Below are 144,179 nucleotides of genomic sequence, written 5' to 3'. Positions count from 1 at the left end.
TAGGATAAATATGTATATCATTTTGGACTCCCCATTATGGTAAAAAGACAATCATCTACTAGGAGTCTAAGAGAAATCTTAGAATGATCTTCTCCCTAATTATTTATGAATATTTATCAAATTTATCCCTCTTGCAGGGGCAATAATCATAATGGATGAATAGGCAATCTTCATCAAAGAAGATCATGGACATGTCTTCTGATAAAACTGGTTCTTTCTTCTTCATGCTCACCACCACTCTTAATGTCACTCTTGCCCCTGCTGAAATTGCCTTCAATGCAGTTTCTTGCATAATTATTTCCCAGTATAATCTCTATAATGATATTGTGATAATTATCTGCCTCGAACTTAAACTTTTCAATATATTCCCATCATCTACATAAAGAGGTAAAATTTAGTGCATAACATGAATAGAGTTTCATAAATTGACTGCTTCCTCTTTGTCCAATCTTATTTTATGCTGAAATACTCACTATCCTTCAAATATAGTGTATTCTAGGCACATCTCTTTCTGAATAGAATTCCTTTCTTCCTAATTGACCCTTAAGATTCTCTGTCTCTCTCTGTTTCCCTCTCTTCTCCCTGTCTCTCTCTCTCTCTCTCTCTCTCTCTCTCTCTCTCTCTCTCTCTCTCTCTCTCTCTCTCTCTCTCTCTCTCTCTCTGCATTAATCAGTACCTCAAACTCTGTAGCCAGGTGCTCTTACTGCTTTTACTTGACCTACATCTACACTTAGACTCATGTTGTGAATTCTCTTCTTGATCTTTTTATATCTTTCTTACTTCCTTTCCCTACCCAGGCACGAATGCTCTACTTTGTGTTCATAATACACTGAACATACTAACTTTTTAAATACTTGACTTGTAAACTAAACCATAAAGCTTTAAATATTAACATTTCAATGCAGAATTAAGTTTATTGATCTCCTTGAACATTTATAATGATTTATAATGAAAACTTGAAAAACACTTTCTTTACATTGCCTGAAATGCAAGGAACATTTTTTTTCACACACAGGAGCTTTTTATTCCTTTTTACTCTAATGTGAAACCCACTAACCAACCTCATTCCATTTGTCCCTCTTGTCTACTCTCCCATGTTTCTGGTAACTATCATTCTGATCTCAACGTCTATGAAATCTATGATTTGGGGGGTTTTTTGGAGGGGGGAATAGGGGTTGGTGATTAATTGGAGATAAGAGCCTTGGGAACTTTTCTGGTCAGACTGGCTTTGAACTACAATTCCCAGAGCTCAGCCTTCCTGGTATCACAGGCACCCAGCAGGAATTTCTAACCTGATATTGCATTGGACTACATCTTGGCCAGTATTTGTTATCTAGGTATTTAAACACAAATCAAACTTGCTGAGATGATGTAACATTTCATTGCAGTTTTAATCTGCATTCTCCTCATGACTAGCAAGGCTGGAAATCTCTTTGAATATTAGCATGTCTTCTTTTAAGATATATCTATTTAAGCCAGGCCTCATGGCTAATGCCTCTAATCCTAGCTATTCAGGAGGCTGAGATCTGAGGAACGTGGTTCAAAGCCAATCCAGACACTAAAGAATGTGAGATCCTAATCTCTAATTAATAGGGGTAAGGTGCTAGCCTTGAGCTGCAGAGCTCAGGGACAGCACCCAAGCCCAGACATCAAGCCCCATGACCCACACAAAAAAAATAAAATAAAATAAATATCTGTTTAGGTATATTGTCCATTTTTCTTAAATAAACCATTTGTGTTTTATTGGGTTTTCATATGTTTTTTTTTTTTTTTAACTAGTCCTGGTGCTTGTCCTCAGGGCCTGGGCACTGTCCTTGGGCTTTTTCCTCAAGGCTAGTGCTCTGTCACTTGAGCTACAACATCACTTTCAGCTTTTTCTGAATATGTGACACAGAGGAATTGAACCCAGGTCTTCATGCATGCTAGACAAAACACTCTACCACTAGGCCAAACTCCTGGCCCTGGGTTTTCAATGTTTTTTTTATAGTCTGTAACAAAACCTTGTTAGATATGTAGTATGTCAATATCTTCTTCCTTTTTGTAGGTTTGTTTTTCTACACACTCTTATTTATTTCTTTCCCTATGAAGAAGCCTTTTGGCTGGCAAGTCTCATTTGTCTAAATAAAACAATTGAGCTTGGACATGCTGTTCTTTTCTTCTCAATGAGTGATTTTTGCTCTTTGGATGTAGTATTTTTTAGTATATTTCCATATCTCCAGAACCTAATACACTGCTAATGTCCTAAGTAACTTTTGAGCTTAGAAAGGAATGAAATTTGATAAGGAATGGAAAAAATGACTTATTTAGTGTAATGGAATGTCTGAGAGAATGAAGCTTGGAAGACTGAGAACAATTTAACTTACTGGCTAATTCTGGATATGCTTCTTTCACCTTCAAGCTTTGGTTTTCTCATCTTTAAAATCATGCCTCTAACTAGATACTCTCAAAGGCCCCTTCTAGTCTCAAGTGTTCCAATCATAATCTCTTTGAAATCAAGTTGTGTTCATATAGTTGAATTGCTTCAATAAACTCCCAAAACATTCTGAGTCCCCTAGCCACCTGAGAAACCCAATAGTCTTCCAAATTATAGACAATTTATTTTCTACGCCTTGGCAGGAAAACCACTAGACTTTTATAAATACAAATCTTCTAATAATGTAAGCAGAATTGATTGAACCTAGAGATGGAACTTTTGGAAAATATGAACAAATCTTTTCTCTTCCCATAAGAAGATGAAGATGCTTTTGAGATATTTCATTTGAAGTCAGTTTATATACAAAAACCCCACTTCATATGTAGATGGCACTCATGCTTTGATTCTTTCTTCAAAACCTCTCTAAAGTAAGTCATTGTCTAAGTTCAAAACTATTTTGCAAAATAAGTATTTTTGACAGAATGCGTACTTCCCTAATAGTCTTTGGAACTAAAAGACCTTTCTCACTTATGGAATATCCATTATTGGCAACTTGGGGTATATTTGTAAGCCACAGAAATTCTCCACTGATTATAGACTCTCTTCAATTTGTTATAGTGTTGTTCTGGAAGTAACTAAATTTGGTCAAACTGGAGCCAAGGTATAGCACACTGAGACTGGAAACACACATAGCAGCCGGATATCGTGTTGTATGGCAACTTGGCTGAGTACAGAATATCATGTGAGACATTTGGAATAAAAAAAGAAACTGTAAAACTACTATTTAGTGCACTGGAGTAGTAGTGCAAGTGGTAGAAGCCAGCTGGGAGAAAAAAAAAAAAAACCTAAGTAAGTACATTAGAAGCCCAAAATCCAAGCCTCAGTAACATAGACATATGCCCACAGACACACACACACACACACACACACACACACACACACACACTACTATTTACTATTTACTATAGTAAATGTATAAGAAAAGCTAAGCTGGATGCTGCAGCTAATGCCTATAGTCCTAGATACTCAGGAGGTGAGATTTGAGGATTGAGGTTCAAAGCCAGCTTGGGCACTAAAGATCCTGAGACTCTTATCTCCAATTAACCACTAGAAAACTGGAAGTGGCTCTGTGATTCAAGGGACAGGGTGGTAACCTTGAGCTGAAGAGCTTAGGGACAACACCCAGGCCCAGAATTCAAGCTCGTGAATGACAGAAAAAGAAAAGGAAACGAAAAGAAAAGAAAGAAAGAAAAGAAAATCTGATATTAAGCAAGTTTGAATATGGTAACTAATAATTCCACAACTATAATTACATGTGTCTATAGGACAGAACTAATCGAGGCTCAGGTAAAGCCATCAATAATGTAAGACAGAGCTGTAGCTTGCAGTGGATGTGATTTCTGTCTTGTCTTTATAAGCATAAACTTGATAGCTAGCATGTATGGAATTAGTGTCTAAAAGGAGTTCAAGCCATACCCAATACAAAATCAAAATCAGTTACATCTTGAGTTACTTCCAAATGCTGGGTTCTTAAAGTAATAAGCTAAATAAAAACCATCATATTTATTTCAATTTATTTGAGCAAAATATACTGTTGATTGATTGATTGATTGATTGATTGATCTAGCTAGCTAGCTATATAATGCCAGTCTTGGAAGTTTAATTTCTGGACCTCTGTGCTGTCTCTGAGCTTTTCTGCTCAAGGCTAGCAATTTAAAATGTGAGCTATAGCTCATCCTACAGATTTTTGGTGGTTAATTGGAGATGAGTCTCACAGATTTGCCTGTTATGGCAGGCTCTGAATTAATTCCTTAGATATCAGCCTTCTGAGTAGCTAGGATTATAAGGGTGAACATGTAAGAAATAGGCACCTGACCAATTTATTTATAAGTAGGATAGATTTAGAGACCAACTCTCCTTTTGTGCATGTACAGTAGTTCAGAACTTAATGGGTTTGTTTTTCTATTATATTTAGTAAAAGGTAAGTAATAATCTAGCAGAAAGTTAAGCAGCATTTTTTGATAAGCAGTATAAATTATAGAAAATTAGTGTGATTATAAATAACATGACTTTTTAGAAACTTTGTTACAGTGGTTATGAACAATGTGAGAATTTAGAGAAAGCATTGTTTCTTTTTATCAGTTTGTATTCCTAGCAAACTCAGCTCTCAAATATACCTTTAATTTGAACAAAATATTCTTTATTTCATGAATGATTATTTCATAAGTCGAAAACACAAATACCACTATGTGCTTAAACACTTGGATTTTAGGGATAGATTAATTACACTTCATTGTTAGAAGTAGCACAGAGAAAACTGTAGTGTAATACAACCTTTTTTTCTATACAATATATTCATCACAGAAGTTCCTATGATTGATACTAATGTATCAAGAAAAAAATTGACACCGTTCAGCTCACTGTGTGATAAGACAAAGGCAAAAAAATACACTTTTGGATGTTGACATTTGTTAATATTTTCAGGTCTTTAACTTTGAATGAGCACTCCCAACTCAGGGTGAGGGGAATGATTGCATGAAACAATCAGTTTCAAAAAGATAACCAACTTGAAACACACTGCTCTGTATTTCTTATGATACTTCATGCATGGATATCCTAAACACTTAAGTCATTATATACTCCATTTCCAAGAAACTGCTGGGTACAACTGTCCTCTTTTCTTTCCATGGTACCTCTGGCAACCCAATGTGTGCTAACTGCCACTATATTTATGTGGGTGAGCATAGAGGCAGCCACCATAATAGCACAAGATTCCTAACAAGTCCAATGTGACAGCAGAACAACAAAAACCCTAGCATAGGTGATGAGAACTAAAAAAGTAATGTAGTCAAGACAGACATGTTTAGGTATTGCTTGAGTGACAAGAAACTCAATTACGTATTTAAAGAAAAGACAACTTTTTTCCAGGAAAGTAAATCCTAAAGAACCTTTATCATCATCACCAAACTTCAATGACCATGACATCAACAAGCAAACCTTTCTCTGGGAACATCTCATTTGGCTAGAGAAAATGAGAAAAGTCAGAGATATAGAGATAAAAATAAGAGATGAGAATCAGCAGGGACCAGGTATCCCAAGTCCACACAAACAAAATTTGAGTTCACACAGGAAGATTATCATAGATACATGCAAAACATAAAGTGTCTAGATGAATATTACAATCATAGCTAAAACAGAATTTGTGAGAGACACTGGTTCTCTGGTTCTTCAGAGACTGCTGTCTGGGGAAAGTCCAGATAGGATGGATGTGCACTTATCTAGTCCAAGGCTATGGTGTGAAGGTCTTTTGTCCAGCCTGCAAACTCCATAGCAAGTAGCTGCTGACCTAAAGAAAGGAAGCAGCAGCACTCCAGTCTCTTAAGCACCTCTAGAGCTGTTGTAACCCTTCCCTGGCCAGCTCTCCAAGTTTTCAGTGCTGTGCAGGTAGTGTTCCAACCTCTCAACCCCTTTTCAGGTTTTATAGCTCAGCTTCAGACTTCCCTATACTCTCTGTCACACCTTGAGAGGTGTGAGGGCTTAATTAACCCCTTTTATTCCTCTTTGAATATAACATGCATCTATTATAAAATCAGCCCTGTGGGAAGTAAAACTTTGTACTATATTTGTAAAATCTACATGAGGAATTTCAAACTTGTCAATAAAAGGCTAGTATTGGATGACTCCTTGCATTCATTAACTCTCCAACCATTAACAACTAGGTGAGTTCTGTGTACAGGTTGAAATTTCCTGGTGCCACAACCTTCTTATCTCAAGTGAGAAAATGATGGAAACTGGTTGACAACTGTGGCCTCTTTCTATTGTCTCTTACCAAATGCTCATTTTATTCCATTCTTCCTCCCCTAGACCTCTCCTCTATCACAAGCCTCTTCTCCTAGATAAGTGGCCAATTAAAATTTAATAAAGGAGCTACAGAAAGTAAAGGCCAGTGTCTTCTATATCTCCCCTTTCTGATGCAAATTTTTAGAAGAAGAATATTTGGAAAAGAGCAGTCTACTTGGAAGAGTTTAAATGCTGTTTTTTTTTATTTATTTTTCCTGGAGTTTTTACATGGGCTGAAATTGCTTGAAGGATGTAGTAGAATTCTCTAGTGATGAAGTTTTCTAATACTAGCAGTTCTGTATGTAGATCATTGGCTGCCTTGAGTAAGACTGTTTGTTCAAGACTTGGACAAAAAACACACAGAAAGACTGGTCAGATTTAGAAATGACCAAAGCAGAGAGGGAGAGCTACTGAATGATTTATCTAGCAAGATTGCAAAAGATTTGCGCAATTGTCCCTGTAGGCTTAAATGGATAAGATGAAATATAGTTGGCATGAGACAAAAAGCTCAGCATTGAAATCTGGCATATCGTTATTCTCAAATAAAGGATGCAAGAAACTTAAAAATAGTTTCTCTGAATGTCTCCTGAGAGTTTTAATTTACCATGGGAGAATTCTTTCACTTAGGTACCATGTTCCCCTTGAATATAATTTCTATATCTTTAATAGAACTTAGAACATTTTGTTACAGTATTTCTTTAAAAATCAACCTCTATCTAAATCTATGTGTAGAATTTTAAAAAGGCAAAAAAACCCCTCAAAACAGACACTATACTACCTGTCACAGTGTCACAGCTTCCTCTCCTACAATCCTAACTATTCTATTTAGCAAGCTAAGACTGAACATACTCAAATTCAAGGCCAGTCTGGTCAACATCAGGAAACTGTCACTAGAAAGAAGAAAAATATCAACAATAGCAACAAAAATAAGCAGGAAATAAAGTAACAAAAAACAGAGATTACACCTTGCTTATCCTTAACTATCAAACACTCACATCAGTTTAGCATACAGAATATGGTTTATATATGTTTGCTGCATGAGTCAAATATATATGAATGTAGAATGTAGAGTGTTCATTGGTGAGAAACCCACAAAACCAAGGTAGTTTCCTTGGAGAGATAGAGTTACAGATAATGGACCTAACTTCCAAAAATCAGATTTGGCTGCCTCACTGGCTTGCAAAAATACACCAGCTTGTGTATCTTTTCCTGATATATGATCCTCACTTGCAAGGTGTTCTGACGAAAACAAATATTGAAGATGAGTTAATGTTTTAAGTATTTTATCATTTTAACAATCATAATGTATTATATGTTATGTTTGAGGAGTTCTGCAATTAAAGTCTTCTCAGTTTCATTCACCTCGTGAAACCCTGTCCTTGATGAATTAATTTAACCATGAAATCAATTTTGTGTGAGAGATATATATTAAGCACTTGGAGATAGCTACCAGAGTAGATGTTCTGGACCTAGAGTCAAATTCTTTGGCTCCAGTCCTGATGCTATGATCCTGGGCAGAAAATTTCTTTCTCTTAAAACGCGCTTTTGACTGCTAGATTTACTTTCATCTTCATCAATTACATTTTATGATCCATAGAATAAGAAGCATGAACCAACAGTATTTGTAAATTTTCTAGCATGATAGAAATTATTATTTTCCCCAATAATCATTTCTCCTTTCCCTTCCAGATAGATGATAAAGAGAGAGAAAGAGATAGATATGATACACACACACACACACACACACACACACAGAGGCAGGTAGAAAAACACAGGTACACACACACACACACACACACACATACACACACATATTTGTTTATACGTATACTGGATTATACTTTTCAGCATTTTCAGGACAGAAGGAAAGAGGCATTATGATTAATGAATGATAAATGAGATAAGATATAACACAGTAAGGCTAAGACCCTGACAAATCTATGTGATACTTCAACCTCCTTCTCGTCTCTCTGTCCCAGAAGCCATAGTTGAAGTCTCATGCTGAGATGAGAAAGCCATAAGGCTCAGTGAGGAAAATGAGTGGCTAAGCATCTGCCTTGGTAGCAATTCTGCAGTCTGTAGATTTCTACCAGATTTTGCATTAGTGAGAAATAATTCAGTGTGTTATTCCACTGAGACTTTTAAGTTGATTGTTCCTTCAGCATTAGTTTGGCCTCCCCTGATGGATAAAGTCAGGCAATGCTTAATTAAAAAAAGCATCTGACTGTACTTTTATTATTCCTCTGGACCCATGTTTTATATACCTTCAGGTTCTTGGAATTAAAAGATCATCCTAAATTAAATATATCAATCCTTTGACTTGAAATAATGTTATTTAGATCACTCTTTTGAATGCCAAATTTCAGGACAAAAATCATAATACCATGACATGGAGGGTGTCTCTTTTGGCTTCCAACAGTTAAGATTGCTTTCACACATGTTGTCAATTTATGCTCCTGTCATCTAGGGATATAGAAAAAGAAAGATGTTATGCCTTTTTCACTCAGAGCAGAGTACAGTGCTCAAGAGGGCAAGTAATCTCTCCAATATCCCCTGAGAAAACAGGTTTTATAATCATTTCCCCACCTCACCCAATCTGGAGCCACTCATTGATCTTTCATGGCTACACTGCTTATAAAATATCCCTTTCCAGTTCACATAGTAATTTCTCTGGCCCCTCTAGTGGCACAGTTTATTTGTTTAAAATTCCCATTTTAATAACATAGGTTTCAGCTTTGAAAAGAGTACGACTTTTGGAAATGAGAAGTCTGAAGCTACAGAGTAGGAGGTGGGAGAAGAATTCACAAATGAAAGATGGTCTCTTTCCATGCTAGGTGTTCAAAGTCAAGTAGAATTAGGCAGAAAGAAAACTGACAATACATTACCTTAGAGAGGCAGAATGGAAAAAAATAATTTGCTGAACATGAAAGTCACCAACCTACAGATCTCTATTTTTAGTTTGTGAGAAACACTATTTTCAAATTTAGTTTAATGATCCTGCATTTCAAATTTGAAGATTGTAAAATATGTCCCATATGCTAGTGCTAGAAATTCTTTCTAGGCATGAAGCTAATGGGAAGAGTCAGTAACATAACATAATAATTAAAGGTGAAAAGTATTGATGCACAAAGAAAATGGTTTTAGTTATCTTCAAGGCATGATATCAAGGTATGAGAAAAGTATCACTGATAGTCATATTTAAAATCATCATTGAATGCACTTTTTATTAATTTAAGTAATTTAAACTAATTTAAAATTTTAATTAAGTTTAATTATGTAACATAAGCAAATAGTAACAGAAATGAACAATATACTTGAAAAGGGTGAACCAGTATAACAGTGAATTCACAAGACAACATGTTAGAAATGGGGTGGGAGAAGGGAAAGTGGGAGAAAAACATGGGAAGGGGTAACAGTGTTCAAGAAGAAATGTACCCACTACCTTATGAGTGTAACTGCCACCTGTCTATACATCAACCTGATAATAAAAATTTTAAAAAATAAGAAAAGTACATAGGGAAGTAGCTACTTTAAACTTCACATAATTAAAATCTATTTACTTGTAGGAAAAAGGAAAAGAAAATACATATAATAATTATTATCAATAATCAATAATGATTATTAATATATCGTCATCAAACAACACAAACACAGAGTCAGCATTTAAAATAACTTTATTTATCAAAAATGTGACATGAACTGTGTTCAAAGTGAGTTGACATAAAAATATATATGTGGACATTTTGGTTAGATAAAACTTGAATTTTCATTTACCATAATAAATCAATAGATAACTGCTAAAGTTAATGTGAGGTTCGTTGATAATTCATTAAAATATGTAAATGAAGAAAAGTCACCCTTAATGGAATACTTAGATATAAGAAAGAAAAGGTCAGGAAAATAATTTTAAAAATAATTTAGTCCCCAGATAATGGAACTATAGAACATGAGAAAGCAAGAGTGTTGATTGTAAGACTTGAAAATAGGATTAGTTTTATTTTTTAATTAGATAAAGAATGTATGTTTAAAATTAAATTTTAAAACAAATACATTAGATGCAGATTTAATTTAAACAGTATTAGATCAGAAGATTATAAAAACAAAGATTATCCTGAACCTCAAAATCTAATAAAATCCAGGTCAAAAAACCAAGAAGTGTTTTGTCATCGTTAATTTTTTTTTTTTTTTTGCTTCTAAAAGTTTATTCTTACAATCTACTTTCTAAGAGTACATCTCCTCCCACTGCTGGAAGGAATCTCTGATTTAAAAAAGCTTCTGGTTAACTGGCTTCTAATTACTCAGAAGAAAGTACTTTTACTTGACTTTATTTCACTTTTCCCAGCATATCACACCTACCTTCCAACAGAGACCCAGAAGGAAGAACTGACACTAACCTTATACAGCATGAGGACATTTGAGAATGCTGTAGGCCTCAATTTTAGGGGAACTTAGAAAAATGATCACATAGATGGTTTCCTCTACTGCTTAGCAAACTCCTGGTTTCCCTTGTCCAAGACTTGGTAAACGCTACTCTGGTATCCAAACCACTGATCACATCTAAAGTGTTATGTTTGAAACTCAGAGAAAGACAAGAATGTATTTGTTGGAAAAATGTTTTCACCATAGCACTTCTGAGGAATGGAAAGCTGTAAATGAGTTAATGTTTTTCCTTTGGAAAGCTGGTCAGATATTCAAGAAATTTGGTGATAGATAGCTCTTGTAAATATTGTTTCCATGTTGGATAAGTTGCAGGAACAGGAATGGCACTATAAATACCAAGAGTTTTGAGTGGGGAGTCATCTACTAGAATGAAATATACTGAAAATTTACTTTCCCAAGGATCCATTAGTTGAATAGACTGACTTTCAACAACATCTGCAAAGAAAAGAGAGGAAACAAAAGGGAGGGAGAGAGAAAGAGATTCCAAATATTTACATAAACTTGTTTGGATAAATAAATCATAAATTATTGCGCGTGCATGTGTGTGTGTGTGTGTTTACCAACTGCAATGAAAATAGGGACTGCAGTTGAAGGTTCTCATCTTAGAAATTGGAAACATATAAAAATTCTAATAGCTGGGCTCTTCCAAAACCAATGAAATTAAAATCAATTGGGGTGAGATTTTGGCATTGTTACTTCTTTTCACAGGCTTTGTAGGTAATTCTGATGCGGTTAGAACTGCCCCTGGGAATGTGAAGAATGAAACCTCTATGATGAAGAAGCTCTGTATTTGGAATGTATCAACCCAATATTTACTGGCTGTGTGACCTTGGGCCAGATACTTGGTCTTTTAAGACTTGGATGTTTTATTTACAAAACAAGGATAAGAATCCTCTTATCTTTTTATAGAGAAGTTGAAAGCTAAGAAGAGCTCCTCGACAAACACTTTGTGAACACTTTGTGTAGGCTCTAGTCAAATGCATGGTATGAGGTTATTCTGACCCTAGTTCTGAAACTCAGAGATGTGTCCAGTAAGAGAGCAAAACAAAACTCACAACCAGCCTGACAGCTAGATTTCCAAAATGTCCATCTTCTCAGAAATAAGTTGCTTTAAGACATAATGTTACTGGCGTCAAAGGCAAAATGTCTGGCTCTGTCCAAGACCAGCTATAAAAAAAAAAGTGAAATCCCAATAACAGAATTTAAAAATCAGTAAGAATGCTGAATGAAGATTCCAGAAGAAGGCATATAAAAGGCCTCCATGATCCCCTTAACAATCTGTATTAGCTCCACAAGCTAGCACAGGTTGTTTTAATTTGGGATGGCTTTACTCATTGACTCATGCTGTGAGTAAACTGACTGGCACAAGAAAAATAACAAACAAAAAACTTAAGTGACATGAGAATGGATATCATTGTGTGAGAAGTTATGTACCTACTACCTGACTAATGTAACTGTAACCCCTCTTTACATTATCCCGACAATAAAAAAGGAAGAAAAAAAAGAAAAACACTTAAGTGTCAACCAGAATATCAGGGTGCAGAAATATTCTCATTATAAGACCATCTATATACATAGTTAGATTAAATCCTACAGATTAAAATAAGAAGAGTTAAGAAACAGTCGGTCAGTTTTGGTACATAAGACCAAAGATTTATACCACTGGGTTATTATAAACCATATCCTTGGGACTACTATCCAAGACACAAGACTACTCCTCAAACTCATTTTTCCCCATCAGATCTCAGACTTCATTTTTTAAACATTCTCTCCTAGATTCCAGGCAACCATTTCATTTCAATTGGTATTCAAAATTTTGTAACTCTGTGGGAGCAAAGAGAGACAAAGGAGCCTAGGTAGAGGCTTTCTGGAGACCCTGAGGTGTAAGATGAACTTTGAGAATAGACAGGATTGAACATACAGAATAGAGTTCATATTTGTGAGGCAAATAGTGTGACTAAGTGACAACAATGACAACTATACAACATTACTTGTAATATATTTACAGGTGAGAAGGGCCTGAAATCAGATGGGAAAGATAGTCACATAAGGAAAGCCCATGCGATAGTGAAATTTTTTTCTACCATATTCATAAACGTAGAAGATCTTCAGTAAAGTTGCTTCTATCTCTTGTCAACCCCTTCAGTATTTATTCATTGGAACAGTTTGGTTCATTTGTTCATTTTTGGCATCTTCTCTGTGCCAGGATCTATAGTAACTATGAAGGATTCATTACCAGATAATTGATTATTTCTGTCTACCTGCAGTTTAAAATAACCTATTCAGCATATGAAGTAGATTGGACAGTCTGTGTGACCTTGGGCAATCAAAAGACCTTCATGGAGCCACAGATTTCAAGCTTTTAAAGTGATGTAATATTTATACCCACTTCATAGGGTGTTCAGAACATTTCCTGTGGTAATACTCATAAGTTTTTCAAACATACAACATTCCAGATATACAATATTAACTACTGTTGGTTCTTAACCACATCACTAGTCTTGGTTAGACTAAAGAAAAGGGAACTATAGGTTATTTTCTATGGTGGAAACCATTGTTGGCACTCAGTACTTAGATTCCTCTACCAGCTGAATGTATTTCTGGCTGGGTTGCACAGATCTGACATTTCCTCTTCAGCCTAAGATTGTCTCAGACATTCTCAGAGACAATAAAATCCAACTGGTCTTGCTCTGGTATATTTGTGATGTATGTGTCTCCACTGTAAATAATCACGCAAGAAAGAAAATGACAGTTGCTGCCTTTCCAGTGGAAGGGAGGGGGTAACCTATAAAGCAGACCTTGTCATTTACAAGAAGTCAACAGAGCCCTTGGACTGCTCATTCTGGAACATTCCCAATTGGACACAGCAGCTGGGGACCAGATGGTCATTTGTGGCCTGATCATAGCTGGGATCCTGAGTACATTTGTGATGATGAAGAGGACCAAATGCAAAACAAAACGTGCTTTGCCTTGGAAAATATCGCCTCAGCTTGCTGAGGGAATTTGCCTCATCTGTAACCACAATCTTTGTGGTGGTGATGAACAAGATACACTGAAAATGGGTCTTCACTTTCTGATCCTCAGACAGAGAAAAATCTGTGGGCTCTCCACACTCTGATACCTGGTACAGAGCCAGGTGATGAGTTGGAGAAGATCTGGGGTGATTTCAATTCAAGGTGATTTTAGAATCCTGTGATGTGATCATATGGAGATTTGTTTCCCTTAATGGAAAAATTCTTTACTGAGATTTAGACTTTTTCAAGACTGAAATGTTCATTCTCAATTTGAGCCAATAAGTTGCATTATTTGATTGTTCCTTAAATTTAAGGACCACATGCCAGTAACTTCTGTAGTGCTAACCCTTACTACGTGTTCAACTAAATTGTGTGTGTGTGTGTGTGTGTGTGTGTGTGTGTGTGTGTGTGTAGAAAAAAATAAGTAAAAATGAAAGGAAGGCAGGAAAACAAAAACATTTTGAAAATAGGAAAGAAAATGAGTACAGGGAGGAAGAAGCTAAAATAAACCTTAGAAGCTAGAAGGCAATCAAAGACACAGAATAGAATAGCAATAAATGAAGATAAAGTTTTAGTCTCCTCAGCATATGATCAACAAACAGAGAAGCAGTTATGCAGTTTATGAGAATAGAGGAGTTTATGAGGTAGAAGTTACGAGGGTAGATGAACCACATTGTGTTAATACCAAATCCAGGATAATGTTGTGTATTTTCTAGGGAACCTTGAATAACATCAAATCATGATTCTTTCCCATGTCATCTTTATAAAACAAATTTAAAACAACCCATCTATTTTTGTTAAAATTACATGCAACAGTAAATCTGTATGAAATTGAAAACTTACATTTCTTCAGTATCTTAATCCCGAATATAACATGGTAATGTTCCTGTGATTCTCAAAATACATAGATTTGATTAACTGTTTTTGTCTTTTATTTTTATATTTTCTTGCTAAATCATATAAAAAATAAATGCTTTGGAATTTGGGTTCTAGGCTTATATATTTTAAGTGTGCTTATAATGATCCTATAATGGCACTATGGCCATTTTACAGTTGATACGATAATGTTCTAATTATTTCCTGAGATGCAATGATTAATTAAGATGAGTTATGAAGTCCTATCAACCTCAGGAACACAACTTCAATGGCACTTTTTAGCTCCAAATCTCCACCAGAGGATGCCAGAGACTGTTGTAAAGTCCTCATTAATGATCTATTTTCCCAACCCGTCAATGTTACTCTTAGTCCCTCCTCTCCATATGCATCAACCTCAAGAACACCTATAGGCAAGCATCCTGATCTTCTGCAGTCCTTAGAATGTGCTTCCCTTAAAACCAAACTTGTGACTTTCAAGTCGAACACAAATTTTTTGGGAGAAGATACCTTTATGTCTCTTATCTGCAGGTTGCAATAGATTCTGTTTCTGGAATAGTCTCCTCCCAGTGCTCAATACATATTTTATGATAAAATGAGGCTTCATTAATTTATTATACATTGTCCAAAAACAAGGTGAAATCTCTGAAAAGAATATCCAGTTAAATTTTTCATTATGAACCAGCCAACTTCAAGAGGCAGAAATAACATATAATCCAGTCATCAATGTCTTTCATACTTCTAGCACATTTTAAAGTTTGGTAATAAGCTGGCTACTAAGTGGAAGAAAGTGATGCAAGAATCAGTACCTTTCCTTATTTGTGGAAAGAGCTAAAGAAACAAGGGATTTTGCAATCTTTAAAACAAAGATGTTATGAGAACTTCTTGAATCAAGATCTATGAACTGATGAGAAAATCATAGGCCAAAAAGTAAACTATTGTTGTTAATTAATAAATACAAGGCATTGTATGAATAGCTTTATCTCAGGGAAGGAAGCATCTGTCAGAGGAATTTTAGCAAGTACAAAGTCTAGACACATAGGAGTTTGGAATATCCGGGTGTCTGAAGATCATGCAGTTGTTTAACACCATGGGGACAAAAGAATGACTCTGAGACCTTAGAAAGCATCTGAAAGGATGTTGACCTTAGAAAGCCATCTCTGAGGGTAAATGTAAATCCACTATGTCATAAATTCCCACTGAAGAATTCTACTGTTTATTGTCCTAAAAAAATTCCTCTGAAAATATAAAAAAATGGATTAAATATAAAACATTAAGCAAATACCACAGTTGTTTGTCCCATATAATTTTCCTTTCTGAAGACAATCACATAATACAGGCCACTACTGTCTCTAAGAAAACAAAAACAAGATGGCATCTGGAGTATTTCATTTTACAGTCATTTCTGCACATCACTACAGAATCTGTTTATTAATATCAAAATGTTCTAGGAATATTTACTTAATCCCAAATATTTAAAAGAATTAACATATTGGCTTAGAAGGAATGAAGAATCACCATCCATTTTCCTGCTGATGACATAATTTTATTCTTCTTTATGCTGAGTAAAACTCATTGTGTATACATACCACATTGACTTAATCCATTCATCCTTTGATGAACACTGAGACTGACTCCAAAATTTTGCTCTTTTTTTTTTTTTTTTTTTTTTGCCAGTCCTGGGCTTGAGCTCAGGGCCTGAGTACTGTCCTTGGACTTTCTCAAGGCTAGAGCTCTACCACTTGAGCCTCAGCACCACTTCCGGCTTTTTTCTATGTATGTGGTACCAAGGAATCGAACCCGGGTCTTCATGCATGCTAGGCAAGCACTTTAACCACTAGGCCAAACTCCCGGTCCCAATTTTGCTCTTTTGAATAGTGTTTCAATAAACATGGATACAAATGTTTTTAAGCTGACTTTGATTCATCAATGTGGAATCAGAAGCAATAGAGCTGGGTCACATGAAAGTTCTAATATTTTTAGAAATTCTTTGGTTTAGTTATAATTTTTAAATAATATTTTAAGGAAACTCTATACTGGTTTCAACAGTAATGTAAATAACTTCATTACCACCAATAGTGAATAGTTTCTCCTTGCCCCTTAGGCTCACCAGAACATATTGTCTGTTGACTTGTTTATAGCCAATTGGACAGATATAAAGTAAAATTTTAATATAGTTTTAATTTTCATTTGTATGATGAAGAAGGATATTGAGTATTTACTCACATATTTATTGGTCATTTGTACCTCTTCATTTAAAATGTGTTCAGTTCCATCTGGCTGATGGATTCTTTACTATTTTGTGGATTAATTTTTTGAGTTCATTAAGCATTCTAGAAATCAGTTTCCAGTTAGGTAAATCTTTGTCACACACACATTATTTAGGCTATCTCTTCACGATCCTTCTTTCTTTTCAGTGTTTTGTAACTGTATACAATTTCATTTAGCAATTCTTGCTTCTATTTCCTCTGCTATTGGAGTCCTGCTCAGAAATTCCTTGCCTATCTATGCCCCAATCTGGAAAGGCTGCACTTTTTTGCATTTTACATTAAGGTTAATCATCTCTGTATAGTTGATTTTTGTACAGAGTGAGAGATAGGGATCTATCCAATTTTCTTAGAAGTATTTGTTAAAGAGACTGCTGTTTTTTTTGAATGTATTTTTTTGTACCTTTGTCAAGAAGCAGATGACTATAGCAGTGTTGGTTTTTGTCTGGAGTTTTTTTTTCTATTGTATTGAGCTACTTGTCTGGTTTTGTGCCATTGCCAATGCTGCTTATGTTGGTTAGTGTAATGTGATTTGAAATCAGGAGCTACAGTATCTCTAGAGCTCATCTTTTTTGTTTTTATTGCTGTGATTATTGTGCTTTCATATAAAGTTTTCCTTGAATTTTTCTATTTCTATAAAGGATCTCATTAAAATGTTTACGAAGACTTCAGTGAATTTAAATTGTAGTTTTGTTGCCATCTTAACAATATTTATTTGGATGATCCATGAAAGTGGGAACTCAAATGTTTACTGACTACTTTTATGTGTGTTGGCACTGGGGAGACAACACAGGATAAAACTAATCTTATTTTTATTTAGTGGATTATAATCTTAAAATGGGGCTTTTGTTTGAGAAGCATTTTGTCATATTGCTTAAAACTTTTCTTTGTAATCACAGAAATCTGGATTCCACTCCTGATTTAGGCTCTTACAATTTTATGATTTCAAAGAATTACTTAACTTCTCCAAGTCTCAAGTTTAATTCATAAAATAGAAACAATTATTGCCTTCAAAATCATTTCAATTATTAAAGATATGTGCTAGTAATTGCGCCTGATGATATAGAGGCAGGTTCTTTTTTTCTCTTTTGTTATTTTATTTGGTGGAGTGCTAGCCTTGAGCAAAAGGCTCAAAGACAGTGCCCAGACCCTGCAAGCAAATTGCAGGACTGGTACCAAAAATTAATTAATTAAGTAAATAAAGAAACAAATTAGATCACTAGTGACACAATTCTCTATTAAATAATCATTGACTTGCACAGTTAAAATGCATAAGTTCATGCTATGTAAATTATATCTCTACAAAGGCTTTAAAAAAACACAGGTTATCCACTGCCAAAGAACATCACCTAAGAATTCAGGAAAATGCCTCCCCCTTCTCAAATTGCATTTCCACTGTGTAGTGTGTGACTTCCTGCCTGCACACCATGTAAAGCAAATCCATAGAGCTTAGTAGGCTCAAGGTAGATGGAGCTACGTGAAGAGAGGCAGTTCCTTCTGCCCTCCTTTGGGCCAGCCATGAAAGGAATTTCACAAAATATAAGCCTGCCTTTTATCAACATTTTTGTCACAAACAAGTATACTTATATTAGGGAAAGTGGAAGAAAAGCATGGGAAAAGGTATCAATATCCAAAAAAGTAATATATTCACTACCTGATGAATGTAACTGTAACCCTGCCAATAAATATGATTTTTTAAAAATGCAAAAACCATAGGTTATAGTGATATTGAACAAATTTTTTCTCCAGAAGACTGGAAAAAGATGAAGATGTTGGCAGGTTATTAAAAATGGGTAAAAATTCTTCAAGCAGATTGGACCCGCCATGAAAGAGAGGCATTTAGTCAACACAGGAATTCAAGATTTTAGTGGTGAGTCTTGAATACTGACATAAAACTTTGAATATGATGCATGTGATGATAAAGGTATTTATAAGCATTTGAGCAAAAAGATGTAAGATCTCAGGGAAAAGAGGTGGATGATGTTGGAATGGCAGAAATACATTAACTCCTGATAGGAATGCAAAAGAAGTCAGAAGGACTAGGGTTTGAGCTGTTGAGCTTTGGATAATAAAATTTAAGTGAATTGCATTCAAATTACTGATGACAAATGTAGCTGAATGCTCAAGAAGAATTTATAGAAAGTTGTTAAAATATGAGTCTAAACTTTTGGAGCCTACCATGTGAAAATTGTATTATTTGCATTCTGTGAATGAGATCTGTGAATAAGAGCTGTGAATAAGATCTTAAGTTTATATTTCATGCCTAATTTATTATCCCCCATACTGGATACCTTATCAGCTAGTGTACAATTAATTGTTTCAGTTTGACATATCCATGTATATAGCCAAGGTAACCTCATCAGAGTCACCATCTCGATCACTCCTTGTCCTCTCCCCGCTTCCCGCTTTCCGAAATTGATCTCAGAAAGTTTCATTGTTCCATTTTATACATATTACTTATTTTTACCCTCCTTCACCCACTCCCCTAATCTGCCCTCCAACCACTGATTCCCACAACCCAGACAAGGTATGGTTAACCTTCCTAATATTCATTTTGTTAAAGTGAATGTTAAGTGTTCATAGGGACTTCACCATAGTATTTCACACATACATATACTATAATAAGATTGATCATATGCATCCAGTATATATGATAGATACATGTGTGTATGTATGTAACCATATACATATTTACATACGTGTATATGTAGATTTGGCACTATATGTATTATATGTGTTATTTTCATATGTGTTATCCACATACAAATGAAATGATTTTAAGCCTGATTTATTTGCTTAATATGATGATAGCCTTTTGTATGCATCCATTTCCCTAATGGTGACATAATTTCATTTTCCTTTATCTTATCTGAGACTCATGTTTGATTTGTGTATGACTGCAACTGCTCTTGTAAATTTTCTGAAGCTGTTTGTGTAAAATTCTCAATCTCAAAATGTTAAGAATCACCGGTCTAAGCAATTTCTGCTTAACAAAAGAAGTCAGAGTGTGGGGCTGGGAGTTTGGCCTAGTGGTAGAGTGCTTGTCTAGCATGCACAAAGACCAGGATTCAATTCCTCAGTGCCATATACATAGAAAAAGCTGGAAGTGGTGCCGTGGCTCAAGTGGTAGAGTGCTAGCCTTGAGAAAGCCCAAGGACAGTGCTCAGGCCCTGAGTTTAAGCCCCACAGTGTGTGTGGACTGCTTATTCCTCCAGTACTCACACAGATGAAATCAGAGACACTATTCAGTTCCATTGATGTACATGTCATTTTTCAGTTCCATGTTTATACTTCAGCATGAGTGTCATGCTCAGATTCTAGTATTTTGAGTGTAGCTAATTTGGGTTTTATCCAAAGTGAAATACATTCTTAAACACCCAACCATTTCTAGGGATCAGTGGCTCATTCTTATAATAGTAGATAGGAAAGTTAATGAGACACTTCTAATTAACAAAGAAGTGGATCTGTGGCTCATGTGGAAAGGGCACTAGCCTTGAAGGGACAGTGCTCAGATTTTGAGTTCCACAGTTTACACACACACACACACACACACACACACACACACACACACACATGCACGCACGCACATGCACATGTGCATTCAATATTATTTCATGTGTGATTATGGAGAATTATCTCCAAATGCATTTCTGAGCTCAACACTTCAGTCCATATATCTAAGACATCTGAGGAAAAGACATCTCTAAACTTCCTCAATGTTATAGTAAGTGAACAGATTGAAGACTTTTTAAAATTTGCACCTTGGAAGTCATTGTTCTATTCCATTAGCATAGCCATGTAAGGAAACTCAGTGAAGGATTTTTTTTACCTTTTTTAATTAAAGAATTTATTAACATTGATTTTTACACCATATTTTAAATGACATGTTTAACAAACAAGTATTCAAGAAGGGAGTCTCTATATACAATCACTGGCACTTAGATTTTAGAACATAATTAAAATTAGGCTGAGGGTTTATATGTCATAGTAGGGCTATGGTTTTATCAAGAAAAGAGCCTGACTCCTGTAGCTGTAGAATATCTCTGATGCTTTTGTTAACATGGTTCAATTTCCTTTGCAGCTCAGTTTTACTTTTTTTTTTCTTGAAAACATGTACAATGTAAAATGTTGTTATGTATGCAATGTTTTAATTAGATTATGTGATAAGAGTGTTTCAGTAACAGAAGCACAAATGTTAAGATAGAGACACACACCCAGTTGTATTGCTTTTTTTTTTTGAAACTTTATTTATTTTTTTTCCTGCCAGTTGTGGGCTTGAGCTCAGGGCCTGAGCACTGTCCTTAGACTTTCTCAAGGTTAGAGCTCTACCACTTGAGCCTCAACACCATTTTTGGCTTTTTTCTATATATGTGGTACCGAGGAATCGAACCCAGGTCTTCGTGCATGCTAGGCAAGCACTCTACCACTAGGCCAAACTCCTGACTACTGTATTGCTTTTTTTTTTTATCAGCTTCTCTGTTACATACTTGAAAACCCTAGAATTAGGGGCAGATGAAAGAACTCAGCTTTCCAAGTTGCTGGATAAAAGAAGAGGGTATCTCCTTCCTATACATGTGTGAATGCTTCTGCCATCTGGAAAACCTCACTCTAAAAAAGATTAAGAACCAAGGAAGATCTATATTGGTGCTATACCTGTTCATGAGAATAAGAAAATGTAGAGTTCAGGGAGTACATGTGATCCTAGCATACAAATCTCATAAGTCCTGAGAACAAAGGGCTGTGTTCATCCCTAATACTCAGAGACAAGACAACTAAGCTAATGAGAAGTTAAAACAATAGAACACGGGACCAGAGACTAAGTCTTTGAGGTAGTAAAAAAAAAAAGAGAGAGACTGTTTTTAGGAGAATAAGTAATAAAAATTCATTGCTAGAGGGAAGGAAGCCAGAGGAAAGCATATAAGAGAAATGGATTAAGGAAAGTAGATCAGAGTAAAGATGGAAAATGGCAGAGTGCATGTATGTTATGACATCTTTTGTGGCTGTGTTTAAGACTTCAGATGTTGTCTAGGGTTTTACACAAAATTGAAATGGAGTTCCTTCTTGACATGATGGAACTAAACCCCAAAAAGTTCATTGAAACTTAAAAATATTGTGATTGAAATAAATTTAATAAGCCTAACCTGGAATGTCAGGTGTTTAGTCCTATGACATTGTTGGGACAGTATATAGGGGAAAGCTTGTAGCAATACATTCTCTATTGCCTACAGAAAGCAAAAATGTTATTTCTTTAGTCTATATTAAAATTCCTCTGTAAGACTTTGTGTATATGAAGGCACTGCATTTATCTTTGGGAAACTCACTTCTAAAAATATATCCCTTTTGGAGCCAAAAAATAGAATGGAAAAAAGACAGCCTCTTCAATAAGTGGTGCTGGCAGAACTGGTTAAGCACCTGCAGAAAACTAAAGTTGGATCCTTCTTTATCACCCTGCACTAGAATTAACTCCAAATGGATCAAAGACCTGGAGATAAAAGCTCACACACTGAAAACTTTACAGGAAGGAATAGGAGATACACTAGGCCTACTGGGCACAGGCCGAAACTTTCTTAATAAGGACCAAGAATCACAACAAATCAAAGAAAGGCTGGATAAGTGGGACTTCATTAAACTGCAGAGCTTCTGTAGGGCAAAGGACATAGCTAGTAAATTAAATAGGAAGCCTACAGAATTGGAGAAGATCTTCACCAACCATACAACGGACGAAGACCTCATATCTAAAATATATCAACAGCTTAAAATATTGAATCACTCCAAAACTAATTTCCAAAGTAACAACCATCCCATTAAAAGATGGGCCAAAGACTTAAAGAGAGTCTTCTCTGAAGAAGAAACAAAAATGGCCTATAGACACATGAAGAAATGCTCAACATCTCTGGCCATAAACTCTAAGATTCTACCTCACTCCAGTTAGAATGGCCAGGATAAAAAAAAAAAAAAAAAAAAAAAAAAAAAAAAAAACTAATAACAAAAGATGCTGGAGGGGATGTGGCCAGGAGGGATCACTACTACACTGTTGATGGGAGTGCAAACTCATTCAATCACTATGGAAAGCAGTATGGAAGTTCCTCAAAAGAATAAACATAGAGCTCCCCTATCACCCAGCAATTCCACTATTAAGCATTTACCCAATTGTCCAGAAACAAGGACAGACTAAATCCACTAGCACAACGATGTTCATTGCAGCACTATTTACCATAGCAAAGATATGGAACCAACCCAGATGTCCCTCAGTTGATGAGTGGATCAACAAGATGTGGTATTTGTACACAATGGAATTCTATGCTGCTGTCAGAAAGGATGACATTGCCCCATTTGTTAAGAAATGGACTTAGAAAAAATCATATTAAGTGAAGTAAGACAGACTCAAAGGAACATAGGCTTAATGGTTTCCCTCATTTGTCATAATCAGTTGAAACCTTGGGCTCTCCTAGCAAAGATTTACAATAGAACAAAATCTAGAGATGTTAGGCCAAACAGTACAACCCTAAATATAAGGACCTCCAGGATAAAACAAAAGCCATATAATGAGTGATTGTTGTCCTTATTGTACTATGTTATCACTCATCTCTTTTGCCATCCCTTTGTTATCGCATATTGTTACAGTTTTTCACCTTGTTATCTGATATATTTTATATGTGCTTAATTGATTATTTGAAATTGGATAGGGAATGGGAGAAATCAAGATAAGCGGGGGAAGGATGGGAGGGAAATGGGGACCATGTCATGAGAAAGGGTATCAATGTTTGTGAAGTTATGCGCCTTCTATATAATGTAACCCTTCTATTAATCACAATAAAAAATTATTTTAAAAATGTATCCCTTTTGTAAGTTGAAACACATCTTTTAATGGGTTAACGTACAAAATATAGAGATTCTATGGTTTAAGATATGAGAGTGTGAGTTAGGCTAAATTTTCAGATGAGCCCCCTGTGACCACATTCTCCGATACTCTACCCCTCCCCAAATGCTTTCTGCCTTAAGAAGAACTGTACAATATGCTTATTTCTGCTGCCACAAGACCACTCTTCAGATATATCAGCTATGTTTAAATTGATTTCAGATTGTCTTTGAATCCTTGCTTCCCGAGTAAAATGACACCTTAGAGAGCCCTTACACCACGTGCTTTCTCTGCTACTCATTGCTATTGAATGTTCATGTCTTTTCAAAAGATTATCAATCTAATCCCTACACTGATGGTGTTTGGAAATTGACGTTTAGAAATTAATAGTTTAGGTAGAATTGTAGGGATGGAATATGTATAGTTGATGTCCTTGGAAGAAGATGTACTGACAAGAGCTTGCTTTCTGTAGGCCACCACCAAGGAAATGCCACGTGATAACATAATCAGAAAGACACAAGTATGAGAAATAAGTCTCTGTGATTTAAGCCACCCACTCTCGGGTATTTGTCACATAGTAGCCCCGAGCTCACCAAGACTCTTGCCAGCTTTGTCCCTCTTCTCTGACAGTATTTCAGTTGTCCCTATGTCTCTGAAATATGTTGCATAGGAAAGATATGTTTACATATTTAACATAATATCTCACCAGCCACCTTACATTATTGTTTTTTAACTTTTTGTTTGGTTTTGGGACTTGAACTCTGAGTCTGGGCATTGTCCCTGAACTCTTCAGCTCAAGGCTACTGCCCTGTCCCTTAAACCACAGCCCCAATTTGGTTTTCTGGTAGTTAACTGGAGATAAGAGTCTTATGGATTTTAGTGTCTGGCTGGCTTTGAACTGTGATCCTGAGATCTCAGCCTCCTGAGTAGCTAGGATTATAGGGATAAGCCCCTGCACCCAGCTTCACCTTATATTCTTGAAATTATAATTTTGCCTACATTAATTAAGTTTAAATTTCCCCATATCATAATAATAAACCAGCTGAGTTGCCTTGGTATTCTAGCTTTAAAAATTAATTGCTCAGGATTGTAAAATAAATTAAGTAGTTACTGAATTAATTATATAGTGAACTCTCTATTAAATATAAAGATAAATTAGGAGCTGTCCTGCCTAAGGGACTCATGGTATCTAACTAGACGTCAAGTCAGCTTTTTCCAAAGTCAAAGCAAATAAAACAGCTTGTAGTGAGGAGATTGTGTATGCACTAAGAAAACCAACGATTATTCTAGACAGAAAGTGACACTGGGCAATGAAACCATTAACTAAAGAAAAGAATTCATTCCACAAATATTTATTTGTATACTTATAAGATGCCTAGGACAAGGAAAAAACATTCACTACAAATTGGAGAAGGTTCTGATGTAATCCACTTTCTGAAAACATCAAGGTTTTCCCAAATGCTCAAATGCTTTGTTAAGTAGGCCTCTAGAAAGCAGATGAGGCCACCAGAATCAGTTAACTCTTCCTTTGTAGTAGCCCAGTGAAAAGGAAAAAGACACTTGAGACTGGTGCACACACTTCTGTCTCCAATTATGATTCATTTTATCACTCTGTTAAAACACATTTGTTGTAGATGAGCTTGTTGACTCATGCAAATGATTCGTCAGGATTAGGACTGAAAGAAAATAAAGGACTAGCGGTTGTTCACAGGATGATGACTGTGCATATGCATATCATGTTTCAGGGATGTTTGCATCTTTTTGCTTTTTAGCCACCCTCAGATGCCTGAAAACATTAAATCTAACATATAAAAAGCTCATATGAATCTACTATAGTACAACAGAACTTGGAAAGGTTATACTTAGTGCCAAAGAATGGCAAAAGGTTTTTTCTTGCCATTTAGAACAAATAGCTTCTTACACTGTGATGTTGAGATCATTTTCATCCTGTAGATTGATTCAGTGAAAATGCATTCAATAATTCATTTGCAATGTCTACCTTAAGCATAGAAGAAATGATTCCACATTATTACTAGATTGCCACAGGCTTGCAATGCCTACTTTATGCAAATGGGAAAATAGGAGCCTGAAGGACGAGGCCACCTATTTGTTGTGATTTATGACTGACTTCATGACCTGTGGTTCCATTTTCTTTATCTTTTTAAATTTCAAATTCTTCTTTGTAAAAATCAAGTATATTGAATATACAAAGACTCCAAACAGAAAAAGAAAGTCAGAATTTCTCACAATAATAAATCCTCAGCAATACAAAAAGTTGTATAAAGGCCAGGTGCCTGTGGCTCACGCCTGTAATCCTAGCTACTCAGGAGGCTGAGATCTAAGGATCATGCCCAGCCTAGGCACAAAGGTCCATGAGACTCTTATCTCCAGTTATCCACCAGAAAACAGAAGTGGTGCTGTGGCTCAAGGGATAGAATGCTAAACTTAAGCTGAAGAGCTCAGAGACAGTGCCCAGGCCCAGAGTTCAAGCCTCACAACTGACAAAAAAAAAAGTTGTATAAATGGCCCCAATAAAGATGCTCATTCCATAGATTACAGACAGAGATACAGACAGGGATAGCCTTAAGACAAGCCAGAAGTTTAGGAACTGGCTGGGCATAAAAACATTCTTTTCTTAACTTGGGGATCAGAAAATGCTTTTGCAAATAACCACAGAAACCCCTCAGTAGAAGATTGGATCAAGAAGATGAAGTACTTATACACAATGAAATTCTATGCTGTCATCAGAAAGAAAGACATCACCCCATTCATAAGGAATTGGAAAGACTTGGGGGAAAAATCATATTAAATAAAGTAAGCCAGATCCAAAGGAACATAGGCTCAATGGTTTCCCTCATTATTAATAATTAGTACATATCTAGGATTCTCCTAGCAAAGGATTACAATAGTTCAGCAAAACCTTGATACATAAGGCCATATAGTATGATGCTAATTGAAAAGTCCTCTAGGATATAGAAACAAATATAATGAATGATTGTTGTCCTTAAGGTACTATGTTATCTCTCAGCTCTTTTGCTGTCCCTTGGTTATCTCATATTGTTACAATATCTCACTTTGTTATCTGATATATCAGATATATTTGTATTTGGTTATTTGAAATTGGATAGGGAAGGGGGGAGAACAAGAGGGGGGGTGAGGGGGAGGGAAATGGGGACCAAGACATGTGAAAGGGTATCAATGTATGCGAATTAATGCACCTTCTATCTGGTAAATATCATGTAACCCTTTTATTAATTACAATAAAAAATATCAAAAAACCTATGTACATAAAGTTATACGTGATGAATCTAAATGAAGGGAACTCTAGGATACAGAAACAAGTGCTTTAACTTGTGGGATTGTTGTTCTTAATGGTAGAGCACTAGCCTTGAGCTGTAGAGCTCAAGGACAGTGAGCAGGCCCAGAGTTTAATCCCCATAACCAATAACTAATAAAAAAGAATCATTGCATAGAAAAAGGCAGTGGATTTCATGACTTTGATTTATAGTGGGTATTGAGATTAAGGGGAAAACAAGAAAGGAAAACTTTTAAAAGAACAATGAATTTATGCATTTTAATCTTTAGAGTGGTACAAGCAAGGTAAGAGATTGGCTAATAAAATACTTAAACCGTAAATCTCTTCTCAGATGTAAGGTAATTTCCTTTGTCAGAACATGTCACCAAATACATTTTTGGTTTACATTTGGACACAAGAAAATGGGTCATTCGCATTGTGGTCAAGATTAAACTATTAACAACGAGTCACAGTTCTGAGTATATCCATTTACTCCTTCCTTCAGTCATTCATATTTCACAGATGAGGTACTGTTGAGTAGGAGGGATATAAGGACAGACTGCTCTCATGACTGCAATAGAAACCAGTAGTTACTGTTTGCATTTTCCAAAGGAAATTCTGCTTACGAAAGAAGTGTGTTCTCAGAAAATCCTGTATGAAATGACATAAAATCCTTTTAAGAATTCCGTATTTGCACTACCATTTACACTTATTGATTTTGTCTTCCATTTTTTTTTCTCCCCTGGTGTATTCCCTGTGGCCATATTTCTGGTTTTGGTGCCCTTTGTCTTGCATATAAGTTTATATGATTTGGGGAAGGGAAGAACAATCACAGAAGTGGTGGGAAAAGGGGTAAACCAATGCAACCATGACACTCATTAGACACTATGCTGGAAGTGAACTTTACAACTTAGAGGGGAGGGGAATGGAGGAGAGGAAAAGTGAGAGGAAATGAAGGAAGGGTACATTTCAAAAAGATATGTACTCATTCCCTTGCTAATGTGACTGTAACACCTCTGTGCATCACCTTTACAATTATAATAAAGGAAGTTAATATTTGTCCTACAAAATTAAGAGGAATGATGGAAGAGATAGTTTGGGAGGAATGGTTGAGGGAGGGTAACACTGATTAAAATGTAATGTCTTTATAAGCTGCTTTCTTAAATATCAATTCCTGAGAGAAAAGAAGATGGTGGAGGTGCCACTGGGGAGTAACTAAGCTCTCCCAAAGAATCCAGAGTTTTAGCAACCCACAAAAAAAAAAAAACAGGTCTAAGGTGTCACACCAAGTAAGCCCTAAATTTTACAGAGACTATGGCCAGAGAGGTTAAATGCAAAGAGCCTACTTAAGGCATATTTAGCACACACTAGAAGCAATGGCTGTGACCGTGATGGCTGTCAGAGAGAGCCAAGACAACGGCACCAGAAACAGAGTGCATGCAGCTTTCTTCGCCCCTCCAGCACAAACTGGATGACAAGGAGCAGAAATCTACATCCTGCTGGCCACAGAAGAATGCAAATCACAGTTGGGGGGGAGGGTAATGGGTACCAAGACATGTGAAAGGGTATCAATGTATGTGAATTAATGCACTTTCTATCTGGCAAATATCATGTAACCCTTTTACTAATTACAATAAAAAAAAAAAGAATGCAGATCACAGGTGGTTCACAGCACCAAGGGAAAGCATGAATACCCCAGAAAAGACAGCCTCACTCCTCACAGAAGAGCTTCTGACACACATGAGAAGAATGCCAACTTTGATACTGGTATGGAGCCTGACAGAATGGCTAACAGATAACCTGGGCAAGAGATGCAGTGACTGTGATGCCATTTTTCAACAGGGCAAAGGAATCTGGCCACTGAGACAGCTTTGCCCAGGGAAAGGTAGCTCCATCCAAGAGGAGTAAGACCTTACCAGAACAGGACATCCCAAATATATTGCAATCTTCACAGGATCAATAGAGACCAAGGAAAGGATCCTTAAGGCTATTAGGGAGAAAATATCAATTACTTACAAAGGAAAACCAATCAGAATAACTAATGATTTCTCGGCAGAGACTATGAAAACAAGGAATGCTCAAAGAACATCAATAACAAAATTTCAAACTCTATTATTAAACCATAGTTTTAAAACAGCTTGGTACTGGCACATAAACAGGTTGTAGACCACTGGAATAGAATTTAAGACCCAGAAATGAATCCACAGACCTAGGGAACTCGGTACTTCCATCAGAAAGAATGACATCACCCCATTCATAAGGAAATGGAAATACTTGGACAAAAACATATTAAGTCAAATAAGCCAGATCCAAAGAAACATAGGTTGCCTGGTTTCCTCATTTGTAATTGTATATCTATTATAATTCTAGCAGAGGATTATAATAGCTCAATAGCTATGTACATGTGACCTTATAAAATGATGCTAATCGAAATGAACATGAAGATATGGAAACAGGCAGGTCCTATAGCTTGTAGTCAGCTATTTCTTCATTTTATTTTTACTCCTTTTTATTTACCCTGATGTCACTGCTTTTCATTTCAGTACCTTTTGTATTGTATATAAGTTTATCTGATTTGGAGACAGAAGAGGAATCAAAGAAATGGTGAGACAAAGAAAAAGGGTGAACCCATGCAATTGTGATACAACACTGTGTTGGAAATTAACTTTACAACTCAGAAGAGAAGGAGAGCCGTGGGGGCAGGTTTGGAAGAATAGCAGGAGAAAATGAGTGTGAGAATAAAAATGTTCAGCAAGAATTTTACTCATTTCCTTACATATGTAATTGCAACCCCTCTGTACAGCACTGTGACAATAAATAAATAAATAAATAATATACTTGTTTATTAAATATGACATTTGAAATATGATGTAAAAATCAATGTTAATAAATTCTTTAATTAAAAAAGGAAACAAATAAACAAAAAAGATAATGGCAACTCCTTTGTACAAATAAAGATAAATTTAGAAACAAATAATAAAAGCCAATTTATATATATATATATTTTTTTTTTTTGCCAGTCCTGGGCTTGAGCTCAGGGCCTGAGCACTGTCCTTGGACTTTCTCAAGGCTAGAGTTCTACCACTTGAGCCTCAGCACCACTCTGGCTTTTTTCTATGTATGTGGTACTGAGGAATCGAACCCGGGCCTTGGTCCATGCTAGGCAAGCACTCTACCACTAGGCCAAACTCCCGGCTCCAAAAAAGCCAAAATATTTTTAAATAAATTAAAGAAAAGCACAACCTGAAGTGAGCTGCAGAAGGTGTTTAAACTGTAGCTGGTTTTGCTCTAATAGTAATCTGCCAAGTTGACCATTTTTGGTAATTAACGTCTGTACTGATATCACTAAGAGTAAGTCAGAAGCAGCTGATGCCTCCTTGATAGGGAAAAGAATGGGAAATTTGGACATGAACTTCACTTTAGCGCAGATGTTTCCCATTTGAAGAAAGGATAAAGGGTAGACACTGAGTCAGTGGGAAAGCATCAAGACAAAAGTGTAAAGGGACATGACTTCAAACCTCACTGGCCCTCAGTTGATTCAAGTACATACCACTGGCATGCGACGAACAAAACTTTGCTGCTCTCCACAATCCTTGGAGTCAGCCTTGCTTGCCAAACAACCGTCCCAGTAAAAATATTTATGGGAAAACAGCACAAAGCCAGTGCTAAGAGCAATTCTGACCTCTTACAGCAACAACTTGGAAAGGTCTTCACTGTGAATGATGCAAGACTCTTGGTTCCACTAGGTGATTTGAACTCTTGTGGCTATAAGAGATTACAGACCAGAAGGTACACAAAGAAGGACAAATTGATTACAGGAATCCTTTTGTGTATGAGACTGCTCTAACTAATGAAGGCTTGCCAAGTTTCTACAAGACTCGGGCTGTAGAGCTCTACCTAGGAAAGGTACCTGGTTAATTCAGCCATCCTTCAAGCAATCAACAATATGTATTGAGCAATATCATGTCTTAAGGTGGGGGCAGCAGACATGATTCTTGCCCTTACAAATCTTCATAATCCATGGAATGGAAAAGATTTTAATGGTTAAAAGTAAAATGATCACAAATGCTATAACAGTGAACAGTCCAATGGACTCAGATAGGTCATAGTATTTACAGAGATAGGCTGACCTCTGGAATCTTGTTAATCCTCAAGTCTGACTACTATTTGCAGCATCTTTCATCTAGTAACAGTATGCCTTGGCCTGACCATATCCTTAAAATCCATTATCTTAGACAAATGGATCCATAGTCCTACCATGATGGGGTTATTCTTCTGGCAACATCTATTTGGCTTCTGAGTCACCAGTTACCACTCTATACTACTTTGTTCTTATTGACCAGAATTCTTTCTATTCATTCTCAATATTCAGAAAGACACCTTTTCAAGAGAAAATTAGATGAAAATGACTTCAATTAATAAATTTAGGCCCAGGTCAGAACTAGACTAAGAGCAGGTAAGTAAGGATAAACTAAGGACATCATTTGGCCAAATGAAGAAGGCAAGCTGCTTCAATTAGATACTGTTTCTTCTACTTCTATACTGCCTAGTTTTTTTTGCCAGTCCTGGGCATTGAACTCAAGGACTGAGCACTGTCCTTGGGCTTTCTCAAGGCTAGAGCTCTATCACTTGATCCACAGAACAAGTTCTGGCTTTCTTCCATGTATATGGTACCGAGGAATGGAACCTGGGCCTCCTTCATGCATGCTAGGCAAGCACTCTACCACTAGGCCAAACTCCTGGCCTTATACTTCCTGCTTTTGTGCAATCTTTTCCTTTGCTTGGAAAACCTCTCTGCCTTATCTCTGCTTTTCAAAATCATGTTTATTTTATAAACATCAGTTTAACTGATGCTTTCTGGGATTTTTTTTTGCTTAACTGGTTTAACTGGTAGGCAGCTCCATGAAGTCTTATACTTCATACCTCTATAAGAACTATGTCTTGTTTTATTTTACTGATATTTGACTTTGTTGTGAAACTAAAATGAAACTCAGTGTTTTTCCTCTCCCTTTGTTCTGCAACCATCTATGAAGAATTTTGCACAGAATAGGTGTCTAATTACAAAAACTTGAATATGGGTCTTGTAAGTAAAGAACAGTTCATTTTAAACCTTGACACTGCCTTTTACCAGTAAACGATGCACTTATCTCAGGGCTTCAGTTTATGTATTTCATCAAAAGTTGAAATAACAGGACATGATGATATACACCGATAATCCCAGCACTTTGGAAGCTAAGGTGGGAAAATTAAGAGTCCAAAACTATCTTGGTTAATAATGAGACTGTATTTCAAAACACAAACACAAAATATATAACTTTACAGAATTGCTACAAATAGTAGTAAATACTATACCAATGGAAACCTAAGCCTGCAGCCTGGCTCACTGAGCGTACTCAATAAGAATTTAACCCAGGGTCTTTTCTAAATTAAAAATCACACTTGCCTGATGTTGGTAGCTCATGTTTGTAATCCTTACTTCTTAGGTGGCTGAGACTTGGAGGATCATTGTTCAAAGCCATCCTAGGCTGTAAAGTCCCAGGAACTTCATCTCCATTTAATCAACGAAACACTACCCTCATAAAGATGGGTAGGTGGGTAGTGCCCTTGCTAGCACTGACATTTTGCCTGCTCTACTAATTTAATTATTCTGTATCTGCCTTCTATACTCAAATATTTGTAAGCCTGAGATCCTGTGAAACAAGTCACAAGTAAAGACACCAGAAGAGTTAGTACAGCAGAGACAAAGCTGAAATTTAAACAGCTTCCATGTTTGTTTGTTTTCATTCGGTCCAAGTACCCTGAAAATCCATTCCTCATGAGTGCTTTATTTTCCATTCCATTTAAACACCTCCCAGACTATTTGCTACCATTTAAAATGTTTTGAAAGGCATTTTTGTAGGTTTCTTCCAATGAAAAATCAACAAAATCATCAAAAGGCAGACCTGTTATTTTTTCCTTGCAATGAAAATGGCATTGGAGAAAAATGATGCAATTGAAACAGGAAAAAAATGAAGGTTTGGGAGCAAAATTTGATTGCAAAAAAAGAACTCAGGACTGGTAATGATTTTAGGCACACAGTCTGAAGGAAATATTTTTTTAAGAGAGAGAGAGGAGAGAGAGAGAGAGAGAGAGAGAGAGAGAGAGAGAGAGAGAGAGAGAGAGAGAGAGAGAGAGAGAGAGAGAGAGAGAGAGAGAGAGAGAGAGAGAGAGAGAGAGAGAGAGAGAGAGAGAGAGAGAGAGAGAGAGAGAGAGAGAGAGAGAGGGAGGGAGGGAGGGAGGGAGGGAGGGAGAGAGAGAGAGAGAGAGAGAGAGAGAGAGAGAGAGAGAGAGAGAGAGAAATACAGAAAATACAGAAGGCTTTAAGCATTATGAAGGCTCTGGAACTAAGAACCTCAGGACAAGATAGCACAAAACTACTTTTGTGGAAAATCACAGCTACAAAAAACCACAAGGTGACAGTAAAAGCTACTACTATATTGTGTACTGCCTGAAACAGTACACATTTGTCAGGGATCTACAAAGCTTCATAGCAGAAAAACAATCTTTAAATATTTAAACCATACTTTAATTTTGAAAGGACACATCTTGCTGCAATTTACTTCTTTGTTTTTTTTCTTTTTTTACATAACTGCAATGTTTTGCTTTCAAGTAATAATCATACACTTTCTTCAGTGTGAGGTCAAGATTATCAGCTCTGGAGTTACAACATGTTTCAACTTTAGGGATTTCAAACTAGGATAAGTAACTTCACCTCCCCATGCATCTGTAAAATGAGGGAGGTAGGTGTAGTTGCATAGATTAAATGATATATGTATGTCAAATGCTTCTATTTCCAGCACTTAGTAAACCTACAATGTTATTGACTAGTTTTTGTTGTTTCATTTTTTCCTTGGAAAAAGTAAAGGTTGTTCTCCTTAGTGAAACTCTGAGACTAGACCTCTTTTTTGAACTTATGGTGTCCAGACTCTAAATAAAGTTGTGTAAGTTTCAGAAAATGCTGTCCATCCATTCCTCCCAAACCCATCAGTCCTTACAACCAGTTCATCTAAAGCACTCAATATTCCTACGACTCCCTGGAGAAAGGAGTCATGGACTCTCATCCAGGAAGCATGTCTCCCTCCGTAGGGCATTTTCTAGGTTATTTCTTGATCCTTCACACCCCCTTTCACACATTCTTTACATTCTGCTTTCCACAACAGAGCTTCCTTCCTCAGTTTGTCATATTATTCCTCTTCCTCTGGTAGGTCCTCATACTCAATACAATATCTAGCAAGCAGGATCATTAAAGGATTGGATCAAATGACATATGAAATGCCTTAAAATAGTTCCTGGTCTATATAGAAGACTAAGTGTTGATGTTTATGTCTAAATGTGAATTTTACTTCTGGTATCCCCCCCAAAAAAATTTCTCAATTTGTGTGTCCTTCTAATCTCTATTACTTCTGAGATTGTCCATATGGTAGCTCACAGTGTATAGCATTTCAAACCTCTCCAATTGTGAGGCAATGAAAAATAATGACTAATGATGAGCTATGATGAGCTCCCCAGAATCCCATCCATATCCACACTCCCGAATCGTCTGTGACCCGCGTGTAGCCTATCAGGCCCTAATCACAGGTCTTTTTACATTGAATTGGTCATGCTGCTCACTAACCTAATGCTCCTAGAGGACAGATGATACCATTATTCTCCCAGAACGTCCTACAAAACTATGCACAGAACCAGGATGCTACCTGTACTTGTAACTTTAGATAGAGAAGCTCCTGGAGGCATCCCTCAAATCACAGCACAAAGATACCTATTGCCTGGGTACATGTGGAGCTAAACTACATCCCTCCTAAATTTGCCATGGAAGGTCAGGAAACATCATATCTGCATGCTCAATTTAGGTCACCGAGTTGACTTCTGTCAAAAAGCATGAACAGAAGAGGGAGGTTTATGAAAAATGGCTTTGACTCTTTGACTGGGTAGCTAGCTATACTTCTCACTCTCTCCATTGGGGGGTCATCTAACTGAAAATCTGAAATTCTCCGTCCGAAGCCTGTTGTTCATATCTCATCTGATGTCACGGCCCACTGTGGTATAGACCCATCGACAGCCCTCAAGGATGGTTAATTATAGCATGATGCCCTATGTATGTGCCATTATGATACTTTTCTCTTTTTTGCATCTGGCAACAAATCTTTGCTTTTTAATAGAAACCAGACATCACGTCACTGATGTGTCATCAAAAGTAGTGCCAGATTCCTGTTATCCCTGGGAAGGTTTCAGCAGCTAGTGAAAATATATGCTGGACATCAGCCTGGGGATTCAGTTGAGATATACAGAGACAGAGGGCCAGATCGATCAATCAATCTATCAGTGTATCTATTTATAGATAGATATACATCTGTAGATATATATCAATATAGATCTATATCAATAGATATCTATCGATCTTTGCACAAAACAAATGGAGAAGCTTCTAAACTGATCTAGCAAGGCTAGGATTTCCAGCATTAACTTAGTAACTGCATGTGAATGTAGGTGTTATGTGTATAAGTGTCACAGAGATATATTCATAGAACAAATATAATCCAATCTTTTAGCATAGATTTAAAAGAACATAATAATAGATATGATAGATGAGTTATGGCAAACCCTGTCTATGTAAATATATTTGTATTAGAATCTCAGAAAAAGAATCCAATTAAATTTTCCTGTCACAGAACATCTATATGGTTCTTTTTGCATTGGTCTAAATGTTATTAGTACTGGCTTTTATCATCAAACAAGTTGTAATAAAGTGAGCTATATATTTTCCTGTTAAATGGTTGTGTGTTTGCACTGAAAATAAATACTTATTATTTGCAAATTGTGTGACTGGTGACTTTGCTTGCTCACAGTGTCAATGCACTTAAGAATTCCTGATACACATGTTGGGACTTGCACTGTAAACTAGCATTGAAAGGCCATGAACTTGGCCCTCTCCAAAAGATGATAAAGAAGCTCATGTTGAGGAAAAGACCAGAAAATTGCAGTCTCCAGAAACCCATCCCCACAGCAATTCTATTTGAGATAAAATACTCATATCATGCTTAATGACTTATAAACATTATTTCAAGGCATTTCCAAACAATTTTGAAGTGAAACGTTCTCACCAGTGTTTTATAAATGAGGACAGAGGTCATCTCACACTCACAAAAGAAAATGTCAACATTCCAAAGGTACATTTTAACATATGAATTTTTGGAATGCAAAGATTTAACTGTTTACAGACATGGGCATAGTCTCCTAAATGTATTTCTATGCCATTAGTCAGTGAAATGCTGTGAAATGCTGATGTGCTATTGTTACTGTATCTGACTTTATTACCTATTATACTGTATATACATCTATTTGCTTTTTTAATTTTTTTTGCCAGTTCTAGGGCTTGAACTCAGGGCTTGAGCAGTGACCTTGGGCTTTCTCAAGGCTACCGCTCTTCCACTTGAGCTACAGCACCACTTCTGGCTTTTTAATATGCATGTGGTGCAGAGGAATCAAACCTAGGCCTTCATTCATGGTAGGTAAGCACTCTACCACTGGGCCAAACTTCTGGCCCTTATTTGTTTATTTGAAATAGGGAAGGGAAGGGGAAACAAGATGATTGGGAGGAGATGGGGGAGGGAAAGTAGGAGAAAAGCATAACAAAGGGTATCAATGTTCAAGAAGTAATTAAGGTACCCACTGGCTGAAAATGTAACTGTTATCCTTCAATATTTTATCTCATAATTTAAAAAAAGAAAGAAGAGCATCAAAGAAAGCAGTTACAGTAGACTTACACTCTTGTTCTCATTCAAATTCAGTATTAAAATACCATTATCAGTGAACAGTTATGGGAATGAAAGGCACCTGTACTTTCTGCCCTCTTCTCCATTTTTTACTAAGGGCATTTTCGCAGTATGATTGTGTTAAAATGACATGGAGGGCTGGAAATGTGGCTTTGTGGTAGTTTGCTTCCCTAGCATGAAGGTCTGGGTTTGATTCCTCAGTCCCACATAAACAGAAAAAGCTGGAAGTGGTGCTGTGGTAGAGTGCTCGCCTTGAAAAAAAGAAGCTCAGGGACGGTGCCCAGGCTCTGAGTTCAATCCCCAGGACTGGCAAAATGTTGATAATAATAGTAATAATAATAACATAGAAGCTGCGCATGACTTCTTTGGTTCTTTAAATTCTCCAGACTTGGATGCAGATCCACAGTCTTCTAAAGAATGTATAGGTAAGGAAGGAAACAGCTAATTTTTCTCCAATCATACTAGTATATAAGATGGTAAAATGACAGATACTAAGATGTCTTAATCTTTTGGGTATGACATAACAAAGTAGCATTAGCTTGGTAGTTTTTAAATAATAGTACATTAGTTTTCTTATATGTAGGAAGTCCACAATGAGGGTGCAAGCAGATTTGGTGCTATTCGAGGGTGCTTTCTGATTCATAAATGGTCCTTTTAGATATGTCCTTTCAAAGTGGAAAACATTGTTCAGCTCTCTGGAGATTTTTTTTGTAGAAAAATCTGAACAGGTTTTTGCTTTCATGTTCTAATCAACTCCCCAAACTCTGTCTCCTAAATTCATGACACTGGAGATACAGATTTGGCATATGAATTCTTTGGAAATATAAAGTTCAGATAATAACATAAGGTTTAACTTGGTACTCATTTAGAGAATCCTAAATACAACTGTCCAAAGTTACAGCAAAAAAAAACCCTTCAGATAGTATGAATATTCATAATTTGAATTTTGTGTTATTTAAGGGGTAGAATTGATGGGTGTAGAACATGGATAGTTATTACACAAATATTTTTTGATGATATGTCTGAATGAAAGCTGAAATGAAGGCACTTACTGACATATTTTTTTCGTGTGAACCATAGGTCAATAGAAGTTTCTAAAATATAAAAAAAGAAGTTTCTAAAATATACTTTATAGCTTTAGATCATTTGTTCAGAAACTGAAGGCTATGGTTCTAAGGAAAATGAATTGGTGAGCCATAATAGTAACAAAAAGGGAAAATTCAAACCGAGTTCAATGTATAATATTAAGAAAATTGTTTATCCTGTAGTCTATGAAGACATCGAAACCAAATTAAAGGAATGAATAAACAGACAAGAAGCAAAGTTTGGTAAGGCTAATATATAACTAGAAAGTATTTTAACCACTGATTTTGAGAGGATTGACAAGGAACAGAATAAAAGGAATCATATTAAGGACAAGAAAGAGATAATTAGCAAATACAGAAAATTTGAAAATGCCAAATTGGACAAAAGTGAAACAGAGGGGAGTTGACAGTGATCCCCAAGTTAGAACAATAAATCCTGTCTTTGAATTAGCAAATGAATCCATAAGATTCTCTAAAAAGTGAGAATTGAAAAGTACACAACAGCATAAACGAGAAATGTTGAATATAGTCAAAACATTCATCATGACTTCATAGAAAGCTGCCAAAAAATTTAGCTAGATTTATATCCTCACCTAGCATCAGATTACAAAGGAAGTCTGGCCAAGAGCAAAGCATTTTGAATAATATTCTAATTGCAGGAGGAAGAGAATCACTGTATTATTACTACAGTTCTTTAGCATGATGCAAAAGGGACAAACTATAAAATGTATCCATCTTCTGTGACATTTCCTTTTTAAGCTCAGTTGTACCAGACTGGATTAAGCATATCTTGATTTAAAAGTCTTTCATCAATCCATGATGTAACCCGTTATTTGTTTATGCATTATGTTATATGGATTGCTTGAAAGCAATCCATAACCCAAAAGCTAAGACTATTCCATAACCTACATTGACAATGTTTACTAATGGTGTGTAACCACAATATCAGTAAATGAGGGGACTTTGCTTAACATGGTTTATGGCACAATGGAATGGCAAAGGGATCATGTTGTCATCAATGACATAACACAGTGTTGTGCGGATTTAGCAAGGACACTAGAGCCATAGGATATAATATATGCTGACACTTCTAAGTTCAAGATTTGTCACATTTCCAACTCATAGGAAACAGCATTCAAAAATACGCTTAAAATGAATAACTCATCAAAGCAGAATTTCTTCATAAAATAAACCTTAAAAATAGGAATAAGGATATGCCCAAAGTAAGTTTCTAAGTGACCCTTTCATCGGCCAAACAAAAGACATTTACTGATGATGAGTTCTTTAATACTGGTTTAAGCAGCCCCCTCAGTAGTTTCTTTAAAAATTGAGAACATGGGGCCGGGAGTTTGGTCTAGTGGTAGAGTGCTTGCCTAGCATGCACAAAAACTGGGGTTCAATTCCTCGGTTCCACATATGTAGAAAAAAGCCAGAAGTGGTGCTGAGGCTCAAGTGGTAGAGCTCTAGGCTTGAGAAAGTCCAAGGACAGTGCTCAGGCCTTGAGCTCAAGGCCCAGAACTGGCAAGAAAAAAATTGAAAACATTTAGAGCAATAGCAACTGTTAATCCAAAGAATGATTTAAATGGTTTACACAGTGAGTCAGAAAATGTTACTGCAGCTCCCTTTATATTTCCACCAGCGATGACCCAAGAATCCAGGCGTCTTCCATCTTGCCACTCGATGGTTTTGGATTTCCTGCTTTTCAAACTTGTGAGAAGATGGAAAATTCACAACTGGTTTGTCTGCATTGAAATAGAAGTGATCACTTAAATTCAGGTCATGGGATTGTGGACTATATAAAAAAGCAGGGGAGTAAATGAGAATACCCACAAAGAAAACCAAAAATTTCACTCAAGTAATATTTCCCTCCGACACTCAATACGTAGTATAGAACCCTAATCAAAAGGAGGAAATGAATATAAAAGTGTTGTTGATAATGACAGCCAAAAGGGAAGAAACCCAAGACTGAGAAAAGCCAGAGTCTCAAAATGAGATTAGAGACTGTGTTTCATAGCATGTGGCACATTTACTACCTAAAACTAAGGCTAGTCACCACTCAAACTGAATTTCCTTATCTATGTCTACTGCTAAGTTATTCTCCCCAAAAGATCCATTTTAAGGAGGAATGTAATAAGCTATTATTACTACACAAATTATGGCAATCATTATTATGATGGAAGCTCTACCATTGATGGAATCAATGCTTCTACCATTGATTCCAACTTATATCAGATTTTTCCAGAATGGTTAAGGTTTAGATAATCACAACTAACTGAAATCCAATGAATCCTTATATGGAACATTTCAGAGGAAATACCTACCCAAGGACATAAATCTTTCTTTCAGTAAATTCAGAATAGTATATTAAATCCTTACAATCTTCCTGGGATAAAGGACCAACTCATTTTGGTAGCCCTTGAGCCAACCACAGGCCATAGGGAACAGAGGAAGTATAGTCTGAAATTCTGGTAAATAGTGCACCAAACTTCAGGAAATCATTAAAAAAAAATAGCTGAATGAAAGCTGTGTCTGAACCTCTCTGAGTTTTAGGCATAATCAACAGTGAAGGTAAAAATAAACAAATACAAATGTGTGTCTACTTAACACTAGACCTTTCACCTCATAGATTTTTATGAAAAGGCATTTGCAAATGTACAAGGTTTGGGTATGTTTCCATTTTCCTTTTTTAAAATAATAATAATATATTAGAGTCCTATGATTGAAACCATATGTTGGCTTAATAATTCTCAATTGCAAAATGTGTAGCATTTTAAGACCCAATAAAATATGGAGGGAAACTAATGCAACAGGATAAATAATCTTGGACAGATGGACCTCTGTGTTTCCAGTCTGCAGGAGAGGAGGGAAAAAAACCACATATTTGATTATTTACAAAGCAGAAAGGCAGTACAGTTGAGGAAATGAGAATGGGACTGGGATGGAGGAAAGAAATATGCACACTTTGAACATAACAAGCCTGGATTCAAATCCTGCTTTTCTACCTTTCTGGCTCTGTATTCTAGAAGAACATTTGTGGAAGGCATTTTCAGTCTCACTGAGATTCAGTTTCATTTCCTGTAAACTGAAGTTCATATCCTGTATTATGAACCTGTATGATTGTTATGTAGACCAAAATGGCTTAATAAGATAAAATATGCTTATGACTGGCATATAATTGGAACATGATCCTGAAGGAAATGGATAACATAACTTCGAAGTCTGTCCTACATTCTCATATTCTCCTTAGGTTTTGTTTCTCCAGATATTAAGTTTGAGAAACTAAAAAGCCAACTGATAGAGCACTTTGGTAGTATGACCATCTGAGCCTTGCATAGGAATGAAAATGAATCTGATTAGTCATGAGTACCATGTCCCATTTAGCCCAGAGCTTCTCTCAATCTAACATGCCATCCCACTTGCTTGGGGACTCTGGAAAAGTACAGGATCAATTTCACTGCCTCTTTGCAAAGGGTTGTAAGAATTCTGTATTTGTACCAATTCCTAGGTAATACTAATATTTAAACGTTGGCCTGCAACATTTGCTTAAGGGATAATTGAAGGAAAATAAGTGTTTATGAGTCAATTCTTCCCCATATAAATAGTCCTGGTTTTATTTAATTTCATAGAGAAAATTTCTTGTTATTAGAATTCAGAGCAATATTAGTGGTCAATATTATTAAGAGTTTACTCTATGATAAATTGCCATACAAGTGATATAAAAATTTATATAGTATATATATAGCCCTCTCAAAAGTCTTTCTGCAACTCTTATTATTTTAGTGCCTCCACAAAAAAGACCTACAGAACCTACAGAACCAGAGTTTTTATTTTTTCTTACCTTTAAGTAGGTGTACAAAGGGATTGTATGAGCACCAAACAGTTATGAGTACAATGCATCTTCATCACCCCTTTCCACATTCTCAGCCATGGATCCCCTTCCTATCTCTTTCAATTAACTAGCTTCTTGGTGCTTCTTTTTCAGAACCAGGTTTTAAAATAAATCCATTCAACTCCTGATCCTATGAATATCCTATGTCTGATTTACTGAAGAGTAGAGTATCAATAAGAAATTAGGCATTGTAATTAAAAAGAAAATAATGCTCCTGGAAGGGCTATCAAAAACACCCTCAAGAGAGTGTGATCCATAGGGAAGATATAGGGCCATTATCATTTTTTAAAATTTTTTCACTACTTTGCATTACTATACATTTGTGAAATGTAGATTTCTTTGTGACCGTTTCATAAATTAATGCAATGTACTATGAACAAGTTTGTCCCTTTCATTACATTCCTTAACCTCTCGCCCCCGCCCCTCCCTCAGGTCCTTCTCCCATGGTCCCCTTTTATATCAGGGTCCTATCATTCCCATCACATGATACTTGACCTTTTGAGCTTAACTTGTCTTGTTTAACATGATGAGTTTCCAGCTCTACCTATTTTACAGTAAATGACAAGTTTGCTCTTCTATATAGCTGAATACTGTGCCAGACTTCCATATGTATATGTAATTTGTGTGTGTGTGTGTGTGTGTGTGTGTGTGTGTGTGTGTGTGAATCACATTTTCTTTATCCATTTCTTGGCTGTTGGACATGCAAGGTGATTCCACAGCTTGGCTATTGTGATTAACACAATAATTAATTTACGATAAATATAGAGGTTTTGGTGTCTCTCTTTCATGTTGCTTTGCACTCCTTCAAATATATGCCCAATAGCAATATAGCAGGAATGTAGAAAGAAGCTCTACTCTTACTTTATCTTTGGTAATCCTCCATAATAAGTACCATCTTAATTCTCTATGATAAAATTGTTATTGTCAGGGAGGGTACATAAAAGTTCCTTCCATCCCACGTCCTTGCCAGAAGTTTTTTCATGTTATTTTCCTGATGATGACCATTCTGACTAGAGGAAGAATTTCATGTGGGGTTTTGGTTTTGCTTTCTTGCTTTATTTTCTTGTGATATTGAGGACTAAGCTTAGAGTTTCAGGCTTACTTGGCTTCTTGCTGAACTTGTACTCTTCACCACTTGAGCCATGCCTCCAGCACCATGTTTTACTGATTATAATTACAGATGTAGTCTGTAATTATGGTTATGGTTAGGGTTAGGGTGAGGGTGAGGTTGAGGGGTAGAGTTAGGTTTAGGGTGAGCATTGGGTTAGGGTGAAGGTGAGGAGTAGGTTGAGGTTTAGGGTGAGGGTTAGTGTTAGGTTTGGGGTAAGAGTTAGGGTGAGAGTGAGGGTTAGGATTAGGGGTAGGGTTAGGGTTAGAGTTAGGGTGATGATTAGTTAGTGGTTGAAGGTTAGTGTTAGGGTTATGGTTAGGGTTAGGGTTAGGTTTAGGGTGAGGGTTAGGGTGAGGGTTAGGGTGAGGGTTAGGGTTAGGTTTAGGGTAAGCGTTAGGGTGAGGGTGAGGATGAGGGTTAGGGGTAGGGGTAGGGTTTGGGTTAGGTTGATGGTTAGGTAGTGGGTGAGTGTTAGTGTTAGGGTTAGGGTTAGGGTTAGGGTTAGGTTTAGGCTGACGTTAGGGTGAGGGTGAGGGTTAGAGTTAGGGTTATGGATAGGGTGAATGTTAGAGTGAGGGTTAGGGTTAGGATGAAGGTTAGGGTTAGGGTGAGGGTTAGAGTGAGGGTGAGGGCTAGGGTTAGGTTTAGGGTTAGGGTGAGATTTAAGGTGAAGGTGAGGGTTAGGTTGAGGAAGAGGATTAGGTTGAGGGTTAGGGATAGGGATAGGGTTTGGATTAGGGTTAGGGTTAGGGTTAGGGTTAGGGTTATAGTTAGGGTGAGAGGGAGGATAGGGTGAGGGTGAGTGTAGGGTTAGGGGTAGAGTAAGGGTTAGGGTGAGGGTGAGCGTGAGGGTTAGGGTTGGGGTAGAGTTAGGCTGAGGGATAGGTTGAGGGTTAGGGTTAGGTTTAGGATTATGGTTAGGGTGTGGGTGAGAATTAGGGTGAGTGTTAGGCTTAGGGTTAGGTTTAGACTGAAGGTTAGGGTGAGGGTTATGGTTAGGGTTATCGTTAGGGTTATGGTTATAATGAGTGTTAGGTTCAGGGTTAGGGTGACGGTTTTGATTAGGGTTACGGTAACGGTGAGGTTTAGGGTTAGGGTTTGGTGAGGGTTAGTGTGAAGGTGCGGGTTAGGGTTCAGATTAGGGTGAGGGTGAGGGTTAATTTTTCTCTTTAGCAACAACTAGTAAGCATACACACAGACACAGAGCACACTACATCCCACACATGACCCATGTCCACATACAGCACTCTCCTAATACCCAGACACAGTACTCTCCAGATTCTCAACAGGCTACTAGAATAACAAAACAAAGAACATTAAACACAAGCAATATAAAAAAAGGAAATAATTTGCAACTGTAGTGGCATAGTAACTTGATTGTGTGAGATGTTTCTTATTCCCCAAAAGGTGATACAATGGGAGAAACACAGAAGAAAATGAAACAACTCAAGACTGAAAGGTCCAGCAGCTTGGATCCCAGTGTAAACAAAGCTTTACAGGAATATTCAGCTAGCCAGTGTTCCCTAGTACCAGAGAAAACATAGAGAAGACAGGGGGAAATTCTTCCAAGAAAGTAAAACAACCGGGTAGAATGTAGAAAGTCTACATCTTATTCATGCCAAGAACAAGAAGGCTACAAAAGCATTAGATCTCTTAAAATAAACTTCAGTCCCAAAGTAGAAAATGCAAGAATTTTTCCTTCTAGTGAAGCCCAGTAAAATGATAACCATGTTTTCATACATGGATCTGAGCTATTCCATTAAGTTCATATTTATCCTATATCACCCCCACACCCACTCTAATGGTATCTTTACACCTACACTGGTATCCACTTATGCCCCACACCTCTCCTACTGGTATCCTTCCTGTCCCTTAGTAGTTCACCTTCTACTTTCATGTTCTTTCCTGGTTTCCACATATAACAGAATGTTTGATCCTCACCTCCTTAGATTCGTTTACTCTTCTTGTGATGATTCTGTCCAACACAGATTTCTGAAGAAAAAGTCTCCCCCTCCCTTTTTTCTTTTGTTTAAAATGGTCCTAGGGGTGGAACTAAGGACCATTGGAGCAAGGAACTTGCAAGTATTCTACCACTGAGCTACACCCTAACCCCCTTTATAAATTTTTTGAGACTGAGTTTTACAAACTTGCCCAGATATATCTCAAAATTATGATAGTCTTGTGTCAGTAGAACCTCTACTGTCTCTAGTACTGTCTCTAGTGCAGATGTGTACAAAGGTACATGCTGGGTCTACTACTGCAATGTGTCTAGAAGTATAATTTATTGTTTTAATAGCTTAAATTTAATTGTGATAATTGGTCAATATATTGTTGTGGTACTTTGAATAATGTGCTTTCAAATAATGGGTGTTCTTCCTCATATGTCAGTATCTGGAAACTTCCGCTTATTTAGAGCTCTAGGCCAAGATGGCAATATATTAAACCATCTGCAGAGAGAACAAAGCACAGAAACATTTATCCACATCCCTGAAATCCAGATGTATCAAATACCCTGAGATTTGGTCCCATATGACTGTCATACCTGACTGCTCACTTTTTGCTTCTCCCATCACCTGCTGGGGTCAGCATCTAGGAACACAAACGACAGTGAACCCTCCATTCCTGAACCAATCCCCACCTTCAGTTTTAAATTCAGGCACACCAAGACAAAGAGAGCTCAGGAGGCTAAAAATAAAAAACAATTTTCTCTAATTTCGGATTGTATGAAAAAAAGCAGATTCTACAATAGAAAAGCAACTTTTAATGATAAATTACCTCAGTTATTCTTAACTTATTTCTATTTTTCCTGACAAGTGTTTTTCTTTTATTTTCATCGTTTTGTCCTTTTTCCTTTAGCTTCTGGTTGTTTTGTTGTTGTTTTGTTTTTTAAGATAAAGCCATAATAAACAAACAATTCCAAGGGAGAAGAGTGGAAGATGACTTATTCAGGTTAGAAAGCCTCATACTTCATACTCAGCCTATACAAACCCACACATGGAGCCCAGCAGTGTACCCACAGTTAAGTGGCTTGCTATTACAGCAAGTAAAATGAACCTCCATAGAAAGATGAGGAGCATTCTTCTTTTGAGAACTTTCTATTTAAAACATTTTACAGTCTCTGATATTACATTGTTGCCACTCCCATGTTATTATAAGTCACAAGTCTTTCCAGTATTCATAAATTATAAATTGCAGTCAGTTTCTTCCAGACAATGCAGTACTTTCAGGGAGAGAAAAAAGTGTTCTCTACGTTTAGAAATATTGAGTCTTTATAAACATAATCAGTTACTTGGTTACTTGACAAGACCTCCTGAGTTGTTCAGGCTCCATTTTTAAACATTTTTTGGGGTAGTCCAAATTTTATTTTTGAGAGCTTTGCAATAAAAATATCTCGAGTTATTTTTCTATAGTTAGGACTATGAAAAATTTGGTGTTAACTTTTATTAAAACCTTCCATCATTAGGAATTGAAAATTAGACCTTTTCCTCCTCATTTCTTTTTTTTTTAATGCTTATTGTTAAGGTGATGGGGTTAACATTACAGAAGCAGTTAAAGGGTATATTTCTTGCAAGGCACTGGTGGCTCATGCCTCAAATCTTAGCTACTCAGAAGGCTGAAATCTGAGGATGATGGTTCAGAGCCAGCTTGGACAAGAAAGCCCCTGAGATGCTTAGCTCCAATAAACTACTCTTTGTGCTCAAGCCTAGCAGTCTTTTGTGTGTGTGTGGCGGGGGAGTTATGGGGTTTGAACTCAGCCTGGGCACTGTCCCTGAGCTCTTCTATTCAAGGCTACCACCTTACCCTTGAACCAAGCCCCACTTCCCATTTTCTAGAGGTTATTTGAAGATAGGAGTGTCAGGTCCTTTTGTGCCCCAGCTGGCTTTGAACCTTGATCCTCAGATCTCAGCCTCCTGAGTAGCTAGGAGTACAGGCCTGAGCCACCTCACCCAGCAAGGCTAGCACTCTGTGGCTTAAGTGGTGCTGTGGCTCAAGGGGAAGAATGCTAGCCATGAGCACAAAGAAGCACAGAACAGTGCCCAGGCCCTGATTTCAAGACCTAGGACCACCAAAAGAAAATTAAACAAATAAAAAACATTTCTTTTGGGACAATGTTACCTCATCATTTTCTCTTTCCCAGTTTTTCCCTCCCTTCCCCACCCACAAGTTGTATAATTTATTTTCCAATGAGTACCACTGCTGTTTAACCTTTGTCTCTCCATTTCTGTGCTTCTTAAACACATATAAATGAACAAATCTGGAAGACCAAAGGAAAAGAAAACAAAAGTAGCAACAAAGAAAAATACTCATTTCCACTTCCTAGAGTTCATTTTGGTCTATATTATACACACAGCCCTTTGTGTCTTTGTATTCCTCTCCTAAGCATATCTATCTTCCTTTGCTCGCACTGTTTGGATGGCTAGAGTTCTGTATAATTTATCATATCACAGTATATTTTAGATCTAGCTTCTGCATATGAGAGAAAACATATGCCATTTTTTCTCTGAGCTTGGCTTGACTCATCTTAACATGATTTGTTTTAAGTCCATCCATTTCTCTGCAAATGATGTAACATTAATTCTTTCTTTCTAAGGGCTTTGTGAACTTCTATTGTATAGCAATACTACATTTTTAAATCTGGAGGATATCAGGGCTGTTTCTACAACTTGGCTATTGTGAATAATGCAAAAATAAACATGGACATGCAAGTGTCCTGTCTCCTGATAAACTGGATAGATTCCCAGGAGTGGTATGGCTGACTTGTAAGGAAGGTCTATGTTTAGTTTTTTTGAGGAACCTCCAAACTGTTGTCCAGGTGGTTGTACTAGTTTACATTCCTACCAATAATACAATAATATTCCTTTCCCCCAATGTCCCTGCTAATGTTTCGCATTGGAATCACAATGTCAGTCAATCTAACTGGGATGAGATGGAATCTGGGTTGTTTTGATTTTTATTTCCTTTATGGCCAGGGAGATGAGCATTTCCTCATTTGTTTTCTTTTTTATTTATTTTTATTTTTGATCTATTATTTTTAATTTAATTTTATTGTCAAGGTGATATACAGAGGGGTTACAATTGCATATACAAGGTAATGAACAGTTACCCCTTCCCACTTTTCTTCATCCCCATTCTACCTTCTTCCCCTCCCCCCACTGCATAAGTTGTGAGGTTCATTTCCAACATATTGTCTTGTGAGAATCAATGTTACATGGGTTCTCCCTGTGTCCTTAGTCTCACCATTTTATTGTTCCTCTTCCATCTCCCAAATCAGATAGATGTATATAGAAGATACAGGGGACCAAAATCAAATAAAGGCTTACCAGGGGATATACCAAAGGAAAATGATGAAAGAAAAAAATTAATAATTTCACACAGAGCATTAAAAACAACAACAACAAAGAAAAGCCTCTTGTTTCCTTGTCTTGGGAGTTCATTCCAATTAACATCATTTTATATGGTCATATCTACAGAGCTATTGAGCTATTGTGAGCCTCTGCTAAGACTATCCTGAATATATATTAATTTGTTATAACAAATGAGGGAAATTGTGAAGCCTGTGTTTCTTTGGGTCTAACTTACTTACTTAATATGACAATGTCCATGTCTTTCCATTTACTTACGAATGGGACAATGTCATTCATTCTAATGGAAGCATAGAATCCCATTGTGTGTGTGTGTCTATATATATCACATTTTCCTAATCCACTCATCTACTGAGGGGCATCTTGATTGGGGCATCTTCTCTATGGTAAATAAAGCTGCAATGAACATAGTAGTGCTGGTAGCTTTAGTCATATTTGGATAAATGCCTAGGAGTAGGATTGCTTTATATTTTATCGTAATAGAAGTGATATAGAGAGGGGTTATATTTACACAAGTCAGATAATGAGTATATTTCTTTTTGGAATCTTGTCTCTCCTTCCCTCTCTCTACCAGTTTTTCTCTCCTCACCCCCCACACAAGATGTAAAATTCACTTTCCACCTGGTGTCCAGTGGATAAAACTGCTGTAATTGTTCACTCTTTGTTCTACTTTTTCTTTGCCCCCAACCCTCCCAAAGACAAATAAACTAACAAACAAGAAAAAAGGAAAAGACAACAAAAACAACAATAAGCAAAAATATGTCATGTTTCCCTCCTCATTTTTTTCACAATACTCTTACCATGTATACGATCACACATCTTCAGTCTTGATCTAATCACCTCTGAGGGTAAGATTCACTTACAAGTTTTAAAATGAAAACAAAAATGTGGTAAGTATCTAGTGAAGAGACTTCCTAAACATTTTGGTGTGACTTGCAATATACAAGGTAGGCTGTACAGCTACCCTGCAGACATACTTTCTACTTACTAGCTAGCTGTAGGCAAGAATTAGCAAATACATCATCTATGTGTTAAGGTGTATTTTAATAAATACACAAATGATCTGGAATAAGAAATGGAAAATTAAATTTACAAAATTAGTTTAAATATTAAAATCAAATTACTCTGGAGTATTTAGTATTGACTATGTATTCCAGGATTTTAAGAATTCTTTGGTTATATTTCAAATTATCATCAACATCACACACACACACACACACACACACACACACATACCAAAATGCTATAACACAAAGACATTACTCTCCGATAGTACCCCCTAAAAGTAGCAAAAATTCCAACCTATAAAAAATCTAAAACTTAAACTCAAATCCATGGGAAGGGAACATACTAATTTTATTTTTATACTGTAATGAATCTGCCACAGTTTGCTGAGTCCAAAGTCTGGTTTATTGGCTACCCATTCAAGTGGTTTCAGAGGTTAATTCAAATATAGGCTGTGGTGTGCAGAGCTAACCTAGGGCTATCAAGGAAAGATTCTGTCTAAAATAGGGGTTTTGGAATGTGGCTTAAGTCTAACTAATTCCTGATACTAATTCCTTGCTCTACTTTCTTTTCCTCTTGCGAAAAACTGTTGAGAATGCAGATCACACAAAAGACCATAGCCATGGCTTCCAAGTACTCCAAGCTTCTCATGCTGTTATTATAGCTTCAGATACATAAATTCTCAATCTTATCTTCTAACCATTTTTTCATACACTATTGTTGATCATATTTCCCATTTTACTTAAAAAATAACTTTAAATTTAATTTTTAAAAGATGTGAATATGACTTAGTCATAGAATGCTTGCCTAGCATGCATGAAGCCCTTGGTTCAATTCCTCAGTACCACATACACAGAAAATGTCAGAAGTGATGTTGAGGCTCAAATGGTAGACTAGCTAGCCTTGGGAAAAAGTAACTCAAAAACAGTGCCCAGGCCTTGCCCAGGAATGGCAAAAATAAAAAAATTTAAAAATAAAGATGTAAAATATTTTCAGTATACAGAAATACCATATTTTATATATATAATATATCTTTTTGCTATTGTTTGTTTCTATTTGAAGAAGCTTGCTTCTCACCATAGATATTCTCAGAGCAATGTGGCAATAAGTGTCTTTGCTGATGTATCAATGAATGCCAGTTTATTTCTGGGATCCAAATTCTTAGATACTAAACACAAAAGTTTTTAGTTTTCTGATACAAATAATCACAGTGCTTTGCAGAACCGTCAAATAGAATTACATTACTGTCTTCAATATGTGAACTTTCTATTTCAATATAGTTCATATTTTTGGCTTTTTTGTCCCATATATACTGAGTAGCTGCAATTACAAGCATGTGCCTCCACATCCAGCTTTTCATGTCATTTTGCTTATTACTTCTCTTATGCCTAAGGCTCTTAAACATCACTTCGTGAACTTTTTAGACATCTGTAGCTCTTCTTTGAGAACTGTTAACTCGTTTTTATTTACTAATTGATTGTTTTTGGCATTTCCTTTTTGAGCTCTTTATATACCATGACTTTCTTGTGTTTTTTAATTTAAATTTGATTGGAAAGGTGATGTGCAGAGGGGTTGCAGTTGCAAAAGTAAGGTGATGAGTACATTTCTTTTTGAACAATGTTACTCCCACCCTCATTTTTCTCTCACTTCCTCCCCAAATCCTCCAGCTCTTCTTTTCCCAAGTTGTAAATTTCATTTTCAACACAGTATCTAGTGAGTATCACCATTGAATTGACTCACTCTTTGTCCCACCATTTCAGTGATTCTCCTTCTCTTTCCAAATAAGATAAACTTATACATAAGATAAAAGGTACAGAAATTCAGAAAACAGTGACAACAGAGAATAAATCAATAGAAATAAAAAAGAAATAACTGAAAATATTAATAAATAAACACTTATTTCCAATTCTTGGAAGTCATTTCAGTAAGCATCATTTTTTTCATATTTTTATTGTAATTAATAGAAGGGTTACATTATATTCACCAGAGAGAGGGTACATTATTTCACAAACATTGATACACTTTCTCATTTTTGGTCCCCATTTCCCTCCCCCCACTCCTGCCCTCATCTTATTTTCCCCTCTTCCATATACTATTTCAAATAACCAAATAAACATATATATATATATACACAATATATCAGATAACAAGGTAAAATACTGTAATAATATGAGTTAACCAAGGGACATAAAAAGAGATGAGAGATAACATAGTACATTAAGGACAACAATCATTCATATGGCTTTTGTTTCTGTATCCTGGAGGTCCTTTCATTTAGCATCATCCTATATGGCCTTTTGTATCCAGGTTTTGCCCTATTATACTCCTTTCCTAGAAGAGTCCAAGGTTTGTACTAATTATGACAAATGAGGGAAATCATTGAGCCTATATTTCTTTGAGTCTGGCTTACTTCACATAATATGATTTTTTCCAAGTCTTTCCATTTCCTTACAAATGGGGCAATGTCGCTCTTTCTGAGGGCAGCATAGAATTCCATTGTGTATAAATTCCACATCCTGTTGATCCAATCACCAACTGAGGGGTTGGTTCCATATCTTTGCTATGGTAAATAGTTCAGTAAACATCATTTTATATGGTCATGTGCACAAAGCTATTGAGCCCTGTGATCCTCTCTTAAGAATATCCTCCTTTGTTCTCACTGTACAAGACTTATGGCAATATTAACCATATCCAAGTGTAATTATTTGTCTTTTACTATCCATTGAATTATTATAATTGTATAATTATAGACATATTTTACTTATTTCAAATGAGAGAAACCACGAAGCCTATGTTTCTTTGGGTCTGACAAACCAACAAAAAGCTGGGTAAATGGAATGGCATTAAACTGCAGAGTTTCTGCATAGAAAAGGATTAATACCTAGCAGGATAAACAGAAAGCCTACAGATTGGGAGATCTTTACTAGCTATATGTCAGACAAGGGCTCCATATCTACAATATACTTAGGGCTTAATAAATTAAATCATCCCAAAACAGACCCTCAAAGAAGCAACAGCCTCATCAATAAGTGGGCTAAACACTTAAAGGGAGATTTCTCCAAAGAAGAAATAAGAATGCCCAACAAACACATGAAGAAATGGTCAGCATCTCTGGCCATAAAAGAAATGCAAATCAAAACAAAATCTCCAAAGTCTAAACATAGAGCTTCTCTATGACCCAGCAATCTCTTTGCTGGGTATTTGCCCAAATGATCATAAACAAGGCCACACTAAAGCATAACCACGTTCACTGCAGCATTAGTTAACATAGCTAAGATACAGAATCAATCCAGATGCCCCTCAGTGGATGAATGGATTTAGAAAAAAAAGAAAATGTGGTATATATACCATTTTCAATATCTATGTTATTTTTGCTTATTGTCCATCCCACACACAACTGTTCTAGCAAACTCAAGTAAGACAGGCTGTAACTTAGACTCACTGCCAACAAATAAGGTTGTTTCTCAGTTGTTTGATAAATCAAAAACTAATCAGTAAATAAATGTTTACTCTGTGTAAATAATCCTTAGCTTTGTTGTATTACTAAATATTCTTGACCACAGTAGTGATTTATGTCTCCAATGAACACTTTGTGTTCTCTTGAGTTCATGATATAAAAAAATGACATCCACCCATTTGTTAGGAAATGGAAAGACTTAGAAAAAATCATATTAAGTGAAGTAAGCCACACTCAAAGGAACTTAGGCTCAATGGTTTCCCTCATTTGTCATAATCAGTAGAAACCTTGGACTCTACTAGCAGAGATTTGCAATAGAGCAAAACCTTGATACATAAGGCCATATAGTATGAAGCTAATTGAAAGGACCTCCAGGATATTGAAACAAAAGCCATATAATGAATGATTGTTATCCTTAAGGTACTATGTTATCTCTCATCTCTTTTGTTGTCCCTTGGTTATATCATATTGTTACAATATCTCACTTTGTTATCTGATATATTGGATATATTTGTATTTGGCTATTTGAAATTGGATAGGGAAGGGGGGAAACCAAGATGGGGGGTGGAGGGAGGGTAATGGGGACCAAGACATGTGAAAGGGTATCAATGTATATGAATTAATGCACCTTCTATCTGGCAAATATCATGTAACCCTTTTATTAATTACAATAAAAAATATTTTAAAAATAAATAAAGTACATACTTAGTAGTAAATTGCTAATTTCACTGTTCTTAATCTTCTGCTTAATATTTGTGTTAAATGTATACTACAGATCTACTCTGAGCTTGTTCAGACTGATGAGCACCAGTGATGCATGTAAGAATATTTCCTAAATTAAGATTTGATATCTACAGAGCTTGTTTAAATGAATCATGGCTTTGCAAACATCTGTATGGCATTACTTCTCTTTCTCTGACATTTGGGGCTGTAAGCCCCCAAAATAAGGACCAAATGAGCAGCAAATATTTCCTACTGATGAGAAATAAAAAATAGGCACTCCTACTCCCATGAAAAACAAAGTGCAGGCACTCATTAGGCAAAACAAACAAAGATGCAGAATAAGTTATGGATGAAATCAGGTGCATTCTGGAAGCCTATTTTCTGAAACCTATTCAAAATCTATTCCCAGAGGCAATGACTTGTCCATCTTGACTCATCTTCAAAACAGCCCCTATCATCTTCCTCCAACTACATTTCTTTAGCATTAAAAACTGTTTGGATTTGGATTAAAAGCACAATCAAGGATTTGTTCACTGAAAAACAAATTCTAAATTTTCAAAATTTATTAAAAAAAATAAAAATAAAAAGGAAGCCAAGGCCCAAGGAAGACAAGATTGGAAGATGTTCCCCTTTCCTGACAACTAAAGAAATAAAGATGCTATTACTGTTGCTAACCCTGACATAATTTCACCACCAACCTCTACCAATTGATGAGGATCAACTGGTTAGCCATTCTGTGGGTTTCATTAGAACTTTCATTGAGAAAAAATAAATAAAACAGCAAAGATTCCTGAGTGAGGGAACAGATGGCCCCAGACCCAATGTGCCTCAGTAACTTCAGTCAGAGGGTCCTGGCATAAAAAATCCCATGACAATTATGGCGTACCAATCAGATGTGAGTTACCAGGCCCTTCAGCCAACACACGTGTGATATATCCTTCTTGTATGATTGTCATTGTGTACTTCCTATTGTGTACTTCCAAATGTTACATCCACTTGCTGACTGTGTCCTCTATACTTCACCTCCCCAGTGGATTTTACATATACTTACACCTTGTTTCTCTGTGTGGTTGCAGATCACAACACACACTACCAGGAGAATGGTGTAGTCTATCTCATATTCACATTATTATCTGAGAATTAAAATGATGAGATGTATAATATGCTGAACGTGAAGTTGTTGAAACATAATCATCATAGCATTAGAAGGTAGGAGCTTTAGGAGGTGGTTAGATCATGAGAGTGAGCTCTCATGCAGGGGATTCCTGCCTTCTAAAAGACCACAGAGGGTGACCTTCCCCTTCCTATATGTGATAACAGCCAGGAAGTAGGCCCTTGCCAGACACAAAGTCTGTGGGAATCTTGTTCTTGGACTTCTCAATATCTAGAAGGTGAGAAATGAATCCATGCTGTTGATAAGGCCTCCAGTGTAAGCTTTGGTGTTATAGCAGACCAAGCAGATGACGACAAGAAGAAATAATACATTGCTAAAAGATGTACTCACTGCCTGACTTATGTAACTATAACCTCTCTCTGTACATCACCTTTGCAACATTTTTTATAATTTTAGTGTCTTGTGTAGTTTTGATAGTTCTTGGTAACACTAGTTATGTTACAAATGTCTTGAATGACATTCAATCCTTCCTATGTAAAAATGTGTTACTTTATATAAAGTCACATTCCTCCGGAAGATTGTATTTGTAACTGAAATCATGTTTACAGGAAAGATTTTTCAAATCTTCATTATTTACTGGATTTATGTTTTCTAATCTAGTTTCTAAAAGTTCTTAGTAGTCAAAAAACGTAAACCCTCGTTCAGGGTGGCCTGATGCTTCCCCAGCTTTCAGACCACTGTTCTCCATGATGTCATATAGAGACTGCTACACAATTTCCTTAAAATGGATCACAAGTCTCTCTTCCCAGTGACATACCTCCCTTCCCACTCCAAACTCTGGAACTCACACAAAACTCTTTCTTTTCTTTCCTACCAGGATCATGCAAATTCAGGATGAGATTATTTTTGCCAGACTGTTGGCTAAGAGGAAAACTAACAAGAAACAAACATGGATCTGATCCTTATGAAATTATATAATTCCTTAAATTCCACATTTTGATTATCATCACAACTCATAAATATAGGGCCCCTGCTTTGCCCTGAACTCTGTGCTAATCACAAAGAATATTAATGTTAATACTGAAAAATCCAGTGGTGGTAGACAGTTAAGTAAATTGTCCAAAATGATGCAATATGAGTTATAAAAAACAAAGAATGGGATTCATTGAAGCACTAACTACAAAAGCATCTTGTTAAAACTAGTCATGATGGTATGTGCCTGTAATTCTAGCTGCTTGGGGAGGAGAAGTCAAGGGGACCATGGTTTGAGATCTTCCCAGACAAAAAAGCTAGCAAACATTTACTTAAAACTTCTGACAAAAAGCTGGGTACAGTGGTTCCTACCTATATTTCTAATTACTTCCATGTACTTGTAGGTACATGAGAAGTATGGGTAATAGCGAGTCATATTTCAAGGTAGCCCCAGGCTAAAGCTTAAAAAGGCTAAAAGTATGGCTTAAATGTTTGAGAACTTGCTGGGCAAGAGCAAAGATCTCAGTTCAAACTTCAGTGAAGCCTAATGCAAAACAAAGCAATAGTAATATTGTCAGAACGCCAAACCAGACATTATCAACTGTACACAGGGTACTAACATACATTCACTAAGTATCTCCTGTGGTACAGTCACTCTGCCAGACACCAGGGAAAAAAAACAAGTAAGCACTGCTTTTAGTTACATGCAGTTTGAGTCAAGCTAGAGAGAAAACATGAATTCATAAATTAAACTACAATTATAAAGACAGAAAGTTCCATGAGGGAAATGACATGGCAGTATAAAAGAAGATGAGGAAGATAACTAATTAATAAAGAGATTAGCAAAAGCCTCTCAAAGAAAATGGAGAGAAGAGGAGGAATTAGTCAGAAAAGGGATTAAGAGAGAAGATCCCAGGCAGAGAGACAGAGACAGCTTTCATGAAGACCTTGAAAAAGGATTTTTTTTTGAGAGAAGACTATATGGCTTAAACACAGTAAACCAAGTTGGTAATTATAGAATATAGAAATGTAGAAGCTGAGGCCAAACAACTGAAGGTTTTCTAGGTCTGCTAATAAGGTTGAAATTCACTCTAAGAAAGGTGGGAAGCCACTGAAGAGTTTAAAACAAGTGAGGAATTTCCTCCCAATAACTTTGAGTCTTTATATGTATAAGTGAACTTTGCATGGTACTGAAAACATACTCCTGACGTCACTTCCACTGACTGTCTCTTATCATTGAGGATTAGCAGTCCGATCCTTTTCATTTTCTCTTCTCCTCCACACACCATATGCTTTATGTGTATGACCCCAGAATCCAGTTGAAGTTCAGGCTCTTCCTGCCTCATAGGATGGCTGATTCCTCTGGCTTCTTAGAGGACAATCGTGTAGCCTCAGAAGACACTGTAATAACCTTGGAATCACAAATGAAAAAAACTGCCCCAGAATGAATATTAGTTGAGAACATAGAACCAAGTATAGTGAAATCAAAATTAGGTTGTAGACTAAGTCTTGTTTGGAAAACAACAACAAAAACAATCTAACCTGAAACTGTGTGTGAGTTAATGAATTTCCCTTTGCCTCTACTCAGACTTAAATTTGACCCCACTTATTTGTACAAAACTAATTCCTTTGTTATCATGGTGTGATATTTGTATCTTCAGATAACATAATTGTAAGGAGAAAGTAAATACTCCTGACCCTTCTTTTCTCATGGCTTTGTGTTTTGTTTTGTTTTTTGTATGCCTAAGTCTCTAGAGAAGGATTTTATAGGATGAATTTTTTATTGCTCACTTTTGTAACTATAGCTAACTTAACTCTCCCTATAGGTAAATAGGAGCAAGCAAAAGTACTTAATAAGAATTTTGTTTAATTGACTTTGTTAATAACTCAGGAGGTAATTACTTAAGTAGTGGAACAAATTCCTCTTCTTTTCTTTGACCAAGAAAACAGTTTGAATTCATCTTTTTTAAAGTCTAAGAGGACAAGAAATGAGCCAGTGTGATTTGTAAGTCCAACGGTCCAGTCTTTGATCCAGAACAGGTTCTAGTCTTCCTCTGTAATAGAGTAAAAGAAATAGCCTGAGTCTTCTAGCTTGAACAAACACTAAGAAAATTCCTGTGGAGTTTGCTCCATAAGGAAAAACTATGCTCTATGTGTTCAGGATATCAAATACCTTGTGTAGAAGGGGCAGGCAACATGCCTCAAAAGATCTATGCATGTGATACCACTCCCATGAAATATTTAACCACATAACTGTACTTCTCATTGTCTGCCCAAGAACTGGGGCTGTGTGTGTGTGTCAATGAAAAGGATAAAGATGACTGTGATAGTTGCTTACCACACTGCATCATTGAATGATTTGTTCCCCTTGTGACTTAGAGAGAGAGGGGGTTTTGAAAGCTGACAAATCAACATGAGCCATCCTGTCATGATTCAAAGGAAAAAGAATGATTACCTATGAAACTGTAATTATGATATGAGTCTTCTTTCTTACAAACTCCCTCATTTTTTTCTCCACATCACGGTGTAATGTACATCCTATCCTACTTATTTGTTTTATTTTACTTCTATTCTATTTAATTTCCTTTTTGTTTCGTAGAATGAAAACTGCAGGAAGGCATAGATTTTTCTCCCTAACTGCTCACTGAGATTTTTACCTAAAACAGAACTTGATCATAAAAACCATCCAGCAAAATCTTGTTGAGCAGGTGACATATCGGTTTGCCCCATGTATCAATAAATTCATAAATCAGAACTTAAAATGGATTGGCAGAAAAAAGAGGTTCAAATTAAAGAAAAGACTTTGTGCTGTGTTGTGCCTTAATGGCTCTTCTACAATACCCATGACTAAAATCTCACTTTACATTCTGCCCTTTATTTCTGGAAAATGCCTAACTCTGAAACACGGAACTCTTCTAAAGCTTGTATGTAGCTTAGAGAAGGTAACAGCTGTAAAATATAAGGTTAAAGACTCTCCATACAAGAGCTCAGCATGGATGGCTTTTCATACAATTAGGTAGCAGTTTCTGTTGTCCTTTTATTTATTGAATGAGCAAACTCAAATCTTTTTAGGTTTTTAAATCTTGAGCCAATAAGCAACTATGAGTTAATCCACTCCCTATATTTCTACTACTTCCATGAAACTATTACTTAATCATTTCCAAACAAACATCCCATTTCTGATACTTTTAAAATAAAAACAGCAAATCCAACCTAACTACTATTTACTTAAAGGTGTAAAATGGCCTTTCTCCTCCTCTATGAACTTACAAGTAGATCAGCATTTTTGTTGTGGAAACTAATTTTCTCCTTCAAGCTACATTCTATTTTGCAGTTTCTCCCAAGTTCAGTCTTTAAAAAAGAAACCCTGTGCCTTTAATAACAGAGACCTGGTGAGACTTTCCTTTCCAAACTTGTTCCCAGATTTCCAAGTGAGGAAAACAGCTGTAACTTGAGAGCCCAGAGATCCTCAGGATATCTTTAGCCAAAGGAAAAGCTCCAGATCCCCTCCTTCCCAGTTGAGGGGTTGAAATACTATCAGAAAGCAAGCGCCTTGCTCTTTTTTCAGGCTTGCTCCATCTCCCAGGAGCAAGAGGGAATTCCAAAAGTGGACGAGAGAGAGAGAGAGAGAGAGAGAGAGAGAGAGAGAGAGAGAGAGAGAGAGAGAGAGAGAGAGAGAGAGAGAGAGAGAGAGAGAGAGAGAGAGAGAGAGAGAGAGAGATCTGCCAGATTCCTGGACAAGCTCTCCCCCCCCCCCTTACTCCAGTCCCCCTCCGAGCTGGGACGCACTGGGAGAGAGGAGGCAGTTCCAGCCCAGAGCAAAGAGCCAAAGGCAGAGAGAGCTGCGAGGTGCATCCTCCTGCGTAGCTGCTGCGCTACACCACCCAGGCTCTGTTGCACAGAGTCCCATGAAGCCTGCTGGGGAGCTAGGAGCCGGGTGCAGCCAGACACTGGGGATAGAGGAGGACACTGTTTGGGGAAGGAGGCATTGAAGCCCAAAGGGACTTTCTTTATTTTTCTTTTTGCTCGTTCCTGGGTGAGTAGACTCTCCTAGTCACCCTGAATTTCCAGCATGATGTTCCTGAAGTTCCTCTGGATAGCTTTCTTCTCCTACCTGTGTCAGGGCTATTTCGATGGCCCTCTGTACCCAGAGATGTCCAATGGGACTCTCCACCATTATTTCGTTCCCGATGGGGACTATGAGGAGAATGACGACCCGGAGAAGTGCCAGCTGCTCTTCAGAGTGAGTGACCGCCCGCGGCGCTGCTCCCAGGGGGATGGAGGCCAGGACAGCAGCTTGCTGAGACTCACCCTGCGAGAGGAGTTCACCGTGCTGGGTCGCCAGGTGGAGGATGCAGGGCGGGTGTTGGAGGGCATCAGCAAGAGCATTTCCTACGACCTGGATGGGGAAGAGAGCTATGGCAAGTACCTGCGGCGGGAGTCCCACCAGATTGGAGATGCCTACTCCAACTCTGACAAGTCCCTCACGGAGCTGGAAAGCAAGTTCAAGCAGGGCCAGGAGCAGGACAGCCGGCAGGAGAGCAGGCTCAATGAGGATTTCCTAGGGATGCTGGTCCACACCAGGTCCCTGCTGAAGGAAACACTGGACATTTCTGCTGGGCTCAGAGACAAATACGAGCTGCTGGCTCTTACTATAAGGAGCCATGGGACCCGGCTAGGTCGACTGAAGAACGACTATCTTAAAGTTTGATCCCAAAGGCGCAAATATCAGGGAGAAAGAACCAAATCAGACTCCTGTGGTGCAAAGTTGAAGGACAAAGGATGGGGTTAAGTTTTCCTTTCCACTTAGTACTATTATTTTTTAATGTCAGATTTGCACTTTGAGAATGAATCTGAAAACAAAAGTAAAGAAAACGTGGAAGGTTTGACTAGGTCTGATTTTGTACAATCCTTATGTAATTTGTTATGATGTGATCCACGGGAAAGAGTCGTGATAAAGGCATGCGTCCTGTCTTTCTTGGGAGGTTTGGACTTCTTCAGTGGTAACTTTGTTGCAGTCATGACTGAAAGGATGTGTCTTATTCATAGAGACTGATTTGAGGTTCTTCTCCTTCCCATAATGTGGGATTACACCAAGAGCTAGAGGGATAACTCCATTCCACCCCTTAGTCTTCTCTCTTGGCTTATGAAAGCTGAAGTATCTGATTTTTAGATGAAGCCCTAGGTGTTGTTCTGCTTGCTTTCCAGCCCATTTCAAGTTGTCTTTTTCTTTTAATTATTATTTCTCTTTGTCTTTCTTATTTATTAATCATGGTCTGTGAGTTGCTTTTTATTTTTGTGAAAGTATTGTCTAATCATTCATTGCAAGGAGCTTTGCAGGATGGGTCCTCAGTAGGTTTGTCTTAGAGTGGCTGTATTTATGAAGTCTAAGCTCCTGTGGTGGCTACCCACTCTTATGGATACGTTACTCAGTTATGTCTCGCATTGCATGTCTAGTGCTTTGTCATCTGTCAATTACAAGGGAATATATTTTTGAAAACATCCTTCAACTACCTATGATTTAGGTTTGTGCATTATTGCTCATGGGGGGGTTGCTTCTTTATTGGTTATTGAAAACTGTATTTCGAGGAGGCAATTCTTATTTTAATAACTTCTCAGCTGTTTTATTATTAAGTCAATAAATATGTTTCCAAATAATACTGGCTTAATTTCTAATTTATGTCTTTAATGTCCGTATTTCAAAGTGGGACCAATGCAATGGAGAGAGGCAGATGGGGATTCAGCCAGTTTAACTATTGCGTAAGATAAAGAAGGCAGGAGGGGAGCTATGTGCTTTTGATAATCCTGCCTTCCTTGCTCACACCATTCTCATAAGAAAAAATACAAAAAAAGTATAACTCATGCCAAAACTTTAAGTGGAATCTCTACTGGTCTCTTCAATCCTCTATATTTCTCTAGTTTTCCCCACAGACTTAATTAGAAAGTGGATAACAGGGGGCTGGGAGTTTGGCCTAGTGGTAGAGTGCTTGCCTAGCATGCACGGAGACCCAGGTTCAAGTCCTCGGTACCACATACATAGAAAAAAGCCAGAATTGGTGCTGGAGCTCAAGTGGTAGAGCTCTAGCCTTGAGAAAGTCCAAGGACAGTGCTCAGGCCCTGAGCTCAAGCCTACGACTGGCAAAAAAAACAAACAAACAAACAAAAAAAAAAAACCGAGGGCAAGCAGCCTGTCTCACCTCATGGCTGTAAGCTGTGTGGCTAGAAAGTGGATAACAAAGTGTATACTATTTATTACCTCAAAGCCACATCTATGTTCTTTAATTAATGGCTTCAAGGGTAAAAAATGTGCTTTTATTCATGTCTTATCCTGACCTGTCCTCACCCTCACCTGAAAGAAGCTTTCCTTTCACACACACACACACACACGCACAGAGGAACATACATGTCCATAATCTACTGTTCAGCAAAGAGCAGATTTTTCCTCCTATATACAAGGAAATCATTTTTTATTTCCACAAAGTGTCAATTACAATAGGGGAAACTAAGAACCAGAAAATCTAGGTTCATCCTCAGTCCCAGGTCTTTTAGAATTAATGATATGACTTTAGATAAGACTTTACCACACTTACTCTTTTCAAGGATACTGAGATATATGTAGCCAGAAGCCTGAACCTGTGTTTAACTATTTTATTGCTTAAAACAAAGAAAAGCCTATAGAACAATAATCAAAAATCAACATTTACAATTCACTTTTTATTACTCAGGGCCCAGATTAACTTGCATTATATATTTGTTAGGAGAAAAATTTGAAGACTGTATAGTTTTCATTATTTTTTGTGAAAAAAAACGAGGAAGTTATAAGAGCAGAGGCCCAAACAAGAAAGAATAATTTGTATTTAAATGGTTGTTGTTTGAAAATATAATTCTTTGTATCTCAAAAATTCTATAGTTTTCAGTGTAAAGTGCTCAGGCATAATCGATAAACATATCGCATGTCATCTTCTTGATTTTTCCCAGTGGTAATAACTTATTGGATATGTGCTAAAGTTGAAGAACTGATTTCTTCATGCATGTTAATTTCAGTCTGTTGGTGATGATTACTTACAGTATGATGTTAAGAACTCAGAAAGGCCCAGAAGTAAAGAGTTCTGTCTCCAATTAGAAAATTCTCCATGAGCAGGAAAGGGAGTGGAGATACATCTGCTATAAATTTGAAAACCTGAAATAGATTTTGTGTGAGGTTCTTTCCAGAGTTAACATTCTATGATTCCTCCAAAACCAGAACAAAATTATCTGGCATTGAATCACTTCATCCAAAGTGGAATGCATGGATAGTAATCCCATAGACACTCATGGAAATGATCCAAAATGGCAAGTGGGAAAGGGAGAGAGAATTCTGCTGGACCATTATCCCAGTAGCTGGCTTCACAAGACTTTCTAATCTCTGGTGGTAAGGAGCCAGCTTCTCTCAGATCCTCTCTTCCTACTTCTTCATTATTCCACTAGACTTTGCTATGCACACAGACAAAAACTCTTTTGTAAGAGTTCTTATCTCTCAGACATGAAATATTTTAAGCGTCAGAAGAAAATTGCATACTATCTTCCCTTATTAACACATCCATATAATTTCATAATTTTTATAATTGTGGTTAGTCAAATAACCTCTGCCAGGCACTGTTCTTGTCTGTAGGTAAATCTGTAACATGATGAAGCCTCAGAATTTCATCTATAGGCCACAAATTTTAAAAGCCTCTTTGAGTTTTATTTGAAACTGAAAGCAACGGTCATTGTCGCCATTATTAAAAAAAAAACACAACAAAGAAGTTAATTCTGGGGAGAAGTTAGTATTATTAGTAGGCCTAAGAATTGAGTTGCTTCTTTTCATTCTCATAACATACAGTGAGGGAAATTTTATTTTAAAAAGTTGTGCTAGTCATTTTCCATTGATGTGTCAAAATTTCTGAGATAATAGAATATGAATATTTCCTTAAAGAAATATTTGTTTGGTTACAATTTTACCGATTTAAGTGCACAGTCACCTGACTCCATCACTTTGGGCAATGGTGAAGCAGCATAGTTCACTTCATGATGACAAAGGGGTCGGGAGAAGACATACAGACAGACAGACACAGACAGACAGACAGACAGACAGACACACACACACACACACACACACACACACATAAACACACAGAGACAGGCGAGAAGAAGATATATTTCCCATGGGCATGTCCATTAGGACAGGATTCTATCTCCTAAATTTTTATCACCTCCCAATAGCTCATCAGAAGAGGAACCAAATAAGAGAGATTAATTCATTTAGGAATGAAGTCAGAACCCATCTTCTCCCAAATGACACCTTTGAATATTCATGGGGATATTCATGGGAGACCAAGCCTTTAACATGAGTCTTTAAAAGATATTTGATATCCAAACCGTAATAGGAAGTAAGACATTGTATGAAGAGAATAATACATTCAAATCACTTTTGAACCATATTTGAGACAGAACTAATTCTGTTTATTGTTGTTACTGAGCTAATCATTACCATTATTTTTATAAAGAAAGCACAGAAATTCTAGGTATTTTTGCCAAGAGTAAAGTCATGTGATGGTTTACACAGTTTACAAGGCTATCATGTTTCATTCACAATTATCTAGAGAAATAGAGGCTTAATAAGTGAGGAGTGTGAAAGTTTCACTGAGGCCTATGGTATGATTCCTACCCCTGGCATTGACTCACCCCATTCAAGGCTAAATGAACAGCCAGTAATCTCATAGACTGTCATGGAAATGATCCAAGATGGCAAGTGGGAATTTCCACATGAAAAGAGGGAGAGAGGAGAGACCTGCACTGTACCATCACTCCACACATCATGCTATATTTTAGTTCAAATGCCTACTATCATCCTCCATTTATACAATCATTTAAGGCTACATTTTGTTGGATGCATTGCCTAAGACTGCAAATTCTCACCACGCTTAACCATGTGCATAATGTCAGATACCTATTTTGATGGCTTTCATGGGTCTCTTGATATCTGTGGCCTATTGCAGAAAACTATCAGGCTAGTTTAGCCTCTATAATGTTCAAACCAGGCCCATGGAATTGTCAGGAGCCATCAGAAGCTAGCAAATATGTTATGGATGGCAGCACCAAGGGGTCATGCAACAGTTCTCACACTCTACATTGTATTATAAATATTTGTTTTCAACCCTGGCAAAGAAAGATGCTCAAAACATTTAACAGAAGACTTGAAACCTGTAGATTATTAACCATTTAAATAAATTATAAACATGTCCTTGAAAATCATTAACATGGAATTAGCCTAAAGTACAATGTGGTCAAATTGCATTGACACATTTTTACAAAGACTTCTTATAAAGGCCTTCTTTATATAGAATATTACTTGGCTACAAAATGGAAATGCTAAGTATGTGCTGCAAGAATTCTAACATAAAAGCAAAAACAAAGGCATAAGAGGTCTTGGTTACAAATAGGATACAGAAATGTTTAACAATGATTTGTCAATGTGGAACTGAGTTCTGGTAGCTCAGGCTGTTCAGAAGGCTGAGATCTGGGAATTGTTGTTTGAAGTCAGCCTGGGAAGGAATGTCTGTGAGAATCTTATTTCCAATGAATCACCAGAAAACCAAAAGAGTTCCTGTGTCTCCAAGTAGTAGACTGTGTGAGCCTTGAGTGCAGAGACTGAGGCCAGGCCATGAGTTCTGGTCCCATGACCAGAAAAAGAAAGAAGAAAAGAATGGAAGAAAGAAAACAGGAGGGAAGAAAAAAAGACAGGATTCTATAAATTATCTTAACAATTTAAAAACTAAGCTGATACTAAGAGAATATTATTTCAAAAGTCAAGATTCTGATAAATAAGCCCTTCCCTCCTTAATCAATAATTAAGATACCATCGATTTAGAGGGCAGTGATGTAAGGCATTGGAAATGGAAGAGTTGAAGTTAGTATTATTTTAAAATGTAAAGCAATGAACATAAAATGAGAACATGGCAGACTCACATACCCCAAGGATTCCACCACTGTGCCTAGTATCACTGTTTTATCTTTGTAACAGGTTTCTGCATACAGAAGTCATACCTGCTGAATGTTAATAATATGCAAAACATAATAAGCACAGATAAGACAGAATCATTCAAACTCTCAGACTTTGTCTTCCATACACTCATTTCCTCTTTCTCCCTCACCTAGATTTCATGTTAGTACAGTCTTCATTTGATTCCCTCTACCCAAGGATCAGGATATGGACCTCAAGGGAGTCATCTACATTGAAGCTCCAATTTTGGACCACAAGTCCAAGCTCTGTGTATTTTATTTGAGGAGCTAGAATACAGACAGAATTGTGAAGGATCTGCGATTCTTTTATACAATTAACCTCTACGAAATAAGAAGTGGGGCTTGGCTCAAGGATAGAGTGGTAGCCTTGAGCTGATGAGCTCAGGGACAGTGCCCAGGCTGAGTTCAAACCTCATGACCCACAAAAAGAAAGATAAAGATATTGTCTTGTGAATTTCCAGTGACTTTAGATTTTTTTATTCTCTTAGATTCAATGTAGACAGATGATAGGCCATTTATTTCAATGGCTTGCAATTTTACCAACAACTTTTTTTCCCCTTCCTTTTCTATGAAGAGCAAAAAGTGTTTTGTATGTCAACAACATGCTGTTTATGGAAAGGAACCTGAAAGCTATGATTAATGAGGTAATGATCCAGGGTTGGCAGGAAGAGTTTGCATTTTTCTAGTTGTGAAAATTTTCTGCTGCAGGCAGTTAAGGAAGCATGTTTCATGAATGTCCTGTCTCTCTTTGATCTTTGCCCAACTCGCAACCAAAGAACAAGCAACAGGAGTGTTCCACTCAACTTTCAAAAAACGTATGGGATTTTTTGGAAGCTGGGTCAACCACAGTCATTTTCCACAAGATTCTACAACAGATTAAATCATGAGGAACAGACAAGCTGATGGGATTGCTTTGCTCTGAGTTGTAGTTGTGTCTAGATAGCTATCAAGTGTCACTTTTGCTCTGTCCTAGTTCTCCTATCCCCTTTGCTTCTGCCAAGTGCTCTCTGTCTCCTTTCTTCCCTTCCTTCTTTCTTCCCTCCCATCCCTGCCCCCCTCTTTCTCTCATTTTCTTCTCTCTTTGCAGTCTACATTCACTCCAAAGAGTGTGAAAAGTACAAATACAAAGAGAGTTCAATTGGCCTTGTGCCTTTCAAACCTATTCAGAGAGACATCCAAGAAAAATATACAATCTTGATCTATGAACCTTGATTTCCTCCACCACTAGGTGCATACATTTTGGGTAGGGTTCTTATGAGGATTGGATAAACCAGAGTATAGAAAGGTTTTAGAATATTGCTGTGGCGAATGAAGTGAGGTCATTCTGATACAATATGGAATGTTTCACTCATCAAGAAACCCATCTTCTTGTCAGAAGAAGGGGATACTTCATGAGTTCTTCAACTGGAAAAAAAAAGTGTTCACAGTAAACTTTAGACAATCTATATATTTTCTACAAAAATTTTTACACTTGGGCAGGGAGTTTGGCCTAGTGGTAGAGTGCTTGCCTGGCATGCACGAAGGCCCAGGTTCGATTCCTTGGTACCACATACATAGAAAAAAAGCCAGAAGTGGTGCTGAGGCTCAAGTGGTAGAGCTCTAGCCTTGAGAAAGTCCAAGGACAGTGCTCAGGTCCTGAGCTCAAGCCCAGGACTGGCAAAAAAAAATTTACACTTGTGTTTATATCGCAAATATTTCTTCCTATTGGGGTCAGGGAACTGAACGCTGCAGCAGGAAATGAGAGCGCAAAAAATGTTTGCCTTTCATTTCCATGTGTTAACAGTATCTTTATAGTATGCCTTGAGAACAGCGACACATGTCAGAAAAATTCAAGTATTTCAGTATATACAGTTACTGTGAGAGAACACCTCAAAGCTGGCAAAAAAAAAACCTACCAAAGAATAAAACTACCCATTTCCATATTTACCACACACTGGCTACATATTAAGTATATCTTGTTTATCATGGAGAAGCCTGGGTCTGGGTTTTAGGTCCATAAAACTAAAGACCCAACCTCATTTCTGGTGACACTTGTGAAGTGATCTCATTGGGGAAAGCAATAAGATAACCCAAGCCCTGTCCCTGTGTCTAACTCTACAGTCTTCACGTATGAGTTTCCAGTGTTGACTGAACTTGTTCAGGCTGTGCTTCAGCTCTGATGCAGGCAGTCTTTACTAGAAGTACCTGACCACATCTGTGTATAGTTTTGAAGAGTTTAGAGCAGATGGCCTCTCTGCCATAACATATGTCCAGGAAACACTTGAATCAGTACCACCTTGATACCAAAGCAGAAAACCTGGACCTAATATGTATATGCAACTATTATTATTATTATTACTACTATAAACAGCACCACTATTATTATTAATTATTATTATTATTACTATTATAAACAGAAAGGCATAGTTCTCTAAATTAAAGATGTTTCGGTTTTCTGAAAAACTTCTAAAATAGAACAATTTTTTAACTGTTGGCTCAAACAAAATCCCATTCAGGCTTAGAAATTGGCAAGGGCCATATTAATGATAAATGCTTATTCCGTCATCACATTTTCCATAAAACTTCTAATTTCCAAGGGTTTTGCCATGAAAAATAATTGCAGTGAAAACTCTGAGGAGACCGTCCACGTGAATGACATTATGTTAACCGGATGTCAGAGATGGTGGGCCTTTACCACTTCCTCTGAAAAACCTAACATTAACAAAAGAGGCAGCCACCACTGTAGAGTTTAAATAATTGTTAAAAGACTATTTTCCAAGAGTGATACTAATTGATTTCTCTTGAGTCAACATTCACTGAGTTCCTAATTTGAGTCATTTCTGTACTAGTCTTGAAGGATAATATTTTAAGAACAATAAAAGGTAACATTGTATACAATTTAATATGTTGAAGGAACACCATCATAAGTATTTCACATATATTAAACACAGGTATTAATGTGACCAGGTTTTCTCAAAAGTTCCTCAGAATGTACTCATCTACCTACCTAGAATGCCAGCAGGTATCTAAGAAAGCCTGTTTTGCTGTCCCTTATCTGCAGCTGTGTCACATTTGCTAGCCTCTGATGATCTGGTCTACACTGCCTAGTGCAAACATAATTCTGGAAGGACCAGAGCATCTGCCAATCATGACTTCAGGAACAGGGAGAGTCCTGCTTCCCTGTTCCCAAGGGCTAATTAAAACAAACTTGGGATTAAAATGAGGAAAAGATAAGAGCAAATTCTCAAGATGCTCTAATTTCCCAAGTTAAGTGATCAACCTGAGACTGGGAGTTAAATTACAACATTCTGTTCACCTCTGACATGCTAAGACAGTAATAAGACCATCCTTGCAATTGTTTGCCTAAGTAGAGATTTTGGCGCTGATAACTAGTTACTCTAAGAACAGGAGAGTTGGAAATAACCTTAACAAGCACAGCTGCTGAGACCTAAATAGGTGAAGAAATTTATTCTTGCTCAAGTAAATTTCTAATGTTATGGAATTAAAAGCCAGAGAGTGGACAAAGCTATCTGATTCTCCCTTTGACATGACAGCCTATTAAGGGAATATGAGCTTGTGCTCAAATCTTCCAAACTGTGAGACAGTTTCCCTTAAGGAAGTATATCCATTCAGTAAGGAATTCAAATCAGAAAAAGCTATCTTACACTTTATTATAAATTTAGTTAACATGGAAAACATAAAAGTTGCACATGTACATGCTGGTATTTCATAATGTTCAAATCAGATTAAAAACACCTATAAGTCCTCAAGTGGTTACCATTTCTTTACTGCATAAAACAATTAGTATCTGCACATTTCCTATGGTTTCCTATAGACACTCTGCTATGCAATAGCACACCAGAACTTCTCCTATGTAGCTCTGACACGATCCCCCTTGTCCAACCTTCTACCTCCTCAGTCTCTTAAGCACCAATCTACTCTCAATTTTCATATTAGTCTTCTAGATTCTGCAGATAAGTAAGATCATGTGATACTTGTCTTTCTGTCCCTGACTTATTTTTCCTGTAAAGAGCATGCATGCCTTCTTGATTGTGAGAAATGACAGAATCCCATTCACTTCTATGGCTAAATAGTATTCCATGTTGTACATGTATCACCTTTTCTTCATCCATTCGTTCATTGGTGGACACTTGGATTTCTTTTCAACTTCTTGCCTATTGTGTATAGTGGTACATCAAAAGTCAAATGTCTGTCTGACATACTTATTTCTTTTCCTTTGGATATATAGCCAGTAGTGAGAGTGTTAGACATATGACTTTATGCTTTTTCTTTTGAGAAGCTTCCATACTGTTTTACACAAGGGCTGAAACAATTTTCAGTCATACCAATCATGTACAAAAGTTCTCTAATTCTCCATATATTAACTTTCATCTTTTTGATAATAAACATTTTGAGACTATTATCCTTTAGGATAATAGGATTTTTTCATAAATTGGTTTGTCATTTCTATGTCTTCTTTTGAGAAACATTTTTAATTGTGTGCCCATTATTTTTATCAGGCTGTTTGAATTTCTATTATTCTGTTTTAGAAGTCCTGTGTTTTAGATATTAATTCCTTTCCCAATGAATACTTGTCGAATAATTTCTCCTGTTCTGTGGATTATCTCTTCACTCTGTTGTTGCCTGTACAGAGCAAAAGCTTTTCAGTTTAATGTAATCTTACTTATTGATTTTTAATTTTTATTCATTTTCTATGCTTTTCAGTGTGTGGGAGGGGAGGCAGAAACTTTGCCCATTCAAATTTGCCTAAGTTCTTATACCTTCACAGTTTCAGGTCTTAGCATCTAAATTTAAAGATAGGTTCATTCTTCTGCATGTAACATCCAGCTCACAGTACAATGTGTGGAAAAGACTGTCCTTTTTTTCCAAATCATATTCCATATCCTTTTCATTTTTGTACAAAGAAATCACCATAGATGTGCAAGTTCATATCTAGACTCTATCCTGTTCCATGACTCTGTTATCTATCTTTATACCACTACTACACTGTTTTGGTTATTGTAGCTTTGTAGTATATTTTGAAGTCAAGCAAAAAGATACTTCCAGTTTTAGCCTTTTTTTCCCTCAAGATTGCTTTGGTTATTGAGGGTTTAGGAGATTATAAGTTTTAGGACTTTGTTTTATTTCTATGAAAAATATCATTAGTATATTTCACAGGCAATGAATGTGATTGTTTTGAACACTGTGAAAAATTACAATACATAATATTAAGATGTCTTTCCAGTTATGTCTGTTGTGACCCTTTTATTTCTTTGTTTCATTCCTTTAATTGTGAACTAAACTCCTTTTTTATGTAGCTTTCACCACTCAAAGGACTACAGCCCTTATTGTTCCTTTCCCATATCCACTTAATCAAATATCTGCTAACTCCCTTGGTCATGCTCTATACCTTTTGTTCCTCCAAACTTTCCAGAAGTATACAAACAATACTCCCAGCTCTGGCTTATTGACAGAAAGACAAGACGTATTGTCTTTAAAATCACTAGCTTTGCAAATAGGAAAATCCCTGGGAAAGGAGCAATTGACTTAATATGATCATATTTTGGATACCTCTCATAGAAACCAGTACTTATGGCACATTTACACACTTAGTAAAAATCTTGTAATGAGTGAATAAATGAATTTCTCCTTGTGTCCTTTGTCTAAATTCCACACTGAGATTCCTAAAATGAAGAGCAACCCCAGGGAAGATCCTGTGAGGGAGAGAGTCAGAGAAATAACGAAGAGAAAAGATGTAGATGAGAACTCCAAAACTATCATGTTGAAGAGGGGACCCTCAGGCCTTTGGGTCCTAGACTTACTAGTCACCTAATGAGTATGTGCCTCAGGCTCACTCCTGCTCAGCATGAGGAGAGGAGGACAAAGTCAAAGGAGTCTCTCTCTCTCTCTCTCTCTCTCTCTCTGCCTCTCTGTCTCTTTGTCTCTCTCTCTGTCTCTGTCTCTGTCTCTGTCTCTGTCTCTCTCTCTCTCTCTCTCTCTCTCTCTCTCTCTCTCTCTCTCTCTTTCTCTCTCTCTCTCTCTCTTTCTCTCTCTCCCTCTCATGCATGTACACACATACTCTACAAATTACTCTGATGTTCTCATAAAGGTTTGACTCCATGTGAACTTAACAGTATAAGTTATTTTGGGAAAAAGAGAAATTTTCATATCACCTTTTTCCCTTTTTACTCAACAAAAACAGCTGAACAGACTTTCCTAACATATTCTCAAATATTTCATGTTTGAGCTGAGCTCAGCCCTGGAAGTTCTCACTCTCCAGAGGGTGGCCTGAGAAAGTCATTAAAGCCAAATGAAAGTTCAGGAATGGAAGTGCAGAACGAAGATGGAAAATCAATCCTGCTAGGTGATCTGTCTTTCAATAACAGGAAGATAAAACCAAGAGAATCTTCTCAAAGATAATACCTTTTAAATCATTTTAAACCTAGTAACACAGAGGCTATGGACACCATCTGTCTTGTCTTTAATCAGGGCTTCTCTATTACCTTGGCTGTTACCTTAGCTGTACCAAGGAACTGCTATATTCTTGGCTTCCATTTCCTCCTCTGTAAAATACACTTAATGGTACTAATTTTATAGAATTATAAAGAGAACAAAATGAGAAAATCCACCTTATTATAATCCTGCCAAATATATTAAAAGCTAAGTCTTTGGGTCATGAATCTATGTATAGCAATAGGCGTTTGCCCCATTAACCTATCAGAATAAAATGATTGAGCATCTGGAATCTATACTTTTTTCTCTTCCTTTCCTGGTTCAGCTTCTACTCTTCTTCCTCTCTCCCTCCTCTTTTCCTGATAGAAAGGGAGAAATACAACACTAACAAATGATCTACCCATCACTTTTCAGCAAAACTTTATCAAAGAGTAAATATCATGCATATTAGAAATTAAGCATGATATGAAAAGGGATAGAACTTGAGATCTATGTCCTAAGTGCATTAGACAACTGCCTACAAGAGCCCTACAATGCTAAGAGTGAGAAATTGTACTAGAATATGCACGATGTAAGAAAGTAGTGTCACAAGAGGGAAATCGTAGTTACACTGGGGATACTTAAAATCTGTCAAAGAAATCTTGTTGGCATATCTTGGTACCTTCATTCAAGTTCACACATTTTAGATACTCATATAATGTCCCAAGGTTAATTAAAATAACTAACATTGAAGCCCCAACCTTGATTTTCAACAAGCAGAAGGCTAGATTTCTGAACTTTCCATTGATTAGGGGTTCCTCTACAAGTATGCAAGACAATTATAGAGCTACCCAGCATCAACTTAATCTAACTCTTGGGCATTCTGGAGACAAAAGCATCTAGATAATTGACATTTTCATTTTTCTCTCAGTGGTTTAAGGTGGAGCAAACATAACCATTTCTGGATGGTTACCAGTCATCAACTGATCACAAAGCAGTCCCCACAGCTCCCAAAAGAAAGACTTACAGGCATACAGCTTCAGCCTAAATTTGAATGTTAAAATGTTCAACCTGAAATCAAAAATGACAAACCTGAGCGTGTGTTTTATTTCTGTCTCCTTATGAAGATTCAACTACAAATACCCAATCATAGCTTCTGAAGTTCCTGGGAGGCTGTGTGTGTGTGTGTGTGTGTGTGTGTGTGTGTGTGTGTGTGTGTGTGTGTGTGTGTGTATGTGTGTGATTCCATCCTCTGTAGGCCCAAGGTTGTCTGCCCAAAGACCTGGGATTCCTTTTCTCTACATACAAGTTTACATCTACTCACAGATCTATGTATTCCTACCAGGATTCATCTACTCAGATGGATAGCATTATATTTTTATTCCTTAAATTCATCTGTAAAGAAAGCCAACAATGTCCTGCTGCCCTTTCCTTCCATTCCACATACTATCCATATTTCTAAGATCAGCTCATCTCACCTGTCCAAAGCCTTTTCTAGAGCTCCTGATTTTTGGTGATATAATTCAAGACTATTATAGTAAAGATTACTTAGATTATGTTAGGAAGAATCATGAGGCCTTACCTGATGTCAACAGGAAAGCTTTCTGTGATCCATTGATAGTGTCTTTCATAATCATGGTATGAGGAGCAGATAATATATAAATTATTTCCTTTATCCTCTCCTGACATATGTTTTTACATAATACCTATTAACCTGATATCATTTTCTTTCATTTTAATACTATTTTTATTGTAATTAATAGAAGGGTTACAATATATTCTTCAGATAGAAGGTACATTACTTCACTACCCCTTCTCGGGTTTTTGTCCCAATTTCCCTCCTCCCTCCTCCCCCCCTCATCTTGTTTTTTTCCCCCTTCCCTATCTTATTTCAAATAAACATATATACAATATATCAGATAACAAGGTAAGGTACTGTAAGAATATGAGATAACCAAGGAACAGCAAAAGTGATGAAAAGTAACATAGTACATTAAGAACAACAATCACACATTATATGGCCCTTGTTGCCATATCCTGGAGGTCCTTTCATTTAGCCTCATCCTATATGGCTTTATATATCTAGGTTTTGCCCTATTGTAATCCTGTGCTAGGAGAGGCCAAGGTTTATACTAATTATGACAAATGAGGAAAACCATTGAGCTTACGTTCTTTTAAGTCCGGCTTAGTTCACTTAATATGATTTTTTCCAAGTCTTTTCATTTCCTTACAAATGGGGTGATGTCGTTCTTTCTGATGGCCCTGATATCATTTTCTAAGATATATTTTTACATCAGTATTAAAGGTGACCATAACAAAATTGAAAAGCATAAATACTGGCTCTGCTTTCTTCACACTTAGGCTACTGAGAAGGGTTATTAAGCAGATACTCATCCATCCTATAATGTTAGAGATATCCATATACTGTTTGTTGTTCCACCCATGAAGATAGGATATCTCCATTTCCTCCCCTTGATCTTAAACAGCCTGTGACTTACCTGTGACCAAGAGAGTGCTGTAGGGGAGTGACTCTGGGTCAATTCTCAATGCACACAGTAAAAGTTATAAGGCCTGAAGTTCCCAGGTGCTGGCAGAATCTTGACATGTGATGAGTGCTGACGGAAGGGGTCACATTCAGAGTCCCATGAAAGGCAGAGGCTGTGTTGGAAATGCCAGAGCTGACATAGTTCCCGGATGCTCTCACATATGTGATCTAAGTCTTTACAGTTTGGAGCAGGAGAATCACCCAGCAGAACTAAGCCAACCCAAAGAATTGTGGAAAGTTAAATTGTCAAAATAAGCCACAAAATACTGGAGAGGGCAAGGAGTCCTATGTACAATCATGAGATCATGAAAAGATCATTGGACCATCTACCTCATTCCCCTTTCTATCTCATTTTCCTATTTCATGTTCTACTGCTCAAATTACTGTCTGAAAAGTCTCTGTTTACTTATATTCTGTCTGTTTTCCCCAACAGAACAATTGGCAGAGCAGGGATCTTATTATATTGTTTCCTGCCTATGGTGTTGCTTGACACAAAACAGATATTCAATAAATATTCATAGAGTGTGTGAATAGATAAGTACTTCAGATATAATCAGTGTGGCAAAGGAAATATAGATGCTGCCACGCAGTTTATCCCATGAGGATTTGTTGAGGGAAATCAGAGGAGAGAAGGTTTATTTGAACAAAGTATGTTACATCTGGATGAATGTGAGGAAATGCTTTCTTTCTAGGTTCTGACTATTTCTCTCAGCATTTCTCTCTTTCTACTGTCTCTCTCTGTCTCTGGCTCTCTCTTTCTCTCTGTCTCTGTCTCTGTCTCTGTCTCTGTCTCTCTCTGTCTCTGTCTCTCTCTCTGTCTCTCTCTGTCTCTGTCTCTCTCTGTCTCTCTGTCTCTCCCTCCCTCCCTCCCTCCCTCCCTCCCTCCCTCCCTCCCTCCCTCCCTCCCTCCCTCCCTCCCTCCTCTCTCTCTCTCTCTCTCTCTCTCTCTCTCTCTCTCTCTCTCTCTCTCTCTCTCTCTCTCTGTCTCTGGCAGCAATGCAGTTTGAACTCAAGGCCTGTTTTTTTTGAGACAGGTGCTCTACCACTCGAGCGATACCTTCAGTCCTTTTTAAAGTCTTCCTTATTTTTTAGACAAGATTTTGACATTCTTTCCACTTGGGACATTCTTAGGTTACAATCCTCACTTGCAAGTGTTACAGATGTATCCTACCACACCCAAAGTGTGGCTGAGATGAGATCTTGCTAACTCCTTTGCCCAGGCAGGCAAGGAGCCAAATTTGTCCTGATCTCTCCTTTACAGTATCTGAGATTACAACACTACCACACCCAGTATCAATTGACCATTATCTTGCAATTGATACTGTCATTTTAAACCTCCTGTGGTAGCACAATACAATTCTGTATTTGAAATATTTTCTGGAGTGTAACTCAGTGGTAGAGTACTTACCTCACATGCAAAGGGCCTTGGGTTTAATCCCTAGTGCCATAGAATATTTTTAGAACAATTTTCTGAGGAACAAGCTACTAATGACCTTCTTTATGAATTAAGTAGAAGCTAAATCCCCATGATCATAAGAATATTTTGCAAAAAGTCAAGAATGGAAGATATTGAGTCCATTTTGTGCCTCTGGTAGGAATCTGTGTAAAAGAAAACTGCTTTCTCAACCTAAAGATTGTTCTAATGAGGAATATGTATATTTTAAGTTCAAAAGTTTTATTTTTAAAATGCAAACTTTAAAAGGGCATGATATGAACCAGTAAAGAAAAGGAAGTAAGGAAAGCAAGTTACAAAAGAATATTTTAAAAAAGTTATAGAGACACATTTTGGAAAAACAGAAAGTTACAGGAAAAAGATAATGCTTAGAGATGAAGAAGTTTCTGAGAAATAGGTTTTGTCTTAACTAGTTGTCTTAGTCCCTTGGTTATCTCATATTGTTATAGTATCTCACTTTGTTATCTGATATATTGAATTTATTTGTATTTGGATATTTGAAATTTGATAGGGAAGGGGGGAAAACCAAGACGGGTGGGGGGTGTGGGGGGGGGAGGGAAATGGGTACCAAGACATGAGAAAGGGTATCAATGTATGTGAAGTAATGCACCTTCTATCTGGAAAATATCATGTAACCCTTTTACTAATTACAATAAAAAAAATGGAAATGGGATTAAGACACCACTAATGAAGGAAAAAAACTTAAGGGGATTTCCTACTTCCAAAGCAAGGACATCAGTGGAAACTATGTTAATGAAAAGGACTATCTTGAAAGAGGGGACAATTGAAAGAAAAATAAGGGAAATTCTTTTTCCTCCTTCCTGGGGAAAAAAAGAATAAAGAGACTGAAACTCAGTAAACTCAGAGCTAATCATAATGTTTTATGGCTGTGCCTGACTTACTGAGCAGGAAGTGAGACACTAGCTTTGAAGCCACAGAGGAAGAACAGAATGAGCATAGAATAAAACAAGAACAGAAATGACACCAAGGTGTGCGTGTGTGTGTGTGAAAGAGAGAGAGAGAGAGAGAAAGAGAGAGAGAGAGAGGAGAGACAAAGTCAGAGTAGTATCTGTGGGGAGAATTTTAGGTTTAAATATTTGCATTTTCTTCTTTACATTTGCATGGGCTTTTGTAAATGTTTATGTATATACATGTAAATATACGTGCATAAGTGTTTGCATCTTAATTTGTTGCTTTCAGGTGTTTCCCTAATTTCTTTTCTGATCTTTGCTCTAAGCTAAATTTCACCTAGTTTAACAGAAAGTTAGATACATGGTTGGCATGAAAAGAATGGAAAATCATGGTTACAAAACAGAGATAAATGTTAGTGGAAAAAATAGCATTTTTTTTTACAAAGCTTTGTATAGAAAGAGAGATACAAGATTCAGACCAGAACAAAAACACAGACTCTGGATTCATTCAGACATTTAAATCTTTGATCCAATACTCTAGACATTATCCAACTACTTATCTTTAAAAAACAGATTCTGTTGGTGTTATGAATATTCATGAAGTGTCTTCGTTGCTAGGTTCTGAAACAGCAGAATAGAACAGAAAACCCTTCCCTTCCTAGGGTTTATTTAGGAGACAAGACAATCAAGAAAGTAAATTAAAAATAAGAAACAGTCAAAAAATTTTGACTTAGGGAAAACCCCATATAATGTGGCTATCATGTTTGTAAGGCATGCTATGTCTAAGGCATGCTAGACAGCATATGTCTAGCAATTTGAAGTTTGAAGCTCCCCAGTCCATTGGCCTGCCACAATAAAAGGTGGGCCCTCAGTATGTCCTGCATTTCAAAGATTGGTGAAGAGTGAAGATTGTATCTGCCTATTCTCCCAGTGCTCACAATGGGCTAGTGAATGATTGAACTGATCTCAAAGTTTAAAGATACACTGTGTAAATGTGATACTTCACAGCATTGCCTAGTCTTGAAAAGCCACAATTCTGTACTCACTCTTAAACCCTATGGAGATCAGTAAAATGCTTAAACACACAAAGTTCAGAGAAATGAGAAACACTAGACTGGTGGAAGAAAAAATTCCATTTTTTGAACTTAGTACTTAAAATTTGGATGATCTTTATTTTTTCCAGTCTTGAGGCTTGAATTTAGGGCCTGAGCACTGCTGTTGGTCTTTCTCCAGGCTAGAGCTCTACCACTTGAGCCACAGCACCACTTCCAGCTTTTTTATTCTATATATGTGGTACCAAGGAATTGAACCTGGGTCCTCGTGCATGCTAGGCAAGCACTCTACCACCAGGCTACACTCCAGGCCCTAAAATTTGCATGATCTTTAAGAGCCAGAATCCCTAAGTGGGTCCTGAAATCCTTATTTCCATCACCAAGTATTCAAATGACTTAATAAAAGTGGAGTACTTAAAAGGCTGCCAGACACAACATTAAATATACAAGATTATTATTATTATTAAGATACTTTCATGCTTTAACTCCCTGACATCCAGGTTCATCCAAACATCTCTTCTCTGAGGTTTAGAAGAGTTACTTCTTAAAGATGTTTGAGACAGAGTAGATAACAAAGTCAGCCTGTCATGAGAAGGAAATCAGCTAGCTAAGAAGCTTCTCATTTTACCATTCATTGAGGAATCCAATAAAATGCTGGTGGCCTAGAAGCATCAAAAGCTAAATCTTTACTCATAAGTTGAATCAAGTACATTGGTGATGACTAATTCTCATGTGGGTGTGTAACCAAAGTATCTGTTTTCTAAAAGAGAATGGGTCTGCTCACCTCCTTCTATTGGACATTCTTTTCCTATGGAACTGTTGTGTGCCTGCCAGCTTATCAGAGGTTCCCCAGATAGGCAAAGAATTGGATCTCTTGTAGTTACTCTGGTGCTTGGAATCACTGATGAAAACTTTGTTTCAGCTTACTTAATAAGGATACATCTGCCTGGAGAAAAATGGGTGTTTCCATATCTAACCAGGGCGCTCTGTTCTCTGGCTTGTGTCTCTCTGCTTCTCCTGGCTTGTATCTCTCCTGAATGACACACACATAGATAAAGTGAAGGCCTTCCATCAGGTTTTACTCCTTTATTACTGGTCTGCACAATGTTCTGTTTCTCACCTGTCAGACCTAAAATGTTAACTCTATAGTTTCAGGTTTCTGTGGTTATACTGCTCCTGTTTTTCCTCTGTTCTTAGCACTTACTTGTTGCACCATCTTTCACAAACATTAATATTTTTTCTAATTCACTTCCTAATTTAAGAGCCACTACTTGGGCCATGATTCTCTTTTCTGTCTGTGCAGCATGGCAACCTTCATCTTTCAAGCAGTGGGAAATGCTAGGCATCATGTTTTTCAACAATAGTAAAATCTCCCTCTGCAAAATCACCTTCTCACATTACATTCAAAGCTAATGAACGAGAAATCCTAGACTACTAATACTTATTTCCAAAGACAGGAGCCTAGAGGACAGCTTCTCTTTCTTGCACAGCATGGCTAGATAGCAGATCCTTCAGAAACTACTTCCTGCCAAACTTATTAGCTCATTGTTAGAGTTTTGTGTGTGTGTGTGTGTGTGTGTGTGTGTGTGTGTGTGTGTGTGTGTATGATTTAGATAGCTCAATAATGGATGGATGGATGGGCACACAGACACAAAGACAGAGAGACAGATGACAGATAAATATAGACAAGGTAACCATTTGTTCTAGAGATCACTGAAATGCTGCCATTAAAGTAATTTGATTAGCATAGAGGAGAGTTACTGCTTGATACCAAGAAGAATTTTTGTCCCCGTAAGTAAACAAAAATGGAGAAACACACACACACACACACACACACACACACACACACACACACACGATATTTCCCTACCTCCCTCAGGGAGTGCTTTAAATAAAAAGTTGTTTCATAAGATATATTAGTTGAATTACTGAATTTTAAGTATTCAGTAACTATACGTTGAACTTATTTCAATGAATTGAACAGAACTTTCCCATCACAGCCTAAGCTGACATTTTACCACCATTCAGAAAATTGTGGTAAGATGTGACTCTGGACAGATAAGATTTCAGCGCTCTTATTTATGCAAATCCTTGAAAAATTGTGTTTCACGCTGTGTTACTAGGAGTTCTGGCCATTATCTGAGAGCAAACTGTGCCATACCAATTCCCTGTGTTCATAGGTGGTGTGTCATCATGAAATGGGTTGTAGGGATCACAGCGTTCATTGGGGGTCTCTGAATGAACCACAGCCTCTGAGTCATCAGCAACACTGCTCTACAGAACCAGATGGAGAAATGCCTACTAAGTAGCAATTGAAGATAATAACAGGGATTGGGTTTTTCTTTCAGAAGCTAGGGGGAAATCTATTTCCTTGCTGTGTTACTGTGTTTCTATAGTAGCCCCTTTATCCAAAGTCAGATCAGTACTATTTGGCAGTAGTGAAAGTCTACTCCAAAAAAATGAGAGATTGCAATTTTATTTCTGAGAAATTCTTTCTCTTAAGTCACTTAATGAACAAAATGGCTTCTTAAAGTAGGTAAGAATGGGCTTTGACATAAAAAAAAAGGTCAGTATTTACGTAGCTCCAAAGTTTAACAAAATAAGATCAGATGCTAACATTGTCTAATAATAGTTTTACTTAGTCTTGAAAGATGAAGCTATTCCCAGGGAAAGATTAAGTTAGAAATCATAAGTTATTGCTAACCACAGCGAATCTGGATTTCATCAATGAGGCCACAAACTCATTGAAGACTGGTTTATGCTTCTACTGTGGACATATATACCAGGCAGGCAGTGACATTCTACCAGCTCTATGGATCTTCATCAAGTTGGCCCCTCCTTAATTCTTCAAAGCACTGGAGCCTAAATGCACATTGCCAAGCGATGTGGATACTGTGCTAAGAAATGTGCTGTGGGGCAACTCCTTCATGGTGTCAACATCAAAGTGTTCTCACACAAACGAGGGAGTCCCTGGTTGACACGATCCGTTATTATTTCTACAACCTAGCACTGCAGCACATGACTACTTTCTTAAAAGTGACATTTGAATGGTCCTTGAAAAACAAGGTGACTCAAGGTACACAGGCACCATCTTTAGTGACTGAAGAGTTCATGAAGAGTTCGTGAAGAGAGGCCTGTGACTAGCATTACACGGCCAACTCTAAAGAAGACAGCCTGTCACAATTTCTCTGAGAGAGATTATGTCAAGCAACTTGAAGTAAATCATTTTGTTCTAAACAGAATTTAAAAACCAAAGCAAAATCCAACCTATTCAGAGCAATCCATCTACAAACAACTAAAAATTAAGGCTTGAGGCCAGGAGTTTGGCCTAGTAGTAGAGTGCTTGCCCACCATGCACCAAGACCAGGGTTCGATTTCTCAGTATCACATACACAGAAAAAGCTAGAAGTGGCGCTGTGGTAGAGTGCTAGCCTTGAGAAAGCCCAAAGACAATGCTTACGCCCTGAGTTCAAGCCCCAGGACTGGCAAAAAAAAAAAAAATTAAGGTTTAGTAAGGAGAGAACTTTTCTGTCTCAGTTAGAGTAATTGTATCTCCAAAATGCTGGATGCTTGGTAGCTCCTAAACAATAGAAACTTACTTCTTGTGATCTGGAGGCAAGCCTGAAGCAGCAGCAGATTCACTGTACAGTGAGAGTCATTTCCTAATTCATATATGGCAGTTTCTTGCTGTTTCATGTTTCTTCTTCATGCTGAAGGCTGAAGGCAACTCCCTAAGGGCTCTTCCATTACAGCACAGGTCCCCTGCCTCGCCATCTAACAGTATCACATTGGTGATTGAACTTCAACATATGCATTTTAGAAGGCTGGCTCCACTTTCTGCCTATAACTTTCCTTGGCAGATATTCCATGCTCCTGGCATTTCTAACTTCCTAAAATCTCTATTCCAGCTTAGGCTTCATCCTCACAGCTTCACACATTGTCAACTTAGGTACCCCTTTCAGGAACCGTGGCCTTGCTCCATATTCTCTTCCTTTAACTCTTGATGGAAACCTCCCAGACCCTGTACCTCTGTGTTCTGCATGCCTATAAAACCAGAACCATGTGGAAGAGATCAAGGTCTCTCAACTGCTTGAGCAGTGACTAGATTCCCTTGGACTATGGCTGCCATACCCCCTACATGCTTGAGAAGCTGATTACGGAAAATCTAATCTTGAAAACACAACTTCCTAGGAAGTTTTGTGTAAGAAGGGCAGACTTTGAAGAGGCCCTCTCAAAGCTGTTACAACCTTTACATTCTTGATCCTCTGATCAGTAGAGTCAGGACAGTTCCTCAAATGCCCTCAAAGCCTCTTTCGCATTACCCCAGCCTAAACAAAACAAAACTGGAAATAAACAAAAGAAGAAAACCCCACAGTCTTTGTATATCTTGCTTCTTCTATTGGACAACCAAAACTATTTTACTGCCTGAATACTTTGGAAAGATAGTGGAAGTCTTCATATCATCACTATTTAAATTCAAACTTTCCTATTCTATTTCTCCTGACTGCTTAATGCTAAATCTAGCAATCCTTTAAATTAAAAGATAACAAAACTGATAGCAATGATTGTTAAGAAATGTACCTTCTATCTGGTAAATATAATGTAACTCTTCTATTAATTACAATAAAAATTTTAAAAAAATAACAAATTTAACAGACAAAAAAATTCTTCTACTACCACCAATTCAAAATAGTACAATATTATTTTTTAAAGAACTAACTTCTTTAGAAAATAGAAAAAAAGCCCCCAATGCAAATAAATGATCAGTATATAAGAAGATGGAATTATTAATTGCCCTAACTGGATTATTATATATCACATACATGCATCAAATTGTCACACATTATCTCAACAGTATGTATAACTGTCAATTAAAAATGTAAACATAGCCTGTGGAAGAGCTTCCATCACGTGAGTAATATAATTGCATATACAATTGTATGTTATATTCTCAGATCTAATATACACATATATAAGCAAAAATTGACATGTGCTTTATATATGTGTGTATGAATACTTTTATGTAATTTCATATAAATATTAAAGTGTAAATATATCCCTCAAACTAGTTGAGAGGTAGGAATACAAGGAAAAGTTTATGTACTTTATATACTTCTGTATTGTTCAAAAATTTTGATCTTGTAATAATTTATAGTAAAAGAAAGTGAGAAAGATTAAAGGATTTTTATTTTCTGGAGTAAACAGCCATATTCCACATATAAATTTCTCTTATTTATAATCTCACCAAGAAAAACAAGTATGTCCCTAGTGTGTATCAAAATTCCTTGTCTGACATTTATCATTTCTATTTGACTAATTTGGAATATAGTAAGTTATAAATCAAAAATATTTTCAATGTAATTTAAATAAGTCAAACAATAACACTCACTGTATTAACTAACTCACTGATGAACTAGAGAAGAAATTCATATTTGTGACTGAGTTCATGAAAGTAACTAAGTAACATTAATGCATAACAAATGAGTTCCAGATTTTTTGTGTGTGTTTCCAGAAACTTTCAGTCTCAAAGCCCTGTGTTTATCGATTTCTAAAGCTATAAGTAAACTAGACTAAATACTTTTAACTAATTTGTTAAGTTTATCTATCTGAAAGCAGATGAACATTAAAATTCACTTTTTTAATCTGAAAATCAAGTGCACATGTCTGGGTGGGGCATCTTTTAGTGGCTTTTGATGACCAAAATGACATAATTTTCTAAACAAGGAGAACGTAGAAAGGATTTTGAGGAACTGAAATTTGGCTAGACAAAAAAAATGAGCTTTTTACAAATTCTTTGCGTAAAGTGAACCAGTCTGTCCTTCTGTAGCTCTAATTCTGGGGCAAACAGAGTAGCTTCTTTAAGTCAACAGTGACATCAGAGCTTCAGGACTAACTGGAAATTGATCACCAGAGAAAAACAGGGAATGTTATAAAAAAAAATCTCTAAAGCAAAAGCAAAACAAGAAAACACTGTAAATACTTCTGGAAAAAAAGTAGACTGTGAGATTTGGGCTCTAATTTCAAGTTAATAAATTAACAATTTTGTCCATGGTCCTTAGGAGGTCTGTCTCATAAATATTACTTCAGTATCAACTGTATTTTCTTCCAGTCACAGTCCAAATTCATTTTGCATAGCACATTATCAAATCCTAAATTCAAGAATCTGTTTAAGCCTTTTATTGTGTTATTCAAAAGCCTTTTATTGTGTTATTTGTTTGTTAAACCACTAATCGGCCCATTGAATTGTCTGTTGTTTTGATGTGGAAGTATTCCTGCTGGCTTGCAGAAAAGTTTGTGCAGAAGAAAAAAGAAAACAAGAAGTAAAGTCTTCTTGGATTCTACAGGATTTCCTAGAATTTTCCAGGGCCTGAGTACTGTCCTTGGACTTTTTCAAGGCTGGAGCTCTACCTCTCCAGCCTCAGCACCCCTTCTGGCTTTTTTTCTATGTATATGGTACTGAGGAATCGAACCTGGGTCTTCGTGTGTGCTAGGCAAGCACTCTACCACTAGGCTAAACTCCCAGCCTGCAACGAGTCCATTTTTTAAGACAGACCAATAGGATTTGAATTAATGTGATAGTATGAGTTGGGAAACTATCAGATAATCATAGTCAACAGACTACATCCTCAAATGTACAATCATTTTACTCAGTTTCTGGTGTTTTGAGTTAATCTTCAAATAAATAAGTAGAATTGTAGTTTCCACCTCCTGAAAGAATTATGTGACTACCGACAGGTTTGGGTAAATGAGTGGAACTTCTGTGTGCCACTTGTGGGAAGGTGTCTAATTCTAAGCATCATTTGCTATGTTTACTACCACCACCACCCCCACTCCTCACACATGCATAATCATCATAGCACCTGGTGATGTTCTTCTGTAGCTTTGATTCCCCAAGTTCATGGAGCAAATGCTTCTGACCACCCATGACAGTCATGTGGTCTATGTGAAAGTGAGTCCACTGAGCCCTTGTACTTACAAATTAATATACCATAACCTACCCACCATGACTAATATAAAAGATGAAGATAGCTGGTCTGTCTTCTCATGAGATCTGGTTGTATTTAGCTTAGAGATATCTAATGTTCTTCACTATAAAATATGATATAAAATCAGACCCACTTTATGCAAAGAAAAGGGCTAGTTATTATTTCCCATCACAAATTATACTTCTAAATTCACGGATAATTTTCCTGAGCTCTCTCTTTAAGTTGGTATACATACTGATATATCTGTTTTTGTTTAGGAATAGGTCCAATGAGTTGCAAATATTTTTATGTTCCGGTCATAGAATTCATTTTGGAAAGCTTTTAGAAAAAGGACTGTTTTTGGATAGTGTGAAGGAAGAATCACAAACTAGATATTTGCCCTGCTCCAAAGAGACTCTTCTCCTAGGCATTTGGAGTTACAGCAACAGGGTTCAGCTAGAGAAACTTTGTTTAGAAAATGGTACAAAAGTTAGAAAGCTATTTGTGACACTATGAAGTTAAAAACAAGTAAAATTAAACTCCTGGGAAAACAGCAAAGTTCATTTAGGGGATGGTAACAACCTTAAAATATGTACATTAGGATGGAAAATGTCTTCATAAGAATTAGAAAGTCTGCTCTTATAAATTATTGGAAAAGGAATGATGCATATGCTAAGTGTACAAATCACCAACCAGTGTGAGGTATTTTTGGTACAATAATTTCATGCAGGAATTGCCATTCTTTGTCAAGCTTTATTGAATTATTCAAACAAGACAGAAAATGTCATCTTGAGTTGTTACAGTTTGTTATGTCTTCCATGTCTTTCATGAGAACTCAGAACATTTCTCACTGAGAACAACATATGGAAAACTAAATTTCAAGTATGAACTCCAAGACATTTTTTTCCTCTCTTCTATCCTGTGGAATAAAATGGAGCTGAGAACAGAGTCCGAACATAAGACTTCCCTAATCTACACTCAGATACCAAAACTGAGTAACCTTGTAATAGAGAAGGGAACAGGGGTAAACAAGATGATTGGGAGGGGGTGGGGGAAGGGAAAAAAGGGACAAAAATATAAGAAGGGGTATCAATGTTCAAGAAGTAATGCACCCACTGCCTAACCAATGTAACTGTAACCCCTATACATTACCCTGATAATAAACTTAAAATAAAGTAAAATGAATAACCTTGTGTGTGAGTGCTATTCCCTGGAGAACTTTATGCAAATGAGATGTCTATCACAGGCTTTCTAAGCAAAACCCCAAGTCACATTGGTCATTTGTCTTGACCTAAAGATAACTGCAGAAAATGATGAACATATAAATTTGAACTTCCTCAAATATGATCATATAAACTTGTGAAGTATCTGAGTTGGTCTTCAGCAACATTTATTGGTTCTATAGAAGTGTCTAGGACTGTCCTCGGTGGTTTCAAGGCCTGATCCTTCAGGCCTTTGTTGGTATCATGTTTTTCTTAAATATCTACTCCATGTTGGCACTTTCTTTTCTATGCAATAAAGTTCATCATAACTATTTGGGAGACCCAGGATACAAACACAATTTAAGATCCTTATAATACACATTGCAAAAATTAAAAGTGTTGAAAGTTATGTTGGAGCCAGCTCTTGAGAGAACTGATTATATGTGTCTCTTTCCAAATTCATGTTCTGTTATGTTATACTGAACAATTTGACCACAATAAATATAGATATTACAATTAAGTGGATGCTTGCTTGTATATTTGTTTGTTTTTCAACAGCCTGTTGCTAAGCACTTGCTAGCAAGGCACTATTTACAGAACCTAAACACTACATAAGTATTAACCTCCAAACTTGAAAAAAAAATTACCTTCATACCTTCATATTAACCTGGATGGCAAATTTGAACTTAGCCCCAGATTATTCATTGTTTTCTCATCAGAATTTGTAAGGGAAGAGAAAGAATGACCTGTAGATTCAACCTTTAGACTGCAACTTGAAGCCCTAATTCCTACCATTTCTTGTCCATCCTCTCTCATCATTTCCTCGGGGAGTTTGTGTGATCTATGTGAATGGTCCAGCTTGCCTGACTAAACATCATACTCCTATACACCACATAAATATATAGAAATGCCCGAGACCCTACTCATAGGCCCAAGAAAAGACATGCCAGTGATGCAGGGTAATCTTGATGGATAGGATGGGAAGGAACCATACACAATCCTCAGAAGCAAATATAATTCTTCAGAGGTCTGAAAAGTCAAGGACTGGAATCTTAGAACATTATCTAAAACAGAGCATTGGTAGAGGGTCTAGTCACTTGATTCCATAGAGAAACCACTTATGATGAAGGATCAGGCTACAGCACTCTAGTGCAGGGCCCAAAGTAGCATTCCCAATTGACTGATCTAAGAAGAGTGCCCAAAATAGAACTTCCAAAGCACTTAAGGATACCTATTCCACTGAAAAATTACATAAAATAAATTATTTCATTGACCAAATTACCTATAATCAGCCCCTGTGTTCAGCCCATGTCAAATAATATGCTTAATTAAGTATTTATTGACAGGTTGCTTTTTTATTAAGATCTTAAATATTCAGTAGCTATTAATTACTCAAATAATTACTAATTTAACAAAAAAACAGTTGCCATTGGCAAGACTCTGGGCAACTTCCTGTTCATTGAAAATTTCCTTTGCACCTTCTCAGGTGTGTTCACTTGTGAATTCTGAACTAAGCTTGTCGCTTGCTGACAGTTTTGTCATCATGGGTAATAAAAGCACCATTTCCAGACAATTATAAATGTATGGGCAAATTGCCAACAACACTGGCTCTGGAACCAATTTGCCCTGATATCATGTATATAATTCGTGAGCCACTATGGTCTCATTTCCTCCTCAGATCAATATTGATTTTGTTTGCTGCTTCTGGAACTAGTGTGCACTGAGGAACATGTGAGGCAGCAAGCTAATATTGAAAAGACAATCACTGGGAGGACAGAAAAGCCCTTTGGGAAATATTGGCTTATATTTTATATCTAAAGGATACTTCTTCACTTGCTTACTTACTTAATTACCTATTTAAATTAGCAAATAATATAGAATAAATACTGGCTATGTTCACAGCATATTGCTCTGATTAGCACTCCTGGGACCACCCACCCCACCTCAAATTTCAGTGAAGATCAGCATTCCATTCTCTGCTTCTATGAGTTTGATTTTTTTTTCAGATTCCACATGAGGTCATACAGTGTTCACCTTTCTGAACCCAGATTATTTCATTTATCCATTTATTTATCCATTCATCTGTTGATATTTATGTTGATCTCTAAATTATACATTGTGAATACTATTTCAATGACACTGACTTTAACTTTTTTGGATGTAACCCCAAATCCAGGTAATCAAAACAAGAAGGGATAAATGAGATTACATCAGACTAAAAACTTTCTGTGTAGCCAAGGAGATAATCAACAACAAATGGAATGGGATAAAATACATACAAACATACAACTAACAAAAGAGCTAGTTTCACAAACATCTAAATGCCTTAACTCTAACAAGAAAACTATTAGCTTAGGAAGAGGTGCTGTGGCTCAAAGCGGTAGAGCACAAGACTTCAGCTGAAAAGCTCAACCAGACAGTGCCCAGGCCCAGAATTGAAGCCCCACAACTAAACAAAAAAAGAAAATAAAACTATTAGCCTGATTTTTTTAATGTGAAAAAGTCTTGAAAAATAATTTCTCAAAAGGAACATATACAGTTGGCAAGAAATATATGAAAATTATCAATTATCAGAGGATTGAACATTTGAACTCAAATGAAATGTGTCTTCTGTTATCCATATGCAAAGACAAAGGGTAAACATTGGAGAAAATGTAGAATAAACGAATTCCTGGTTGCTGGGATTGTAGATAGTATAGTCATTATGGAAAGCAGGGTAGAGGCTCCTATAAAACTTAAAAGAGCACTACTCTATGATCCCACTATACCATTCTCAGGTATAGAGAAGCGAAGAATATGAATATGAATTTGGCATGCTAAAAAGAAATCTACTTTTGGCCTAGTGGTAGAGTGTTTGCCTAGCATGCACAAAGACCAGGATTTGATTCCTCAGTACCACATACACAGAAAAGCTAGAAGTGGTGCTGTGTCTCAAGTGGTAGAGCTCCAGCCTTGAGGAAAGCCCAAGGACAGTTCAGGCCCTGAGTTCAAGCCCCAGGAATGGTAAAAAAAAAAAAGAAAGAAAGAAAAAAAGAAAAGAAAAGATATTTACACTGTTCACTTGCCAGTCTTGTTCCACTAAAGATCAGAATTTAGAATTTCACCTTCCTATTTGTTTTTTTTGTTGTTTATCTATGGGTTAGTAGGACTTAATGCTTTATTGGCAATTTTTTCACATGTTAAATATGGATAGGTATATTTGTGTTCACCATTTACTCATTCTACAAGAAACCATGTATACTAAATATAATTTTACAACATAAGCCAGAACAAAAATTTACAGGAGGATAATTGTGAGTAAAACAAAAGGAGAGAACTAAAAAAGCAGCCGTGTGCATGTCTATTACGTTACATCCTGCATTATTAAGCATAATTAACTGATTACTTCTGATTATTTCTGGCATACTTGTAACTTCAGTTAATGGAGGTTGAAGGTTCTAGCAACATTTGTGAGAGCGTCTCACGTACACACACTCCTCCCACATGTGGGAAATTAAACCTGATGTTATTGTTCCTGTACTCTGGGTGTCAGTAATTTGACCTAGAACCTTGGGAGAGAAGAAACTGGGAGGAGGTGACCACTGAGGCAAGGATTTGTGTAATCTTACCTTGAAATGAATTGATAACATTAATTAGAAGGGGGAAAGCACATCACAAGTCTGGAAAAGGAAGTATAAGAAATCATGACAGAGTTCACTGCAGAGTTGAGACTGCCTTTTCTCCCTGTAGTGTTAGCTCTTTTATTTCTCTTCGAGTCCTTTGGACAAAAAAGAACAAGCTGTACACTGTGTGTCTTCTTGAGAAGGGTGGTACCCGTGAGAGGAAGTCACAGGGCTGGTGATCAGTTTCCTAGAGTTGCTTGACACCTGAAGACTGGCTTTTAACATAATGGTGACCTTGTTAAGCACTGGATCTTGGGATCTCTCCAACAAGCCCTCTGTCTTCACTGGGCACTCCCCTTGTAAATGCCTAGCAGCCGAGTTCTGGTCCCTGGCATGTTTCCCACCCTGGCCTTTCCCTTTGTCTCCCCGAAAGGCTGTGTGTTGTGAGTCCAATCACAGAGCAAGCAAGTGACTTGGAGGTGCCTCGGCTCTAGAAACTGTTTAATCCAATCAAAACTGGAAGTAAAAAAAAAAGGCATGGGTGTAAGAGAAACCAATCCCAGCCATTCCACAACTGATCAGTTCTCTTCAAAGAGGTTTGTGTTGTAACCATCCAGGAACAATCAGATGTCACCACATCTCTGCTCAGGTGAAAGCTGAGAAGCTCCTCCTTGTATGCCTTAATGTTTCTTCTCCAAGTGAGTTTTGCAATCAAAGAGCTGTCTCAGTGAACAGTGGGAAAGAAGTGGAAGAGCTTGTTCACTTACTCTTGCTTCTGCTGCTGGCCCAGGGGCAGAAGACAGGACAGGTATGAAATGTTCTCCTTCTAAACAGGGCCAATGGCCTATTTGCAGTGAGTAGAGGGATTTATGGTTTTAGTGTAGGGAAAAGTACTTTCTCTTGACAACTGCTTCACCTCCAAGTGGAAAAAGAAAATCGTTTTACTTTCTTTCTTTTCCTTTTTCTTTTTTTTAACCTCCAAGCTCCTTTCAGAAATTGCTGCACCTTCAGATTGAGGTATCCGTCCTCATTTGCAAACTCCTCTGTGTCTGGGGGCAGGGCCAGGACAGAATTGCCAGGAGCATGAAAACTTCTATGGAAAAGTTCTCATAGCAAGTTGGGTGTTAAGGGCAGATCAGTCCTGGAATGTGACAGGCACCAGGAGGCTCCTTCTTCCACCAGACCTCTAGGGTCTTTTCTTTACTGGGTAAGTTTTGTGTGGTTTCGTGGTGGAAGCATAGCTGAGAATAGATGTGATTGAGTTCACCTTTCTCTGTGGGTTCAGGTCTGTGAGTTGGGGGTGGGGCAGGGAGCACATCCACTTGGAACTCCAGCCACATGTCGCCCACAGCCTGGGGCTGCTATGGGGAGACTCCACCAGGCATCTGGAAGAGACTTGATTTCGGAATGTAGTGGATCTGATTGCTTTTTGGCAGCTTCCCTTTTCCAATTACATTTGGCTTAGTCTGGTTGTCAAATTACTCTGCACTCCCTAAGCAGATCCAGAAAACATATTGAAGAGACAGAGAGAACACTGTCTAAAATGCAAACTGGGTATGAGAAGAGTGTTCTGGCAAGACTTTTTTTTTTTTAATGTTGCCTGAATAATGCACAACCCAGCTCAAAGAAAGGCGACTGCCTCTTATTCCTTGGCCCATTGGTCAACCTTGAAAGCCAAGTACAACATGTATCTTTAAAATTCAGGTCAATTAAAACTGTTGTTCACACTTTAATGTTACTTTCCTTACAAAGATGCATTTTCTTTTTATTCATTGGATTATGAACTTCATTATTTGTCATAATAATATATACTCTGGATCAAAAAGTTTAGAAAATGCCTAGTAACTTTCCTGATATCATTTTGAGTTCCTGTTTTAAGTTGGTAATTCCTCCAGAGCAAAACTAGCATTTACTTTTTTAAAATGTATAAGGAGAGTCGAAATCTGATACTTTAAATCAGATACTAGGCAAGATGGTGAAATGATGTCAAGAGATGATATGGTTTTGCTAGTAGTGATTCTGTAGAGTGAATTATTTACATGAGAAAAACAATTATGTACTCCAGCCATTTACTAAATCAAGTATAAAATGAAAAAAGGCTTCAAAGTAAGACAGTTAGAATATGTATATTCAATGCTATTTAAATTTAGACACCATAAATACAGTCTGATAAACTTCTACCTTTCCAAGTGGATATCTTATTTGAGTTTTATGGTTTAAAGATTAGTTCAGGCTGAAAGAATAGTAATATTCTTTGCAAAGCCTTTTTTATTGTAGCAGAGTTACAGTAGGAAGAAATAGAAAAAGAGAACCATTTCCTGTTCTCAATGCAAGAAATAGGAGTCAAAGATACCGGATATTAATATTTGGGGGCCTGTGTGGCTTAATATCTGGAAAGTTAGTTCGTCTTTCCTTCTACTTCTGGAGCTGAAATGTCAGAGGGTGAAGTTAACTAATAACTAAAGATCTTGAGTTTGAGCTCTCATTTTAATAGCACCATTTTGATATGTTAATTATTTCCTGGAAAATTATTCAACCATGATTTTCCCATCATGTAGAGTAAATGAAAATTCTTATTTCCTTTGTTGTCAAGTCAAGCTCAAGGTCAAGCTGACCTATGAGACTCGAGTGATAGTGCTAAACTTCAGGGAGTTTTCTAGTATATTCAATGAGGTTGCTGTAGAGAAAACATCAACCGAGTATCCAAGACCATAATAACGGCTTTATAAATCCTTTTATGCTCCTGTCTGTCACACACATACACAGACACACACACACTCAAACACAATTACTATAGTGTTCATTTTAATCATTTTTGATCCTACTAATAGCATGTGGTTGCCAAACATGTGACTTGTAGCAAGACTGGAAATTTACTTTGTGCAAGAAAAGATGAAATAGATTTGAAGGGGTTGTTATATTCTTATTCTTTCATAATGAAAAATGCCAAAGGAATGACAGTCTTTTACTCTGGTGAGTTAATAATCTAGGAGATGAATCTGCTTTCTCACACAAACACTGTTATACCCCAATTTTAATTTTGTTCAGACTAACCATGAACTTCCTGCACCAATTTCTTATAAGTCACTTCCAAAGCCTATGACTTAAATTGGCTCCAAATAATATTTGAGAAATTTGTCATATAATTTATTAGAGCTAGAAAATTTTCCCTTGATGTGCATTTCACTGGGTTGGTAAACCTAGATTTGAGGCAAACTTGCTCACTAACACACAGAGAAGATTTTTAGAAATCATACTCAGCATCACTGAGCTGTATTTTGGGGTTCCCCCAACCCAACTATCTGGTAAAAGTACCGAAACCACTAATAACATAGGTTGCTTCTTTCTGGCTCTAAGAATTCTGAGTTACTTTATTTCCAAGAATAATGTACAAAATAATTTTCAGAGCTACTTTCTTAATTTTCCAAACAAGACTGGAAAAGTTGGATGACAAATAAAGAATAAAAAAAGACAAAACCCACAACCATCCCTCAACTAGGATAATCTCTAACATAATTAAGTTGTGCTAAGCAAAAGTCCCAGATAAAACATATAACCCTGAATAAGAAATTTATGGCTAGTTGTAGGGAAGGAAAACACACACACACACACACACACACACACACACACACACACACACACACACACACACACGCCTGGTATAACTTTCAAAGATAACCATCCAATCAGATAGGAAGATGCCAAACTCTAATCTGTTTTATATGACAGGCAAAACTACCCCTCCTCACCAAAATTATCATTTGGTTTCACACACTAAATAATAATGGTAATAAGAAGCAAAATTAAGTATAAAATATTTTTATATTTGTTCCTTAGCTTATAAAAGAAATTTCAATGACAAAAAATGCATATATATATATATCCATTATTTTCCTACTTTTTTCTTTTCCACAGGGGGAATAAAAAATATCACAATAACTAGCCAACTTACAAAATTATCATGATCTTCTCACTAGACTAAACCCTAAATTGAAAACAACTCACAACTAGTTATGTGCAGGCCTATGAGTTTTCAGAAGCAAGTTGCTTTTAAACATTGATGACCCTTAATTTTTTTTCTTTTTGTATTTTCATCACATCTGCTCCACTGAAGTTCAAATAATCCAAGAAAACTTATAATAGAAAATGATTTCCCTATTTCTTCACATTTTTGTTTGGAATACCATTCATATTTGTCATAAAATTCAAAGAAAGATTCTGAAGGCTAGAAATGAGCTGTCAAGTTCCAGCACAGATATCCAAATAATTCAACATCAGCAACACCCTTAGTCTTTCCCAATCTACCCCACACTTGCCTGCAGCAGCCTCTGATCATCATCATCCTGACTTCTCCAGCTCTTGTCATGTTACTGTCTTTATTTTTTGGCCTGGTTGGGGGAGGGGGAAAGGCAATTCTTAGGTATCCTAGTGACAGCAAATGTGTGTTTCCCTCTCAAGCTGAAATGCCTTAGTTACAAGAAAATTAAAAGAGAGATGGAAAAATATCTCTGAGCAGTCTGGAATAGGCTAGAGTGTGATTTGTGTTTGTTGGTACAGATGTCTATGTACCTGAGTGATCAGATCTTTGCAGCACCACCTTCATCGTGGTGGGAAATACAAACCTCGATGGTGGTTCGCTTAAGTACTGATGTTTCATATTTCATGATTCATAGAAATCCCTTCAACTCAAAAAGGTCAAACCTAGTAATTACTATAGAATTGCAAACCAATTGGATATAAACTATATGTCAATGAACAGGGAACCTTGATGATAAAAAAAAAAAAACAAGTGAAATGCGTAAAGAAAGCAATCAGTGAACATAAACTTTTAATTCTATGGTTATTGCTTTATTATTAATTTACTGTTTAATTATTAATTTAGTTGTTTTAGTATTAATTCTATAGTTACTTCTATAGTTACTATAGTAATAGTGTTAATTATTACTAATATTATCACTTCTACTATTATTTATAATACTATCATAATACTATATATTATATAAATAATATAATATTATATAAACAGCACCATTATAAGTAATAGTGGAATTATAACTAATAGCTATAATTACACATATTAATATAGAATTTTATTTGTTATGTGATATAATACAACACAACAGTATAATTATTACTCATAATTATAATTAATACTATTAGTAATTCTAGTATTAATTCTAGTATTATTAATTTATTATTGTTGGAAATACTATCATGACATTTAATACTGTTAACATTGCTATTCTTTAATTTCATCATTGTCCAACACTAAAAAGTAAACAAGAAATATTAATTAACAAAAATGTACATATTTGTGAAAATCAGTATGATGCCTTGATATAAGTATGAATTGTGGATTTGTTGTCACAATCAATTAATGAATGTGCCTACCACATGACATAGTTATCATTTTGTGTACATGTAGTAGTATCACTTAAGATCTATTTTCTAATAACATGTCTAATATCTAATAAAGTATTAACCATATTTATCATACTATATTAGATCTCCAGATTTTACTCATCCCGCATAACTTAAATATTACATCCTAAGACCAATATCTCCACATTTTCCTGCTTCCTACACCTTAGCACTCACCAATCTATTCTCTTTTCCAATTAGGTCTACTTTTTTGGACTTCTATGTATAAATGAGCTTGTCTGTTTGTGTCCCATTTCACTTAGCTCAACACTTTTCAGATTTACCTATGTTGTCACAATGACAGGCTTACCTTCTTTTATATGTCTGAATAGTATTCCATTATGTATGGGCATGTGTGTAGTATTTGTGTTTGTATGGGGTTATCTCACATTCTATTTCTTGTTTCTTGTTGGGGGTAATAGTTGTTAGTCTTGGAGCTTGAACTCAGGGCCTGGGTGCTGTCTCTAAGCTTTTTCACTCAAGGCTAGTGCCCTACCACTTTGAGCCATAACATCACTTTTGGTTTTCTGGTATTTAAGTGGAAATAAGTATCTCATGGACTTTCCTGCCCTGGCTGGCTTCAACCCCTGATCCTCAGACCTCAGCTTCCTGACTAGATATCATTACAGGTGTGAGCCACCAGCACCCAGCATCTCACATTTTCCATTCATCTGTGGACACTTACATTGATTCTATGTCTTGCTTGTTGTGAATGAAATGGAAAGAACTAAAAAAAAAAGTATATAAAGTGAAGTAAGCCAAACCCAAAGAAAAATAGTTTGCATGGTTTCCCTCATTTGTAAGGACTAGAAGTTCATGATATTCTTAACGAGGGATCTCAATAACCCATTTGCTTAATACACAGGATCATATACAATGAAGTATATCAACATAAATTTCAAGGTATAGAAACAAGATGTTTATATTATGTGCTGTACATAGCTTTTTATTTTGTTTTATTAAAGAATTTATTAACATGGATTTTTACATCATATTTCAAATGATGTGTTTAACAAATGAGTATTCAAGAAAACAATCACTATATACAATAACTGGCGCTTAGATTTTAGAACATAATTGAAATTAGACTGAGGGCTTGTATGTCATAGATGCATATTAATCTATGTAATATAATATTATGTCTATAAAGTCATAAATGTTTATGTCTATGTAGTTGTGTTTATATTTCCATGGCATTGGATATGCAAATATTGAGTCCTTGCTCTTGTACTGTTTGGATCTAATAGCCACACATTAATGATACCATGTGCCTTTTGTTCCTTTGGTCTTGACTTGTCTCACTCAACATAATTCGCTCTAGATTCATCCATTTCCCTGTGAATGCCATTATTTTACCTTGTCCATTGGCTATGTAGAATTCCATTGTGTGTGTGTGTGTGTGTGTGTGTATATATATATATGTATATATATATCACATTTTCTATATCCATTCATCTGCAGTAGGGCATCTGGATTGTTTCCACCACTTGGCTATTGTGAATAGTGCAGAGATGAACATAGCTCAGCAGGTGTCCTTATCATATCCTAGGTTATGATGTTCAGGATAGATGCCCAGGAGTGGTATGGCAGAATCGTAGGGAAGTTCAATTTTCAGTTCTTTAAGAAACCTCCACACTGTGGCTGAACTTGCTTACAATCACACCAGCAGTGCAGTAGGGTTCCTTTTTCTCCACAACCCCGCCAGAATCTGTTATTGTCTGAGTTCAAAATCTTGGCCAATCTAATCAGGGTAAGGTGGTATCTTAGGGTTGTTTTATGTGCATTTCCTTTCTGACCATGGATGATGAGCATTTTCTCATATGCTTTTCTGCCATTTTAACTTCTTCTTTTGATAAGTGTCTCTTTAAATTCCCTTGCCCATTTAGTAAATGGCTTGTTGGGTTTGGGGAGGGATTAGTTTCTTGAGTTTCCTGTAGATATTGTATATTAAGCATTTGTCTGATGTATTATTAGTAAATATCTTTTCCCAGTTGGTTAGCTGTCTCTCTTTTTAGTGGCTATGTTTTTATCTGTGCAGAAACTTTTTTTTGCCAGTTCTGGGCTTAAGCTCAGAGCCTGAGCACTGTCCTTGGATTTTTCTCAAGGCTACAACTCTACCACTTGAGCCTCAACAGCACTTCTGGCTTTTTCCAAGTATGTGGTACCAAGGAATTGAATCCAGGTCTTCATGCATGCTAGGCAATGTGCAGAAACTTTTTATTTTTAGTTAGTCCCATTTATCGAGTCTCTCTCCAATCTGTCGTGACCCCAGAATTTTGTTCAGGAATCTTTTGCTGGTGCCTATGAGTTCCAATGTCTCTCCTACTCTATCATGTAGCAGTTTCACAGTTTCAGGTCTGACATTGAGGTCTTTGATCTACTTTGAGTTAATGCTTGTGCATGGCGAAAGGCTAGGGTCAATTTTTAGTTTTCTGCATGTGGCTGCCCAGTTTTGCCAGCACCAATAATTGAATAGGCTGTGTTTGTTCCACTGTATATCTTTGGCTCCTTTGTCAAATACAAGTTGACTATAGGTATGCGGTTCTATTTCTGGATCGTCAATTCTGTTCTGTTGATCTTTCTGGTCTATTTTTGTGCCAATACCATGCTGTTTTTGTTAATATGGCTCTGTAGTAGAGTTTGAAATCTGGTATTGTGATACCACCTGCATTGCTCTTTTTGCCTAGAATTGTTTTGATATTCTAGGTCTTCACTTATTCCATATGAACCTTTGGATTGTGTCTTCTATTTCAGTAAAGAATGTCTTTGGGATTTTGATGGGGATTACATTGAATTTCTATATCAATTTTGGCAGTATGGCCATTTTTCACTATACTGGTTCTCCCTACCCATGAGCATGGGATGTCTTTCCATTTCCTGGTGTCCTCTTTAACTTCTTTTGTTAGGCTTTTATAATTTTCATTAAATGATTGCTTTTCATCTTTGGTTAAGTTAATTCCTAAGTATTTTATTCTTTGGGACAGGGGCTATTGCAAATGGGATCATTTTCTTGATTTGGCCTTCTGTTTGCATATTATTGGTATACAAGAAGGCTTTTGTAGGTTTATTTTGTATCCTGCCACTTTGCTAAAGTGGGTTATTAATTTGAGGAGTTTTGGAGTGGAGCTTATTGGGTCACTCAGGTAGAGGATCATATCAACTGTGAATAGGGATAGTTTAATTTCTTCTTTCCCTATGTGGATCCCTTTGATGTCCTTCTCTTGCCTTATTGCTCTGGCTAAGGGTTCCAGCTCTATATTGAACAGAAGTGAGGAGAGTAAGCATCCCTATCTTGTTCCTGATTTTAAGGTAAATGGTTCCAGTCTTTTTTTCATATATTTTTTATTGTAATTAATAGAAGGGGTACATGATATTTGCCAGATAGATGGTGCATTAATTCCCATACATTGATACCCTTTCACATGTCTTGGACCCCATTTCCCTCCCCCCACCCCCACCCTTCATCCTGTTTCCCCCCCTTCCCTATCCAATTTCAAATAACGAAATACAAATATATCCGATATATCAGGTAACAGTGAGATACTGTAACAATTAGTATAGTACTCCTGTAGGTTTGTCATATATGGCTTTAATTATTTTAAGGAATGTATCTCTTATTCCTATTTTTTCTAGTGCTTTCAACATGAATGGATGTTGTATTTTGTCAAATGCCTTCTCCTTATCAAGAGAAATTATCACATGATTCTTATCCTTATCTCTGTTGATGTGATGTATTACATTGATTGATTTGTGAATGTTAAACCAGCCTTGCATCTGTGGGATGAAGCCTACTAGATTGTAGTGTATAATATTTTAATTTGTTTCTGCATTCTGTTGGCTAGTATTGTACATAGCTTTTTATTTTTTGTATTTTTCTTTTCCTTTTTTCTTTCACCACTACTACTTTATATGCTACTAACTTTATAGTGTGTTTTGAGACTGATCAGTTAGTGGGAAGCTTTTGCTTTTCTTTCTATGGTTGCTCTGGCTCTTTAAGGATTATTATGACTCCATTAAAAATTTATGGCTATTTTCCTCTATTTCTCCGAATCATCTCATTAGAATTTTGGTATAAATTTGTGAATCACATTGTTGTAAGGGATATTTTAACTTCTTTATTTCTCCTAATCCAAAAATTTAGCATATCATTCTATTAACATGTATCTTCAATCAGATCATTTTATAAAATACAGAGCTTACAGTTTATAGAATATAGATCTTTTATCTCTTTGGCTACATTCAATTTTAAATTCCTGTGATGGTGTTGTAAATGTGATTATATTCTTAGTACCATTTTACAGCACTGAAGATTATAATATAGAAATGATGTGGATGACTATGTGTTGATTTGTGTCTTATGAACTTGCTAAATTTTTACATTTCTAAAGTTTGGGTTTGAAAGTCTTATAGAGCTTTCTGCCATAAACTAGAAGAGATAAATTGACTTTTTTCTTTGAAATTTGAATGTCATATTTCTTTTTCTTTCCTAATTGCTCTGTGCATCAAGCAGAAAAATCTGAGAACAAACAAAACAAATTCCTTGCAAAAGCTAGACATTTTTATATTTTTTGAGAAAATAAGTAAAAAAAAAAAGTAAAGGCTAGAACCAAAGTGACACTGTGTACTGAGTAAGAGCACCCCTTCAAATAAAATAAATTGCATCAGTATTTCTTCATCAGAACAAGCTTACTACTTTAGTATCATAGAAGCATTTTTGTTTCAAAAGTCATAAATAATTGGCATCAGTTAAAAATTTCAGAGGAATGACCATTACCCTTTCATTTGGTGGAGCCTTTTTTCCTCCCTTAAACATTCCAGAACTTTTATGCAAGCACATTTATAAAAAGTATATATGTCATTGGTTCTGGCCTTATCTAAAATTTCTGGGAGGAAAAACAAGGAATTCTTTTCATCTGGACCCTGATAAAGCATTTTTTATCTTATTTGCTTTCAGCTTCAATGTTTCTGTTTACAGCATGAGAAATTCTCTCTCCTGAGCAAAGGTCCCAGTGTTGATAATTCAAATCACAGCCACAACTTGTGAGTCAAAAACAGAGGCCAGAGTCCACTTCACCAGTTCACTCTTAGAGGTCAGTTTCAGATTCCATCTCCGTGTCTACTGCTTTTAGCACTAATTTGTCATTCTAGGTAGCTGACAAGATTTATTCCCAGAGACCAGAAACATGCACTGCTTCATCCAAAAGGCAGAAGCACTGGATGGGGCTCATTTGATGCAGATCTTCTGGCAGGATGGGGCAGAGTCCCTCTACCCGGCTGTGTGGCTGAGAGACAACTGCCAGTGCTCTGATTGCTATCTGGATTCTGCCAAGGCCCGGAAATTGCTTCTGGAAGCTCTTGATGTGAACATTAGTATTAAAGGGTTGGTGTTTGACAGAAAAAAGGTAATTACCTTTATGCTCTCTTCCATCTCTTTCCTACTAGCTAAAAGGACTCATCTTCAATAATTTTGAATAACCTGTTTTTCCATATGGTGGGATATATAACCATTTGCTTGTCTGTGTTTATAGAGTGCTTTGAACAAATTAAGTGTGCTCAGCAAATGGATACATCTGCTCGGCTCATTACCACTACAAGGTTGCTCACTATTCTTTTAGTGAGTGACAGCTTGCTTCTGGCACTCAGTGTATACACCTATAAAATTGGTGAAGATACTGACAAGGCTACTCATACAGAGTTATTCAGGATTCAATGAGATGAAAATGTGTATCAGTGTTTGGCATACAGCGAGCACTCCACAAATAGTATTAATGAATACTTCAATCAAACATATCCATAGATAGATATACATGGCTTGCCCCAAAATTATTGCTCTCAAAAGCCAACCCAATGTAGCCACTATTTCTTCTTTTCTCTCTGCTAGATTTCCTATAGTTCTTCTCAGAAGAGCAAAGCTAACCAAGAAAACTCTTGTCATCCTCCTAACCTAAGAACTCCACTCCCAGTTCTCTCTGTTAATGTTAGCTCTTTGTCAAAATTTTTAGAATACAGATTTATATGCATTTATATTCATTTCTTACATGTATATTTTTGTTTTTGTTTTTTAATATATTTTTATTGTAATTAATAGAAGGGTTACATGATATTTGCCAGACAGAAGGTGCATTAATTCACATACATTGATACCCTTCCACCTGTCTTGGTCCCCATTTCCCTCCCCCCCAACCCCACCCCTCATCTTATTTTCCCCCGTTCCCTATCCAATTTCAAATAACCAAATACAAATATATCCGATACATCAGGTAACAAAGTGAGATACTGTAACAATATGAGATAACCAAGGGACATGAAAAGAGATGAGAGATAACATAGTACCTTAAGGACAACAATCATTCTTACATGTATATTTTTGATCTGCACCTGTAACTTGGTTACAGCTGGAAGAATAACAAGGTCAATTTGCAGTCCTGGATTAACTTAAGTAATAATTAGAAATAAAAAGCTCTGGGACAATGCCCAGAGTTCAAGCCCCACGACCAACAAAAACAATAATAACAGTAATAATAATAATAATAATAATAATAATAATAATAATACTTAGAAACAGAACAATAGTAGATAACCAAAAATAGCAGTGTCGAGTACAAGTAGGTGACATTTCCTCTCTGTTTTGTAAGGTTTACATCACTTGGCCCAATGAGCATCATAGTGAGTTCGAAGCTGATTGGTTGAAGAAAAGATGCTTTTCCCATCAGGCTAGAGCAAAACTCCAAGAAGAATTGTTTTTGCCAGGTAACCCTACTGTGGTCTTCAATGTCTTTTAAAATTCTGATAACCAGAATCTTTTAAAAACTATATTTATTATTGGTTTAATTGCATAAACTTTAAGGTATGGTGTAAACAATATTTTTAATTTAATTTTATTGTCAGAATGGTATACAGAGAGGTTACAGCTACATTTGTTTTTCTCCCATTTCCCCTTTACCCCACTCCCCCCTTTCCCCAAATTGTAAAGTTCATGCACGTTTGAACTGTGTAACAAATACAGATATTAGCATGTCTGTCTCTTTCTTATTTTGTAAGGGTTTTGCATTTTAAGAATTGAGCTTAGCAACTAAGTCAGACTTTCATGTTTCCGCTAAAAGAATGAAGTATCTCCAACACAGATCATTTGGGTAAACAATGAAAAAGCCAGAGCAGTTTTAGAGGTTCTAAAGTAGGTGTAAAGCGAGTGCAGCCTTTGGGGACAGCACTCGGGCTCTGCGTTCAAGCCTGAGGACTGGCAACAATATTTTTAAAATAAAAATGCAAGTACAATAAACTTACATCTCTGTGCTGTAGGTTATGTCTTGTACTCCATACACATTCGCAAACACATCCCTACAACAAAGCAGAATAAACCAGGGGCAGATTTTCACTTCTTAACAAGATGTCTAAGGCCAGAACTGCACAAAGAATAATCTCTTTCATGTGTACATGAAAAGGTAAACACAATATTGCATGTGTGTGTGTGTGTGTGTGCACATGTGCTCACACTGGCACAAGAGCATTTTCTTGTGGAGTTTAAGTCTTCAAGCCATCTGCAGCCAATAATAATGTTTAAGGAAACACTATAAACGATATGGATGTGAGGTGGGGAAGGATGACAGGGAAAAGACGGTTTAAATTTGGGCCAAGAGAAAAATAATACTTTATACAATAAAGTATTAAAATAATACAAATAAAATAATAAAAGACACTTAAATACAATTTTAGGATACAAAATAATAGAGCCCAAGTTGTATCAATGTGAGGAGAGTTTACAGTTTATACTTTCTTTTTTTTAATATGTTTTATTGTAATTAATAAAAGGGTTACATGATATTTGCCAGATAGAAGGTGCATTAATTCACATACATTGATACCCTTTCACATGTCTTGGTCCCCATTACCCTCCCCCCCAGTTTATACTTTCTCTGCCTCTCTCTGCCACTATCTGTCTCTCTCTGCCTTTATCTCTATCTCTATTTTTCTATGTCTCTCTCTCTCTGTCTCTCTCTGTGTCTCTCTCTGTCTGTCTCTCTCTGTCTCTCTCTCTCTCTCTCTCTCTCTCTCTCCTCTCTCTCTCTCTCTTTTTCTCTTTCTCTGTGTGTATGTGTGTGTGTGTGTGTGTGTGTGTGTGTGTGTGTATCTGTATGTGTGATCTGGTGGTGAATTGTAGCAGGATAGTCTGTGGGTTAGAGGAAAACTTTAACAAAAACAATGTTTTATATTATTTTTTGTAATAAGTACAGAAGGATTACAGTTACATAAAGCAGGTAAAGATTACATTTCTTTTTGAACAGTAACAGTGTCACCTCTTTTTTCACAGTTTTTCCTTGAAATGCAATGATTTTTTAAGTATTTACTAGCACCTTGGCTTCTGCAAACACACTAGCAAGCAAGTTTCCCTAAACTTTTTTTGGGAGGGAGTGGGGGAGGAGTCATGGGGCTTGTCTTTTAGGCCTGTGTGCTACCCCTGAGCTCTTCAGCTCAAGGATATTGCCCTACCCTTGAAGCCACAGTGCCACTTCTGGTTTTCTAGTGGTTAATTGGAGAAAAGAATCTCCTAGACTTAGTGCCCTAGCTGGCTTTGAACCGGGATCTTCAGATCTCAGTCTCCTAAGTAGCTAGGATTACAGGCATGAACCACTGCAGCTGGCACATATTTTTTAACTGTTGTCACCCAGAATCATTGAATCATATCAACAAGTGATCATTTTAGTGAATTTTGTAGCACCTCTGCTGGGATGTTAGATATTTCAAATATTTCAACTCACTCCTTCCCAGTCTGGAATTTTCAAATATGTATGAGAACTCAGCAGTTTACTGGGCAAGAGCTCTTGCTTATTCACCAACTTGATTCAGATAATTTCACCTTTTCCTTTTGTCTTTAAGCATAGACGAATTGCATAAAACACTAATTTCCTCTATTTACTACTTCTCACTGTTCTGTCATGGTTTTATTCTAGGATTTTATGTGGAAACCATCATTTTCCCCTGCTAGCTAATGGAATATCTATGAATATTTAGAGAAAAACCTGTTTCCTCTACTTTCCTCCAAAGAATGTATTGCTAGATTCTCTAAGTAGTCTCTCATTACATAACTTCATAACAATTGTCTGGGTCAAAGTGTACTCTTTTGACTATATCTTTTTTTAATGCATTTTAGATCTATTTTGGCACTCCAAGTATTTTTTTTTCCTTAACTATGTCTGGATTTTACGATCTAGTTACTTTTACTTTTATTTCCTTCAAATCTCTTTTAGATGATTTTAGGATGTAAAAGCTAACATTTTATTATTACCACTTAAGACTTGAAGCAGTACAAAAGGACATAGCCACATCCGTCCATTAATATCACAAGACAAGTAAAGTTTTAGAGCTTGTTTTGCTCAGTATTATCAGTCAGTAGCAAAATGGAAATGATAGTAAACTCAGTTAAGTAGTGGAAAAAAAATCACAATGATAGGCCATAAAAATGAATTATAGGAGAGCTGGCTGCTATGTAGACAGCGGAAATATTTCAATGGTTAAAAACAAGATTAGAGTCTTAAAATATATTTTCAAGCTGTGTAGTTGGTGAATAAGAAAAGACTTTAATGGGGCCATTTTTAGAATATTGATTCTTTGAATTTTTGCCTGTGTAATCGGATAGCTATTTCACTATTGGGTTATTTTCAAACAATAATATACCCCCAAAGCATGAAAATAAGGTGGGGTACATTTGGGACAGGATTTTAAATTTTAATTCTGATAACAAGGCTCCTTTCCTAATCTTCCCTTAATAAGAAGGATCCAGGACTTTTAAAATTAGGGATTGAGGTAAAGCCCACTTCTTGTGGCCTGGGTTTTGAGAGCAAAGAGGAAAAGACAAATGACATTAGCCATGGCACAATCATGAGACAGACACTAGACAGAGTAATTCACAGCTTTTCTTGGCCTAAGAATGGTTCAGTAATACAAAACTTAAAAAGGAGGAAGGAGGTAACGAGGGTAGAATTCATGTTGCCAGAATATACTTCCTCATAGAATAAGACGTTGGTGTCCTGTTGTTTTGTAGTAAACGTTTTAAAAAATGAATTATTGAAACCTAGAACATGAACATTTCCAAACATAGAAAATTGGGGACTTTAATACAACATAAGAAACATGAGGGGTTTTTTGTTTGTTTGTTTTTAATGAAATTATAGCTGGCGCAGTGGCTCACGCCTGTAATCCTAACTACTAAGGAGGTTGAGATCTGGGGATCAAGGTTCAAAGCCAGCCCGGTCACAAGAGGACCTAAGACTCTTATGTCCAATTAACCTCTAGAAAATGGGAAGTGGGCTTGACTCAAGTGTAAGGTGGAAGCCTCCAGCTGAAGAGCTCAAGTACAATACCCAGGCCCAGGGGGAGGGCAGTATCCTTGAGCTGAAGAGCTCAGGAACAGTGCCCAGGCTGAGTTCAAGCTCATGACCCACAAAAGAAAAAAAAAAAAGAAATTTGATGTTAGCTTCCCTATGAAATTTGGTATAATGTAATTGAGATGTAAAATTCCCATTATTTGACAGAACTAAAATTAGAAAATTACTGTGTAGATTGTAGGATGCTAATACAAAAGAGCATAATTATTTAATAAATATATATACAATTAGCATATATCTAAATCTTTATTAGATTTACATTTGTGTTCGTGTGTGTGTGTGTGTGTGTGTGTGTGTGTGTGTCCTGGGCCTTGAACTCAGCCTGAGCACTGTCCTTGGGCTTTCTCGAAGCTAGAGCTCTACCACTTGAGCCACAGCACCACTTCCAGCATCGTCTATGTATGTGGTACCATGAATGCATGCTAGGCAAGCACACTACAACTCCCGGTTCAATTTCTGTTCTTTTTGTTAGTACTCAGTGTCAAAGCAAGTGAAGATTTGCTTTCCATGTCTTTTTGTATTTTGTCATTGATTCTACAATATTTTCTATTAGCTTTTGATTCTGTTATTATGTGTTGAGAACTGAAACCATAAAAGTTGTCCTTTGAAGAAAATCTTTTCACTGAGTCATTCTTCTCTATATTCTCAGTGATCCAGAACTAATGACAATGCATGAACCAAAAGGAGCATTCATATTTCAGTCCCATAAAACCTTTATTTAGAAGAGTCATTCTTTATCATACACTTATGCAGACTGCAGACCTTCAGTACATATCCATAACCTTTCCACATTTCTAAAGAACATACTATGAGACGTGATATCTCTCAAGTAACCATAAGGGTCCTCTAAGATATATTTGCATTGCACACAGGAAAAAAAAATAATCTCCTACAAAGTTCTCCTTTCTTCATGTGAACTATGTTTACCTGTAGATGGAGACTTTCTTACAGAGCAAAGAACAGTTAGTTTAGTTCGGGGACTATTTTCACAGACCTTTGCCAAAAAGCAAAACTCACACAGTTGTGTGGTTTTCTTTTTCATTGGCATATACATAAAAAAATGCACCAAACCTCTTGTGATATTTACCCTTGTCTCTATGCCCCAGCTATTTCTGAGCACTTTCTCTCTGAGATGCAATTCACTAGAACCTTGAAAGACAATTCACTGAACAAGAAGTAAAAGAGTATTTTAAAAGAATAGCATCCCTATAGGACAGAAAAAGACTTGAAATCTGTATCTTACCTCTCTGTTGCCTTTGCCTTGTTAGGGACCAGATTCGTGGGTTAATGAAGACCAAAGAATGTATTCGTAAGTAGAAGTGCAGAAAGATTGATGCCCTACAGATTAGAGAAACCATTTCAAAGTCAGAAGCTCAATTCAGTTCAGATGGATAGAAGGTCCAAACTCTTGAAATAACACACTGAAAATCAGCATATTCCATGAATCTTTAAAGAACCCTTTTGTGTCTTTTTGTTTCTGAACTCAGGACTCTGGAATGTGTTTACCCCTCAGAAGGATGTCTTATACAAATGGCTCCTTAAATGCCAGCATGAATGTGCATAATGTTTATGATGTGTGAAACTCATGTTTAAGGAAGTATATATTAGAAAGACCATAAATTAAATTAGGAAGGCTGGTTCATACCTTAAACATTCCATCATTTTCCATTCTTTTTATATATCCAAGCCCAAATATGTAAATTTGTTTTTAAGGTAGGCTCCTGAAAAACAATTTAATCTAGTCACATGTATTTTCTTTTATGCCCCGAAAAGTTATGTATTGCAATTGAGGGGAGAGCTTCTCAATTTTTTTCTTGATGTTAAAAATATTCTGTGTAGATATCACATTAATGATTTCCAGGTGGATTTGAGGAAATATAGTGCTACATCTCCTGAAAACTGGAGGATTTTACATTCAGGACAATATGATGATCTTAGCAACTAGTTATTCATAGCACTGTGGGTGAAAGTCATGCTCAAATGAGTGTGTGAAGACCCTACATTGAGACATCAATTCAGTGATGAGCTGAGGATCTTGGTCGCTGATGACAGCAAAACTCCTTTCAGGGTGTTCCAAAAGGAAAGTTATGCTAAAAAAAATTGTAAACTCTGAAGACTTTTTTTTTATCCTAGTCTTGATTGCTGTCCCTGGGCTCTGTTTTTTGTTTGTTTGTTTTATTTTGTTTTGCTTTTTGCCAGTCCTGAGCTTAAGCTCAGGGCCTGAGCACTGTCCTTGGATTTTTCTCAAGGCTACAACTCTACCACTGGAGCCTCAGCACCACTTCTGGCTTTTTCTAAGTATGTGGTACCAAGGAATGGAACCCGGGTCTTCATGCATGCTAGGCAAGCACTTTAACCACTAGGCCAAACTCCCAGCCTGAAGATTTTTTTAAACCATTGCAACCAGGCTAAGAGTGTAGAGCACTAGCTTAGCATGAAAGACACTTTAGGTTCAACTCTTAGCATGACACACACACAAAAAAGATAGATAGATGATAGATAGATAGATAGTCTGAAAGTGAAAGCTTGAAAATTAGAAAATATTGGTAGCCTTGTCTATGCTGGATATTGTGTTGATGGCCTTGCTTTTTAACTAGAATCTCTGAAATTGGTGAATTTTCAGAGTGTATATAGAAATAAAGAGGGAGGAAAAAAACACATTTCTCAGCTATCTACAGCTTTTTGCAAAAGAAACAAGATAGAAAGTAAAAGTTCATTAAAATGTGCTTCAAAGATACGTTTCCCAAATAGACCCCTCCTTCTTGAATGTACTAACTCAGGCTCAAGTATAACTCAAATACAAATGCAATGATTTAAAAACAATAGCATCTTTCAAGAATGTTCTTTTATTTCCCCAGTATCTAGTCATTCAAACTGCCAGAAAAGTGATACTGGCCTGAAGTTCAAAAGGTCTGGACCAGTGAATACATTAGCATACATTAAAGAAGAAATGTCTCATTCAGTTTTAAACTTGGAAGAGCTCATTTCATTTCACAGATGATGACTAGTCATGTTGTTGCAATGTTGTGCAATGAGCCCTACTCCTTAGATTTTCCCTGCTTTCAAAAGCCTGCCCAGCAGCCAATGCTTATCTTCAAATGTCTATGCTTGAGCAAGTTCTGACAAAACATTCCTCATTGTAACTCCGTACTGCTTTCCTTTATAAAGTGAAGATTAAGTGATGGACATCCAGGCACAGGATATTAAAATATGTGTGATGACATTATTTTAAATAATCAAATATTTGCATACTGGTGTGCAAAGTAATTTGAACCAGTATCCATTTGAATGCTGGGGATCACTCTCCTAGGTTTGTCTAACTAGCATTGAAAATGATGAGGCATATAATTGGAACCTCTGCTCTATTCTATATGAAATCTCAATGCTAAAATTATCTATTACATATTCTTGCCATGGAGATTAGAAGAAACATCAGTCCCTGGGCCAAAGTTCTAGAAACTTCAAGTTGTCAACAAATATTAGCTATTATTACTACAGTTACTATTGGTCTGTGGGCAAGGCTGTACTAAACCTTTGTGTAATCACATTGCATGATCACAAATGACTTCCAGATAAATATAATTGTCTTTGTTTTTTATATTGATAAAAAGAACTATATATGGTACATTAAAAATAAAAACATCAGCAATTTAAAAAACCCTCCTCTTTCCATATCTTGTGGTTCATTTTGATTAGCATCATCTTATATGGTCAGATGTACATAGCTATTGAGCTATTATGATCCTCTGCTAGGACTATCCTAGATAGATACTAATTATTACATCTGAGGGAAACCATAGAATCTGTGTTTCTTTGGCTCTGGCTTATTTCATCTAAAATGATTTTTTCTAAGTCCAATTCCTTACAAATGGGGTGATGTTATTCATTCTCATAGAAGCATAGAATTCCGTTGTGTATAAGTACCACATCTCCTTGATCCATTCATCTACTGAGGGGCATCTGGGTTGGCTCCATATCTTAACTAAGGTAAATAATGCTTCAATGAACATAGTTGTGCTGGTAACTTTATTGTGGCCTTGTTTGTGATCATTTGGGTAAATGTCCAGAAATGGGATTGCTGGATCAAAGGGCAGTTCTGTTTAGTCTTTTGAGGAACCTCCATATTACTTTCCAAAGTGGTTGAACCAGTTTACATTCCTACAATGTAGTAGCTTTCTCTATTAGCCACATCAATGCCAGCATCTACAATTACTTGATTTCATGTTATTGACCATTTCAGCTAGGGTGAAATGGAATATGGAATCTATTGTTTGTTTGTTTTGGTTGGTCATGGTGCTTGAACTCAGGGCCTGGGTACTGTCCCTGAGCTTTTCAGCTCAAGGCTGTCACTCTACCACTTGAGCCACAGCACCACTTTTGGTTTCCTGGACTGGCTTTGAACCAAGATCCTCAGATCTCAGCCTTCTGTGTGGCTAGGGTTACAGGTATGAACCACAGGTGCCTAGGGGAAGCTGTTATCTTTAAACAACCAGAAATGTTGGCAATAAAGGCATCAATAGCCTAATTGTGTCCTTCCCAAATACACACACCTACTCACTACTGAAAATGTCCTCATGCAACTAGCTGGTGGGAAATTAGGAAATGGCTTTCTACATCTAGGTTTATCTTGTCATGACTGATGTTAGTATTTCACACCTTAAAAAAATTTCTAGCCTGTGAGGACAACAGAGGAAATGATTTCCAGTCCACAAATACTGCAAGAAGCACTGACCCACAATTCACTCTTATCCTGGGGCACTGGTGTTCGTTTCCATAAGATGGGATATTCCCCAGTTAGAAAAGTGAAGCCTTGCTCATGATGGCATTAAGACTATATATTCTCATGCTGTCACTTGTTGGAAAAGTTGGCTGACTTATGACAGTTTCCTTCCCAAGATCAGAAAAGAATCAAATAAATCAGCTAGTGTTCTCTGTCTCCAGAACACAGTTATTAATATCACAGTTGTTTCCCCTGCAAAATTACTATTTCCTCAGTGTTATGCTTCCTTTGGGAGATCCTAGCTTGCAAGCCAGTTATGTTTTGTAGTTGTCTTCTGTTTTCTCACATAAATATTATTTTTATTTATTTTTATTGTAATGTATAGAGGGGTTACAGTTATATTCACCAGATAGAGGCTGCATTACTTCTCACATATTGATACCTTTTTTATGTTTTTGTCCCTATTTCCCTCCCTCCACCCCCTCCTAATCATCTTGTTTTCCCCCTTCCCTTTCTTATTTCAAATAAACAAATATGCAATATACCAGGTAACAAAGTCAGATACTGTAACAATGTGAGATTAACCAAAGGGCAACAAAGGAGAAGAGAAATAACATAGTACATTAAGAACAACAATCACACAAGATAAAGCTCTTGTTTCCATATCCTAGAGATCCTTTCATTTACCCTCATCCTATATGGCCTTATGCATCTAGGTTTTTAGCTATTGTAATCCTCTGCTAGGAAAGTCCTAGGTTTGTACTAATTATTACAAATGAGGGAAACCACTGAGCCTATGTTCCTTTGAGTCTTGCTTACTTCACTTAATATGATTTTTTCCAAGTCTTTCCATTTCCTTACAAATAGGACATTGTCATTCTTTCTGATGGCAGCATAGAATTCCATTGTGTATAAATACCACATCTTGTTGATCCAACCATCTCCTGAGGGGCATCTGTGTTGGTTCCATATCTTGGCTATGGTAAATAGTGTTGTAATGAACATCATTGTCCTAGTGGCTTTAGTATGTCCTTGTTTCTGGGTTTTGGGGTAAATGCCAAGGAGTGGAATTGCTGGGTCATAGGGGAGCTCTATGTTTAGTCTTTTGAGGAACCTCCACACTGCTTTCCATATTGGTTGAACAAGTTTGTACTCCCACCAACCGTGTAGTAGTGATCCCTCCTGGCCACATCCCTGCCAGCCACTATTGTTATTAGATTTCTTGATCAGAACCAACATTTAGCTAACTAGAGTAAGATAGCTAAGGGAAGGCATTTGGCCTATTTCCTTCTGCTCTTCCATTTTATGGGTACAATATTCTTACCTTTTCTTACTGTGGCTAATTTGGTTGGCTGCAAAGAACAGCTTGATTTTAGAGATGGCCTCTAATCAGGTGAAATAATAAGAAAGAACTGTGACTTCTCTTCCTTCCAGTTAAGCATTTTGATTTCATCATCTGTTGGAGTTCTACAAACAGATGATATCAGGACTAATTCTGAGCAGTTTTTAGGCAAAGAAATTTTTAAGAACTTTCGATCAAAGACACATTTATAATCTGAACAGCATTCCCCCAATAAATGGCACTTATGGGAAAACCAATTATCCATCAGACACTACTATGGGTAAGAGCCATAGGTACATGGGCTCCGAGGTGCTAGGCATGCCTGAAATGACTTGCATTTAGTCAACTCATTGATAGATCAACAATTAGCTCTAATGAACTAACCCTTTGTGGAGGTTACCACTTTGTGTAAAACCAGCATAACCCCATCTAGATTGTTTCTTTCTTTTCTTCCTTCCCAGAATGCCAATATTGGGGGTCCACGCTACAGCTACCTACTTTGAATTTTGAAGATGTCTTGAGAAATGATGAACAAGCATACCAGTGGCTCTCTAGCCTCAAAAAAGTAGGCATTGTGCGACTCACGGGAGCAGCTGACAAGCGAGGAGAAATTACAAAACTTGGGAAAAGGATTGGTTTCCTCTATCTCACATTTTATGGGTGAGTCACCTGGTGACTTAGAGTCCCACCACATTCATACTTTCACCTATTTCCCAGAATGATGTCCTCTTTGAATAAAGGTACAGAAATGTCCACATTTTATTATCTTTAAGTAGTTGTATAAAGGTATTGCCATTCAACAAAGCAGTTTATAAATACAAATGTATCTTGATCGATGTAACCCCATTCGTCATTCTCCCCATCCCTCTCCCTTTCCTTCAATTTGATTAATTTTGTAGAATATGCATTGAATTTTATAACCGTTTTCTCCTACACTCCCTCTCTGCTGAGGATTTTAAGATCTGACTAGTTATAAGTGGTACATTAGGCTGCCCAGGATTTCAAAATAAAATGATTCATCAAGTTTTATTTTCTCATAGATCTGTAAGATAGGAGTCCAAGATCAAGATGACATCTGTTTTCTAGCTTAAAGTTACTCCCTTCAAATGTACCTGCACAGTCATCTTTCTGTGTGCAGCAAACTATCATCTCTTCCTCTTCCTGTTGTTGCTGAATTAGGACCTTCCATTTTCTGCTTCATTCAACATTAACTACCACCTTAAAGGACCTGTCTCCAAATACACCTAGGGTTAATTTTCTTCATGATAATAAGACAGAAGATTCTGTTTCTTTAAGTCTCTACAAAAGCTCATTTTGAAATCTTTAAAGTTTTATCTCTCAAGAGCTGACACAAAAAAAGTTTGTGGCAAATTAAAACTAGTCACAAGATGTGTATGACATAAAAAGTATGACTAATGTCAGAAATATGAGCCTATGAGTTTTTACATAATTGATTTTAACTGTGGAACAAGACTATTTTTATAAAAAAAATTCCCTAGGAAATAGCATTAGAAATCCAAATATTAACAACAGAGAGCACTTATCTGGAAGTGAGGGGTACAATTGAATTTCTTAAGATAGATGGATCCAGCTACTAGCAAGTGAGAAAGTGAAAGGGACCATCAACATTTGAAGGCTGCAAACTGGTGGCACATGGGCTATTTGAGATGTGTTTGGCGTGGCTCACATGATGCTGAAAGAAAATGGAATTCCTTGTCAGCACTTAAAAACTCACAGAGTTTAAATTTATTTTTTCATATATTGTTATTGTAATTAATAGAAGGGTTACATTATATTCACCAGATAGAAGGTGCATTACACACATTGATACCCTTTTCATGTCTTGATCCCCATTTCCCTCCCCCAACCCCCGCCCTGGATCTTGTTTTCCCCTCTTCCTTGGGTTATTTCAAATAACCAAATAAACATATATACAATATATCAGATAGCAAGGTAAAATACAGTAACCATATGAGATAATCAAGGGACAGCCAAAGAGATGAGAGATAGTACATTAAGGACAACAATCACTCCTATTGCTTTTGTTTCTATATCCTGGAATATGACGCTAAATAGAGTTTAAATTTATATGGACTTGTGTTGGTTCTTTTTTTTAGCTCAAGTCTCACAAGAACTGAATTGCTGGCCTAAAACCTGACATATCAAATATTTGTGGTACATGAACATTAGGAGTACCTTACAGTGTTTGTCTAATTCCTCTTCTCACCCTCAAAACTACAAGGGTCTTGTTAACATTTGAGTTTGCCATCCTTAATCTAGAATGAGACCTTGGCTAATGTCATGGATAAAAAAAAGATCAGAAATATTCAATTACTTGCCCTCAATAGTTTGAGCACTTTTTTTGTTTTGTTTTATTTGGTTCTTTTTTCATGTCAGATGATTTAGACGTGGGTCACTCAATCATCACCCGCAGTTTAAGAATTTATTTATACCATTAGCATACTCACCTTCCAGAGAATGTATGTCTCCTCAATCTGCAAGCATTTGTGGTGCTTTAAAATTTATAACAATAAGTAACTAGAAGGATAATAATTGAAATTATTAACAGTCACAGGTGTAGTATGTGTTCATTCTTCTAAGATATCTGAAATGGATTTTAGCCTCTCCATTCATTAATAAATAATCTCAAGTCTAATGAACTTATTTGCAACACAACCTCTCACAAATATTAATACAGGAATAAAAAATATAAGTCCAGGCTTCCCTGTCACTGTTTCATATTTCACTATCAAAAATAAGAAGTATTTGAAAATCTGCTTTCAAATACTGGAATTAAAAAATAAAATTCCTCTAAATTGTTTTATAAATGACTAAAAAAAACTTTTAGTATCTATTCTAGATACTCCACAATTTCATAACAGTAATTGCTCTTGAAAGCCCTTTTGAGATGTTCCCTAACTCCACCCACCCACCCACTCATCTTGCTTTCAGTATCCTAATCCTAATTTATGATTTGTTTCTGCCAGTCCCATAAAATAGCTTACTAACTTGGGCACTAATCTAGTATTGTGACATTTAGTGCAATCGATATTAAGTTCTGTTGTCAAAACAAATCAAAACCTACTAATATGTGTCCATTTCATTTATACAAGACTTTTCCCATATAACCAGAGAAGTTGTTTCTACTCTGTAGTTCTTTCTGTAATCACTCAAATTATACATGGCAAGAAATACATTTTTGACACTTGACCTCTATTTCCACAAAAAATAATCCTCTAACTTGAAGACTTACTGAGAAGAATCTGACAGTGATTGCTGGGTTGTTTTTTTTTTTCCAACTAAACAAATAGTTTCTTTAAAGTTGCCTGTTTTTTCTACTTTTCCTCTCACAAATGTGCCTTAACCGTTTGGTGTCATGAGAGTTAAAAGAATACTCAGGAGTATCCCTTCATATTAAAAAAAAAAATCTACAAAAGTGCATTGCAGGGCAAGGAGTTTGGCCTAGTGGTAGAGTGCTTGCCTAGCATGCACAAAGACCCAGGTTCGATTCCTCGGTACCACATGCATTAAAAAAAAGCTGGAAGTGGTGCTGAGGCTCAAGTGGTAGAGCTCTAGCCCTGAGAAAGTCCAAGGACAGGACTCAGGCCCTAAGCTCAAGCCCAGACTGGCAAAAAAAAAAAAAAGTGCATTGCAATTTGGGCTACATGTTGGAATAGGAATTTTTTAATGTAATTATCTCCAGAGATTTTTCTTTGATGGGAACTCTAAATGACTTGAACATCAGGGCTTCAAGACTTGGTAAGTGATTCTCATATGCAGCTAACTTTGAGAACCATTGTTGAGACCAAGGGCTACTTCAACACAAGCTTATCTCAATTTCAGTAAAAGTTGGGTGATTTAAATCTTTGGCCCTCTCATAAATACATGCATTTTTAAAACTAAGTTCCTCTTTCTGTATTGTTTGTTTCTGGATCTGATTTACCTCCAAAAGAGAAACAGTAGTGGCCTTAAACCCACTCCCCATATTTATGATTTCTATTTTTCCATTAATAATGTGTGTCTTTCTCTTGTTTGAAAAGTAATTGATGAATGAGTAAAATGAATGAAGACAGACAATAAATAATGGAAAGAAGGAATTTTCAAAAATGTAATAGCTATAGGGAAAGAACACTGGGAGCAAGTTAAACTTTACTTTTTAATTAAGATCTGTCAAGGACCTTTGTGAAGGAACTTGCTTCAATGCCAAAATCATAAATAGTTTGTGGTATTACTTCAGATACACCACTCTCTGGTAATAAATACCTACCAAACTAGCACATTTCTACTCACATAAAGCTACTAATTTGGACAATTTTAAATTCATGTATCTAATGTGAGCAATAAGAATATCTGTGTATTATATCTATTATATATATGATCAGTAATCATTGATTAAGTGGCTGGTTGGAAAAAATAACAATAGATTTCAACAATCCATGCAGTCTTCATATGCAGTAGAAAAGGCATAAAGGGTAAATGAACAAATGCATGTCTAGATTTTCTTAAAGACTAGAAAGGCAGATGATTTAAATTATTATGACATTTCATAATTATAAATTTATGTTTAACTAAAAGAAAATGGTAATCAAGTTGGGGACAAAAGTGCATGTCACTTTTCGCATCTACATTTCTTCAAATTCATGTCATTATTTTGTCAGCACATCATCTATGTGCTTTTTTTGTTGGTTGTGGTGGTGGTGGTGGTGGTGGTGGGATGTGTGTGTGTGTGTGTGTGTGTGTGTGTGTGTGTGTGTGTGTGTGCAAACTTGAGAAATGCTCAGTAACTTTAATGTGTTGACGATAACAGCTAAGGATGGAAAAAATAAAACCCACTAGCTATTTTGCACATAAACACAGCAAGGTATAACAAGATCACCTTTTTTGGGTGATGTAAACCTTTGAAGGAATCCTGGCGGCTTCATTATTTGCTCACCAAACAATAATAGGAATAGCAGTAGCAGAAGAAGAAACAGTAATTAGTAATTAAATAACTTGCTGTAATCCTTTAAGGAAAGATGATAACACTGAATAAATTATCAGAATTTTATGGACTGGTTTCATTCAGTAAAAAATAATCATTGTAATCTATACCTGCCTGTTGCTATTTCCAATGATGATACCCCCATTTTTTTTTGCCAGTCCTGGGCTTGAGCTCAGGACCTGAGCACTGTCCTTGGGTTTTCTCAAGGCTAGAGCTCTACCACTTGAGTCTCAGCACCACTTCCGGCTTTTTTTTTCTATGTACGTGGTACCGAGGAATCGAACCCGGGTCTTCATGCATGCTAGGCAAGCACTTTAACCACTAGGCCAAACTCCCAGCCCAATACCTCCATTTTTTTAATTAAAGAATTTATTGACATTGATTTTTACATCATATTACAAATGATGTGTTCAAGTATTCAAGAAGGGAATTTCTAAATACAATCACTGCCACTTAGATTTTAGAACATAATTAAAATTAGGCTGAGGTTTTGTATGTCATATATACATATTAATCTATGTAATAAAACATTATGTCTATAGAGTCACAAATTTTTATGTCTATGTAGTTGTTTATATTTCCAATACCATGTCCATAACATTGGGTACGCAAATATTGAGTCATCACTCTTGTACCATTTGAATCTTATAGCCACATATTAAGGACACCATGTACCTTTTGTTCCTTTGGTCTTGACTTGTCTCACTCAACATGATTCGCTCTAGATTCATCCACTTCCCTGTGAATGTCATTATTTTATCTCATCTGTTGGCTATGTAGAATATATATATGTATTTATATATATATACCTCATTTCTTGTATCTATTCATCTGCAGTATGGCATCTGGGTTGTTTCCATCGCTTGACTATTGTGAACAGTGCAGAGATGAACATAGCTGAGCAGGTGTTCTTATTGACAAAAAAAAAAATGGAGGTATGCATTCTATCTGATACCTCCATTTTTTTTGGTCGGTCATGGGACTTGACTCAACCTGGGCATTATCCCTGAGCTCTTAAGCTCAAGGCTACTGCCCTGCTCCTGGAGCCATAGCTCCACTTCTCATTTTCTAGTGGTTAGTTGGAGATAAGAGTTTCATGAACTTTAGTGTCTGGGCTGGCTTTGAACTACAATATTCAGATCTCTGCCTCCTGAGTAGCTAGGATTACAGGAGTGAGCTACCACGCCAAGCTTTTTTAGTTCCAATTTTAACCATATAAGCAACCTGAGGTTACTCTTCATCAGAAAGTAAAAGAGAATGAAACTTTTGACCTCAGCTAGCAAGACTATTATATTTCCAGAATTGAATCCAGATGCTGGGAATTTTGTTTGTTTTTGCTATGAATGCTTGTGTGGCTTGTGTAAACCAATTGCATTGATAGCAGGAGTTATACTAGTAAGAATAATGAAGGTGAAAATGAAAATCTTGTTTCTAAAATATTAACTTTAGAAATATAATAGTAAAGAAGGTGGGGGACTATAAGGAAAACTACTCAAGGAAAATAAACAAACCTTGATTTTATCTTTTCGAATATTTTTGGAAGATGTACAGTTACTGAGCAATACTTGGAAGGCCACAAGTTGCACTAGAATAAATGCTTGATCAGACTTGTTTCACAAAAGTTTTAGGAAAAATGGGAGGCCTAGTAGCGGGGGGGTTGGCCTAGTGGTAGAGTACTTGTCTAGCTTGTCTAGCATGCACGAAGACTCAGGTTCGATTCCTTGGTACCACATACATAGAAAAAAAGCTGGAAGTGGTGCTGCAGCTCAAGTGGTAGAGCTCGACTTGAGAAAGTCCAATGACAGTGCTCAGGCCCTGAGCTCAAGCCCCAGGACTGGCAAAAAAAAAAAAAAAAGAAAAAGAAAAAAAGAAAAAGAAATGGGAGGTCTGAACAGCCTAGAGTATCTGGATTTCATTACTGTTCAGAGTTGACCATTGAACCAACAAAAAACTAAAGTTTAATCATAGCTTTGCTCTGGGCAATTTGTAGGTGAGACTTTGGCCTAAGCTTTTCATGTAACTTCCTAGATCTCTCTGAGACTTTCCCACACTCTTTCTTCAAGATTGCTTTCATGCCCTGTATGCCTACTAAGGCCCTGGGGCAAAAGTTTGATGAAAAGAGCACAAAATATGGCTAACTGCTGTCTACTTTTGCATCTACGTAAATACCTTGCATGCAGACTACATCAGATAAACAAAATAATTTCTAGTGAATTGGTTGTCAAGTTTACCAGCCAGAACAGTCAACAATGATACTGAAATGGCTTCTACAGAGTTCAATATCGTAGCCTTCCCAGCATCCATTGGATATATGTAAGCATTTCTCAAAGACAACTGTAAAGCAGTTCAGTAGTATTATTTCACACATTTGTTCCTATTAGGGATGAGTGAAAAATAACCTTAGCACTTGGCAACTGGCCACTTAGAAATTGCTCCTACCATTATTAGCACTGCCTCCAAATCTTACTTTGAAACAACTACTTCTTTGATTTATGTGTTAGCAGAAAAATGTTTCCAAACTATGGAGATGAACCCAGGGAGAGAAAAAACAAGTTTATTCATTTTGTTTAACTTCCCAACCAAGAAATTGCTTAAGAAAACAAGCAGCCCTCCTTGAGTAAAAGCAGCTTGTCAGTTATTGAAAGAAAAAAAAACAAAACGTAAACAAAAACAAAACATAGAAGCAATTCATAGTTGGAGAGAAAACAAAGAAATCCTGTCTGAGTTCTGGATTTTGTTGTAATCCTATCCCACTTTGTAAAATGCCCACACTGGGACTTCTTAATGACTTGTTTTTAAATATAGTACTGACTAGACCATTTAAGAAGGGGAAGAAAGGCTTTAGGATACATGAGCAAGTAAGTTATTAGGGTTTTCTAAGTAGGATAATAAGCTATGTTCCTAGAACCACTTGAAGCCATTTATGTCACCAGCCAAAAACCAGTCCCTGAGGTTACCTTTGTGGTATTGAGTTTCATAGTAATTAGTGTTACTGCCAGCAAAACCACTTAGTATGAGGTCATCTCATGAATGGAAGGAAAAGTAAGTTCTGGGTCTTAGACTTCTCCAGAAATCACTTGAAGAAATTTGATAAAATAACTATTCAAGCAGTTGCTTGTCCATAGGTCTTTCCATTGCCTCTTTGGTTATATTTTGTAGTCAAAACAAACCACTGTCCTTGTGACAGAAGAAAATAATGATATGGTTAAGTATTGAACTCAGTTCTCAGCAGACGTTATCTTGAAATATCTGATAAAATTTATGATCCCTACCGAACAGGAAGTGAGATGGGAGAGTTAAGCGAAACCCAGAGTCATTTGACTTAGGAACCTTCAATTTTCCTTTTATAATGCTATCTGCATAATGCATTTCACTCTTAACATTTACATAATGAATATTATCTTCTGGACTTCTTTTGGAGAAAAGTTTTCTAACTCTGTGTGCTTTTAGGTGGGATATTTGTCATTTTTCTAGTCCTTCTTGGTCTTCATTAAGATTTTATTTTTAAGCAACTTTTATTCAATTGCACTTTTCCCAGATACATGGAGGCATAATTGACAAAAATTTTATTTAGAGACAATATGCAATCTGATGCTTTTATAAGTATGTATACTATCAAATGATTGACATTTGAAAATGAATTAACATACCATCAACTCAGGGTTACCGTGGGTGTGAGGGTGTGGATGTGTGCATGTGCAAATGCTGAGATCCACTCTCTTAGCCAAGTTCAAGTGTGCAATCTATCATGACAAATCAATGATTGTCATTAGCTTTCATATCATGAATATATGAACTATACAAATACATGAAATTTTTATACCTTTTGACCAATACCAACCATTCTACTCTCTGTTCTTGTGTTCTCATGGCAAAATTTAATATAGACCTAGAAAAATCACATAAAATGAATACATTACTCAATAAATTATCATAAAGCAAATACTTTTAATCATTCAAATCAGGAAATGCTGTATCATCAGCCATTCTAATGTCCACCTATGTGTCCCAACCTAGAGATGCCTCATTTGTCCACAAATGCAATGTCTCTCTTGAATGTTTTAGCCTTTGCTTCTTTACTGTAGCAGCTTAAGGTATCAGTACTCACATGTGTATCTTATGATGCTTCCAACTGCATTTCTTATTTTTTTACATTTTCTTTTTTCTCCTTTAGGCAAATCATTTCAGTAACTACAAATTCACTCCTCAGCACAAATCCTGTACTAAGGGATCTCCACTCATTTTGGCTGTCTGACACCCATTCTCTTGTAAATTTCTCAGGAAGGACTCATGGGGACAATAGTCCCTGAATTGTGAAATGTTGACAGCACTTTAAGTCCTTTCTTTAAATTTGAAAATCAGCCTCTTTAAACAGAGCATTCTTAGCTCATGCCATCTTTACTATATCTGCAAGGCTTTGATGGCAAATATGATTTTCTTTTCTTTACAAGTAATTTGGTATTTTTTCCCAGATGCAAGTTTAGTTTCTTTGATTATTTCACACTGTTGGTTGTTTGTTCTGAGACAGTCCTCCAACCCCACCCCAGGGAAAATATAATTTGATCTTCCCATTCATCATTTCTTTTAAATACCAAGTAATCTTTCTTCCCAAACACCAGTGTCTCTTGCCTATAATACTGTCTTGTCAGGAAGCTGAGATCTGGCAGATTACAGTTTGAAGACAGATGTCTTCAGAAAAGTCTATGAAATAACATCTTCAGAATAGCTAACCAAAAGCTGGAATGGAGGCATAACAAACCATCCAAGCAAACATAGTCCCTGAGTTCAGACGTAGGTACCACCAAAAAATACTTAGAAAGTTAAATTGTAGGTGTTCAAATACCACATCTTGTTGATCCACTCATCAACTGAGGGACATCTAGGTTGGTTCCATATCTTTGCTATGGTAAATAGTACTGCAACGAACATTGTTGTGCTGGTGGATATAGTATGTCTTTGTTTCTGGATGATTGGGTAAATGCCAAGTAGTGGAATTGCTGGGTCATAGGGGAGCTCTATGTTTAGACTTTTGAGGAAATGCCATACTGCTTTCCATAGTGGCTGAAGGAGTTTACACTCCCACCAACAGTGTAGTAGTGATCCCTCCTGGCCACATCCCCTCCAGCATCTGTTGTTATTCGTTTTCTTGATCCTGGACATTCTAACTGGAGTGAGGTGGAATCTTAGAGTTGTTTTGATTTGCATTTCTTTTATGACCAGAGATGTTGAGTATTTCTTCATGTGTCTATAGGCCATTTTTGTTTCTTCTTCAGAGAAGACTCTCTTTAAGTCTTTGGCCCATCTTTTAATGGGATGATTGTTACTTTGGAGATTGGTTTTGGATTCATTCAATTTTTTGAGCTGTTGATATATTTTAGATATGAGGCCTTTGTCTGTTGTATGGTTGGTGAAGATCCTCTCCCACTCTGTAGGCTTCCTAACTAGTTTACTAGCTATGTTCTTTGCCATACAAAAGCTCTGCAGTTTAATGCAGTCCCACAAGATGTGGTGTTTGTACACAATGGAATTCTATGCTGCTGTCAGAAAGAATGACATTGCCCCATTTGTTAGGAAATGGAAAGACTTAGAAAAGATCATATTAAGTGAAGTAAGCCAGACTCAAAGGAACTTAGGCTCAATGGTTTCCCTCATTTGTCATAATCAGTATAAACCTTGGGCTCTCCTAGCAGAGATTGCAATAGAGCAAAACCTTGATACAAAAGGCCATATAGTAGGACGCTAAATGAAAGGATCTCCAGGATATAGAAACATAAGCCATATAATGAATGATTGTTGTTCTTAAGGTACTATGTTATCTCTCATCTCTTTTGCTGTCCCTTGGTTATCTCATATTGTTACAGTATCTCACTTTGTTAACTGATATATCAGATATATTTGTATTTGGTTATTTGAAATTGGATAGGGAACGGGGGAAAACAAGATGAGGGGTGGAGGTGGGGGGAGGGAAATGGGGACCAAGACATGTGAAAGGGTATCAATGTATGGGAATTAATGCACCATCTATCTGGCAAATATCATGTAACCCTTCTATTAATTACAATAAAAATATATGGAAAAAAGACATAAAGATGCTATCAGCTTAAAAAATTGTAGGTGTTTTATTATTTTTAACTTTTTTATTTTTAAAATTGTATTTTTTAATATCTTCATGTTGTTGTACAATGAATCTTGTAGGATTTTTTCCTAAGTACTTAATCTGTTCTTTTGTTTAGGATTCCTTCCTTTAGGTCTTTTATTATGCATATATCAAATCCTCCTTTCCTGTCCTCTTGAATCTTTCTCATAAATCTTCTTTACATATATTAACATTTTTTAATTGTCTCTTTCAGTTTTTATTTTCAAATTTCTTAGCTTCTAATTAGTGTAAGTAATTCCTCATATTTTGTGCCATTTCTAGATGACTTTTATTCATTAAAAGTACTTATAAATAGAAAATAGAAATTAAGAAAAATGAAATATGGTATGTTTCATCTTGTGGGGGATATCGCTAAGGCAGGTATTTTGCTACTTATGCTGTTTTTGCCTTAAAATCATTTTATGTCTACATAGTAATAGTCCTGTTGCTATGTCACTGTATATGTCGAAACAGTGATAATGGAAACACATATATTCAAAGCTCTTATGACTGACTGCACCTAGCAATTTCAATGTGGAAAGATCACAATTCTAATGGTAAGCAAAAATTTCTTCCAACTGTTTGCTAAAAGTATTGGTGGTCCCAGCTAGGAAATTTTTTTCTAGTTTGGAATTTTAAAAATAAAGCTAGTATCTGAGCATTTTTTAGAACCCAATGTCATGAGTAATAAAGCTCAAAATAAGTTACTCTTGTGTAATCTGATAAGACTTGTAATAGACTGATTGGTAGTTTTCTGTGCTGCGGGTAGTAAATCAAGATTTATACACATAGAATAACTTTTCATATAAGAAGTATCACACAACAGAAATAATTATCAATTAATTAATATGGATTTCTAAGTGTGAACACTAACCAAAAGACTGTAGAATCTATTACTAAAAGTTAGATTTTACAAATTGAAGATAGATACAAAGATTGACAATATAATGGATACAAAAACGATATTCTAAAATTCCATAAGTAATGAGGGATTCATTTTTGTCACTAAACTCTATCAATATCTCTAATATCTGATACTAGTCTTACATTCTTGGTAAATATGGTTGATTAACATTTAAAACAATCCCACAAAATATTCTCAAAATTATTATTTTGAAGTATATTAGATTTTAACCAAACTCTTCAATAAATAAATACAAGGGAATATTTGAATGGAATGTTGAATCTGGCATGTATAGCTGAATGGGAATACTTACATTTGTTTAAAAGTATAACTTTGTGAAAGCAAAATATTTGCATTTACAAATTAACTGCATTCATGCAAGCAAGTTTATACAATTATATTAAGATGCATTGAACTTAGATCTTCGGTATTAGGAAAATCTGGTCCCATACTTCCATTTCATCTTCTTGGATTATTGTCTTGCTTCGAACAACATCAGAATTGATCTCTAATGAGAGGTACATTTATACACATCCTCATTTCTTTAAGACCTCACAAACGGTTTCTACATAAGCCAAAGAAGTATTCTTAGATTTATTTCTACCATGTTTCCATGGTGGATTAGATTTGGAGTGGACAAGTAAATATTTAGAGTCATAAGGAATCAACAGCAGTCTTCTTAGCACAATTGACTTTTATGAGGAAATGATGACATTTTTAAGGTTTTTCTAAACTGGTACTATAATCATAAAGTCAGTTTTTCATGATTGGAATTGCTGAGTTCCCTTCTTGTGATGCATTATACTCTATATGCATAGACGTTTATGTTATGCATCCTACACCATATTGAAGACAGAAGCAGTAGAAAAATAATATCCCCTGCCTGTTATTGCTGGTGATACCAAGCCACAGGCCTCATATTTATAAAAGCTACTCAACATCTAGAAAACAAAAGATTTGTTCTCTGACTAATATGTGCAACTTGAATCTCAGCAAAACTTGTTTGATTTACTCTGATCATATGAGAAACCAAGGAGTGTAGGATAGAGGAAAGTAAAGCCTGGGCACTTTCCCTCAGCTCTTATGCTCCTTTGCTCAAGGCTAGTGTTCTAACACTTTGAGCCACAGCTCTACTACTGATTGCTGAGTGGTTAATTGCAGTTAAAAATCTCATGGGGGCCTTTCTGTGTGGGCTGACTTTGAACCTTAGTCCTCAAATCTCAGCCTCCTGAGTAGGTAAGATAACTGGCACAAGCCACTGGCACCTGATTTTCCATCATTGCTTTTAAAAAATTCTAAGTCATTTCCTACTGATAGCATCTACTCTTTTCTTCTTAGCTGTAAGAATTATTATATATACTGTACTTTAATTGAATTATTTTTATAACCTCCTTATATCTAGTCCTAATGTCAATTATTCTTTCTTATTTTTATTTTTTAATTTTATTGTTGGGTTTATCTATAGAGAGGTTACAGTTACATTTGTCAGGTAGTGGGTGCATTACTTATCACACATTGATATCCCTTCTCATGTTTTTGTCCCTGTTTCGATCCCTCCACCCCCTCCCAATCATCTTGTTTCCCCCCTCTTCTCTTCCCTATTTCAAATAAACAAACAAATGTATATACAATATGCCAGGTAACAAAATAAGGTACAGTAACCACATGAGATTAACCATAAGGGGAAAAAGGAGGAAAGAAAAAACACAGTACATTAAGAAAAACAAACAGAAAGATAAACTTCTTGTTTCCATATCCTAGAGTTCATTTGGTTTAGTCTCATCCTATATGACCTTATGTGCACAGATTTTGAGCTTATTGTAATCCTCTGCTAGGAGAATCCTAGATGTGTACTAATTATTACAAATGAGGGAAACCATTGGTGAACCTATGTTCCTTTGGGTCTGTCTTACTTCACTTAATATGATTTTTTTCCAAGTCTTTCCATTTCCTTATGAATGGGGCAATGTCATTCTTTCTGATCGCAGGTATAGAATTCCATTGTGTATAAATACCACATCTTTTTGATCCATTCATCTACTGAGGGGCATCTGGGTTGGTTCCATAACTTAGCAATGATAAATAATGCTGCAATGAACATTGTTGTGCCAGTACCTTTAGTCTGCCTTTGTTTCTGAACATTTGGGAAAATATCAAGGAGTAGAATTGCTGGGTCATAGAGGAACTCTATGTTTAGTCTTTTGAGGAATCATTATACTGCTTTCCGTAGTGGCCGAACGAGTTTGCATTCCCACCAACAATGTAGCAGCATTCCCTTCTGTCCACATCCCTGCTACCAGCATCTGTTGTTATTAGATTTCTTGATCATGGCCATTCTAACTAGAGTGAGGTAGAATCTCAATGCTGTTTTCATTTGCATTTCTTTTATGGCCAGAGATGTTGAGCATTTCTTCATGGGTCTATAAGCCATTTTTATTTCCTCTTCAGAGAACTCTCTCTTATGTTGACTATTCTTGAAATGCCAAGGTTGATCAGAGTCTGATTCTGTATTTTTTCTGGGCTATGGAGTTACATGAATTTCATTGGGAACATGAACTTCTTGGCCACAATCATTTCTGTGTAATGGACTGCCTGATGCTTACTTGAAATGGGTCTCAATGTGCTATATTTACTTCTATTTCCTTTTCATTCAGTCTCTTTTCAGTTCATAGCCACATATGGATGGCTGTCTGACCTTCAGTGAAATAAATACTCTTTTCATTCTAATTCTAAATATGAAAAGCAGAACAAAATAGCTCATTTTATTCCCAGTCTCAGATAACAGTTTAAAAAGAAAAACCCTGCCTACTTTTACTCACCAGGAAACCTTTCTAAATCTAGCAGGAGGCTGTAGGTTATATTACTACAAGGATGTGTTCACTTAGGTATTTTATATCTTCACACCTTCCTGGAAAACCATAGGCCACTCTATTCTGGGTCCTATGAAATCAGAAGCTCAAAAAAAAAAACACCTTTCTAGGGCTTTTCATGCAATGTTTATAAGTTTAGCCTTAGCATAGGATTGGATCATAGGAACAGAGCAAGACTGTTCTGAATTGAAAGAGGTTTCAGTCTAGAAGAGGAAGCAGGATTAGATATTTATATATGTAAATGAGATCTTTAGAAATTTAGCTTTTCAGAAATTGTAGCACACAAATTCAGTTCCAATGAATGAGACGAATAAAAATGTGCTTGGGAGTTGTGAGTAGAGGAATTAGATAGCAAGGAGCTAAGAAAGAAAAAAAGTCAGCTGGGCACCAAGGACTCACATCTGTAGTCTTAGCTACCCAGGAGGTAGATATTTGAAGATTGAAGTTCAAAGCCAGCCTGGGAAAAAGAAGTCCATGAGATTCTTATCTCCAATTAGGCACCAAAACCCAGAAATGGCACTGTGTCCCAAAGTTAGTAGAGCACTAGCCTTGAGGACAAAAGCTCAGGGACAGTCCCCTTGAGTTCAAGGCCCCCAGGACCGGTACCAAAAAGGCCTAAAGAACATTTTCTTATGCGTATGTATAGACATTGATTTTTTGCTCTAATAATTCTAAATTATACTTATTTTCCATTTTGCAAGTATATAAATTGAGACTCAAAAGGAATAAATCATCCACCTTTATATAGCTAGTCAGTTACATCTGGATTATAAAAGAGTTGGAAATTGAACTGGACTTTGACTAGTATGTGAAGACAAATAAACTCAATATGAAAAAATTAAAAAAAAAACAAGGAACCAGAGAAAATGTAGGAAAGCATACAAGCCAAACATAATATACAGAGAACAACATAATTACAGTCATTAATTTACTCATGAAAATAGTAAACAAAGATATAAACTAGAATTGGATCCTTGACTTCTAAGTCAGTGGCTCTAAATTCTCTTTCTCTTTAAGGCATTGAAGCCTTCTGGAAGAGAGATGTCAAGGTGAGCGTCACATGCTGGAGTGGTTGGTCAGGTGCAGTAGAATAGGAAGCACAGATGACATTCAGAGGAAGACTAAATCATTCAGACCAGGCATTTCCTTCTGAGCTCATTTAGCTATCTGTGAATGAAGGCTTTTTAAAGCATAAAAAGCAAATATTTGAATGAGTTACATCACAACGTCCATACAATTTTTCTTCATTTCTGCTTTGTGTATGTCTTCAAAAAGTTTAGAATGGGAATCGATTCCTCAATTAAATAGTGAATTTTGATCTAGTGACTCTCAGTATTCTGCCCTGCTTCTCCAACTGGTGACTTCTGCACCATTCTGGATTTCACTTCTATATCCAATTTGTCAGCAAACCCTATTAGCTCTTCCATTAACCTTCACAGCAGACTATTATCTGTAATGGCTGTCAGTCCAGGCTTACCAACCGTGCTTTCTTCCCACTATTTCCCAGTACCTCATACCTACTCTTGAGAAACTAAAGCAATTCTTTTTTTTAATTAAAGAATTTATTAAGATTGATTTTTACATCATATTTCAAATGTCATGTTTAACACACAAGTATTCATGAAGGGAATCTCTGTATACAATCAGGGCACTTAGGTTAAAGTTAGGCTGAGGGTTTGTATGCCATAGATACATATTAATCTATGTGATAAAACATTATATCTATAGAATATATAGCCCATAGTAAATACAAAATTACAATTTTAATGATACCAATGCATAAAAATAGGACTGTCGTGTGATCCATTCAAGCCTTTCTAGGTATATACATGGAAAAAAATTAAAGTCAACTTACCATACAGATCCCTACACACCCAGGTATATTGCAGCACTATTCACCATAGTCAACATATGGAATCAGCTTAGGTGTCCACTAACAGATGAATGGACAAAGGAAACATAGTATGTATAGGAAATGGAATTTTATTCAGCCAATAAGAAAGAATGAAATCATATCATTTTCAGGAAAATGAATGAAGCTGGAGATCTTCATGTTAAAATAAACCAGTGTTAGAAAGATGAATATTACATGTTTTTTCTCTCATGTGGAATAGAGGAAATGAAAAGGATGTCAAAATAAAAATGTGATATTATGAATGTGAAGGAGGATCAGGCAAAAAGAAGACAAAAAGAGAAAGATAGAGGTAGCCATGATCAATGTAGTTATATATTCTATTAATGATATTACAATGAGGCAATTACTTTGTATGATAATATACTTGAATTTTAAAATGTAAACTAAAGCAATTCTTGAAAGCTACAACTACAGCAGAGTGTTAATGGCTCATGCATGTAATCCTAGTTACTCAGGAGGCTGAGATCTGAAAATCGTGGTTCAGAGCCAACTCCAGAAAGAAAGAGACATCAGAGTCTTATCTCCAATTAGGCACCAAAAAGCCAGAAGTACAACTGTGGCTCAAGTGGTAGAGTGCTCTTTCAGTATAAAAAGCACAGCAACAGCTCCCAGGCCTTGAGTTCAAGCCCTAGGACCAGCATACACACACACACACACACACACACACACACACACACACACACACACACACACACACACACACTACAAGTTCATAATTCACAAAATCAAAATGCTCCAGTGGATTCTCACTACACATAGAGTAAAATCTCATGTCCTTATCCTAGTCAAAGCCTTTTAGGATCTAGCTTCCACCAAGGAATTGCTGGTTCCCATTCCTTTTCCTCCTCCTTTTGAAACATGTTAACATTGATTTCCACTAGATTTGATCATTTCTCTTTCATTTGTCTTACTTTCTTGTTCTAACTCTATCCAAATCTTGAAATAGAATTAGTGTTAGGTATTCTTTTATTGAAAAACTATTGAAAGCCTGGCTCATGGCTATTATTACAGTTACTTGGGAAAAAGACATAGGTAGATCTAAGGGGAGATTTCAGTTTGAGGCCATGGAAGAAAAACTATACCACAAGATCCTACTTGAAAAATACCTAAATTAAAAGAAAAACTCAGGGTATAACTGAAGTGATAAAAAAAAACTGGGACTCGGAGTTTGGCCTAGTGGTAGAGTGCTTGCCTAGCATGCACAAAGACCCGGGTTCAATTCCTCAGTACCACATAGAAAAAGCTGGAAGTGGTGCTGAGGCTCAAGTGGTAGAGCTCTAGCCTTGAGAAAGTCCAAGGACAGTGCTCAGGCCCTGAGCTCAAGCCCAGGACTAGCAAAAAAAAAAAAATCCTAGAAAGAATGAGGCTCTAAGTTCAAACATCACTACCACAAAAATGATATGCTTAATATTTTCCTATGCAAGATTAAACATCTAGTATTGAAGGATGCCCATTTGGATGATAAAATGGTGATCATTACAGAAGTTGCCAACTGCTGGTAGTGGTGGCTCATGCCTGTAATCCTACCTAGTCAGGAGGCTGAGATCTGAAGATCATGGTTCAAAGCCAGCCTGGACACTAAAGTCCGTGAGACTGTTATTTCCAATTAACCACTAGAAATCAGGAAATGGAGCTGAGTCAAGGGGTAGGGCAGTATCCTTGAGCTGAAGAGCTCAGGGACAAAGTCCAGGCCCAGAGTCCAAGTCCCAGGACCGACAAAAAAATAAATAAAAGAAGCTACCAACATATCATAGTTACCATTACTTTGGCGAGAAGAGAGTTCTTATGGAAAGGGGCCTATGCAAGAGCTTAAAGCTTTATTTCTTGATGTGAGCCATAATTCTAAAGGTGAAATTAAAACATTCCTTAAGAGTAGGAAGACAAGGAATGTTAGTTTTTGCCACCAGTATTCAACATTTTAACTTCAAAGTGTTAGCCAGAGAAATTCATAAGCAATGGGAATGAAGACATCCAAATAAGAAAAATAAATAAATCAATCACTACGTCCAAATAGCCTGATTTGATGTGTAAAAACAACTCAATAAAATCAACACAAAAAAGCTATTAGAATGATTACATGAATCCAGCACGAAGTTGTAAAAGACAAGGACATAAACAAAAATCAGTTGTTTACACAGGCCAGCAATGAACAATCTGAAAAGGAAGCTAAGACAATAAATTTTGTTTGCAGCAGCATGCAGAAGAACAAAAGATCTGGGAATAAATTTAACTGACATTAAAAATTACACAATGAGAACTACAAAATCTTGCTGGCATTAAAAGTAATAAATAAATAAGTAAAAGTGCACCTATGTGCTTGATTTAATGTCAACACTACCCAATGCAGTTTATAGATTCAATGCTACATTATAATAACATTTTTATTTATAAATAGAAAAACTCTTCCTCAAATTCATATAAAATAGTGAATGGGTGCAAACATCAGAACTTATCTATGGTAATCAGAATACTGTGCAACCTGCCTAAGGATGGACATTGCAGAACAATAGAATTGTTGACCATCTAGATATAAACCCACACACCATAGCCAACAAAAATGCCAAGACTATTTAATATAAAACGAACAGTCTTGGCCAGGAGTTTGGCCTAGTGATAGAGTGCTTGCCTAGCATGCATGGAGACCTGGGTTCAAGTCCTTGGTACCACATACATAGAAAAAGCTGGAAATGGTGCTGGGGCTCAAGTGGTAGAGCTCTAGCCTTGAGAAAGCCCAAGGACTGAAAAAAAAAGATGAGTAAAAAAAAAAGAACAGTCTCTTCAACAAAAGAAGATGGGCTAATCGCATATTCTGCAAAAAGAACAAAACTAGACCCTCCCCTCCCCATCTTTTCTAAAATTAAATTAAAATAAAAAATAAAATAGTTCATTGTATGGTATGTGAATTTTGCTTCAACAAATGAATGCATTAAGCTCTAATAAAAAAGATAACCTATTATGCCACATATACTTCTTTAATAACTATAGGATTGATCCATATGTGAATGTGCTATTTCTTGTATCAAGAGCTAAAATGAAATGATGTTATTTCTGAAATAGTCTCTTTGGACAAAATAAAAAGTTGGTGTCTTCCTGGCTTTCCATTATTACATTAATTATGTCATAACATTAGAATTTTCCATCTTCTGCCACATCTTAAATTCCTTCTAGCCCATTGCCTCTCACTTTGTGACAACTTGTTTATGCATGTGCTTCTTATATTTTACAGACATACTTGGCAAGTTCAAGACAAGATTGACGCAAACAATGTGGCTTACACAACTGGAAAGCTTAGCTTTCACACTGACTATCCAGCCCTCCATCACCCACCTGGGGTAAGGTGAGCTTCAGCATTCTTTCCACCAGGCAGGCCAAACACCAATTTTCTCCTTATTTGGAGCCCAAAAGATGAAACATTTTGCTAACTGATTTGTCATAGGTCAAGCTTCTTTCTTCTAACACAATCGCTCCCCCCCTCAAAAAAGTCCCAATATGTAAATTCTGAATATCTTTGCAATCCTGATAAGACATTTTCATACATCTTTGAAAACTAGTTTCTTTATGAAAATAAGTCTTGGAATCTTTTGCCTGCATCATGGCAGATTTTAAAAAAGAGCTACCTCTTGGAGTCTTTCTGTAAAAATTTTACTCCAAGAGGATTAGAAAATTAAGTCTGGGGACATAATGTGAAGTTTTACCAAAAAGTCACCTGGCCATCATTTTTATTAAGTTTTGCTCCATTAAATAAAATAAAACCCTAAATTCAAGAACTGAGGAAGTAGACACCTCACAGTAAGCTCTTCAAGAATGGCCATATTATCTCCGGAAAACATGTCTCATCCTTGGATAAGTTGCTCTATGCGGAGAAAAAAATCCTCAGAACCCAGCTTTGGTAACTCAAGCCTGTAATCACGAGGCTGAAAGCTGAGGACCACTGGTTCAAAGTCAGCCTGGGCAGAAAAGTCTGTGAGACTCATCTCCAATAAACTAGAAAAAGCCGTCAGTGATGCTGTGTCTCAAGTAGTACAGCACTAGACTTGAGCCCCAAAAGAAGGCTCAGGGGCAATGACCAGAACCTGAGTTCAAGCCCCAGGACTGGCAAAAAAAATACATATATATATATAGATAGATATAGATATATACACATACACATATGTGTGTAGATCCATATTTTACATATATACTTATATATACATAAATATATTCAGTACAATTTTCGATGGGACATTCTTCTTCTCCACTTCTAAAAATTTCTCCTTTTTCTAGATGAAATACAATTTTACAAAAAAAAATTCCTTAACCAAATCAAAAAGAAAAAAATCAACAATCAATGATTAGAAGACCAGCTTTTAGAGTATATTTGGCTTTATTTTTAAAACTAAATTTAACTAAATGTAACAACCACATACACATTTGCATCTTCGAAGGTAATGAAAATCTGGGCCATTTTCATGTTAAAGAAGGAGAAAGAGTCCAAAATAAAAATGAATCTTCCCCCCCCCCCCCCCCCCATCATTTTGACTGAACATGTTTTCTCTGTACTGCATGGCTAATGCTTTTTCTTGGCAGTATTAGCTAAGTAAGTCTAGTATTTGACTTCACATGTTTTAAATTATTCTGTTGATTGTAAAATGCCACATGATTTCTCTGAACTAATCAATGACAGAAAAATGACCCTCCATGGTCACCTTTTTGGATAGGAACTGAGGGAGAATGCATGTAATGTGGTTTATACTAAATGTGGTTCAGAGTTTTCTAGACAAGCACTCTACCACTAGGCCAAACTCCCAACCCTTGGTTCAGTATTTTCTAAAACCCTACTACTAAGAGCAAGTCAGTTCCTATGCCCCCCCCAAAAAAAAATACATGCAAAGATTGGATAGAATAAAACAAAGAAGGAGACCAGAAAACTAAGTGTCTTACTTGAATTTTTAAATTACCTTCTTTGCATGAGTTTACATTTGGTTGTAAAGTTAAAATTGAAAGCAGAGAAAAGGGTGACAAAATGACTTCATAAATATTCCTGACATGTAATATAATGCTTGACATTTTCATAGCATTTCATGCTTTTTCAGAGTATTTTTGCCTGTATTACTTTACATGATTTTTAAAATATTTCTTAAAGGTAGACAGGATTGATCATGTCTCTTAAGAAAGACATGGTTGAAAATGCTTATAGGGTGAGACCTGGCTGATGGGAACCTTATACTTCATTCTAAGCTGCTGACTATTTTTTCCACAAATCATAATGGTCCTGAATTGGGATGGCTTATTTTCCACAATTAACATGTTCTAAAGATTGTTCATAAACATTGTCATACTTTACAAACTCTTCAGAGTTAGTAACAGAATTACACATACTCAACTAGTGAATATTTACCTTTTAAACTAGTGATAAAAGTGTCATCCAGCTCCATCCTGCCTTTGTTCTCATAAAACTGTATTAAAAGTGTAACTTCACAAAAGAAGATGCTACTTGTCCGTGCCATATGTAAAATGTATCAGCTGACCCTCTTTAAACTATCATTTAAAATATTTTGTGAGTTCTATGCTCACAAATATAAAGCATTTTTCTTTTGAAAACATGATACAATTGTTTTGCCTTTGGGATTTTGATGGGCTGGCAGTTAACTTCTCTACTTTTATTTCCCCCTTTCTATTCTGTTGATTTATCCCCAGTACCCTGGAGAGATCGTTTTCTAAACTGACTTAGAAAATAGCATCAGAGGATTTAGACAATGGACAAAGGGTGAACAAATGCAATAGCGATATTCTCAAAACAATATGTTGGCAATGAACTTTACAACTTGGTGGGGGAGGAAAAGTGGGAGAAAAAAAACTGGGAAGGGGTAACAATGTTCAGGAAGTAATGTGCTCACTACCTTGTGAATGTAACTAAACATCACACTGACAACAAAATATTTTTCTTTAATAAAGAAAGCAAATAGCAGTGGATTAAGGATCAAGCCCTTACTAATTTATGCCAATGTATTTACACACTACAAAACACTGCAATACTATGCTTTGCACAGGGATTTATCCCTAGGACAGAAAGACTTTATTGTGTGTGATTTTAGGCAAATTGGCCCCAGTTTGAGTATTATCTTTTCCAATATCATCTAAATTACTAAGTTAATTTTGATACCTCTGTACCTCAGTGTCTCCACTAGCAAGAGAAGATAAAAAATATCATTCTAGGAAGTACAGCTGTGACTCAAAGTGGCAGAGCACTAGCCTTGAGCAAACGAGCTTAGGGACAGAGAGCCCAGACCCCGAGTTCAAGTCATAGGACCAACAATTAAAATAAATGATCAAATTCTACGGACTTTTATGAGGAGCAAGGCATGTGACACAATTATAATTTGAAAATAAACTAAACGTTTAAAATAAAGATTGAGAAAACGTACATGGTTTAATTTTGGAGGAAGCAGGATATATATTGTAGACCAGCTCTGTATCACCTATACAACATTAGCTCAGTTGACGGACATACATCTTCAGTAAGAATGTTATTAATTTTATAACATGATAATTGGATTGAGCACAATCAAAGTACAGTAGTAATTAATCTCTCCTTCTTGGATGAGTGAGCAAATGATTAAACATTAGTGTCAGTATTATTGAACATATCCAAATGTGCAGTGTCTGACTACTTGGGCTTCTTCTATGGAGCTCTCACCATTGAAACATAACAGATGTGATGAAATATTGTTCAGTTGAGTCTTGCTTGCCTTCATTTAGCCATCTTTGTATGAATCCAGTGGTTGTAGGGTATGATTTTTGTTGTGTTTTGGTTTTTTTTTCCCCTTCTTGTTCCCATGCCTACATTTTCAAAGGGTTTAGAGCCAATGTTCCTTAAGAGAGTGAACACTTAGAATTGTGCCAATGATGGGAGAAAATCCTATGTAAGCAAAATTGCTCAGGGACAACACTACTTCTGGTTTTTGAGTGGTTAATTGGAGATAAAAGTGTCACAGGGATTTTTCTGCCCTAGCTACCTTTGAAGCACCTTCCTCAGATTTTATCCTTCTGAGAATCTAGGATGACAGGTCTGCGCCACTGGCTCCTGGTTTACCTTTTGTTTTGTTCTAAGAAAATACTTCATTAGTTTCTGTCATGAAACCAATGTAGATATGATCCTTCATATTTAATACAATGCATTTACCCCCGTACATATGGAAAAATATTAACTTTAACGTTTCTAGGCCAATATGGCTACTAATTTCTGTACACTGTCAACTCAACACAGTAAACTGAGATACTTTTCCCACAGTTAAAGTTTCCAAAAATTCAAATCATATATAAAACACAGTCACTATGACAAGTTGGGGAAAACTTGCATGGTTTTGTGGGAGGAAGCAGGATTTATATTGTAGACCAGCCTTTTCCAGTAGGATAGCCACGTGCAACAAAAGACTTTAAATTTTAGTTGAAATTTACAATTAAATTAAATTTAAAATCAAATTACTTAGTGACACTAACTATATGTCAGGTGTATCAACTACATATTAAGTGTACCATAGCCATGGAAAGCTTGTGATTACTGTGGTAGCCATCAGTTCTGATGCCCAGCACTGTGGTAGCCCACCGAGGGAGCAAACCAACACAAATGAGTATTTGTTCCATAAATACTGAATCTGGGTATTTAACGATAGTCGCTGCTTTTATCCTATAAGAACTCGATCACACAATGGCTTTTGGCTTATGTCACTCAGTAAAAATGAAGTTTGTATAACTGAATGCTATAAGATTGTTTCTACAGTTCAATATTCTTAAATCATCCACACATGCTGGCTTACCAATACCCATGAAAAACTCCCACTCAAAACAAGTTTTGATTACACTGTTTTGCTCTTCAAAGTGAAATAATGTTTAACATTTTCTCCTGAACTGAAGTAAAGGTAATTAGCATTTGCTCACTGTTGATTCATCCCTCCTAACCTCTCCCTGTGTCTTCTCCTTCCCATCCATTCACCTGGACTATCTATCACATTAAATGCGCAAGACTGTCCTGCTTCCCCTCCAATACAGTGAAACCACTGAACTAAATAATAAACTAAATACTAAAATACAGTTCAGTGACATCACTGAACTAATATTCTTCAACTTGGCCCTATGTTATTTTCGTAGTGATTCTCCTCCCTGTGGAACAGAAAGTTCAAGAATCCTTCATTTGACATTTAAGTCTCTCCACGAAGTACCAATCACGCTTCCACCCTAATCTACTCCTATGCATGACTCACTGCTATAGTCTACTGCTGTTAAGACTATAGCTACAGTAACTTTTGGTTACCCAGAAAGTTGAGTATATTTTCAGACCTACCATCATTGTTACCTATTTGTAATCTCACTCTAGTCCATTTGTCCCAACTACATTCCATCATCCTTTGTCCAGTTTAAATATCATCTCCCCTGTTTGCTTTCCTGGCTACTTTCCCATCAAGTGCTCACTCATTCTTTGCACCTCTTCTGACCTGTGACTTTTGTTTGGTAGTAAACATGATAACGTCTCTTCTATGTCTTCTACTGTGACATGTTTGAACTATGCAGAATGAATTTTTAAGTCCATTCATAGTTTTGAAATCAATATCACAGTATCAAAAGAAAAACAGTTAGGTACTGGTGTTTTTTCATCAATTTCTTCATTTTTTCTGTTTCTTTTTCCAGGTTCAGCTTCTGCACTGCATAAAACAAACAGTCACGGGAGGTGACTCCGAAATTGTGGATGGTTTTAATGTGTGTCAAAAGCTCAAAGAAAAAAATCTTCGGGCATTCCAGATTCTGTCTTCTACCTTTGTAGATTTTACAGACATTGGAGTGGATTACTGTGATTTTTCTGTACAATCTAAACACAAAATCATAGAGTGAGTTCTCTTCAGATATTTTCCATTTCTATATAACTATTTATTACACTAAATTTTAACTAGCAGAAACATTTGATGAATCCATAGCTTTTCTTTTAAATTTATTTAATCTGTCTTTAGAGAAAAACTTGAAAAATATATTTACCCTAATCAAAACATTTCACAAAAGTACAAATAATCTGTTCTTAAAATTTAGAGAAAAAAGTAACTCCATATATACTTTGTTTTTCTTAACCTTGTTGGTTATAAGTTCAATCAGTGAATTCAAATCCTTTCTTACCATCTGTATGTTCACTTATTCAATATCTTGCCCTTGATGATCCACAGTTTGACTTTCAGGGTAATTTTTAATAACTCCTTTTTACAATTTGGGGGGCAATACAGAGTTAATAGATGAAGGACCCTATCACAGTGCTAGACTTAGAAAAATCTTTTTGATAATTTGCATACATTTCAGCCGTTTACTAGTGATAGCTGTTATTTCAGTTCTAAGTTTCTAGAAACTAAAACAAAAGGACAACAAAATCAGTTCTAAGATCCAAGATGAAATATATTTTTCTTTGGATCCTCATAAGACAAGATTCAGTAGACAATACTTGCATTCCCACAACAAACTCAAGTCCCAGAAGACATTGTACTACTCAATGAGACATGCTATTGTAACTAGTAAGAAATATTTTCAGCTCTGTAGGAAAATGACATTTTCTTTTTAAATATTTGTCTTTTATGCGCACCTATATGTATAGGTAGTTATTTACATCTTGTAACTGCTCTTCCCTAGTATGAAAATTAGGATTAGACTTTTCATTTTTTCTTATGTATACAAGTTCCTGCTTGCTGAGATTCAACTAGGGACTTAAGATAAAGCTCAGTGGTAGAGTGTGATAGGCCCTGGGTTCAATTTCTAGAACCACCAAAGAAAAAAGAAGGAAGGAAGGAAGGAAGGAAGGAAGGAAGGAAGGAAGGAAGGAAGGAAGGAAGGAAGGAAGGAAAAGAAAGAAAATGAGGGAAACAGGGAAGGAGGTAAAGAAGGAAGGAGGTAAAGAAGGAAGGAAAGAAGAAACGAAGAAAGAAAGAAAAGGGGAGGGACGGAGGAAGGGTAAGAAGAACGAAGGGAGGGAGGAAAAAAGGGAGGAAGGAAACAAATTTGTCTTTTGTCTTCTACATAAATAAAAACAAATAATAATTCATTACAGTGTTAGATAAAAAAATAATTCACTGTTTTTTTTTCTATCTATATGAAGTGTGTGTGTGTGTGTGTGTGTGTGTGTGTGTGTGTGTGTTACTGGAAATTGAACACAGGATCTGGAAAGCATTCTCTCAATTTAGCCCACTTGTTTGTATTCTGATTCTAAAATCAAGGCTACTCACTGCCAAAAAAAATCATGAACTTATATCCTAAAAAGGATTTTAATGTATAAAACCCAGTTTTAAAGGGGAAAGAATGGATTTAACTACCGTAAAAACTTTTTTTATATTTTTTATTGTAATTAATAAAGGGTTACATGATATTTGCCATATAGAAGGTGCATTAATTCACATACATTGATAACCTTTCACAACTTTTTAACTTGAAAATTTCTATGACATTCATCTTAAGTTGAATCCTCCTAACAATTATGTAGGAAGGTTTAAAAAAAAAACATTTGATGGAAGGATAGGGTTAAAAACAAAGGAATGTATTATACCATAGGTAACCATATGGTGTGCTCTACATGTGTTTAAATTCTTGAATTATGGGAATAACATATATCTCCCAAAGAGCCTTAACCCTTACAAATACAGATGAATATTTTGGGAAGTGCATACTAATTATTTCTCTTGAATAAAACAGCTTAGATGACAAAGGCCAAGTGATTCGCATCAACTTCAATAATGCAACTAGAGACACAATATTTGATGTGCCTGTTGAAAAAGTTCAGCCCTTTTATTCTGCTCTAAAGGAGTTTGTTGACCTTATGAACAGCAAAGAATATAAATTTACCTTCAAGATGAATCCAGGTGAGTGAAGGTGTTTTCTCACACAAGAGGGAAGGATGGGACTTGGGATTTTATTCAATCTTACCCAGCTGGAATCCTAGCGAGTTGCTGACTTGCTTAAATAACAGATTCTTGGCCCCCATTTTTGTGCAGTTGACTCCCCAGTCTTGAAATTATTCTTTTTTTGGTAAGATTCCAAAGAAGTTCATAAACATTCCAAAATTTAAGATCCTCCAACCTAAATAACAAGTTGTTGAAATACAACATATAGACCACATGAAATTCCCTGTCTGATGTTAAAACTGATATTTTCTGTAACTTGATGGCCTTATCAAAACAAGCTGAGAGTTGGACTTGATTCCCTTACTCAGCTGAGCAAAGTTTTTCATGGTTCTCTCACTAAAATACATGAATAAGATTTATCCATAAAATTTGCTTGCAAAGATTGTTGTTCTTAATGTACTATGTTATTTCTCTTCTCCTTTGTTGTCAGTTACTGTAACTGACTTTGTTAACTCGTTTGTTCTATATACATTTATTTATTTATTTGAAATAGAAAAGGGAAGGGGGAAACAAGATGATTGGGAAGGACTGGGGGAGGGAAATGGGGACAAAAACACGAGGGATATCAATGTGTGAGAGGTAATGCACTTATTATCTGGTGAATGTAACTGTAACAGCTCTATACATTACCTCGATAATAAAAAAATAAAATGAGAAAAAGTAAAATAAAAAATAATTCCTGAAAAAGATAGTAATATTCAAATAAAGTAGAAGTTGGCATGTTCTAGCTACTTGCTAAATCATCTCTAATAACTGAAGTACCATGAAACTAGGGCCTTTATAATTTTTTGAATTTATTTTTATTTACTTATTTATTTATTTACATATTTATTTATTTTGTGGGTCATGGAGCCTGGCACTGTCCCTGAGCAATTCAACTCAAGGCTACCAACCTATCCCTGTAGCTACAGCCCCACTTCCCATTTTTTAGTGGTTAATTGGAAATAAGAGTCTCACCTTCTTTAGTGCCCGGGCTGGCTTTGAACTGCGATCCTCAGATCTCAGCCTCCTGAGTAGCTAGGATTAGAGGTGTGAGCCACTGTACCCATCCTGAATTTATTTTTATAATAGACAAAATTGTGTATATTTCAGGCTAGGAAGGTGGATTTGGGTAGAATGCTTGCCCAGCATGCAGAAAGGCTAGGGTTAGATTTCTCAGTACCATATAAACAGAAAAAAACAAAAATGGCACTGTGGCAGTAGAGTGCTAGCCTTGAGCAAAAGAAGTTCAGGGACAGTGCCCAGGCCCTAAGTTCAAGCCCCAGAACCAATCAAAGAAATGTATGCATATATATACACTTATGTATATATAATGCATTTATGTATATATATATATATATACAACCCTGTTTGGCATGTGGATTTATTATGGAATAGCTAAATTGAGCTTATAAATACTTTCTTATCAATTGTCCAGAATGTAGTACATTGTTATAATTACATTTATCACATTGTAAAATAGATTTTTTTTTAATTTAAGTAATTCCTTTCCCATAGAAAAATTCATAATTTCTCTCTGATAGTGATTGGTTCACTGGCGAATTCTTTTTAACTTGCAATTAAGAAAAAGATTTCTTATTCTTTCTTTACTTTTCTTATAATGTTTCCCAGGCTTGTCTCAAACAATCCTAGGCTTAAACCATCCTTTCACCTTAGCCTGGGACTGCAGACACACACCGCACTGAACTGAAATTGCTTTCAGAATTAATTGGCATAGTAAAGTAATACTAAATCTGTCATATATTCACTGGTGTACAAAAACAGCAGGTTGATATTAAGAGTGTCAGTATGTAACATTAAAACACCATAGGGGAAAAAATGCAAAAATAGAAGACAGAATCCAATCTCTACCTTTTACTGATAGCATAGCTTTGGGCAAATTTTCCAACTTGAGATAACTCAGTCTCTCACAGTTTTTTCAGTGCTTCTTTAAAATAAAAGTATTAGGAATGTAAATAAAAGTAATAGGAATGTAGTAAATATACAAAAGCAAATAAACATACAACCATTATAGAATGCCACCCAAGTTGTTACTACCCTTATAACTATGCAAAGCTGTTAAACATTTCTAATTAAACAATAAATAACCATCAGCAACATAATATGGAAAATTTTCACAGGGATATTTCATGTAGGAATTATGAAAATGTCCCACCAAGAAGCCCACCAGGCTAGGTAGTTTAAAATATCATCATGCCTATAGTATTTCAAATCCAAGGGCTCATGTGTGCTAAAAAATGAATATATAGGAATCCACGTGCACTGTCTCTTGATGTGAACCAAGTCGCACATTCTGAATGTGCCGTGTTCTAGCTTTGTAAAATATGTGAACAGAAATTACTCATATTGAAAACAATGATGTCCACTAGGTGATGTGATTACTTTTGACAACTGGCGCTTACTTCACGGGCGGCGTAGCTACGAGGCAGGAACTGAGATATCCCGCCATCTCGAGGGAGCTTATGCCGACTGGGACGTGGTCATGTCTAGGCTTCGCATCCTAAGGCAGAAAGTCAAGAATGGGAACTGAATTGCACATCTTCTCATTTTCAGGAAACTAATGACTGTATTTTAGGGGCTATGGCATAGTTCTTTATTATGGTGACCTGTCTCTTTTGAATATTAATTTCTTTATCATTAAACTTGCAACTGCTATCTCTGCTCTTTTCCTGAAGTCATACTTCAGGGTAAGCTGGTTAACTGTTTAAAACAGTATGCTTCTTTCCCAAATAAAAGAATTCTCCTATTCTGTTGCCTCTGTGCTCTGATTTCCTTTGCCAATAAAATCCCTGCAAAAAAAAAAAAAAAGCCTGCCAAAATCCCTACGTGTACTTTCTGTGTCAAATAAAAGAATTCTTCAAATAAAGTTTTCAGTATGCAAGTTTATCTGATTTGGTGATGGGAAGGGGAGTCACACAAATGGTGAGACAAAGGACAAAGTGAACCAATGCAACAGTGATACTCACAAGAATCTATGTTGGAAATAAACGTTACAACTTGGATGAAGAGGGGAGCTGGAAGAGGGAAGGGAAAGTGGAAAAATAGGGATGGGTAACAATGTTCAACAAGAATTGTACTCATTTCCTTACTTATGGAACTGTAATCCCTCTCTACATCACCTTTACAATAAAAAAATAGAATAAAATATTTTTAAATAAAGCTTGCCATTTAAATAAAACTTGCCTTATAAAATAGTTCTCTTCAGTGACCTCACAGACACACTTAATTATCTTTGACAGGCCTGGGAAAAAAGGCTTCATATTTCCAAAGGCCTATTTTATTTACTCTTATTATAGAATTCTAATACACAGACTTCCAGACCTTACTAACTTGACCATCTCAACACTATTTGTAATATCTAAATAATGAAAGCCAACTGAAGTAAACTAAATTAAAAGAATCTCATCTTCCTAAAATTCTCTTGCTCCACCACCCCAAAAACAATACTCTCATAGAATGCCACCCTTGCTTATACCTGTCAGTGGATCTCGTTGTTGTTGTTTCTTGTCTTGAGCTAACATCTAAAAGAGAAAACCCAAGGTGCCTATGGCACTCATGAACAGACAAGTATTTGCTAACCTCTGGACAGCTTCACCTGCTGCTCTCAACTCTCTCAGGGATACTTCAGCTCAGTGGCAGAACAGATGTGACAGTCACAGAAGTATTCATGACCAAAGAAGAGGTTTAGGATTACTGTTTGGTTACATCCTAGTAGTACTGTAGTCTGTAGAATTTTGGATGTGACACACTGTTACTTAAAGTCATAATCACTGACACCACTGCATAGCTCTAGCTTTTCCCTTAAGATCCCATTTAAACATGACTTCCATTCACATTTTACCATATAACTGGGAATCTGGCTCAAGATCATCTTATCCCATGTCAAGAAGTCCTTCTGACATGCTAAACTCTGGCATTACGTTCACAACTCCAGTCCAAACTTCTTCCCCTACGGCTCCCTGGGCTTTCTTTGCCCTTTCCTATCATCTGGACTTGAGTGGACCTAAGGAAATTACATGACATGCTTGATTCCTTTGAACTTGCAAAGTAATAAACAATGTTCTTAATTTCTCTAAAAATATTCTTAGAATAAAATAAGTGAGTTCAATAGGGACGTAGCATGTTTCAAACCAACATTCAACACTTAAAGAAAAATTATTGGAATAGTCAGAAACTCATGGCTCAATTCTATAATTCCAGCTACTCAGAAGCCTGAGATCTGAGGATCACAGTTCAAAGCCAGCCCTGGCAGTAAAATCTGAGACTCTTGTTTCTAATTAGCAATCGGGAAACAAGAAGTGGTGCTGTGGCTCAAAGTAGTATAGCATCAACCTTGAGCAAAAGAGCTCAGGGATAGCACCCAGGCCCTGAATTCAAGTTCCATGACTGACTCTCCTCCTAAAAATCACCTGACTAATGCCAGATCCATCTATTCATGACCTCTAAACTGTGGGTAATTTCCAGACTAAAGTCATATCCTATTTTTATTTGAGATATTTATCACACATCTTGTTTATATCAAAATATCTGATCGATTAAGGATTGAGAAGGATTTGAAAGGGGGGGGGAACTAGTTTGCCTCCTTTTAGTCCATTAGGTGAACAGATGAGGATGAAGATAATAACATACCATGTTTACAGAATGGTTCTTAGGAAGGCACCCAAACCAAACTGAAGATACGAAGGAAAAGCTTCTGTCTGAGTTGTATTAAGAGGACGAAGAGTAATTTTCCAGGCAAAGACAAGGAAACATTCCTGTACACATTGAAGAAAAGAAGTGCAAAGTAGTGAGAGTGAAGGAGACATAGGGAATGTGTTGGAAAAGTAGACTCTTGGCATAGCCAAGGTTCAAATCATATTTAATGACAGTTAACTAGGTGTCTTTGGATAA

The 144,179-nt window shown here is 36.5% G+C and overlaps 2 protein-coding genes across 2 annotated transcripts; both read left to right on the top strand.

Annotated features, from left to right (window-relative positions):
- Positions 1 to 59,291: 59,291 nt before the first annotated feature.
- Positions 59,292 to 61,177, top strand: Fibin (fin bud initiation factor homolog). Its single transcript, XM_090348934.1, has one exon. It carries the CDS (start codon positions 59,605 to 59,607, stop codon positions 60,241 to 60,243), a length of 639 nt encoding a protein of 212 aa, XP_090205060.1. The 5' UTR covers positions 59,292 to 59,604; the 3' UTR covers positions 60,244 to 61,177.
- A 29,130-nt stretch (positions 61,178 to 90,307) lies between these two features.
- Positions 90,308 to 142,097, top strand: Bbox1 (gamma-butyrobetaine hydroxylase 1). The gene is made up of 8 exons (XM_090347981.1): positions 90,308 to 90,522; positions 100,090 to 100,537; positions 101,771 to 101,885; positions 112,041 to 112,239; positions 131,612 to 131,717; positions 137,050 to 137,246; positions 139,081 to 139,247; positions 141,659 to 142,097. The coding sequence occupies exons 2-8, from the start codon at positions 100,319 to 100,321 to the stop codon at positions 141,817 to 141,819; spliced, it is 1,164 nt and encodes a 387-aa protein (XP_090204107.1). The 5' UTR covers positions 90,308 to 90,522; positions 100,090 to 100,318; the 3' UTR covers positions 141,820 to 142,097.
- The last annotated feature ends 2,082 nt before the right edge of the window (positions 142,098 to 144,179 follow it).

This window comes from Megascapheus bottae, chromosome 16 (genome assembly GCF_031878675.1).
Source record: "Megascapheus bottae isolate mThoBot1 chromosome 16, mThoBot2.hap1, whole genome shotgun sequence".
Lineage (NCBI taxonomy): Eukaryota > Metazoa > Chordata > Mammalia > Rodentia > Geomyidae > Megascapheus > Megascapheus bottae.
The sequence above is the reverse complement of the archived record's forward strand: the minus strand, read 5'-3'. Positions and strand labels throughout refer to the sequence as shown.

Coding starts and splice junctions, on each gene's coding strand:
- Fibin (XM_090348934.1), top strand. CDS start 59,605: ATGATGTTCCTGAAGTTCCTCTGGATAGCTTTCTTCTCCTACCTGTGT.
- Bbox1 (XM_090347981.1), top strand. CDS start 100,319: ATGCACTGCTTCATCCAAAAGGCAGAAGCACTGGATGGGGCTCATTTG. Junction 101,886..112,040: donor AGAAGAATTGTTTTTGCCAG/GTAACCCTACTG, acceptor CTTCCTTCCCAG/AATGCCAATATTGGGGGTCC. Junction 137,247..139,080: donor TCTAAACACAAAATCATAGA/GTGAGTTCTCTT, acceptor TGAATAAAACAG/CTTAGATGACAAAGGCCAAG.